The 142,953-nt window shown below is 37.9% G+C and overlaps 10 protein-coding genes and 3 pseudogenes across 27 annotated transcripts in view; 6 read left to right on the top strand and 7 right to left on the bottom strand.

Moving 5' to 3' along the window:
* LOC147293090 (calcium-dependent protein kinase 24-like) overlaps positions 1–1,724 on the bottom strand; it is a 5,820-nt gene extending 4,096 nt beyond the window's left edge. The window contains exon 1 of the mRNA XM_086230772.1: positions 1,129–1,724. Coding sequence (XP_086086898.1) covers positions 1,129–1,644 — 516 coding nt within the window. The 5' untranslated portion in view covers positions 1,645–1,724. The remainder of the gene's footprint in view (positions 1–1,128) is intronic.
* Positions 1,725–29,329: 27,605 nt separating this feature from the next.
* Positions 29,330–41,831, top strand: LOC147293088 (putative disease resistance protein RGA3; annotated as a pseudogene). Its single transcript, XR_015120331.1, has 13 exons — positions 29,330–30,790; positions 31,941–35,284; positions 35,489–35,647; positions 35,763–35,819; positions 38,385–38,603; positions 38,814–38,950; positions 39,066–39,122; positions 39,477–39,695; positions 40,071–40,258; positions 40,415–40,586; positions 40,783–40,837; positions 40,994–41,163; positions 41,700–41,831. The product of XR_015120331.1 is annotated as a putative disease resistance protein RGA3 (transcript).
* Positions 36,553–38,052, top strand: LOC147293089 (uncharacterized). The gene is made up of 4 exons (XM_086231628.1): positions 36,553–36,603; positions 36,677–36,839; positions 37,115–37,562; positions 37,740–38,052. The coding sequence occupies exons 2-4, from the start codon at positions 36,688–36,690 to the stop codon at positions 37,815–37,817; spliced, it is 678 nt and encodes a 225-aa protein (XP_086087754.1). The 5' UTR covers positions 36,553–36,603; positions 36,677–36,687; the 3' UTR covers positions 37,818–38,052.
* An 837-nt stretch (positions 41,832–42,668) lies between the features above and the next one.
* On the top strand, positions 42,669–48,017 carry LOC147293087 (SART-1 family protein DOT2-like). 5 transcript variants are annotated; one of them, XM_086231633.1, is made up of 11 exons: positions 42,669–43,612; positions 43,987–44,169; positions 44,388–44,498; positions 44,644–44,692; positions 45,098–45,172; positions 45,713–46,097; positions 46,175–46,280; positions 46,415–46,445; positions 46,519–46,681; positions 46,970–47,417; positions 47,595–48,017. In XM_086231633.1, the coding sequence occupies exons 9-11, from the start codon at positions 46,530–46,532 to the stop codon at positions 47,664–47,666; spliced, it is 672 nt and encodes a 223-aa protein (XP_086087759.1). In that variant the 5' UTR covers positions 42,669–43,612; positions 43,987–44,169; positions 44,388–44,498; positions 44,644–44,692; positions 45,098–45,172; positions 45,713–46,097; positions 46,175–46,280; positions 46,415–46,445; positions 46,519–46,529; the 3' UTR covers positions 47,667–48,017. The 5 variants fall into 5 exon arrangements, with proteins under 5 accessions (XP_086087759.1, XP_086087758.1, XP_086087755.1 ...); XM_086231632.1 differs by having other exon boundaries at positions 44,327–44,498; XM_086231629.1 differs by lacking the exon at positions 43,987–44,169 and having other exon boundaries at positions 44,327–44,498.
* A 3,599-nt stretch (positions 48,018–51,616) lies between these two features.
* Positions 51,617–55,664, bottom strand: LOC147293086 (bifunctional riboflavin kinase/FMN phosphatase-like). 2 transcript variants are annotated; one of them, XM_086232259.1, is made up of 10 exons: positions 55,403–55,664; positions 54,760–54,894; positions 54,478–54,664; positions 53,714–53,783; positions 53,542–53,607; positions 52,951–53,105; positions 52,759–52,854; positions 52,312–52,463; positions 52,152–52,235; positions 51,617–52,057 (listed from the first exon to the last, which is right to left on the bottom strand). In XM_086232259.1, the coding sequence occupies exons 3-10, from the start codon at positions 54,620–54,622 to the stop codon at positions 51,929–51,931; spliced, it is 897 nt and encodes a 298-aa protein (XP_086088385.1). In that variant the 5' UTR covers positions 54,623–54,664; positions 54,760–54,894; positions 55,403–55,664; the 3' UTR covers positions 51,617–51,928. The 2 variants fall into 2 exon arrangements, with proteins under 2 accessions (XP_086088385.1, XP_086088384.1); XM_086232258.1 differs by lacking the exons at positions 54,760–54,894; positions 55,403–55,664 and adding an exon at positions 53,918–54,048 and having other exon boundaries at positions 54,478–54,624.
* A 2,165-nt stretch (positions 55,665–57,829) lies between these two features.
* Positions 57,830–91,043, bottom strand: LOC147293082 (putative disease resistance protein RGA1; annotated as a pseudogene).
* LOC147293085 (uncharacterized) lies at positions 64,923–65,877 on the bottom strand. Its single transcript, XM_086234510.1, has 4 exons — positions 65,815–65,877; positions 65,609–65,710; positions 65,450–65,530; positions 64,923–65,360 (listed from the first exon to the last, which is right to left on the bottom strand). The coding sequence occupies exons 1-4, from the start codon at positions 65,875–65,877 to the stop codon at positions 64,923–64,925; spliced, it is 684 nt and encodes a 227-aa protein (XP_086090636.1).
* On the bottom strand, positions 66,869–70,433 carry LOC147293084 (uncharacterized; annotated as a pseudogene).
* Positions 74,523–80,053, bottom strand: LOC147293083 (cytochrome P450 87A3-like). 12 transcript variants are annotated; one of them, XR_015120532.1, is made up of 10 exons: positions 79,711–80,053; positions 79,362–79,425; positions 78,860–79,021; positions 78,598–78,741; positions 78,422–78,511; positions 78,233–78,311; positions 77,841–77,920; positions 77,672–77,726; positions 75,610–75,708; positions 74,523–74,949 (listed from the first exon to the last, which is right to left on the bottom strand). XR_015120532.1 is itself a non-coding variant. In XM_086233186.1 (8 exons), exons 4-7 carry the CDS (start codon positions 78,640–78,642, stop codon positions 75,686–75,688), a joined length of 237 nt encoding a protein of 78 aa, XP_086089312.1. In that variant the 5' UTR covers positions 78,643–78,741; positions 78,860–79,021; positions 79,362–79,425; positions 79,711–80,053; the 3' UTR covers positions 74,523–74,949; positions 75,610–75,685. The 12 variants fall into 12 exon arrangements, 6 of the variants coding, with proteins under 6 accessions (XP_086089312.1, XP_086089313.1, XP_086089310.1 ...); XR_015120533.1 differs by having other exon boundaries at positions 77,845–77,920; XR_015120531.1 differs by lacking the exon at positions 77,672–77,726.
* Positions 91,044–97,882: 6,839 nt separating the features above from the next.
* On the top strand, positions 97,883–99,180 carry LOC147293081 (uncharacterized). Its single transcript, XM_086231000.1, is given in 3 exon segments — positions 97,883–98,413; positions 98,522–99,110; positions 99,113–99,180. Coding segments are annotated over 3 exon segments (1,188 nt in total).
* Positions 99,181–105,710: 6,530 nt separating this feature from the next.
* On the top strand, positions 105,711–110,913 carry LOC147293080 (S-adenosyl-L-methionine-dependent methyltransferases superfamily protein). Its single transcript, XM_086232475.1, has 8 exons — positions 105,711–105,941; positions 107,001–107,176; positions 107,353–107,415; positions 108,032–108,098; positions 108,256–108,356; positions 109,286–109,330; positions 109,832–110,302; positions 110,462–110,913. The coding sequence occupies exons 2-8, from the start codon at positions 107,042–107,044 to the stop codon at positions 110,630–110,632; spliced, it is 1,053 nt and encodes a 350-aa protein (XP_086088601.1). The 5' UTR covers positions 105,711–105,941; positions 107,001–107,041; the 3' UTR covers positions 110,633–110,913.
* Positions 110,914–112,224: 1,311 nt separating this feature from the next.
* On the bottom strand, positions 112,225–116,941 carry LOC147293079 (gamma-secretase subunit APH1-like protein). Its single transcript, XM_086232347.1, has 6 exons — positions 116,737–116,941; positions 116,239–116,394; positions 115,013–115,098; positions 114,261–114,386; positions 113,879–114,006; positions 112,225–112,636 (listed from the first exon to the last, which is right to left on the bottom strand). The coding sequence occupies exons 1-6, from the start codon at positions 116,847–116,849 to the stop codon at positions 112,499–112,501; spliced, it is 747 nt and encodes a 248-aa protein (XP_086088473.1). The 5' UTR covers positions 116,850–116,941; the 3' UTR covers positions 112,225–112,498.
* A 17,239-nt stretch (positions 116,942–134,180) lies between these two features.
* On the top strand, positions 134,181–142,299 carry INT1 (inositol transporter 1). Its single transcript, XM_086233022.1, has 6 exons — positions 134,181–134,731; positions 136,807–136,877; positions 137,254–137,589; positions 139,367–139,474; positions 140,197–140,382; positions 141,518–142,299. Exons 1-6 carry the CDS (start codon positions 134,560–134,562, stop codon positions 142,169–142,171), a joined length of 1,527 nt encoding a protein of 508 aa, XP_086089148.1. The 5' UTR covers positions 134,181–134,559; the 3' UTR covers positions 142,172–142,299.
* Positions 142,300–142,953: the final 654 nt, after the last annotated feature.

Raw genomic sequence — 142,953 nt, 5'->3', positions numbered from 1 at the left:
CCTACACCTTAAGATGCTAGTTTGATATTATCTTTTTCTTTTTTTTCCCTCCCCTCTTAACCTCTAAGTGAATTTAGACAAATAAATAAACCACCATATCCTGAAAAATGAAGGTTTTATCCTGTTTTTTTAGAAGGCAGACTGAAAAGTATCTGCAACTATCAAATTCTCAATCTTTGCTACCATAAGGGGATGACCAGAAATCCAAGATGCATTTTTGTACTTTGGAAGTTAAATGGACCAAATCAAACTAACTCTACAGTGTAATGTCAAGCCACAAAGCAAGAAGTTTGTATTCATCAGTGACTAATCAAGCTAGCTATGAAAACAATGAACTGTTACCGCCAAAGTGAGTGTTTTGATCCTGGCTGTCAAAGTGCTTATACCCTGGGTTTAACAGTTCAAGATTGGCTACTTATTTTAGTCCACATGAACATCCATGCTCACCAAATGTTAAATCAAAACCCAACGAACTCAGCAACTGACATTAATTACTTAAAAAAGTTATAAGTCGTTGAGTTTTGACCTAAAGGTCGGTAAGCATGATTTTAGTGTTCATCATGAGTAGGAGGATAAAACTTTGTGCATGCACACACATATAGGAATGCTTAACACCAAACAAAAGACTTCTCTGAAACCTCCTATAGTCCTAGATAAATTTCTAGAACACAAAGGAAATCAACTCTGGTGTTACCCACCATCCTTTAGTTGAGATATAATATACTTTCTGTGTGGGTTTCACTTTCATCTCTACTGTGTTTCATCATTTCAGAGGCACTTTCCTAGTTAGACGTACTGTGTTTCTTTTTGTATGTGAACCCACTGAAACATGGTTAAAAGTTTCAACAGTCATTTTAACCTTCTCAAATTAGCAGGCAAAAAAGCTAATAAGTTTTGTAATTTTCATCTCAGGAAAAATGAGGAAGCTAGCGAAAAAGATAAAACAAAAAAAAAAAAAAAAAACAAAAAGCAAACTTTTTAGCTCCATAAAAATAGAAACTCACATATAATTAGGCCAAGAAAAGTCATATACATTCATAATTTCTTTATGATTCCAAATTCATATAATGCAGATTTTAATTACCAATTAATTAGAAGTGAAAATTGTAAAATTGTTAAGAAGACTACCTTGCAAACCTCAAGAATTGTCTTGGTAACATTGGCAGCAGCACGCTCTGTGTAATGCCCTTTGGCGACGATCCTATCGAAGAGCTCTCCGCCCTCGCAAAGCTCCATGACAAGATAAACCGCCTCTTTGTCCTCATAAGCCTCCTTGAAGCTGACAATGTTGGGATGGTTGGGAAGGCGGCGCATGATCTCGGCCTCCCTCCTCACATCCTGGATGTCGATGTCCGTCTTGAGCTTACTCTTCGATATCATCTTGCACGCGAACGTCTCCCCCGTCTCCCGGTCGATGCATTGGTGGGTGATTCCAAACTCCCCTCGCCCCAATTCCTTCCCAAACCGGTACCTCTCGAAGATGTTGTCCCCGGCGCTCCTCTCGAGCACCGAGATGGCTCGCTGGGCCGCCGACTTGCGAGGCGAGTCGTGTACTACGCATTGAGGCACGGGCTTGATGATCTCTCTCTGTCTTCTGTGGACTACACCTTCAGCTTTCGCAGGTGTGCAAACGCAGCTTCCCATGGGAATGAGGAGGGCGGGGTTAGTTTGGTCAATTCAATCTTCAGCATCCCATGGGAAAACAGAGTAGAGAGAGAGAGAGAGAGAGACGAAGAGACAATTCTAGAGAGAGAGAGAGAGAGAGCGATTGAAGAGAGACGACACTAATTTTGGGAACATTGGGATGTTTGAAAAACTGTTGGTTTTCGTTTTTTTAGGCGTCCCGCCATTTTCTTTGGGTCGTTGGCTTTACGGTTTACATGTCACGGCTAAACTTTAGTATTTGTTAATTTGTTATGTGGGTCCCAAGTGCCAATTCTTTGTCTTTGTTCTTTCGGAGGCCCTGCGAATTAACACCGTCAAACCCAAGTCATGTATGGTCTAGAAATTGAATTAGGTTGGAGGAGAAACTAAGGTGTATAACTGTATATAGCAATCAAATTTGCCCATCTTTTTTCTTTCAGATCTTTTTTCACCCAAAGAGCTCTAAAAACTTTACAATATACTCAAAAGTACAATAAAATAGTTCTTTGTCCTCATTTTAAAAGGGTAGAGATGATTTTGGGAAACAACCCTTGCAATATTATGATTATCATCTACAATCTGAACCATCTTTTTTTTAAAGCTCCATTAAGGATCATCTCTACAAATATTCAACAAAATCCTTAGGATTTGTCCATTTTTTATCTAACCTCAGATTTTGTTCATTTTTTCAATCCCTAGCAATTGCTTTTTCAATTTTTCTGCCCCTACTTATTTAATTTACATTTTTAGCCTCCAATGTCAATAACACAAGTATAATGCCACAGTTATATATGCAAATAATATATAACATAGCTACACCTTTGGGTTTCATTTTTACTTTTTCTCTTTTTTAGAGGGAGGCGATTTTCGCACTATCCTCTTCTCTTCGTTTGCACTCCATCTCATTTTTTAATGTATTTTGCATATTTTTGTTATATATTTTTTCAAATCTACCCTTTATGGCTTTTGAATTTTTATTTTAATTATCATTCATCAATGATTAATTTTTCCTGAATTCTACTCATTGTTAATTAAAAAAAAAAAACAATAAGTAATTTTCTCCCCCCCTCATCGTATTTTCTTCATATTGCATCTCTTTGTCTTCTAAGCTACCATATATGATTTCTTTTTTTCTTTTGTGAACTAGATAGTCTTGTACTTTCAATTATATATCATTCTATACTTTCATTAGGATAATATTTAGCATGTCATAATTTTCTAGGTTTTCTTCATAAGGGTCATGATTTCTGTATCTTCTTCTTTAATGGTGGGTGTTCGTACGACTAATCATCTCGGCATAACGACAAGTCACACAAGGCCTAACACCATGCTGTTTGGGCCTAGACCCAAAAGACTAAGCCCTTCCTGGGCTCCTAGCCCATGACCTCCTAGGCTCCGGCCTCATGGGCTCCGGCCCCCTGGGCCCCGGCCTCTTAGGCTCCGGCCTCCCAAGCTCAAGCCTCCCGGGCCCCCGGCCCGTGTCAATTCACTCGGATCCTCGAGACCGGTGCCACGTGGCGCTCCTACAGTGCAAGTCACCACTAAGGACACGTGTCGTCACCGGATTGGTTGACACTCTTCCAAAGGTACTATAAAAGAGGTACCTTCTTGTCACAAAGACAACTAAAAAATCATTATTATACTATTCACTCACTCTGCTCTCAGATCTCTCTGAACACTGACTTGAGCGTCGGAGGAGCTTTGGCCGGCACCACACCGGTGTCCTTCCCGCTCACTTTTGTGTACTTGCGCAGGGTGCTTTGGATATCATTCTCTCTCATTACTCACCAGTCGGACCCAGCTACCCGTTCCTGCCCCACTTCGACGTGTCATCCGCTCAGTGGTGGGTCAACGGGCCTACGTGGTTCGACTCGACGTTGACTGCTCTACCATTTTTGAGCATCAACAGTTTGGCGCCGTCTGTGGGAAAGTTACAACTTTTCCCCATTGAATTCTCTACCCTCAGTTGAGGTGCAAAAGGCTTCCGAGCTTCCTAGTTTCCGAGCTTCCGAGCTTCCGAGCTTCCGAGCTTCCGAGCTTCCGAGCTTCCTAGCTTCCGAGCTTCCGAGTTTCTTAGCTTCCAAGCTTCCTAGCTTCCAACCTTCCGACCCCTGCAATGTCTGAAGGAGGTCCTATCCTCGAACAAGTCGACAACACCCCGCTGGTTGACAAGCGGGGCAAGAAGACTGCCGAATCTGATCAGGAGGAGTACATCCAGCGATTGGAGGCTCAGCTCCGACGAACCCAGGAATAGCTCGACCTCCAAAAAGGTGCAACACAGCTGTATGAGCGACTCCTCCGCGACAGGGAAGAACATACCACTCCCCGGAGTGGTGAGAGGAGGAACCCCCATGACAGGGACGAACACACCACTCTCCGGAGTGGTGAGAGGAGGGATCCCCCCCGAAGGGACCAAAATGTTCCGCGCCAATTGGATGTAGGGCAAGGTAGCCATCCGCCCCCAGGTTTCCAAAAGAGACTTATCCACCCGGTCAGCCGGGCTCGATCTGGCGAGCATCCTACCCGCTCTGAGGAGTTCCACATTTATCGAGACTGTCGTCATCTGCTCGATGACAACCGCTCTCGGCGAGAAGAGCAGCGGACAAACCGGGACGAATCCAACCCGCGTCCCCACGACTTGGAGGAAGAGCAGGCTCCTCGTCCCAAGCGACGACGGGGAGAAGAGCAGGTTCTCTCGGCTGGGCGCTACGCAGAAAATGACACTTTCACAAGTGAACAAGTCGCTGACTCCGGTAACAGCGGCTCTCTTCCACCAGACCAGCTCCAACAACTTCTCATGGACATCAGTGAGCGCCTGAGAAGAGTGGAGGGGGGAAGTCGTGGTGGGCACCCATCTTTAGAAACAAGGGAGCTGCCTGGACCTTTCACAGCTCGCATCCTATCCACTCCTCCGGTTGGCAACGTCCGACCTCCCAAGATCACTCCATACACAGGGAAGGAAGACCCATATGACCACCTCATGAGTTTCCGGTCTGCTCTGGAGTCCAAAGGTGCTGATGACGTTACCAAGTGTCGAATCTTCCCTTCTACCCTCTCTGGCAGTGCAAGGAATTGGTTCTACCAACTTCCTCCAGGCTCAGTCGATTGTTTCAGCGAGCTCCGAGAGCTCTTCCTGGGCCAGTATATCATCCAAACCGATAGAATTTACACCACGGATGACCTGACGCGGGTCCGCCAGGGCAGCAGGGAACCCCTCCGGGAATATATCACTCGATTTCAGCTAGAGCGATCCCGGTGTCGCGATTGTGATGAGAAGGTAGCCTTCGCTGCTTTCAAGGGTGGTCTCCTAGAGGGGGACTTCCTGTTTGAAATCAACCGCCGCAATCCGCGCACTTACAAGGAACTCATGCACGAGGCCATTGCCTATGCCACGGCTGAATTCAAAACATATGGGAAGAAGTCGCCTACCATGGATCGCCCAAGTACCGACCAGGCCATCATAGTGCCACCCCAGCCCAAGCCCTACTCGGGTAACCAGCATGGGGGGTCCGGGAAAAAATTCAATAAGTTCACCAAGAAACAATTTGGTGATGGTAGAGGTGGAGGACAACGAAGGGAGGAAACCTATCAGACATCCTATGCCTCCAGGTTCAAAGTTTATACAATTCTCACTGTTACTTATACAGAATTGTATCCTCAGATCAAGGACATACTTCCCAAGCTCCCACCCCGCCCACCACAAACACGGTACCAGGCCAACAAGAATTTCTTTTGCCTTTACCATGACGACCATGGCCATGACACCGAAGCATGCAGAGCTTTTAAGGAGGCAATAGAAACTTTGGTACAGGAAGGAAAGTTGGATGGTTTTATAGACAATGAGGCCACCGAGAAGGCCAAGACCGACGGACAACGCCGGGGGCGGGTCAATACCATCTGTGGGGGCCCGACCCTCGCTGACAACTCCAACAGAGCTAGGAAGGAATACGCCCGAAGTGCTCAACCATGCTCCGGCGTTATGGCTGTAGACTTCCACCGTAGTAAAAAGACTCCTAAGCTCGGGTGGTCGCCCATTTCCTTTGCTGAGGAAGAGGAACGTGATTTGATCTTCCCACACGATGACCCCTTGGTCATCGAAGCCACCATAGCTAATTTTGATGTGGCTCGGATCCTTGTCGACTGTGGTAGCTCCGTTAACATCCTCTTCGCTCCAGCCTTCACCGCTCTTGGAATCGACCAGGAGAGGCTTGACCGGTCGGTCGCTCCTTTGCTCAGCTTTTCGGGCGATATGGTCACCCCTCTTGGTGGGATCTACCTTCCCCTCACCCTCGGGAGGTATCCTTCGTCCGCTACCACAACTACTCAGTTTTTGGTGGTCGACTGCCCCACAGCTTACAACGTCATCCTGGGACGACCGGCCCTTAACCAATTGAGGGTTATGATCTCCACTCACTTGCTTTTGATCAAGTTCCCGACCCCATGTGGAACGGGGGTAGTCAAAGGCAATCAAGTATCAGCCAGGTCCTGCTATATGACTTCAGTCAAGAGGAAAAAAGAGGTCAAGCCCTCTATGGCTGTTTGTGTCTCCAACACCTGCCCTACCCCAGACGCCCTACAAAATCATTGAGGTCGTCCGTCCAGGCACATACAGGCTCCGCGCCACAACCGGCAAGGAACTCGGCCACCCTTGGCGCGCCGAGCACCTCCGCTACTTCTACAAGTAGGCACATATTGTACCCCCCGGGGACTTTTTTCAATTTCATCTATGTTATCGCTTTTATAAATGAGAGTCCTACCACGGACACATTTTTCTTCATTTTTATTCAAAGTGTTAATTGTATGTATGGACCCCCGGGCTATCAAGCATCTGACCCCACCCATATCCGCCCCATGCATTCAAGGGAAGCTAAGTACCATGCATTCAGGGCGCGGCTATGGCAAATGCATTCAAGGGAACCTAAGTACCATGCATTCAAGGGAAAATCAATTTCATGCATTCAAGGGAAACTAAGTACCATGCATTCAAGAAAATCCCACAATACCATGTATTAAAGGGAGGGGCATCCTACCCCATAAACGGGTTGGACACCCTCCAAATCATCCAAATATCCTAAAGTACAAACTTAATAATCGAAAGAGTTTGTAATTTGGTACGGGCTACATCCGACCCGACCATATAACTCAAACAAAAATAGGGCGATGGTCCGCCCACCCCTTCCCCCGGGCCATGTTTGCTTCAAACATTTATTTGGGATCCTCTCCCATGTCATGCTCCCCACCTGTGGATGCTCCATCCTCGGGCTCTCCCCCCCTGGGTACCTCCCTCTGGGACGTTGGCATGCCCGTCATTACTGTCAGCCCCTAGCAGACCACCTGCTTGGCTTGGCTCAGCTCCTCCCCGCGCGGCTCCAACTCTTGCCTAGCCTGGTCCGCCTCCTGGCCTGCAGTAACTCGGCATGCAATGCATTGTTCTGCCCGACCACTTGCCCACCCCCATGTTTCCACACCCTATCCGGGGTCGGGGCACACTTGGCCTCGTCGGTGTCCCATCACTTGTAGACGCCTGGTCGGACCCTCCATCATCCATGGAATTGCCCTCCCTTGACGAATCGTCTGAGAAAACCATGGAATGTCCGACCCCACCACACCTGCCCATCTAAAAAAAAAATCAAGATGGGAAGTGTTGGGAATACCAAGACAACACCATGGACATATCAAGATCACTACTGGTTTCCCACCCCTCATATGTGCTCTTCCACCTCCAAATTTACAACATTCACACTATCACTTTTCACATGCTCAACCACCAACCATTTATCAAAGCCAATATTCACAATATCAATTCAAAGGGAAGAGCAATGACAACCCAATCCTTACCAGTATTCCGCGGCTTCAACAGCTCAGACGGGTTCCGACCCACTAATCTTGTTTCCTATGTACCTGGCCAAAAACACAACAACACCCAATAAATTACAAAGTCCAAGAATGAAGGCGTGTGGCCTACCCAGTGCTCAGCAAGGCTCATATCCACTTGTACCACCTCCTGCCCGAGCAGCCGCGCAGCCGCGCACCCGAGCACCCGTGCACCCGTGCACCCGAGCACCCGTGCACCCGAGCAGCCGCGCACCCGAGCACCCGTGCACCCGTGCACCCGAGCACCACCTCCTGCCCGAGCAGCCGCGCACCCGAGCACCCGTGCACCCGTGCACCCGAGCACCCGTGCACCTGAGCACCCGTGCACCCGTGCACCCGAGCACCTCCACCTGCCCCTACTCACAATTTTCACAATTCATAAATCACAATTCAAAGGTCCACATCGGGTTGCACAATCACAATTTCTCACAGTTCTCAATTTTCCAAGGCAAAATCAACAATTTAAAGGGCTAGGAAGAATTTCAAAGTGCTTGGAACGACCTCCAATTTTTCGACCCGTTCAACCCGAGCTGGTGCGCAAGAATTTTTCTATTTATTTAGAGTCATTCCAGCCTCGTAAAAAGAAAGATGAAGAACAAGTAGAGGCCTCTATCCTTCCTATCTCAACTTTCAGAAACTTGTGAGTATGAGAATGAAGCTACTCCACTTCCTCTCCGCGCGTGCCAACTCTCACGCTGAAAATGGAGTCTTGCTCGGGACCATGAAATTGCCTTCAGACACCGATCTTTCGAGGTTCCAAATCTTGCTATTCCATTGGGCCAACAGTCTCTGCCAAGGAGCGAATCTGCCGCTTCCTGTGCCTTTGAAGGTAGTCATTACTATTATTTTGGTTGGTAATTGCATGGACAGCACTAGCATATTTTCTGGCAGCAGCCCCCCCTGCGCCGCTTCTGGGCAGCCACCCCCTGCGCAACCCGAGCAGCAGCAGCCCCCCCCCCCCCCTTTTTTTTTTGCGCTGCTTCCGAGCAGCCACACCCGAGCCGAGCAAGGCAGCCCACGCCACCCGCGCCGTGCAGCAAGCTCAACCCAGCAGCAAGCTCAACCCAGCAGCAAGCTCAACCCAGCTCCTCCGACCCGCGCGAAGAGCAGCCCGCGCCTGCACCTGCACCCCCCCCTGCGCAGCAGCCACTCCGGCCCGAGCCCCCCTGCGCAGAGCCTCCCCGACGCAATCCCAAGCTCCGGCCCGAGCCTTCCCCTTCAATCCGCACCGACCGAGCAGACCAACCCAGCTCCTCCGACCCGAGCACCCTCCTGCTCCAGCCCGACCAGCGCCTCGCACTCCACCCCTCCGACCCGCGACGACCCGACCAGCTTGGGCCCAACCTCCGCCCCGCGCAACAGATCCGGCCCGCCCTGACACCAGCTCTGCGCCCAGACCGACCCGACGCTTCCTCCTGGTCCGGCCTTATCCACACGACCCGAGCAGCCCCTCCCCCTGTTGTTTTTGGATCCGAGCCCTGCCCTCCCTTCCGCCCAACAGAGTATAAAAAAAACAAAAAAAAAGGCTGCCCTCCCTCTCTCTCCAAGATAGTCACGCACAAAAGAAAAAAAAAAAAAAGGGGGGGGGTCAGCTCTCTCTCTCCTCCAATGGTCACCAAAATCCAAAAGACAACAAAAAAAAAAAAAAAAAAAAAAGGAGATGGGAAGATGTGGGTGCGGAATCTTTATATTTGGGCTCTACCATTTAATTCAAGATTTTCATTTACGAAGGGCGACATCCCACCATTAAAATCGGACGCGATTCACTGGGATTACACGACGCGTCTACTGCTCAGAATACAGGGTGATCAGAAATTCCAAAAAAAAAAAAAAAAAGGATCTTTCATATGTAACCCCCCAAGCTTTCCTACAGTACAGCTTTTCTTGCTCAGGAACTTGGGGGACTTCTAGACAGTATCTTAAGCAAGAACAACTATGTGGACACTTGTCGTTCTGCTCGGACTTCTTTGTGTGCAAAGTTCCCAACCAAGAAGTATCTTTTGCTCGGAAACTTGGGGGACTTCTGTTCGTACGACTAATCATCTCGGCATAACGACAAGTCACACAAGGCCTAACACCATGCTGTTTGGGCCTAGACCCAAAAGACTAAGCCCTTCCTGGGCTCCTAGCCCATGACCTCCTAGGCTCCGGCCTCATGGGCTCCGGCCCCCTGGGCCCCGGCCTCTTAGGCTCCGGCCTCCCAAGCTCAAGCCTCCCGGGCCCCCGGCCCGTGTCAATTCACTCGGATCCTCGAGACCGGTGCCACGTGGCACTCCTACAGTGCAAGTCACCACTAAGGACACGTGTCGTCACCGGATTGGTTGACACTCTTCCAAAGGTACTATAAAAGAGGTACCTTCTTGTCACAAAGACAACTAAAAAATCATTATTATACTATTCACTCACTCTGCTCTCAGATCTCTCTGAACACTGACTTGAGCGTCGGAGGAGCTTTGGCCGGCACCACACCGGTGTCCTTCCCGCTCACTTTTGTGTACTTGCGCAGGGTGCTTTGGATATCATTCTCTCTCATTACTCACCAGTCGGACCCAGCTACCCGTTCCTGCCCCACTTCGACGTGTCATCCGCTCAGTGGTGGGTCAACGGGCCTACGTGGTTCGACTCGACGTTGACTGCTCTACCATTTTTGAGCATCAACAGTGGGTTTGTATTCTAAAATTAGTTGGGGTTTTCAATTTGTCCACTCCAATATGGTTTTCAATTTGTCCACTCCAGTTTGTATCAATGATTAGTTGGGGTTTTCATTTTTGGGTCTTTTGATTTTTTCTTCACCACTGCCAAGAAGAATGTTCTCATGCCAAGTAACCACTCCTTATCTGTAGCATATTTGATTCATTTCTTTTTTTGTTACATTGGAGGGAATCGAAACTTGGACCTAGCTTAATCCTAACATTTACCCCACACCCACCCTCACCACTTGGGTTAACCCCAAGGGCTTACCATATTTGATTCTTTAATGAATGTGTTAGATGATATTTGTATTTGGGCCTAGACCAATTGTATATAGGTTTTATATGTCATTACTTGAGCCTCAAGCCTTAGGGCTTTACTTGACTTGTATAAATACCTTTGTGATTAATGAGAAGAGTAGGAAATTATACAAAACTCACATGGTATCATAGATCTAGGTTTTCTTTCCGTTCCACAACTGGCTATTTGATCTTTCTTGGTTCCAATATGGTTTCATGGTGCTCTAAAGAAACAACCGACTGTCTCCCGCTCTAGTGTCGAGTCTAAATACCGCTTTCTTTCTCATGCTTGTGACGAGATGTAACGACCCGACTCTTAGTTTTAGTGGAATTAAAGTTAAATTCAATTGTTGGATTTTATTTAAGTTAGTTAAGGGGATTTTGAAATTTTAAGAAGGAATAAATTGAAAAGTAAACCTTGGGCCATTAAGTGTCGAATGGTTAATTTAGAGCGTGAGCCACGAACGCGTAGGCGAAAATGAACTGCAATTCTGAATTACGTAAAATAAATTATGGACAATTAAGGTTTTAGGGACATAATCAAAATTTTAGGAAAGTTAAATTTTAAAACTCAGCACACTCTCTCTTTCCTCTCCAGAATTTTCTTCTTCCTTCCTAAACGCGCGCCCGCGCGCGCACACACACACACACACACTCTCTCTCTCTCTCTCTCTCTCTCTCTCTCTCTCTTCACCGACAGGCTGACCATTTCCCCACCAAAAACTCGCCAAGCAGCCACCCACTCTCTCTCTCTCTTCACCGACAGGCTGACCATTTCCCCACCAAAAACTCGCCAAGCAGCCACCCACAACAGTAGAAACTCACCAGAAAGCCCAGCCCACTGCCAGCTTCTTTCCACGATTCCAGCCATCTCTGGCCTCCGATCACCCAAATTTTTGGTGGTTTCACACACACACACACACACACTTTCTTTCTTTCTTTCTCTCTCTCTTCACCGACCGACCGACCATTTCCCTACCAAAAACCGCCGGCCAACCACCCACAATAGTAGAAACTCGCCGGAAAGCCTAGCCCACTGCTAGCTTCTTTCCACGATTCCAGCCATCTTCGGCCTCCGATCACCCAAATTTTTGGTGGTTTCTTCCTCTCTTCTTATGGGCTTTCATTTCTCTATGAGTTTGTTGATTTTAATTGGGTATTTGGAAACTTGAAAATTTTGGGATTTGGAACCCAACTCGGGTCCTCTTGGAATTTCAGAATTTTGTGGTGCTTTCAAGGTAGTTTTGGATAATTTTCACTCTTAGTAACCCCTAAGTGTAGATCCTGACAATAAATTTTAGTAAATTTTGAGTTTGGGTGAGTTTTGCTTTTGGAGCCGCCGCCAATGGTTTTGACCACCTAGCTACCCATCATAGTATCTAACATCATTTTGAGCATCTAATTGATTTGGTTGTCAATTTTGGATAGGTTGGAGGTGATTGGAATGACCGAAAGGTTAGTTGGACAGTAATAGGATACATTTTCGATATCAAAACAACTCTCGGACGAATTCACAAACAAGGTAAGCTTCACTTGACTTCCAATTTGGTTTAGTTGGTGGTTTGAAAATATGAGTGGAGTTGGAGTTGAGCCAGAAGGACTCAGAGTGAATTAGAGAGCGTTTATGGGTTTAAGAGGATTGAAGCTAGGATATTTTTCACAGTGAGTTGGGCTTTTGTTTTGAAAGTGTATTATAGAGTTCATGCTTTAAGTTTATAGTTGCTATTATTGATTTTAAATTGGTTGGGATTTTCTTATTGGTATCTTCCTATTTAACCATTTGAGAAAAATGTTTCGAGTTTTATTTATTCTTGAAGGTTTTAAAAGATATTTCCATATTTTGTTCTTATTTTAATGACTTATGATTATTGTTTAGCATGACATCTTTGGAAATTTTAAATTATAACATTTGAGTTTGAGTATTTGGATTTATAAATTTTGGCATAACATCAGAATACATGTTTTTTAAGAGCTATTTGTGGAAAGATTGTGAAATTGGGATCTGCATAATTTATTTATTCACAAGAATGGTTTTAGAAAGTTGCATAGGGGTTTTCCAACCGCCATATTAGTACCCAACCCCGAGTTGAGATTCAGTTAAGTCTTTGGGACCTATCACGGCACACACAAAGGCTTTGGGCCTTGTGTCGGGATGCATCGCCCTTTGAGGGCAACTTTGAGTGCACATATGACCAGTTTTGCCTGCACGTGTATGGCCAGGATATTTCGCCTATCTGTGCGATTCAGGATTTCCCACAAGGGTATGTTCGGCCAGGTTCCCAGGGTACAAGTATGTTGTGATTTCATTTGTTTTTCCGAGTTTAAATGTGGAATTTACTTTCGTGATTTTTATTTTTTTGGGCATGACGTTTATACGATACTTTTAATTAGCAAATCCTTGTTGAATATTTTTCTGAGTATTCATGCATATTTGATTTATTTGAATTTCTCGCATTTTAATGGCGTTATGACATTCTCGTTAAAAAGATTATGAAATGATTTTAAAAATGGGGGATTTCAAAACAAAGTTTGATTTGAGAAAGAAGGATTTGATTTGGAAATGAATTAATGAGAGGTTATCGCTTTAAATTTATTTTATGTCCACTCACTGAGATTTTCCTTACATTTTCTTTGTCTTATTTTAATTTTTCCTCCAAGTAGTAGCGGTGGTGGAGGTCAAGCCATTCACGTCGAGGCATCTTCCCATTTCCATCCCATGGACACTGTAGGCGACGTGTCCATCTTTTGTTATTTTCAGATAGTTTTGGTGTAAAAATTTGATGTAGTAACAGCTTTGATAAACCGTGTTAGAATGATATGACTAGATGGTATTACTGTATTTTGACGGGTCTGAGACCCTTGGTTGTGGTTGGGGTGGTTGTTGATGGATTAGAAGTGCCTATTTTCATTAAAACAGGTCGGTTTAGTCATGTTTTTAGGGGAGACTACCAAATTTCGGTAGAATATATTTCCCATGTTTTGTTTTCCCCTATTAAGGTCAAAGGGTAACTTAATTAGATACGATGGGCCCGACAGGCCATTGATGTCGGACCCTACATGATCACTTTGGGTTCCACAGTGGGGCCTAGGGGCGGTCCTGTCACAAGACGGTCTGGCTATCATATCTTTTCCATGAACTTGGCTTTCACATTTAGTTCCCTATATTGCTTTATCGTGACAGTCTTAGTGCTACCTACATGGCTGCCAATTCCGTGTTTCCATGCTTGCACTCGTCATATTGAGTTGGATTATCACTTTGTGTGAGAGAGGAATGTCACGGCAGTGATCGAGTGCTCTTTCTTCCATCCATTGACCAAACTGCTGATCTTCTCACCAAGGCTCTTTACAAACGTCATTTGTTGTTAAGATCCAAACTCGTCAGTCTAAAACCGCCAAGTTTGTGGGGGGGTGGGTGTTAGATGATATTTGTATTTGGGCCTAAACCAATTGTATATAGTTTTATATGTCATTACTTGAGCCTCAAGCCTTAGGGCTTTACTTGTACTTGTATAAATACCTTTGCGATTAATGAGAAGAGTAATCAATTATACAAAACTCACATAATGAATGTCACATGATAGCTTAGTAAGCAAAGAGAGATGTACTACACATGAAGAAGACGCAAACAAGGACACATAGAAGGGGAGAGAATTACATAATAGTGTTTTTTTCTTTTAAAAGAGAGTTGTAGAAATATAAATAATTATGACAATTTTAAAAAATTTAAATGTGTAGGATTTAATTTTGCATAGGTGACATTCTATAATTAATAGCTAAATGATATATGTGGAAAACAAATAATAAAAAAAATATAAAAATGTTAAAAAATAAGGAGTGCAAATGGAGAAAAGAAGAGTGCGAAAATCGCTTCCCTTTTTAGAATCTCTTTTATTGCTTATGGTTTGAGACTTAGTTCCTAATTTTTGGTAATAAATTCTAGGCTTTTTATCACAAAAAGTCCCTTAGCTTTCACCAAAACATCAATTTGGTCTTTAAAGTGCATTTTCACTCAATATCATCCCTCATCTTTGCCACTGAACATCAATTTGGTCTCTAGACACACTTTGAAAATTGCCAAATATAGCTCAGGATATGAAAAAATTCTCTGAAAATTCCTATAGACTCGTCTTAACTACTACTATTTTTATATGGGCTCAAATTATCAAATTGACATTTAGTATTTTCTAGAAAATTCAGGGAATTAGTTTAGGAATTTCGAATTTTCTGGAAAATCAATTTGATAATTTGACCCCATATAAAAATAGTAGTAATCAAGATGAGTCCGCAAGAATTTTTAGGAAATTTTCAAAGTGTGTCGAAGGACCAATTTGATGTTTGATGGCAAAAATGAGAGATGAAATTGATTGAAAATGCACTTTAGGAACTAATTTGATGTTTGAGTGAAAGTAGAGGGATTATTGGTGATAAAAAGCCTAAATTCTAAATTATAAGGAGTGGTACTTTCCCACCCATCAATTCTATTTTACCATCCCTTTTTTGTAAAAAAAAAAAAAAAAAAATTACAATTTAAACTTTTAATAAAATTACTAAAAGGGACACGCTAAAAAAATAAAGAAAATTCAAGCTGTTATATATGTTTGATTGCCATGGCAACCCATCTTCCATGGCATTGCAGCACTCCTATGCACTTCTCAATTATCTCGAAAATTGGCTACATATTTCAGAGCCATAATATCTTAAATGTATGGATTAAAATTGCAATTAACCAAAAAAATAGGATTAAAGTTGCGATATTCAATATCAAAATTTTGCACGTACATAAATTTTCCCAGCATAGTTAGAATACTTGATTCTTCATCAAACTAAGCACAACGAGTGCTCTTAGATTCTTAATCTCCATATTATTATCCAAGCCATTTAGAATATATATATATATATATTTATTTATTGATATGACAAATAAGTGATAATTAGTATAAAAATAATAATTTATACTTTGTAGAGGCTGCTAACTAGGATTACAAATCAGAACTTCGTTAATTGGTAATTTGTGCAAAACTCGTTTAGATGTTTTTTGTTGCTGTCGTGTTAAGCTTTTTATTCTTTATTTTTCTAGGTTTAGGATTAGTGTTAGGTTGGGGGAAGAAGGAAAAGGAAGGAGAAAGGGTAGGGGCAGTTTTGGAATAATGGGGGTGAGATGAGTAGATTAAAAAATTTTAAAATTTAATGGAGGGTGTGGAAATAAGGTGGGTTGGAAAATAAGATTGAGGGGCGAGAATAATGCCACTCAATTCTAAGACCTACACCCCTAGGCTATACTATATTTCCCACTAATAAACCTTATAAAAATAAAAAATTTAAAATTAAAATTGTATTTGTCTTAGGGGTGTTCGAATGCTCGGCATTGCTCGTAAAATGTTCCTAAAAGTTTAAAAAATGATTCAAGTTTGTAGATAAGAAATTCAAATGTCAAAGGATTTCGTTGATATATAGCCGCTAGAAAAGAAAGATCTTTTTTTTTTTTTGGCCAAGAAAAGAAAGATCCTTTTGTTTTTGGCCAAGAAAAGAAAGATCCTTGAAACGTATAATTCTAGCAATTATGAGACTAAAAACAAATTAAATGCAGTTCTTCAAAGCATATAGCTTGAATTATGATTGGTTCATAACCATGACCAGCAATTCCTTGGTTGGTAATTAACCATGACTAGCTTTTCTAATTTCTATGTGGAGGCTCAAATTACACAACCAATCACCTATATGCATGCCTACATATTTCTCGTGTTATGGTGTGTTTGGGTTTGGACTATTTTCTTAAAACGATTAATTTTGAATCCATTCTTATGCGGTTTTGCTAAGCATTTTACTTGTATAAGTTAGGGCTTGTTTTTTTTAAAGGACAAAAGTGCAAATATAGGTTAATAGGGCGGCCCACATGCATAATGTGGTAATAAGCCGACCCACTTTTTAATGAGCTGAGTGATTAATGCGAGGCACTGATTTCTCGGCTTTTGAAACTGTAACACCCCAAATTTTATTGATTTTGGGTTATGTGTGTTACTAAGTTAATTGAAATTAGTTAAAAACTAATTGTTACTTCTTTTTAAACAAAAATGTGGATTTATTCCACATAGACAAATTTATGGAATTTCATTTATCTAAATGCTTTACTTGAAATTATGTCACTTGTTTGAGCCATATTTATTTTCATATACTTATAGTGATTTCGGATTTAAGGCAAAAACACACTTATATTTGCCTAAATTGATTTAATTACTTACCACTTGGTTAATTGGATGATAAACATAATTTTGTTCATTAATTTGGTAATGTTGAAATTCCAAAGGAATGTCCAAGAATTTGTATGTTTCTATTTTATCAAAAAATTGTTTTAAGGCACCTAATTTAAGTAACATGATTTTAATTAATTATTTGGTTCTTAGGTGACATTTGCGGATCACACACACACACACACACTCTTACTTGTACAATTATGTGTTTGTGACTTATAATTGGTTTAAGAAATAGGACTTGACAACTAGGAAACCAAGGGTTGCAAATTGACTTTAAAACCCTATTTTCTTTGACCAACCTAGACCACTAGGGCTAGAAACTTAGATTACTTGGGCAAGAGATTAAAATGATAGCTAATGCATGGCATGGAGGTCATGACTAGGGCTGGACCTTGTGTGTATTTTCGGCAATAAGAAAAGAAAACCCAATAAAAAGTCATGATGATTTTTAATTAATTGACTTAGGTTAAGTAAAAACCTTTAATTGGTTATTGAGCTGTTTGGCCTAGAGCCTTAGGCTAAACACTCAATTAAAAAGGGCCTAAGGGATTGGCCAACCAATTGTAAGAACCTATTTGAGTTAGCAACCTATTTAATACCTTATACAACTAAGAATACAAGTGGGAGACTAACTTGTACAGCCTGGTACTTAAGGTGAAGAAGGAATTCTAATTAACAAAGAATACCTATTACATAAGGTTATGAAATCCAGAGGTGATAAGGCTGACTTCGGGTGTTTCTTTATGGGTAAGAAACCTAGGAGTTGTCATCTATAAATATACAACTAGGGTCCCCTCTCTTATGTACAATCACAAGTATAAAAGATCCTAGCCCATATAGGCTAGTGCATAAGGAGATACAAAGAGAGAGAGAGAGAGAGAGAGAGAGAGAGAGAGAGAGAGAGAGAGAGAGAGAGAGAGAGAGAGAGGAAGACTTACGGCAGTCTTTGGCATTCTCACAAACATTTTGACTGCATCTTTGTTTCTCACGAGCAATCAATGACATCACAAGGTGAGTGCCTTCATACTGCATATAAAGAAATCCAACACCAATTAGAAGCTTCTTGGGAAACCAAAAGACTTGACAAATAGCCCAAAACTTTGTCAGAAACCTTTCTCACATAAGATAGGAAGTGACTCTTCAGTTTTCCCACAAACAGACACAAGAACCCTTTTATAAAACCAACTTCTGTTTAGACCAAGCAACCTACGAAATTTTTGAGTTATACAGAGAGCAAGAGTTAGAGAAAGAGAGAGAACAAGAGAAGAAGAAGAGGGAGGCCAAAGAAGAAGGCCAACCCGAGGAGAGAGAGGAAGGAGTTCGACTTGCATTGTTCTTTGGGAAACTCAGCAAGAATTGGTAAGAACCCTCACCCTACCCTCTAAGTTTGATTTTCAATACCCTCATACATTGTTGAATGGCTAGGGTTAAGTGCATCCAAAGAAAAATCCAAGAGTCTCACAACCTAACCTTGTTTGGAAATTTTCGCACTTTCTGACATTGCTTGACAAAAATCGATTTTTGTACCAATCAGAATAGAATCTTGAAAAACTGTTTTTGTGCCAAAAACTAGATATATACACCTTTCATTCAAGCTAATAATCATGCAAATCCTAATTATATTGAGTGAGTAATGTATTTTTAAATTTTGCCTAAAAACTGCCTATTTTCTATAGCTTTTTCAAAGGAAACTCTTGAGGTTTGCATACTCGGATTTTGAATTACTTAGAGACTTGTTTTGAAATCATCATGGTAAATTATATGACTGATTTTGGACTCGTACCAATTGGTTTTACATGATTTAGTGCATTAAACCCGAAAATGACACTTTTTGCCACGTGAACAGTAATTCTGCAGCAAATCAGCATTCTAATGTGAACTTTGGGCTTTCGAAAACCATACTTGCAAAACTTCAATTGCTTTGAAAATATTTGTGCACGAGTATTAGTATGTTTTCCAAATGTCTGTGAAAAATTTCTTTCAAATTATTTTTGTGTGATTTTATAAAATTCCGGGAGCAGGTACTGCCCATTTGCAATTTTAAAGAAACCATTTTGCCTCAAAGATGCCATTTTTGTTATTAAGGCTTTCTGGCCTAAATGGTTAGTTCACACAAGTCACAAATTATCCCTGGGATTGATCTATGAGCATGAGGGAGTTCCTTTACTTCTGGAATGAAATTTGGGTTGTCAAAACCCCATATTTTTTAGCCAAAAGACGTTTTTGGTCCCTGGACTATGGCTGAGTCGCACTTTGGTCCCCGTCATTTCAATTTTCATTTTTAAGGACCGTGGTTCCATTAATGTCGCAATCAGGTCCAAACCTTCAAAATTGTCTACTTCAAAGCCAATCAGGTGGTGCCACGTTGGCATTTTTCGTCTCGATTTTGGCAGATTGGATTCTGATTGCGACACTAATGGAAACATGGTCTTTAAAAAAAGCAAATTGAAATGACGGGGACCAAAGTATGACTCAGTCATAGTACAGGGACCAAAAACGTCTTTCGGCCTATTTTTTAATAAAAACTAGCCTACAACATACCAATTTTTGGCCAAGGCTTATGTGTTGATTTTTAAACTTCCAATTATATTTGCATACATGATTTAGAACTTATTTGAGGTCATAGGATGGTTAGTTATTGGTTAGAGGTCTCGAATGCCACTTAACTTAGCCAATACGACATCAAAACCCTAGAAAACCCCATTTGAGTTTTAGAATGTGAAATCTAATTCTCTTTAAGTTTTGAGATTGATTTTCAGAGTAGTGGATCACTACAAGGACAAGGGGCTCCAATTGAGGTAGGGGGAGATAGTCCTTTCTAAACTCTACGTTTCAACATGATTTAATTCATAGTTACATTGATGGTTGTGCTTGTTTCTTTGATTGCTAGTCTCGGCATTAATTTGATGTTTTAATTTGTCTTGACGTGTTGTGGCTGCCATGTTTGATTTGAAATTGATTAATTAACCTTGAAAGGAAATTATGATCTATTTGGTTAGTTATAGAAAAAGGGAATTAATTGGCTTTGAAACCGAGAATTAATGAAACTTGGGATGTATGTTGATGACTTCAACTTGCCTTGTGAGGATGAAATAAGTTAATCCGTTTGTTCTAGGATTAACAAGTGGACTTAAGTGAATTTATTTGAAAATTGAATCACTAGGGCTGCATGTTTAGTTTTAAAGAAACTAGCTTAGGACTCAAGGTTCAAATTGGACTTAGTTTGGTTTATTTTGGAAAGTAATAAATTACATGCTATTTTAATGTGGTTTTGGAAGGGTATTAGATCACCTAGACTTGAAACTAATTAGGACTTGCATAATTGGTAGTACCCAAAACCAATTGATTTTCATCTTGTTGTTAAATTCGAAAGTTCTAAAGGTTAAGAACTAATTTAAAAGGATAAAAAGTGTTTGAACCAATAAGAGAATTATGTGATTAATTGGCCTTGTGATTGGTTTCGGATCCAAGCTTTTTAAATCTAAACTTGGTTGTTTATTTAATTGCTTCTATTGTTTTATACTTGTTGTGTTATAAAGCATGTTATATAATGAAAGGAATGAATTGATCATATCATGGGATTATCATTTCATGCATGTTCATTTGGCATCATATATACATATGAAGCATTGAGGGCAGCCATGTTTTGCATAGGGGCTACCAAGGCATACATTATCATTCATATTTATTGAATCAAGAATGTTTACACTAATATGGTTTTAGTGTTTGGACTTCCTAATTAGAGATGAAAGGGTACAGTTCTTACTCTATTCTTGGGTTCAATTCCTTAAAAGTATGCATTCATGTGTCGTCTAGAGTGGTTATGAGAAATAAAGAATATGCTAGAGGGAAGTAAATGAGTTTTTATTTACTTTAATGAAAGAACATCTCACTATCTAGATTTTACTCTTTAGTAAGATATGAGGGATAGCGGTAATTAATTTTACAAATTAGGAGATAAGTCCATTGTTTATAAACTTTGACAGATTTGCAATGTCATAGAGAAAAAGGTACGCTTGCATTGTTATTTAATTTAACATGTATATGCATTTCATGAGATTAATTATGTTGGATACTTATTAAAAATGAATGCATGATGGTTTGATAATACCCAACCCGAAAAGGCATAGTTTTATGTTGGAAATTATGGCCATGACTTTATACTTGTGAAATTGTGTTTTGAGCATTGAAATTAATTATACTTATGCTTGTATAATTGTGGTTTCGAGCTTTCAAAATGGATATGATTATTTTTCAAAGAAAGAATGATTTGGTTTATATTTAAATGTTTTAAATATGTTGTCATTTAATTATTGAATTATTTGCTTGGGCAATGGTCATTTCGGCAAGGGCTTAGGCCTTTATTAAATCATACTTGTAATTGAATTGATTGTGTTGAATTGATTGAGTTTTGTTGAACTAGTTGAGTGTGTGATAAGCTGTTTTGGTGATGCTCACTTCTACACAGTTTGTTAAGTTGCAGGAAACCTCTAGGACAAAAAAATGGTTAGCTTCATAGAAATTTCGGATAGCGAAGGATGAAGGTTTGGAAGTAGAGAGAATTCACCAAGGATTAACATACCAACACCACTCACATCTGAATTCTCAAGTGATGAGGAAGAGGACCCAATCATGGATGAGTTTGTTACTATCCCTTTTTATTTCTATCTTTTACACTTTTAGTTGAGAAATCTGTGAATTGATTAATTAAGGATTAGTATGACTCTATTACTTATTTAATATTTGATATTACTTATTATTTACTTGTTGATTCATTTACACTAAAAATTAGATTTTTGTAAAAACCCATATTTTTGTTTTTATTTTTGTAATAGAAAATTTTAATAAATTTATTGTTTTAAATAAATAAATTCTGATTTTTTTGTTGTTGAACATATTAAAATTAAACCCATATTCTCAAAAGCCCATAAAACAGCCCATTCCCTCAAAACCCAATATCAAACCCAGCCAAAAAAAATTTTTACGTTGCAAAACTCATCTTCTTCCTCTTGCTTGCTTGTCCCTCTTCTTATCATCTTCTCATGTTTATCTTTTGTAATCATAACATGCTCACTCAACAACCTATGAAGAGCTGACTAAGGTAAGCTATAAGCAGCTGGGTGGAACCTAGAATTAGCTATAAGAATTATGCACTCTAGAATGGTGAGTAAGGCAAGCTATAGAGCTGGAGGTGTAGCTCTCTAAAATGGTGGTGGACAAGCTATGGATCTACATAACAGGAGGTGGAGAATTAGAAATCAAATTCCCTACTTCTTACAGCACATAGAACTCAATTTGGTTTTTGATTTCTTTCCCTATAAATAGATAGGATGCTCTGTTATTATTTACATGGACAAGTTCAGAGCTTCTTTACACCAAAAGTAAGGTAAACATAGGAAAGCTAGAGTTCTAGAGCAAGAAAACTAAGAATTCTGGAAGAGAAAAGGAAGTAAGGTTTGAATTTCATAGCTTTCTTTTTAATTCTTTTTCTGAAAATGGTTTTGGGTGTCCAAATCAATTTTCAAAATCTTGTTTTAGATTCCAATTTTCATGTTTTTGTAGTCTAAATTCAAAGTTATGTTGTTATTATGTTATTCAAACACCTTAGATTCATTATTGCTTTAAGTTTGAAAAGAAGTGGAGGGAAAGATTTTCATAAATTCTGGAAAAAAATTTCGTCTGACTCGGACCTTCAACTTTGGACGACGATTTCTCTCAAACCTGAGCTCTGTTTTTGAAACCCAATATATGGTTGGAAAGCTGGTTGTATAAGCTTTCCAACAAGTAGTTTTGATGGGTCAAAACTGGGTTCAAAAACAGCTTCATGAAATTGCCAAAATTTTGCATTTTGGCTGAAGAAGATGATGAACAGTGTTACTGTTCATGCCCACTCGCACCACCGGAGAGTGGCGGCGCGTGGGGCTGTTTCCGGCCAATTCTTTGGCCTATTCTCACTCCATTTTTTGTTCAGAATCCAATGGAATTGGTTTCGAGACCATCTGAGACCCGTAGCTTTGTGTGTAAATTACACTCTCTCTTTTTGGAGAGTAAAAATAAATAAAATAAAATCTAATTAATATTTTATTTTCTTTTATGTACTCGTATGTTTGGGTTAGACTCGGAAGTGTTATTTGAAGCTCGGAATCAAGGTAAGGAATATTTGGGGAGCTTCTACGATTGAAATTTTGACTTTATTAAACTTTGTGATATTTATGTGATATTATTATGTGAGTTATATGTTGAATTTTTCTATCTCATTTTATTTGACATATTTGAATTTATTGTCAATTAAATTTTATTATATTTTATTTGCATTTGGGCATGAAAGTAAGTATGGAAGTTGTTGGGAAAAGAAAAGTATGGAATTATTGGAAGTTTTTGTGTAGTTGAGTCCGAACTCTCGGTAGGTACCATATCTCAGGTCAGCCCAATTGCGTAAGGTTTTTATCTGGTAATTCGGGACTAGCGACAGGGAGAAGGACAAGATGACTAGCCAAAAAAAAAAAAAAGAGAATTTAGGTTGATGGTATTTTGGGTGTTAGTCTATATATTGAAACACTTGGGACCACAATGGTAAAAATGCACGGTATGGGACGTGCGGTCTGTTTGTTTTAATATATAAGTTAACGGGAATAGAAATAGTGGAGTTGGCATTGCATCAAACATTATTTATATTTATCATGTAATATTTTCTTGTCACTTAGTTTAGTTTAGTCAATTGTTCATGAGAAGGGTTTCTCTACTGAGCTAAGGTTGCTCACCCTTTTATAGATTTTGCAGGTACTGAAATGGAGACTTAAAATTACTGAAGCAAGAGAACATAATATATATATATATGTATAAAGTTGTGTGGTGTGCTAGAATAAGGGATTACCCGTGAGTAGTTTATGTAAAATATGATTTTGTGTAAATTATGTACAATATAATTAATGTAAGTATTTGTTTATTTATTGTTTTTGGGTACTTATTTATTATTTCTGTCATATCTTGATTTAAAAAAAAAAATTATTTCTTTAATTAAGATATGATTCACACCTTAACTCAATAAAATTAAATTAGTATGAGTTGGGGCGTGACAAGTTGGTATCAGAGCAATAGGTTTATTTTCCAAGGGATTTATAGGTTAAAAAAATTTGTTTATATCGCTATTATATATGTTTTGAATATTTATTTTACATAACAAGTTGTTATGTAACTGTAATCTTTCGATTTTTGTAACAGTTAGATTCACCGTTTATTTATTTGATAACTGTTACATGACTAAACGGTTTCCGATTTGGTTGTCTTTTTGTAGAGATTATCTTTAAAGGTAATCTAAAATATAAACTGTTCCAATCATAAGACTATACTATAGAATGAGAAAAATAAATGAGAAAGTCTGTGGAGAAGGTAGAAAGGAAAAGATACATAGCATTCCCCATGTTAAAAACTGGTGTGATCCAAAAAAATTGTACACCTGGAAGTCTTAATAAAAAAAAAGGCAAACTCAAAAAGGACTTAAACTTTGCCTCATATGTCAATTCAGGACATGAATTGACCAATCTGCCCCATCAACTTTACTTTGGATGTCAATATGCCACTTCTGGTAACTCGGTTGCAAATTTCGTACAAAAGTTATTACGTACCACGCATATGATCACTTTTTTAGAGGTAAATTCATCATTCCAACCACTTGTAATACAAGTCCATAAAAGTCAAATCACTTCACTCATGTGACCGTATTTTGGATGGAAAATCAGGGACGAATCTAGGATTCCAAAGTGGGATGGGCTTAGCTTAGCTATAAAAAACTTGACGATACGAATAAATTTTATTAATAAAAAAATATACCTAGTAGGGGGCATAATGAGTCTTACCCCTCAAAATGCATATCTATACATATATAAAACTCACATAAAAACAAAAGACAACAAAAGAACAATTAAACATGCAATGCAAATACAAAAGAATAATTAAATATGCAATGCAAATACAAAATAACAATTAAACATGCATCAGTATTATAAATTTATAGAGACAAGAAATTTACCCTAGCAAGACACTACACCTCAACAGCTAGGACGAGTGAGGCACTCCACCAGATGGCCAACAAAGCAAATCCTGTATACAATAATCAAAATAATCATATCCTAATTAATTTACTAATACATTAATCAAAATCAAGTACTAATTTAATCATCAAATCCCTAATTTTGATCATATAAAATAATCAAATCCCTAATTTTTAAAATTGGCGAATTAAAAAAAAAGGAACAAAAAAGAGAGGGCCAAACACTACCTAGGAGCTTGAAGTTGAGTTGTAGAGATTTTTCACCAAAAACTTGCAGAATTCATACTTGGATTGGAAGATGTGGTCCTAGACAGTGGAGAGACGATGTGTTGAAGACTGAAGTGGACAGAGGAGAGAGAGAGCTGAAGAGTGAAGAGGACTAATGTTTGTTTTGGATGCTAGTGATTAGTGAAGAATTTGGGTAGTTGGGTATAAGTGGGCTGGGGTCAATATTTGGGGTGGGCTTAAGTGTGAAATTAACCTTAGTAAACTAGTAAAAACAAAATTCGACATGGGCTACAGCCTAGGTAGCCCACAACGTGGACTCGTCACTATGGAAAATGTAACTGGACTAACGGAAGGAGCGAATTGGCTTCAAAATTAAAGGTAAGGGAGGCACATTAATACAACATATAATACGCATCTTGAATTGACACATAGGTCAAAGTTTAAGTCATTTTGAAATATTTTTTCATAAAAAAATAAGTAAATGATTTTAAAGTTCTTAATCATAAATAAACACACCTAAAATGTTGCAATGACAAATGAGTCCATTTTTTTATAAATAAATCCACGTTATAACAAGTTTCGTGTTTTTGGTGCAGAGCGCTTGATGTTTTTTTTTTTTTTTTTTTTTTTTTTTTGAACTTGGGCAAATTGCCATGCAGGCATGTACTGTCGATCAGTATGTAGCAATTATTGCCACTATCAAACAATGACAATTAGTAACCATCATTTTTATGTTATAATGCGAGTGGATGTGATTCCATAAGCTTGAATTTTATGTTTTATGTTGTTTAATTAGTTTTTGACATGTTTATGTAAGAAAAAACATAAGGTATATCTATATTTTTATGTAGTTTTAAATAGCTACTGTTGCATAGTAATTGACACTGTTAGACACCGACAATTGCCGGGCACACGGTGAACTGTGTCAAGCGCTCAATACTATTCATCGAGCGCTTGGTGAATTCTATGTCACACACTGAGAGCGCACTGTAGCATGTAGGCTAAGTTTTTAGCCTTATTTTTCAACTGAACTTAAGAAAAAAAAAAAAAAACCCCTAAAAAAAGGGTAATGCTTGGGTCACCCCACCCCCAAAAAATTGTTGTTCGGTAGTGCAGGCTCAAGATCAGAACAGTTCATTTTTTAAATCACCTATTAAAGATCATTTCTGCAAAAAAATTAACTCAATTGGAAATCACTTGGTTATATAACTGTTATTGAATAAATGAGATAAATGGACAGTTTGTATTTAAAGAGTGATTTCTTGACCAAACCGTCTATTTATTACATTTATTTGATAACAGTTATGTAACTAAACGATTTCTGATTGAGTTAATTTTTTGCAAAGATGATTTTTAATAGGTGATCTAAAAAATGAATGGTTTCGATCATGATCCTGCACTCCCAAACAAACATTTTGGGGGAAGGGTTGGGTGTATATGGAGTTCACCCCTAGGGCAATGCATAAGCGGATTGGGTCTTAGGAGTACTGCTCTAATGAGGAGAAGGTGGTGTCTAGCAAGTGATATACCCATTACAACTGTTAGGTCATCAGCAGTGGTGAGAGTGAGAGCATTTGAGAGTGAGGAGAGGGTATCACATGGGTTGTAGTAGGCTGGAAAATTGAGAGTGAGAGCATTTGAGAGTGACAAGTGAGGGCAATGCAAGGGTTTGGGTGAGAGTGATTTCAGCTGATAGTAAAATAGGTGTGGAGCCCACCCACGTGGGAAAAAAATTGGGATGAAAACCGAGTATAAGAAAGGACTTGAAAGCCCTTTGTACAAAATTTGGGTGGATATATTCAACTTTTAAGGGAATTTTTCAAAAGGCGGGGCACAAATCGGTAAATTGCGGGGGAGGCAAAAAGTGGTCGACCGCCTATTGTAGCACGACAATGATGTCCCTCCACCTTGCCGTTCGTGTGCGTGTCTAAGATGAACAGTCCAGATTAAAGGATCATTGCATCTGGACGGTCCTCAATTGTCGACCGTGGCCCTTTTAAAAAAAAAATAAATAACCGGCCCAGACGTGTGGAGCGAATTGGGCCTTCCTTTTTATATATTCGTTAGTGATCAACGGCTCTAATTAATTGACTGTCATAATTATATTAAAAAATATGAAAGAATACATAAAAAATTAGAAAAATTTACTAAAAATTTCCAACTACTATTTCACCACTTTTCTTATAAATTGAGCATTCACACCTCATTTTTCACATATCTATCAATCTTTTTCACTCATTTTATCTATATTTTGCATACTAATTTGTTGTAGAAAATTTTTCTTTTCAATCATGGTAAATCTAAAGGGGAAGAATTGGTCCAATGAGAAAGAGGTAGCTCTAGTTGTAGCTTGGATGCAACACTCTGAAGATTGTGAAATCAGCTCCAATAAAAGAAATATGGATTTTTGAAGTAAAGTGTACAATCATTTTATTCAGGAATAAACTCGTCGATGACCCGATGAGTGACCTGAGGTGTAAGTGCAACGGTCAAAACAATTATAATCCAAACTGCGAGGTATGTACAACATGGTTTCAAAATGACCAAATAATGCAATACTGTATGTGCGATCAGGAAGGAAAAAGATTATTGTGCCATTATTGTATCAAGCGGGACCTAAAACTCCTAATACCCAAAAATCCAGGACTGGTTTCATGCACTTACGAAAAAGGCATTCAACCATGTGTCGATTTGAGACCAAACCAGATATTTCATTTCGGAGATTTGACTCTCACTCTCTCTACACCATTATGGATACCTTACAATGCTCGATGCTGACGCCAAAACTCACGGACCCATGTCCAATGCCATGAATCATATTCTTTTTGTGGATGGGACCCAAATGTGGAAAACTAGTTGCATCCTCATCTTCCTTTGTAGAGGTGGAGCCACCCATATGGAAAAGCAAAACTTTAGTTTGCAGATGGTCAAGGTTTTCAGAAAGCAAAAGTAGGAGTGGGGCCACCAATAATGAAGTCTAGCTGTAAGTCTCTCAATTATCAGAACAGAAAACACAAATTGTGCGTCTTCCATATTTGTTAATGTCTCAAGTTTATCCTTGTAATTTGATCATATAGTGTCATGCATGAATCATATTCTTTCTGTGGATGGGACCCAAATGTGGAAAACTAGTTGCATCCTCATCTTCCTTTGTAGAGGTGGAGCCACCCATATGGAAAAGCAAAACTTTAGTTTGCAGATGGTCAAGGTTTGCACAAAGCAAAAGTAGGAGTGGGGCCACCAATAATGAAGTCTAGCTGTAAGTCTCTCAATTATCAGAACAGAAACACAAATTGTGCGTCTTCCATATTTGTTAATGTCTCAAGTTTGTCCTTGTAATTTGATCATATAGTGTCATGCATGAATCATATTCTTTTTGTGGATGGGACCCAAATGTGGAAAACTAGTTGCATCCTCATCTTCCTTTGTAGAGGTGGAGCCACCCATATGGAAAAGCAAAACTTTAGTTTGCAGATGGTCAAAGTTTGCAGAAAGCAAAAGTAGGTGGAGCCACCCATATTTGTTTTTTTTTATTGTTTTGTTTACACAAGTTGCCACTAATATATATAATATGTGATTGTTTTTTCTGATTGTCTTGATTACACAAGTTGCCACTAATATATATTTATACATATATATAATATGTGAATGTTTATTCACACGTTACAAGCAGTATAGGCTTTATATCTGCCTTTATGTGTTGCTTTTCCTCTATGTATGATAAAAGAATTCCGCAAAAAGAAATATCCCATAAAGAAGTCAGTTTTTGTTCAACAATGATTATCTCATGCTTGGTCCACAGATAAGTATGAATTAATTGTTATTGTTCAACTCAAGTAATATTGATAAATTCCATAATACAGAAGGATCTTGATGTTCACACTAAATAATATGTCATCTTGTGAAAAATGTGAAAAGGAATGTATGGTTCTCAGTCCACATATGGTTACCATACATGCATACGGACAGCCCACTAAGACCAAGGACAAATTTTTGTGGTTTTCTTTTCTTTTTGCTGACTTCTTTGTGGACTTATTTCTTAATGCAACTTTTTAGGTGAGTTTATTTATTATTGAAAGCTGTAAAATAGATTTTAAAATCGTTTACTTAAAAAGAAAAAAATTAGTTTACAAATGTAGCACATTCCATTTTCAAATACTGACTCCGTTGCTAAAAATCCATCTGTCAAATAAATCTTGTACCCTTACCCTCTAAAAATAATGTAAAAAAAAACACTACATTGGTGTAGTAAGTGATATGCACATTACAACTGTTACACTACATTGGTCATTGGTCTAGTTGTATCCTCCTCTTCCTTTGTAGAGGTGGAGCCACCGATATGGAAACTTGTAGATGGTCAAGGTTTGCAGAAAGCAAATGGCCAATAAAAAAAGGTTTGCAGAAAGAAAAAGAAGGAGTGGGGCCACCAATAATGAAGTCTAGCTGTAAGTCTCTCAATTATGAGAACTACTTGTGCGTCTTCCATCTTTTCTCACTTTCCTCACTTGTGCATTGTTCTCTGCTCAGACTGCTCTTTGCTTACTTCTTCGTCCCTCTACCTAATATCTCTGCTACTACTAGCTCCTTGTGTCTGTTTGAGTATGGAAGGAAATATGTTGGATTCTCTCTTTACTTTTTCTGTGGAGGGAATACTGGGGAAGGTGGCTTCACTTGCTGCTCAAGAACTCAGTCTTGCCTGGGGATTCAAAACAGAGCTAACAGAGCTCCGCCAATCATTGTCCACCATTCAAGGTTTCTTAGATGCTGCTTCCCACCCACCACAAGATCGTGCCAAGTTAGTGGAAGACTGGCTCAAGAAGCTCAAAGCTGTAGCTGATGATGCAGAGGATGTGTTGGAGGAAATCGAATATGAATTTCTCCGCCAAAAAGTGGAGCTGCAAAACCATACCAAGAGAAAGGTGCTCAACTTCTTCTCTCTCTCCAATCCCACTTTATTTCGTCAACAAATGGCACATCAAATTCAGAAAATCAAAAAATCTTTGGAGGTTCTCAAGAAGGAGGCAGCTTTTGTTGGACTAGTTTCAAAAATCAAAGACCATGAAACCCCTCATGGAATTAGAGAGGACAGAGAAACCAACTCTTTCCTTGACAAAGATGAAAACGTGGTTGGAAGGGAGGGAGCTGTGTCAGACATAGTTGCAAGCTTGATCAACTCCAATAATCAGGAAAATCTTTCGATTATGGCCATTGTTGGAATTGCAGGCCTAGGCAAGACAACTTTGGCCAAGGCCGTATACAATAAGCCTGATGTGGACAAATATTTTGATAAAAAAATTTGGGTGTGTGTATCTGACCCCTTTCATGTCAATTCGATTCTCATTCGGATGTTGGAATCACTCAACCCGACAAAAGCCGTGATACGAGAAAGTCAAGATGCATTGATCAAAACCCTCCAAGAAGAGTTGGCTGGGAAAAAATATCTTCTCATACTCGATGACGTATGGAATGAAGATGAGGATAAATGGAACACTTTGATCATGAGTTGTTTGTCAAAACTTAATTCTACTCGAGGAAGCAGCATCATTGTCACTACCCGCAGTGCCAAAATTGCATCAATCACAGAAACGCCTGGAAACTATAGGTGTGAATTGGAAAATCTATCTGTTGATGAATGTTGGTCCATAATAATGGGTAGAGCACTTCCAAATGGTAGTGCTCCAATAGACCCGCATATACAGCAAATTGGAAAAGAGATTGCCAAAAAGTGTGCAGGAGTGCCATTGGTGGCAAAGGTATGTATACTCTTATTTATTACAGGGTGAATTACATTTTATACCCCTCAAGTATAAGTTGTTTTTCACTTTAGTACCCGATGTTCAAAATGTATTATTGTAAAACCTAAAGTTTATGAAAATTACAATATGCCCTTTACGTTAATTTTTCTGTTAATTTTGACTGCATATATTATGTGTGAGATTCATTTACATTGATGTAGAGAGTAAATTTACACCACGTAAACAAATAAAATAAACCAAATAAACAAAAAAGAAATTAGAAAAAAGCATTTAAATTATTATCTATTTAAAAAAATTAAAAGATAACATTGAAACTAAATATAAAAAAATTATCTCGTTCATCCCTACCTCTCCCTCCTCCCTCATCTCTTTCGTTCTCAGTTTTTTGTTTTGTTTTGTTTTTTTTTTTAATTGATTTTTATTTTTTTAACCTAGAAAAGTTTAGCTAGCTTTTTTAATTTGGTTTTTTTCCCACAGTGTAAATTTATTGTCTTCATTAGTGTAAATGAATCACACACATGTTATATGCAGTTAAAATTAATAGAAAATTTAATGGAAGGGGCACATTGTAATTTTTATAAACTTTAGGTTCCAAATTGAAACGTTTTGAATATCAGGTATTAAAGTGAAAAATGACCTATACTTGAGAGGTGTAAAGTGTAAATGACCCTTTATTATATTATAGATTTGATGTTAATTTAGGCTTTTTGTTTTCGATTCTTATTTGTTATTAATAAAGCTCCAACCCACAAATTACTTGTGATATTCTTTAGTCCTTTTTTTACTTTGGGTTTTCTAAACAAAAATTGGGCAAGGAGTTCTTTCCTCATTTTATAACAATCGATGAAGGAAAAAAATTTAATCCAACATCACTTTTAAGTGCAATATTACTACTTATTACTAAGCCGTACATATATAGTCATATGTTGTTTCATAAACACATGTATGACTCTAACAAAGTTTGTAAAAATGAAAAAAAAAAAAAAAAAAAAAAAAAAGGAGCTCTAACAGAAAAAAATGGAGTGCAGTAGTATATGTTACACGTAGTATCCAAAAGAAGGTTGAAATATTGTCAACTTTGATTAATCTACTATTTTTTTTTTCCTTTTGTTACTATTAATGATTTTACCCTATTCATTATTAACAGGTTTTGGGAAGCATGTTGCGTTCTAAACACACTACAGATGAATGGTTGTCAATTAAAGAAAGTAGAATATGGGACTTGCCAAAAGAAGAGGAGAAAATCATGTCGGTTTTAAAGTTGAGTTTTGATAATTTGAAATCACCATCTTTGAAGCAGTGCTTTGCATATTGCTCAATTTTTATGAAAGATTTTGAAATAGAAAGAGAAGAGTTGATCCAACTTTGGATGGCTCATGAATTACTCCACCCTTCTCCTGACAAAAGCAAAATAGAGATGGAAGATATAGGCAATGAATATTTTAATATTCTATTGGAAAACTCCTTATTTCAAGATGTTACAAAAGATAAGTTTGGCGTTATTACCAGTTGCAAGATGCATGATCTTGTGCATGATCTTGCCAAACAAGTATCAAAATCTGAGATCTTGGCGGCGCAGGACTTCAATGAGAATGAAGTATCCAACTCTGAGATCCTGACACGGGACCTCAATGAGTATGAGATTCGACATGTTGCATGGATTCCTACTTCAACGTTAGAAGGGATGCCAGGAACAAGAGTGAGAAAGTTGCGCTCATTGTTTCTGAAGGATGACAAGGTCCTTAAAAGCATCTTTCCAAGGTTTAGAGCTTTGCGTGTTTTAAATTTATATGAGGCTGATATTGATGAGTTGCCAATTTCAATTGGTGAATTGAGACACTTGAGGAATTTGGACGTCTCGGGAACAAGAATCAAAGCACTCCCCAAATCTATTGGAAAGCTCTATAAGCTGCAGACATTAAGAATGGATTGTGACAATCTCAAAAAGTTTCCCAAGGAACTGGAAAATTTGATCAACTTGAGGCATGTTTATTTTAATAAGTATGTTGAAGTGCCATTTCGGATGAGGCGATTGACTCATGTGCAAACATTATCTCATTATACTCTGGGTGGGACGACAAGTTATGGAATTGAGGAGCTGGGTGACTTAAACCAATTGAAAGGTGAATTAATTATAAGAAATTTGCAACTTGTGAGAAATGGAGAAGAAGCGAAGAAAGCTAATTTAGTGAGGAAAGCAAGCATACGCCAGTTAAAATTTAAATGGACGGATGACAGGCAAAGCAGCAACAATGACAAGGATGTATTAGAAGGCCTCCAACCGCCCTGTAATCTGGAAAGCTTAAAGATTAAGAACTTCATGGGTGCTAAATTTGCATCATGGATTATGAGTGGGTTGCCACTCAATTTGAAAAAGATTTACTTAAGTGATTGCACTGAATGTGAAGAAATCCCAATGCTTGGTCATTTGCCAAATCTTATACATGTTGAGATTGACAATATGGCTAAGCTAAAATGCCTGGGAGTTGAGTTTTATGGGTATAACAGTGTTTCCGGTACAACTAGTACGACAACAAGGAATGAGACAAGGGTTTTGTTTCCAGCATTGAAAACCTTAAGAATTGAATGGTGCAGCATGCTAAGTGAATGGATGGAAGTAGTGATGCCTACAGAAAAAGTAGTTGTGTTTCCCTGCCTTGAGAAGTTTACTCTATACCGTTGTAAGCAATTGAGAAATGCTCCCAGCCATTTTCCATCTCTCCAGGAGTTGAGTATAGATGGTATTGACAATGCCAGGCCAATAGAAAATATTATGAGCAGTCAACTAACCACTCTCACTTCCCTCAAAATAAGAAATGTTGAGGAGCTTATTTCTTTGCCGGAAAGGATGTTTGAAAACAACCAGAATCTTCAGTGGCTGTCTATTAGTGATTGTAAGAAGCTGAGGCATTTACCTGATGGGCTAGACACAGTCCTTCTTGAGCAGTTGACTATAAGTAACTGTGGTAGTCTAGAGTCGATTCCAATTACACAGGGCAACAAATCTCTCCGCATATTGCGCATTTCGAGTTGTCAGAAATTATCAAGCCTGCCGAGTGGGTTACAAGACTGCACCTCTCTTCAGAGATTGTATGTAAATAATTGCGCTAATCTGACGTCAATTCCAATAACACAGGGCCTTGTATCTCTCCGCGAATGTCGTATTTATGGCTGTCCTCAGTTGTCGAGCCTACCGAGTGGGTTACAACACTGCACCTCTCTTCAGATATTGTATATAATTAGTTGCGCTAATCTGACGTCAATTCCAATAACACAGGGCCTTGTATCTCTCCGCGAATGTCGTATTTATCGCTGTCCTCAGTTGTCGAGCCTACCGAGTGTGTTACAACAATGCACCTCCCTGGAGGAATTGAATATTGAAGATTGTGACCTTACCGAGTGGGCTTGGTTACTCTCTTGAGGAATTCAGAATAGTTAAGTGCCCTAAGCTAATTTCATGCATTTCAATTCACAATCTCACATCCCTTCGTGAGTTGTATATTGAAAATTGTGATGGATTCACAAGTCTGCTGAGTGGGCTACCATCCTGCACATCTCTTCAGAGGTTATCAATCGACTCCTGTTTCAATTTGGTATCTTTGGCAGAAGAAGACGTATCCAGGTTGCAATCTCCTGAGCTATCGACTCTACCAATAACACAGGGCTTTGTATCTCTTGAGAAATTGGAAATAAGACGTTGCCCCAATCTAAAATCCCTTTCATTTTCACACGCCCTCCCATCCCTCCGCATTTTGGAAAGTGATGATTGTGATGAATTACCAAGCCTACCGAGTGGGCTTGAATACTGTACCTCTCTTCGGAAGTTGAGCATAGAGAATTGCCGTACGCTAAACATTTCAATTCACAATCTCACATCCCTTCAGGAGTTGGATATTACAAATTGTGATGGATTGACAAGTCTGCCGAGTGGGTTACCATCCTGTACATCTCTTGAGCAGTTGTCAATCGTGTCCTGCGGCAATTTGATATCAGTGGCAGAAGACGTATCCAAGTTGCAATCTCTTTCCTCTCTCACAATAATCGATTGTGGGAAATTATAATATTTGCCATTGGGCCTACATTGTCTCACTCGTTTGGAAGATATGCGCATTGGAATGTTCTGGGAGGAGCTGGATTCTTTCCCTGATTTTGAGGTTATACCACAACTAAAACAATTAATGTTGTGGGGGGGGCCTAAGCTCAAGTGTCTGCCCCAACAAATTCATCACTTCACTTCTCTAACAATTTTGTGTATAGAATCTTTTGACGGAGTGGAGGCTTTTCCAGACTGGTTGGGTAGACTTACATCTGTTACCTACCTGAGTATTGAGAATTGTGAGAATCTGATGTATCTACCTAAACCCAAAACTATGAAACGCCTCACCAAGTTAGAAGAGCTAGTGATTGATGAATGTCCCCGTCTAAAGGAAAGATGCACCAAGGGGAGCGGCCCAGAATGGCACAAGATTTCTCACATTCCAAATATTCAAGGTATTTTGTTTTACTCAAATCAATTATTCATGATTTGTTCAATTTTGTGCATGTCACGTTTTAAGTACAGATTCTCATGAAATGATTTTCATTCTCCACTACAAAACAATTCAAAGAAGTGTGCGATTGTTGTTGTGAAAACGGTTTTTGAAGCATTTTAGAAAGAAACTTGTTTATCGGTCTTTACTTTTTTCTTTGTTACAGCATCTGACCAAACATCTTCTGCCGGCGTTATCTCAGAAGACGATGGTTGAAACCATGTGATACCTCACAAAACTACCTACAGGCGTTCAATATTCGTGCTTTCACACCTAGGGGATTACTTTCATCCTAACTGCTTCAAGTTTTGCGTTGTTGCACAAAGTAAGATTTCCAAACCCCTACCTCCTCTTCTTTTTTGATGTTGGTCTTTGATTAGATTTAACTAGCTTTTCAATGCTTTGTACTCTTCTGATGTTCCTAATTTGTTGGTTTTCAGGAGGCTCTTACTCAATTGTACAAGTTAGATAAATTTGTTGGTGCAAACTCAGTGCAGGTACTTCAGTTCCCTTTCCCCTGCATCACACTGCATATAATCATCATATTATACATTTCCATATAATCATTTCCGTATTTATATAGTTGACTTGTATTCACATATTTATATACTTGACTTATATCATTTCCATATGTACTTGACTTTTATTCACAGGTTTTATATTTGTATCCACAGAGCAAAGGAAACAACCCCATCAGGCACCTTGTTCCTCCCTCGATAAATATGATTCTCACAACACCATCCGCACCATATGCACTTAAGAAGTGCATGACAGGCTTCCAGCAGAGTGGCAAGAGGATGTAAATGGACATCTACCTTTTCCAGTAAGGAGATGACAAAGCTAATTTTGTACTCATACCATTCCAAGGAGATGGGAATGAAATACTCTCATTCTAGCATTTGGAAATACTTTTATTCTCTTTCCAATATTTGGTTTGTGCAGTATTGCAATAGTACCCTTATTTATTGTATGTTTAAAATCATTCATGCTTGCAATTTATTTTAGGACAAAAATAGTATTTTCCTTTCAAATTATAGTGGGAGTAATTTTGTCATAAAAATTGCAATAATTGCATTACCAAATGATGTGAAAAACAAAACCAAATATCTCAAAGGGTTTCAAATTATCTCCTTTACCGCATCTCATATCCATGTAAAAGGTAATATATTCATAAAAATACGTTTATAAAACAGAAGACTAGTCCCATACCCAAGCTAAATTCTCTTTTTATAAAATACCGTTTTGTTTAGGGTTTTTGAGTCTGCAGATGTTGCCTTTAAGGTCATTTTGTGTTTGGTTCTCCAGAATTTTAGTAAAAGAAACGGAAACTTATATTTTCATTCTGAAATTCCAGGATTGGAGCAAATGGACATGGAAGGGTGCGAATCAAGCAACAAGAAGAGGAGCCAAGGGAAAGAGAAGGATACTAGAAATATTGATGACCTGAAGCGCTCCAGGACCAATACTAGTGATGATGTTGTAAAACAAAGAGACATCGAATCTACACGCATTCTGAAGTAAGTAAATCTTCCTTTATGTTCTAATTTGTGCAATTTTTGGCTCTGAACTTGTATTTCATATACAATATGCATAATATGCTTGGGCTGGTTGTTGATTATTTTCAATCAACATTGTTTTTGTTTTAAACTGAATTACATGATTTGAATGGAAGACAGAGATGATGGTATTGATAGCATGTAATAATTCTTCTTCTGGGAATCAACTGTCAGTTTATTATTTTACAACCTTAATTGATACTAAATTTTATTTTGTAATTAATTTTCTTATTCAGAACAAAGGAAGAAAGATTGCAGAAGAAAGCACAAGGCGTCTCTGAGGTTTTAGCATGGGTTAGTAGCAGTCCAGAGCCCAAGGAGAAAACGAATTCTGAAGACGAGAAAGCTGAACTTACTGCTGATATTGCAAATGAAACTGTCCATGAAGTTGCAGTCGAGAAAGGCTTAGCAGGTGTGCTGAAGCTGTATAAAGAACGAGGATACCTCAAAGAAAGAATGGATGAGCCTGGTGGATGGACTGAAGTTAAAGATGTGGATGAGTACAAGCACCCTGCTACTGAAGATAAGGACGAGACAGTTTCCGATGGAACTATCCATGGAGGCTTATTATGCGTTCTGAAGCTGCTTGGAGAGCGAGCAGCCCTCAGAAAAGGTATTGCTCGTCCACCTAATGTCTATCAAGAAGTGGATAGCTTTGAGAGAACTGTTGAATTTGGCCAAACTGTAAGTTCTCCAGTCCAGTTCCTTTACAATATGTTACATGTTTATATGGTTTAACATTGTTACATTAGAGTGATTATGGTCCTAGAATTGTATTACACATTTTCATGTTTGCTTCATTAATGATTATGTTGCATTATTTCTGCTATATGTCCTGACATATTTCCTTTTTTCCACCAGTTGACACCAAAGGAAGCCATTCGGATGCTTAGTCTTCAGTTCCATGGGAGGGGTCGAACCCTTTTCAAGCGACTGTGAGGAATAAAGAGCACTATGCCTATTTACTTACAGGCATTGATCAGTACGCTGTACACATGTCGTTAATCTGATATCTCTTATATGATATTAAGTTCATGGTTGAATATTGCTCTTCTGAGAACACTGGATTTGATACTTTGTCTATTAATCATATTATACATTTCTATAAAATTATAACATTAATTGATTCCAACAAAAAAAAAAAAACATTGATCGCTTACTGGCATCATTTATTCCAATTATTCACAGGTTTAGCTGGAGTCCTTATAATTTTAGATATTTACTTTTCCAAGAAATATTGCATTGATTTTTGTAAATAATATACATATGTACTTGTGTTGTTCTCAAGCTAGCTTGAGTCCTCTTAGTTCTAAAGGGATTTAACAGTCAAATTCCTTCATTGATATCTTTGCAATCAAATGTATTCATTCTGTGTTGATTTTGTGTTCTGAGCATAAATTTATAGTGCTTTTTTGGTGCAATTAATTACACAATATGTTCCCATCAAGGAATTTTCTTTTCTTTTAAATAAAATAAACCATATTTAATTATTCTTAATCTTAACAGCATCCAGAGTTAAGAAACCCGAGTTATTTACAAGATAAGCTCCACAGTTTGAGAAGTTGATGATAAGTTATTTACAAGTTAGTTTTTGGAGATTGGACTGCATCCATTCTAAGTATGCGCACGTTGTCTCGGAGGATTTACAAACATTTAATTGATTAGATGCACCAATGAGATCAGCGCCCGGGTGGCCCAAAATTTCTCATATTCCTAGAATGAAGTGTAAGTTTAATTAATTCTTTCTCAAATTAATAATATGAGATTTGTTTTGATCTCTCCCACTTTCATCTAGTTATTCAACTTATTGGCTATCATGTTGTTTGTCTCTACACGGGGTTGTGACAACGGTTTTTGAAGCATTTTAGAAAGAAACTTGTTTATCGGACTTTACTTTTTTCTTTGTTACAGCATTTGACCAAACATCTTCTGCAGGCGTCGATGATTGAAACCATGTGATACCTCACACAACTACCATTTTTGAATATTCGTGCTTTCATCTTTCAACAGAAAGATGCGCCTAGGGGATTACTTTCATCCTAATTGCTTGAAGTTTTGCATTGTTGCACAAAGTAAGATTTCCAAACCCCTACCTCCTCTTCTTTTTTGATGTTGCTCTTTGATTAGATTTAACTAGCTTTTCAATGCTTTGTACTCTTCTGATGTTCCTAATTTGTTGGTTTTCAGGAGGCTCTTACTCAATTGTACAAGTTAGATAAATTTGTTGGTGCAAACTCAGTGCAGGTACTTGAGTTCCCTTTCCCTTGCATCACTGCATAGTTGTACAAGTTATTTGGTGACAGTAAATCATGAGAATTTCCCTAATAATCATATTATACATTTGTCTAAAATCATAACATGTACTTGTGTTGTTCTCAAGCTAGCTTGAGTCCTCTTAGTTCTAAAGGGATTTAACAGTCAAATTCCTTCATTGCTATCTTTGCAATCAACAGTATTCATTCCGTGCTGATTTTATGTTCTTAGCATAAATTTATAGTGCTTTTTTTGTGCAATTAATTACACAATATGTTCCCTTCAAGGAATTTTCTCTTCTTTTAAATAAAATAAACCATATTTAATTATTCTTAATCTTAACAGTATCCAGAGTTAAGAAACCCGAGTTATTTACAAGATAAGCGCCACAGTTTGAGAAGTTGAGGATGAGTTATTTACAAGTTATTTTTTGGAGATTGGACTGCATCCATTCTAAGTATGCGCACGCAGTCTTGGAGGATTTACAAACATTTAATTGATTAGATGCACCAATGAGATCAGCGTCCGGGTGGCCCAAAATTTCTCATATTCCAAGAATGAAGTGTAAGTTTAATTCTTTCTCAAATTAATAATATGTGATTTGTTCTGATCTCTCCCACTTTCATCTAGTTATTCAACTTATTGGCTTTCATGTTGTTTGTCTCGTTTGGCTTTCATCTAATTAGTTTACCCACCAGTGACTGAACCCATTTATCTTTAGCTACCTGTTATGTTTTCTTCTTCTTTATTTTTTTTTTTTTAACTACAAAATAATTTCATGATAGGAATTTCATTCCCTGCAACTAAACAATTCAAAGTAGTGTGTGATTGTTGTTGTGAAAAAGCTCTTTGAATCTTATAAAAAGAATAAAACTTGTTTATCCTTAATTGTATTTTCTCTTTTCCTTGGCATTGACCAAATTTAACATCTTAAATCAGGAATTTGCTGAGACAGATGATTGAAGCTATGCGATGTGTAGCAAAGAACAAACCACATTAGTTGGATATCCATGGTCTGCAACTTTCAAGATGCGCCTTGGGGAGTGTCCCAGCTGCACTAGATTGCTTTCATTCTAGTTATAAGTACAACAAATTCCTAATTTCTCCAAGTTTTGCATTGAAGAAATGTAAGCTTTTTGAACCACCACCTCCTATTCTCTTCTGATGTTCCTCTGTTGTTAGATTCGATCAGGTCCTCAATGCATTATACTTTGCTTTATCTTTCCTTATCCATATACTCATAATATATCTTGTTCTCCCAATGAAATAAATATTTGTTTCAGCATAATTTGTAGGTTTTCAGGTGGCTCTTACTCAATTGAACAAAAAGTTCATGTTCAATAGGTGCAAACTGAGTCTATAGAAGAGCTTCTGATTTTTGACTGTCCCTGTCGGCACCAAGGAGAGCGGCCCAGGTCACAATTGCTTGAAGCTCCGCATATATGGTAGCACAAAGTAAGATTTCCAAACCACTATCTCCTTTTTTTCTAGCCCCCTATATCTTTGCATAGTAAGTTAACTAGTTTTTCAGTGCTTTGTACTCTTCTCTTGCATCTGCTCAATCTTTTACTTGTGTATGTACTTCCTAGGATTTTTTTTTTTCCATATGGCATCTATTATTATTTTGCCATAATTTTTTGGTTTTCAGCAGGCTCTTACTCAATTGGAAGAACATGTGATGTGCAATAAGTGCAAACTCCGTCTAGGTACTTCAGTTCCCTTTCCCCTGCATCACACTGCATATAATCATCATATTATACATTTCCATATAATCATTTCCGTATTTATATAGTTGACTTGTATTCACATATTTATATACTTGACTTATATCATTTCCATATGTACTTGACTTTTATTCACAGGTTTTATATTTGTATCCACATAGCAAAGGAAACAACCCCATCAGGCACCTTGTTCCTCCCTTGATAAATATGATTCTCACAACACCATCACCACCATATGCACTTAAGAAGTGCATGACAGGCTTCCAATAGAGTGGCAAGAGGATGTAAATGGACATCTATCTCTTCCAGTAAGGAGATGGCAAAGCTAATTTTGTACTCATACCATTCCAAGGAGATGGGAATGAAATACTCTCATTCTAGCATTTGGAAATACTTTTATTCTCTTTCCAATATTTGGTTTGTGCAGTATTGCAATAGTACCCTTATTTATTGCATGTTTAAAATCATTCATGCTTGCAATTTATTTTAGGACAAAATTAAATAGTATTTTCCTTTCAAATTATAGTGGGAGGAATTTTATCATAAAAATTGCAATAATTGCATTACCAAATGATGTGAAAAACAAACCCCAAATATCTCAAAGGGTTTCAAATTATCTCCTTTACCGCATCTCATATCCATGTAAAATGTAATATATTCATAAAAATGTGTTTATAAAACATAAGACTAGTCTCATACCCAAGCTAAATTCTCTTTTTATAAAATACCATTTTGTTTAGGGTTTCTGAGTCTGCAGATGTTGCCTTTAAGGTCAGTTTGTGTTTGGTTCTCCAGAATTTTAGTAAAAGAAACGGAAACTTATATTTTCATTCTGAAATTCCAGGATTGGAGCAAATGGACATGGAAGGGTGCGAATCAAGCAACAAGAAGAGAAGCCAAGGGAAAGAGAAGGATACTAGAAATATTGATGACCCGAAGCGCTCCAGGACCAATACTAGTGATGATGTTGTAAAACAAATAGACATCGAATCTACACGCATTCTGAAGTAAGTAAATCTTCCTTTATGTTCTATGCAATTTTTGGCTCTGAACTTGTATTTCATATACAATATGCATAATATGCTTGGGCTCTGGTTGTTGATTATTTTCAATCAACATCGTTTTTGTTTTAAACTGAATTAAATGATTTGAATGGAGGACAGAGATGATGGTATTGATAGCATGTGATCATTCTTCTTCTGGGAATCAACTGTCAGTTTATTATTTTACAACCTTAATTGATACTAATTTTATTTTGTAATTAATTTTCTTATTCAGAACAAAGGAAGAGAGATTGGAGAAGAAAGCACAAGGCGTCTCTGAGGTTTTAGCATGGGTTAGTAGCAGTCCAGAGCCCAAGGAGAAAACGAATTCTAAAGACGAGAAAGCTCAACTTACTGCTGATATTGCAAATGAAACTGTCCATGAAGTTGCAGTCAGGAAAGGCTTAGCAGGTGTGCTGAAGCTGTTTAAAGAACGAGGATACCTCAAAGAAAGAATGGATGAGCCTGGTGGATGGACTGAAGTTAAAGATGTGGATGAGTACAAACACCCTGCTACTGAAGATAAGGACGAGACAGTTTCCGATGGAACTATCTATGAAGGCTTATTATGCGTTCTGAAGCTGCTTGGAGAGCGAGCAGCCCTCAGAAAAGGTATTGCTCATCCACCTAATGTCTATCAAGCATTGAGAGAACTGTTGAATTTGGCCAAACTGTAAGTTCTCCAGTCCAGTTCCTTTACAATATGTTACATGTTTATATGGTTTAACATTGTTACATTAGAGTGATTATGGTCCTAGAATTGTATTACACATTTTCATGTTGGCTTCATTAATGATTATGTTGCATTATTTCTGCTATATGTGCTGACATATTACCTTTTTTTCACCAGTTGACACCAACGGAAGCCTTTCGGATGCTTAGTCATCAGTTCCATGGGAGAGGTTGAAGCCTTTTCAAGCGACTGTGAGGAATAAAGAGCCCTCTGCCTATTTACTTACAGGCATTGATCAGTACGCTGTACACATGTCATTAATCTGATATCTCTTATATGATATTAAGTTCATGGTTGAATATTGCTCTTCTGAGAACACTGGATTTGATACTTTGTCTATTAATCATATTATACATTTCTATAAAATTATAACATTAATTGATTCCAACAAAAAAAAAAAAACATTGATCGCTTACTGGCATCATTTATTCCAATTATTCACAGGTTTAGCTGGAGTCCTTATAATTTTAGATATTTACTTTTCCAAGAAATATTGCATTGATTTTTGTAAATAATATACATATGTACTTGTGTTGTTCTCAAGCTAGCTTGAGTCCTCTTAGTTCTAAAGGGATTTAACAGTCAAATTCCTTCATTGATGTCTTTGTAATCAAATGTATTCATTCTGTGCTGATTTTGTGTTCTTAGCATAAATTTATAGTGCTTTTTTGGTGCAATTAATTACACAATATGTTCCCATCAAGGAATTTTCTTTTCTTTTAAATAAAATAAACCATATTTAATTATTCTTAATCTTAACAGCATCCAGAGTTAAGAAACTTGAGTTATTTACAAGAAAAGCTCCACCGTTTGAGAAGTTGATGATAAGTTATTTACAAGTTAGTTTTTGGAGAGTGGACTGTATCCATTCTAAGTATGCGCACATTGTCTCGGAGGATTTACAAACATTTAATTGATTAGATGCACCAATGAGATCAGCGCCCGGGTGGCCCAAAATTTCTCATATTCCTAGAATGAAGTGTAAGTTTAATTCTTTCTCAAATTAATAATATGTGATTTGTTTTGATCTCTCCCACTTTTATCTAGTTATTCAACTTATTGGCTATCATGTTGTTTGTCTCGTTTGTCTTGTTTAATTAGTTTACCCACTGGTGACTGAAACCATTTATCTTTAGCTACCTGTTATGTTTTCTTCTTCTTTATTTATTTATTTTTTAACTACAAAATAATTTCATGATAGGAATTTCATTCCCTGCAACTAAACAATTCAAAGTAGTGTGCGATTGTTGTTATGAAAAAGCTCTTTGAATCTTATAAAAAGAATAAAACTTGGTTATCCTTAATTATATTTTCTCTTTTCCTTGGCATTGACCAAATTTAACATCTTAAATCAGGAATTTCCAGAGACAGATGATTGATGTGATGCATAGCAAAGAACAAACCACATTAGTTGGATATCCATGGTCTGCAACTTTCAAGATGCACCTTGGGGAGTGTCCCAGCTGCACTAGATTGTTTTCATTCTAGTTATAAGTACAACAAATTCCTAATTTTTCCAAGTTTTGCATTGAAGAAATGTAAGCTTTTTGCACCACCACCTCCTATTCTGTTCTGATGTTCCTCTATTGTTAGATTTGATCAGGTCTTCAATGCATTATACTTTGCTCTATCTTTTCCTTATCCATATACTTATAATATATCTTGTTCTCCCAATGAAATAAATATTTGTTTCAGCATAATTTGTAGGTTTTCAGGAGGCTCTTACTCAATTGAAAAAAAAGTTCATGTTCAATAGGTGCAAACTGAGTCTATAGAAGAGCTTCTGATTTTTTACTGTCCCTGTCGGCACCAAGGAGAGCAGCCCAGGTCACAATTGCTTGAAGCTCCGCATATATGGTAGCACAAAGTAAGATTTCGAAACCACTACTTTTTCAGTGCTTTGTACTCTTCTCTTGCCTTTGCTCTATCTTTGACTTGTGTATGTACTTCCTAGGATTTTTTTCCAAATGGTATCTATTATTATTTTGCCATAATTTTTTGGTTTTCAGCAGGCTCTTACTCTATTGGAAGAACATGTGATGTGCAATAAACTCCTTCTAGGTACTTCAGTTCTCTTTCCCCTGCAACTCACTGCATATAATCATCATATTATACATTTCCATATAATCATTTCCGTATTTTTATAGTTGACTTTTATTCACATATTTATATACTTGACTTATATCATTTCCATATGTACTTGACTGTATTCATAGGTTTTATATTTGTATCCACAGGTTTAGCTCGAGTCCTTATCATTTGAGATTTGTTTTTTCCAAGATATGTTGTGTTGATTTTGTTAAATAATAGACGTTTGTTTCTATCGTTCTCAAGTTAGCTAGCCACCTATTTTGATATCATGTTCTTTTTTAAATTAAGCTCTTGCATGATGCTTAGAATTATATGTGTTATTACAATGCATATGAATATGTTCTAAGGCATGTTGGACATGTTTTTATGGCACAGATTGTTACAAGGCAATGCTTCTCGGCGGTATCTGTGGGTTCTTTATCACACTTCTTGGTAGACCACTTGTTCAAGGTCATCTGTTGTCTATATGGAAAATTTTTAACTATTAATTTCATTATTTCTGTTTTTGGTTTTTTGGTTGGGTGGGCTGGGGGGAGAGAGAGAGAGAGAGAGAGAGAGAGAGAGAGAGAGAGAGAGAGTGTGTGTGTGTGTGTGTGAGAGAGAGAGACAGAGAGGGAGAGGGTGTGTGTGTTTGCAAGAGAGAGAGAGTGAGCAAGGAAATTACACTGTAAGGGCAGATGAACTTTTGTAAAATTGAATAGAACAAAGAATTGGAAGTGACAAAGAAAAAGGAATTTAAGGAATGCAGTCAGCAGTCTCTGTTGCACAATTCGATTGATGCAAACATGCAGCATTTTGAACCCACCAGGGCCTTCATCATGTCCAAGCATAAAAGTGGTTTCCTACAAACTTTGTTGGGATTTGTATGGTTGCAAGTTGCAACAACCAACAGATATATACATCTTAAGCATCACTGTTCTCACCGACTCTCTATTAGTGCATGTGTGTATTTGTGTTAACTCATTTCTTGTAATTTGAAACATTTTGCAGATCTTGGAGATATTTTGAACAACTTCAGGACCTCATTGATTTGGCAGTGTGGCCAGAGAATCTATCATGATTTTATCACTCAACCTATGTGAAGATGTGCTGAGGGGAGTGTCTCAGTTGCTGAAAACTTCTTATTCAAATCATTTGTAAACTTTCGATCACTAGCACCTCCACTTTTCTTTTGGTGTTTCTGTTTGATTAGTTAATTTAGTTTTTATTTGTACTTTCTGGGTGCATTCTGTTCTTCTCTAGTCTCTATTTAACATTTTTTTGTGTGTTAATATCCAATATGCATTTTGTTTTTTCAATTGGCTTTAATTATTATGTTGGCATGATTTGTATGTAACTTGAAAGGAAGAACTGTGCAATACATAGTGCACTGCAGGTACACTATATGCAATCACTATTTGGGCCTTAGTTTCAGTGTTCCTTTTATAGAAGGTTTTATGGTCTTGGTTGCAGGTTACAGAATAATGGCCCCTAGGCCTACAGTTTATACCTTCACCAGCATTATTACCGAGTCTAATTTGGTCGTACGTCGTGTACCTGTAGTAGTGCAAGAAATCAGGTAAAACAATCTGCAGTTCCAAGCTTTTCACCATCATTTGAAAGTTAAAAGTTATTCTATGAGATTTAGAAGGTTTAGAAGATTTGTCTCTTCTAAAGAATTTAATTTTTTTTATAAAATTCTGTTTTGTTTAGGGTTTCTTAGTCTGCAGATGTTGCCTTTAAGGTCAGTTTGTGTTTGGTTCTCCTGAATTTTAGTAAAATAAACGGAAATTGATATTTTCATTCTGAAATTCCAGGATTGGAACAAATGGACATGCAAGGGTGCGAATCAAGCAACAAGAAGAGGAGCCGAGGGAAAGAGAAGGATACTAGAAATATTGATGACCTGAAGCGCTCCAGGACCAATACTAGTGATGATGTTGTAAAACAAAGAGACATCGAATCTACACGCATTCTGAAGTAAGTAAATCTTCCTTTATGTTCTAATTTGTGCAATTTTTGGCTCTGAACTTGTATTTCATATATATGCATAACATATGCTTGGGTTATGTGCTTGGGCTCTAGTTGTTGATTATTTTCAATCAACATCGTTTTGGTTTTAAAATGAATTACATGATTTGAATGGAAGACAGAGATGATGGTATTGATAGCATGTGATAATTCTTCTTCTGGGAATCAACTGTCAGTTTATTATTTTACAACCTTACTTGATACTAATTTTATTTTGTAATTAATTTTCTTATTCAGAACAAAGGTTGAGAGATTGGAGAAGAAAGCACAAGGCGTCTCTGAGGTTTTAGCAAGGGTTAGTAACAGTCCAGAGCTCAAGGAGAAAACGAATTCTGAAGACGAGAAAGCTGAACTTACTGCTGATATTGCAAATGAAAAGGTCCATGAAGTTGCAGTCGGGACAGGCTTAGCAGGTGTGCTGAAGCTGTTTAAAGAACGAGGATACCTCAAAGAAAGAATGGATGAGCCTGGTGGATGGACTGAAGTTAAAGATGTGGATGAGCACAAACACCTTGCTACTGAAGATAAGGACGAGATAGTTTCTGATGGAACTATCCATGAAGGCTTATTATGCGTTCTGAAGCTGCTTCAAGAGCGAGCTGCCCTCAGAAAAGGTATTCCTCGTCCACCTAATGTCTATCAAGAAGTCGATAGCATTGAGAGAACTGTTGAATTTGGCCAAACTGTAAGTTCTCCAGTCCAGTTCCTTTACAATATGTTACATGTTTATATGGTTTAACATTGTTACATTAGAGTGATTATGGTCCTAGAATTGTATTACACATTTTCATGTTTGCTTCATTAATGATTATGTTGCATTATATCCGCTATATGTGCTGACATATTACCTTTTTTTCACCAGTTGACACCAAAGGAAGCCTTTCGGATGCTTAGTCCTCAGTTCCATGGGAGGGGTCGAAGCCTTTTCAAGTGACTGTGAGGAATGAAGAGCCCTCTGCCTATTTACTTACAGGCATTGATCAGTACGCTGTACACATGTCGTTAATCTGATATCTCTTATATGATATAAAGTTCATGGTTCAATATTGCTCTTCTTTTAATTTTTTTGTTTTACTTTGAATATTGCTCTTCTGAGAACACTGGATTTGATACTTTGTCTATTTGAATTCATCGATCAGTTGGAAAGTCAGGCATCAACATAGGGAAAGTCATATAGCGTATGTTTTTCAGATATTGAAGTTGGTTTTCATATATTGGAAGTAGCTCTTGTATAACTTCAAAGAAATTAAATTGATCTTTTATAAACCAAAAGGAAAATAGAGAACACGTAATCATGTGTGTATATTGTTTTGTTTTAATCTGTTTTTCTGTATTGCCATGCTCTAGTTTTGCAACGAATGCTACTTCGTCGACAATTTAAATTTTGTAGGTTAATCTTGAATTGTACTGTGGCTTAATCTTGTAGTTACGTACTATTGAATTTTAACTTTTGATGTGGGCATTTGACTAGCCCTGGCCAGTCTAATCCATATAATAATAGGATTAGGATGATCATTTCTATTCTTCCAATGTTAGTCTTGGATTTGTTCAAACTTTGATTTGTTGTGAAGCATTTATTACTTCCAAAGGAATTAATTTCTTCGAAATATTGTAGTCTCAAGCTTCTGATATAATTGTTCCTACCTAGTCTCTATTAAGTAGAACAATAAGTTTGTATAGACTTAGATGACAAGTCATATATGACTGAAGCGACGCTGACCCGTTTCATAACCAAGGCCCAAAACCAATAAGCAGAGTCCCAACTTATGCTCAGACTCCCGACTCATATATGCTTAGCGTCCCGACTCATGCACGAGGTCTCGACTCATACTTGGACTCTCGACAAGCAGTGGCGTAGCCACAACGGGGGCATTGGGGTCACATGACCCCAATAGTCAGGTTGTTTCACTCTTACAATTTTGGGTCTGACCCCATTATCCTTTTAGACAAAAAAAAATTAGACCTTATTTTTTATGAACATTAGAAGATGGGTTTCTTATTTGAATATATATAGTGTGTTACTTTAGTTTATGTGTGTGCTTTTGGCTGTTGGTTTATTGTGTTTGTTTCTTTGGATTAGTTTAATTCGTTTCTTATTTGAATACTTATTTTATGTTTGCTAAATAAATGAAGATGGCACAAAATTGCAAATATCTTTTTATTAATTGTAGTTGGCTCTCACAACATTTATCATCAAGAAGCTAAAATAAGTAGATACAACAGTTAAAAAATTTTCTATTGGATTATAGTGGGAAGAAGAAAATTTTATATTCTTATCATGTCCCCATTATGATTAATTTTTTGCTAATGCCACTGTCGATAGGAGCTCAAAGCCTTAACTCATGCTCAAACTCCCGACTCATGGTCAGAGTCTAGACTGATGCTATGACTTCTGACAAAAGCTAGGAGTCCTTACCTTATGCTTAAATCCCCAATTTATAGTCAAACTCCTACTCTATGCTCAGAGTCGACCCAACTTATGCTCAGACTACTAGTCCATGCTCAAAGTCCCGAATTCTACTTGGACTCTGTTTATGCTCGGACTTCTAACTCAAGGTTGGACTCCCGACCAATGCTTGGGGTCCCGACATTGGCCAGTGCTCGGAACCCTCACTGATGCTCGACAGTGCCCCTTACTAATCACCTATGGTTGACCACACTATACCCTCGGTGGGGATTCCTTCCACCTGTATGGGTTGCACAGAAGAAGGCTACACCCACTATGTGCACATCCAAGGTGACATATCGCACATTCTCAAGAAAAGCTTGTCACAAAGGACACGTGTTATCACCAGATTGGTTTGATTTCTCTACAAGCCAATGTCGTCAACAAAATAGTACTCTAAAGACACATCCCGCCATTCTTGAAAGGTACAAGAGATAATGTCTCTGACAGTTGGAAAGACATCAACCTGCCTTTTTCATTGGCTGTTTTCAGATGGAGCCTTGCTAACTGGTAGATATTTGTGTAGTTTGACTATTTTGAGCTGTGAAAGCACTCTGATGTGTGCTGCCAGCGGTAGAGAGTTTGTTATAGAATGTTCAAGTTTTGGGTTGAGTGACTTCAACAGTTCAACAAATATGAGCATCAAGTAGTGGAATATTTCTCTTCTTAAATCTCCCTGGTGTTTTGATAGTGCAAAAAGTAATTAAGGAATAACGGATTCCTTTTTATTAAAAGATATTTAAATTTCTTTCTAATATTAGTGAATCAATCAGTTCTCTAACTGTTTGTATACTACTGTTGGTAGGGTGAATTTGGCCTTTCTGTATTAGTCAGTGGTGTTTTCATAATCCAGGTTTTAAACCTTTTTTTTTTTTTTTGGCCAAAATCCGGGTTTTAAACATGATTGAACCATTTACTCACTTTATCAAACTGAGACTTTGCCAATTACAAATTAAAATGGTCTTGTTTTCAATGGGGAGAAGTAAAAGGGCAACAGTGGAACTATATGGTACATTATTTGTTGATGGTACATCACACAGAACACAGACCCCTGTTCCTGGAGTATATACCTTCACCAACGTTACCAAGTCGTATTTGATGGACTGTTGTGCACCCATATTATTGCAGAAATCAGGTAAAAGAATCTTCACTTGCAATTGTAGATGAAAAGATGAAAGTTAATTATATATATATTACAGTCTCATGCCAATGAAATGTTTTACTTGCAAAGGAAAAAGGAAGTCCACTGATTCTGTAATATCAGTTCTTTTCTAGATTCATCAATCTATTAGAATTATAACATGTTATAATTATTAATATCTAAAATTCTAAATTTTAAATTTAAAAATCGTGGTCCACCCATATTATAACACATGGATTGGTAACACCGACGATGTTATGTTCACCTACAATAATTTTTCTAATTCATGATAGTTTTTGTTTTTCGAGGAGGGGGTTTTGATCGAGCAAACTCAAGTTCAGAGGCAACTTTACAACCCTTTCAACTGGGCATTTAGAATGGTTTAGTAATAGTTAGTAATATACAGGACAATAAATGATTGATTAGCTCATCTAGCTCATCCTCCATCTATTTTTATCAAAATAAAAAGGTCCATCTATTCTTGGCCAAAAAAAAGGTCCATCTATTATTTTAAGATGTTGGATTTATCCACGTTATAAAATTAGTGGTCGTGTTTGACACGACCGAGTGCTCAGCCTCCTTGGGGAGAGCTCTGCATGTTTTTTTTGTTTTTTTGGTTTTTATTTTGTATAGGACCAAACAGTTTCAATGCTTGACAAACATTAACTAACAAATTAGGGTGGATGTAATTCAAAATGATTGTCCTTTTATGTTTTGTGATTGGTTATTCATTTTGTTTCACATATACAGTATATGAAACAAAAAGACAAAAGACATTTGCGTAAGTATAAATTTTATACGTTTTGAGGATTGAAATTATCCAATAGTTTCTAAGGCTGTAAACTGTCAAACATTTTCAATGTTGTTTTTTAAAAGAAAATAAAAGACGTTGAACGCTCGGCTTATTAAACAATAAGTCAAGTACTTGTCAATCTTTGTGTGGGCCATTTAGTGTTGAGTGGCCATCATTTGTCTTATAAAAGCACTTTCATACAAGCCCTCTTTACCCGCAAACAACTCTATAGGATATATGGGTCTCCTAAGTCCTAAATTAAGGCATGCTCGTTTAACACGTCTTTGATTCTTAAGTTTTGATAGATGCACTCTTTTGTTTATTAGGTATAAATCTTTCACCATTTTGTTTATTAGGTATAAATCTTTCACCATTGGATCTATTTGTATATTATACCCTATCCGTACCATGGAAGAACTTGTGAGTGAGATTGTAAGAGGCAGCGTGGTAATGGGAGAAGAAGCATTTTTACAATAATATGCAATCTACAACAAATAATTCGGAAAGAAAAGGTTACAAGTATTCTAGTGCCAAGTCTGGTAGCATTCTAACACAAGCAAAATCTAACTTGTGGAATGTAACTGAGATGTGTATGTCTGAGTATGACCATTATGACATGACTCATATTTATAATACAACAAAATGAATATGTGGTTCAAGGCACTGTATTACACCCATTACGTTCATGAGACTGGCATAGAGTCTCTTCAAAATGAAAGATTATTACTGTCACAATAATGAGTGTACAACAACTTCAATTACTGTTGTAGCCAGTGAGGTAGAAAAAGTAGACTTCAGGAAATTCCTGAGACATCCTTATGTAGAACTTTTAAGATATGGGTCATCCTTGAATTTTGAGTACATTGGAAGATCAAGAGCTTCTTCTGCAATTCTTCTGTCCTCATGAATCTTTGCTATCAGGCTCTCCAGTGATGGGAAATTGGCCTGTTTTCCACACACAAACATTAGCAAAACTGGAACTAACAGGACGAGGAGCAATGGATATTTCACAGACGAGATTGATCAATTTTAACCATACCTCAGGCCGTATGTAGCCAACTATAATAAGATGCAATTCCTCCCCATAGAAATCCTCAACAAAGTCATGAAGCAGCCATGGCTCCTGCATTAGAAACTAAACTTAGCAAAAAAAAGAAAAATACTTGCAAAGGCTACCTTATGTGTCTTGAAAGACTCACTATAGTCTTTTCGGTGTTGTTGAAATAAGGATTCCAACCAATACTCATGACCATTTTAAAGACACCTCGGTTTGATAATCCAGCCCAACCAAAATATACACCCGAGGGATGTTCTGAAAGGAGAGGTGCATATTGTTCGGTGGATAAATTAGCTGGAGAAAAGATGTAGTCCACTTGTTAGGATAACAAAATGAAACAATTTATCAAGCATAACAGGAAGAGAAACAACTAATCATAAGCAACAAATAAATAATCTCAAGCTCAGTCAAGCAAAGTGGGACCTAACCTAAGGACATCAGGAGCATGCACAGTATTAGCTGCGTATGAAATAAAGCTAAATGACTTGTATATATTATCTCAAACTAAGAACATCGGTTATCACTGTTTCATCCAAAGACATAGAGAGTTCGATAAAGGATCTAAGTGAATAGCTTTATTCAGACAAACCTGTAGGGATCCCAAGTACTTTTGAGCCCCGACCAAATCCTTTAATGACAGGACCACCAATGTGCCATGGTTGTATTGGTAAAGTATTTTTTATCCCTGCAACAACAAATCAATGGTACTAGTGAAAATGGATTATGCAGAGAGAAATCAGTCATACATGATTGAAACAAAGAGAAGGATCCTGGCGTTTACAATCTTCGAAAGGAGGAAGGCCCCACTTTTCAGGTCTCAAATCAAGAAGAGAGTTGATCAACTCATCTGCTGAAGTATAAAGATGGGATTGCTTTGGGAGGGAGGGTACAGCAACCACCTCCATTCCAGCAGCCTTACCAGCTGTAACACCTGGTCTAACAAAACCCAATACAGAAATGTTCAATGAAGAAATTCAATTAATTTAATTTACTTCCAGTGGAGGCATTGGGTCGCTACAGATCCAGTTTTCAAATCCATGGTAAAAATGCCCATGAAGAAGAGCACATCAATATCTGTTTGTAGTTATTTGCCATCTAAACTGAAATTAATAATCTTAATAATATAATTTATATTCCAATACAAAAAATGCCAATCCTTATGAAAGTTAATTTGCATATAACTTGTCTGAGGAAGGGCTGCATATAAAATAGAACAAAAAAGCAGAACCCAAGGTTTTCATTCAAGTTATAGATTCATTCTTGTATTGAAGTTTTAAATTAACCAAGGTTACGTAAAGAAAATAAACAAAAACTACGGCACTCAAACGGAAAATGTTTCTCTAACAGCTTTTGCTCTTGATAGGTTACTTACAGAGAATCTTCAATGACAAGGCAGCTGGAAGGTTCAATGTTTAGCCTTTTAGCAGCTTCAAGGAATCTACAATGTAAAACCATATATTTCGAGTTTCAGAACATGAATATTTAATCTTTAATAGGAAATACTCAAAGAAGTTAAGATCAAACAACATGTTGTTGCATCTCACATTTCAGAAGATGGCTTCCCTGATCCTATTTCGTCACAACCAATGATGACAAAGAAGGATTCCTTCCAGCCTACATATAAAAATAACAAGAAAATAAGTAATTGCTTAGTATGATAAAACAAATCATAACATCCTCAATGCATGTCCATAGTATGCAAGGCTCCATCTAAGACAAATGAGCAAATTGTTTCTGAAGAAGTATACCCTGATGAAAAGAAATTTTGGTTTCTATGTTTTCCCTTGGAGAGTTTGAAGCCAATACCAATGGCACTCTAGGACCACTCAAATGTTTAATTAACCGATTGGCACTTGGGAGTGCTTTGATGTTGCACCACCTAGAGTGACAATTTTCAAAAGCCAATCAACAGTATGCCATAAAAGTAAGGCCTGAACACATAAAAGTGAGTGAATAATTTGAGCTGATTATTATTATTTGTTAGTATGCTAAAAAACGTGTGATGTAGTTCCATTTAGTCAAGTATAAATATGTACACACACACACACCTAAATGTCCACTTATATAAATGGTCTTTAAGTAACACATTTGACATAATTTTTTGATATATTGACCATGATTACATGGTCTGGTAGAGTGGTTCTAACACTACTGAAATTCTTTTCACTGCAATGTCAGGGTTTCTTTTCAGATTGGAATCAAGAAAAGAAGGAAAAAAACCCATTTCAAGAAACTGCTAAAAAGAGAAGTGAACAAATTCTGATTGATATATATTTATAGACATATAAGTAATGTAGTAGTTAATTACTGATGGGAGAACATTGGGGTAATCTCTGAAAGTAATTCACTCGTTGTGCAAGATAGCCCATAATCTTCTGCAACAGAAGTTGCAGCTTCCAGTGGTGTTTTTCCAACGATTTTTTGAACTTCCCGCACATCCCATTACTTTCCATACTTGCCCAAATAAACTCTTAAAACATCATTTACAATGCCATCTGTGATTAAATAAGAATAAGAAAAAGGAGTCACTAACACTGGTAGAAAGAAAATAGCTACTTATAAGAAAATGCTACCCAGAGTACAAGCTGACCTGTGTTAAGTAGTGTACCATCCAAATCAAGGATAACACATGACACTAATTTCTTTAAAGGCTCTGTGATTGACATCTTCACAACCATGCATAAATCTCACAGTTAGGAATTACACTCCGATCAATGGAATATATCTGAAACAAAGACACGGATTTTTTCAATTCAACGACTGAGTATGATAAAAACTTATCCAAATGTCACAGTCAAATACTGATCAACCAATTATTAATATCAGTATGTGACTTTCTCTAACCGTCTTATATTGAACCAAACATCCCACAACTCATTTCAACAATACTCTATGTTAAAGCATACCAATTGAATTAAATGGGCAATTGTGTTCACACACACACACACACACACACACACACATATATATATATGCCATATATGTTTCATATGGAACATAATGGAATCGCCAATTCTCAAAACTTCTTGAAATTTCCAATTCTAATCAACAATTGGAGGTTCATAAGGGTGGAAATTGTCCAAAAATACCTCAAAAACATCCCCAAAATCCGAAATTCCAAGGGGACCCGAATTGGGTTCCAAAACCCCGAAATTCAATTTACTCAAACACTCAAATTAAACCAATAAATTTATGGGGGAATGAAAGCCCATGAAGAGAGGAGAAAAACCTACCAAAAATCGGGGTAATCAGAGGCCGGAATTTGCCGGAATCCGGCGAGAAAGGCTGGCGGTGGGCTGGCTTTCAGGCGTGATTCCCGTCGCTGTGGTGGCTTGCCGGCCAAGGGGAGTGGACTGCGGGGTCGGCCCGGCTAGGGGAGTGCGCCGGTGGTCTTGGGTCGCCGGGAAACTGGCCGGAGGGGGGTTTTAGGCTGGGTTGTGTGCGTGTGTGCGGGCTGGGCTTTGCGGGAGAGAGGAGAGAGAATGCTGGATTTAATTCCCAGCTTTTCTAAAAATTCCCATTATGTCCTTAACTTTAGCTGTATGTAATTTTTCATGCACAACTCGAATTAGCGATCCGTTTTGGCCTAAGCGTTCGTGAGTTCAAAATCTATTTAACCGTTTAAAAATTTTGTATCAAAAGTTTGTCATTTAATTTCTCCCAATTAAACTCCAAAACTACTTTAATTGACTTAAATAAAGTCGTAAAATTAAATAATAACTTAAATACAAATTAAACTCGGGTCGGGTCATCACATCAATGGGGTTCCATTCCTCAACCTTAGTATAGGATTTAAGAGGTGTAGAGCTATAGCGTTTAGTTTGATTACTATAACCCATAAAGATGCATTTCTCTTCTTTTTAGGTGTACTTGTCAATATGTTAGTTTTGGAGTTTTATGTTCTTAATTAAAATTTTGATTTCTAAATTGATTTAAAGTTGGGTGATAGATTGGGTGACTTTAAACAAGTTTCTAGTAGTCTAAGAAATTGATTTAAGGTATTAAATTCGAAGGAAATTGAAGTTAAAAGAAAATTCAAAAATTTTGAAATTTTATAGAAAATAGCAATTTCGGGTAGCTTACTTAGTGATCATTTATCTCGAGTTTTATAGCTTTGTTTTGAATGCTTTTTATATGGTTGTAAAGAGGAGATTCATAACTTCTTCAAAACTAGTATAAGATTGTTGAATTTGGTTGAGATTTGATAGGTTAAATGTTGGGTCAAAATTAAGAAAAAAAAATTGAAAAAACAAGGGATGGAATGGACCATTTTGCCCCTCTATTTAACGTATGTTTATGACATTTTAATAGAATGAACCAAAATGGCGAACGTTAGATAGTTCATTAATCAAAATGGCGGAAAAAAAAAAAATCTTCGACCAAACCATGACAAAGTGAACAATAAGTAGACCAAATTGGTAATTTCCTCAACAAATAATTATAAAAACAAAAAAACAAGTAGTTAAAACCCCACTACTTTGCAATTACCACTCTCACTTTTTCTCTTATTTTTCTGATAAACAACATGTTGTAATTTATAAAAGAATAGCGCATTACAATGGAGATGGTTTAAGTTCAGATCCCTTTAATGGTAAAAAAAAAGTTCGGATCCCTTCTCTCCAAATAAAAAAGAAAAATGCATGACAAATCGAAACATTTGCCTATGAACTTGATAGATCATATCGCTAAGTATTTCTCAATAATCAATCGACATATGTTATTTGTCAATGACCATCTGATTTAGTGGGTGATACCCAATTTGTCATTTGTCGAGATAAGATTCTGAGTTCAAATCTCATGAATTACTGTTGATTAATTAAAAAAAATTGTAACATGTTACTTAAGAAATAAATAATATACACAAGCACAACACACATAGACACACACACACACACATACATATTTAAGCATCATAAGTTTTTTTTTTTTTTTTTTTTTAATTACAAGGGAGGGGGAGGTTCGAACCTGAGTGTGCATGGGGGAGCTTTTGTTCTCGGCCAACTAAGCCAACTCCAATTCACAAGAATCATAAGTGTTTAGCCCAATAATGAAATAAATCAAATGAGCATAAACAATAGAGTTTTTGACTAATAAGGGTCTAATAGACTTTTATGAACCTTTGTACACTTTTGGCTAATAAAGGTCTAATACTACTAAATCCCACCATTCATGTACCCAGTTCACTTGGTACATTTTTTTTACAGCTTTTCTCTGCTTATGCCTTTCTCCAAACAATATTATTTGCTCTCCATTTTTTTTATTCACCATAAATAAAAGTATGAAAAATAAATTTAAGATAATTTTAATTTGTTTTCTTCACCATAAATAAAAGTAGAGCATGAAAAATAATTTTTTTTTTCGGCAAAATATTTGAGGTAAACTTTATTTTTAGGCATTTTAAAAATTGTGAGTATCATAAAACATATTTAATTTTGTATAAGGGCATTTTAGTAATCAAATTGGTTTTGATTCCGATTCCTACAAATAAGTAAACATGTGTATGAAAATCTTGTTGTTTCTTATTCTGATTTCTGACAGTTAGTAAACACGTTAATAGGAATGTCTTACTCTGATTTCTGCTCACTCCGATTCATCCTCTCTCTGATTCCTGCTCACTTCGATTACTCCTTACTCCGATTCATGCTCACTCTGATTCATCCTCACTCCAATTCCAATTTATGCCATTTCCGATTATGGGTAAGTAAAAGTGCCCTTACTACTCTCACTCTCATCTGAAAAAGTCTTTTATCTTGTTGGTCTCCCAAAAGGCGGGAACAATTATTGGATGATGGTCTTGACCTTGGAGGTATTCGTGATGGGTTGTCTTGGCTTGCTCTATTATTGTAGGTACAAACCTGCCAATAGGGGAACCATAAAAGGCATATATAATGCTTGGAAAATCCATGGGCATAATGCAATCTATGGGTGCTTGCTCTATTTGGTTGATCATGGGCCCTGGTGTGATGTCCTGAAAATTTTTCTAAATTTAATTAAAGAGCCATTTACAGGCCGGTCCAATTTTCCCTTTTTTCTTAGATTAATACCTTAATACTTTTTAAGATTATCAACATTTGAATTATATATCTCACTGAGGTAACCAAAATCAAGTAGTAGCTTAGGTGTAACTTGAACTAGTTCTTGCTTCCCTTTGTATTTGTAACTAAAATGCCAAGGCTCATAGTCTTGTAAGTTGAGGCGAGTCAATGCTATGCTGATGTAAGGAGTGTTGATGTGCTGCAATCACAAGATACGGGTTTTATACAAAAATAAGGTGGAAATATCTATGTGATAATAGCATGCCTGGGTTTGGATCTGTGATGGACTGGTATAGTGTTTTTTGTAATTCTAGTTGCAATGTGGTTGTTGCTTCTAAAAAGTCTCGAAATTTTTTTTGCTGGAGGTGGAGAGGAAGCTGTCCGATTCTTGTTCCAAGAGATGTAAAATCATCTCCTATGATCTTTGTTGGTGGAATTGAAACTAGCTCATTTGCCTTTTCTAATTTTTGCCCATTGGTTGTTTGAGTACTCTCAGAATTATTCTATTATTACTAGTATTAATCATCTCCTATGATCTTTGTTGGTGGAATTGAAATTGGCTCATTTGCCTTTTCTAATTTTTTTCCCATTGGTTGTTTGAGTACTCTCAGAATTATTCTATTATTACTAGTATTGGGCTCAATTTAGATTATATTACCAATTACTCGAAGCCTTTGTGTCTCTGGAAATGTTCTATCTAAACACTGTGTGGGGTATGGTACAGCATGTATGAAACACCGCACGCAGCACCTCACGCTATAAATAGCGGCCAAAATTCAGGGACTGAAATATGATGAATCAAATTTGCAGGTAGAAATATATCAAGGCAGTAGCGGCTGTCGTGCACTAGTCGCACGTGAAGTGATCGGACGACGTTGTCTAGGGTTTCAGTTTCACTAAATTCAATTTCACTGAATTCAATTTCAGTGCATTCAGTGAACTGAATTTGAATTTAATGAATGCACTACTGAATTCACTGAAATTGAATTTAGTCTCTTGTGAAACACTGAATTGATATAATTGTTATTTTTTGTCAAGTAAAGGTGTAATTATTATTTTTTTTTTGGTAGAAAATAATGGTGTAATTATTTTTTTATTCTAGTTAATAATAATGTAAAATTATAATTTTTTAGTGTAACTGAATTTACGAAGTTCAGTTTCACTGATCTACTTCAGCGCACGTCAGCGCACACGTCAGAGTGCGTCAGCGTGCGCATCAGAGCATGTCAAAAGGGTAAAAAAGGTATTATAAGTTTTAGGAAGTTTTGAGAGAATTTCAAGATGAGTGGGGGTATAGGAAAACTTTTAGGTTGGTTAGGGGATTTAAAATTACCCACTAAAATCTTTTAAATTAGTACTCAATGTTACAAAAAACTTACAAGTTTATTGTGCCGTTAGTTTGATCACCCCCCCTAACGAGTCTCTATTATTGAAATATTCGTTAATATTAGAATGTACAGTCTCATTCAAGTGCGCACCTGACGCCGAGTGTTCAGTAATGCAAAATTTTGCATTACGTCTCCACCAAGTTCATTCTATATTTTAGGAGGGATATACCCTCAATACTCGACAGAGAAAGCAGCGCCAAGCACTTGGTGGTACGTTTACATGTTCGCACGTCTACACCTGATCGAATCTATTGGAATGTATACTAGTGAGTAATTTAGTGCTACTTCTGGGGACGTTGTAACCCCTTATTGGTTCCTCCTGCAAATGATTGGGTCAATTAATGGCTGCAAGAAGGGCTTATTGAAGTTTGGGGTGTTCTAAGAGATAATAATGGGGCATGGCTTTTGGTGTTTGCATCTAACTTGGGTGTTACAGACTACAAGAATGCTTGAATGTGTATGAGATACATTCTCATGTTTTATACACTCATTTTTATGAGTATACCTTTTAAATGAATATGAGATACAGTGTATGTGAGAATTTGAAACCCTGGGAGATCTTTGGGTTTGCTATTCACAAACACTTGGGAATGCAATCAACGTCTTGGCCAAAACAACTTGAAGTTTCTATGGATCTATTGGATCATATAACATCATGCATGACAATCCTATATATATAACTAATAATGTTTAATTCATGTAGATATCAAACATGCTTCTTAATGAAACATAAAGATTAGTAGATATATTAAATGATTTCAGGAGCACCAGTGACACACAATAAATTGTTTTGAAGTCTCAACCAACTAGCTAATACAGAATAGGGTGTACAAAAAAGAAATAGTTTACAAGTGCAAATCTTATCCAGAATAGAATTTTTTTATTTTTTTTATTTTTCCTAAAAGAAAAACTTATCCAGAATTTTTATTAAACCAAAGATAAATCAATGGGGTCATTATGTGTAGTTTGATTTCAATCTCAATATCCTTGATTAGATGCAATTGATCTGGTTTAGATGCAATTGATCTGGTTTTACTTACTGTTTATTGTCCAGTGGAGTGCTACAATGAAATGTTCTGCATGGCATGAAATAGATTAGGATGAAAAAAATTCTTGCACAACTGGTCCCCTACGCGCATCTTTATCTTGAAGATGAAAAGCATGAATATATCCAGCTGTGGTAAATAAAATAAAAAATTTTTGGTCAACTGCTGAAAATAGGAAAGATAAGGATAACAAATTTCTTTTTAAAATGCTTCAAAAAACGTTTTCACAACAACAATTGCACACTGCTTTGAACTGTTTTATAGAGGGAATGAAATTCCTGTCATGAGCATCAGTGTTTAAGGTAAAATGGGACAAAGCAAAATTGAACAAATCATGAATAATTGATTTGAGGAAAAAAAAAAAACTACCTCTGATATTGTTTAAGGTAAATGAAATTCCTGTGACTCAGTTTGCACCTATTGGACATGAGTTGTTCTTCCATTGGGAGAACAAGATATATAATAAGTAAATAGAGAAAAGATAGAGTAGAGTACAATACATTGAAGACCTGATTGAATCTAATGACAGAGGAACGGAAGAGAATAGGAGGTGGTGGTTCAAAAACTTACATTTCTGCAATGTGAAAGTTGGAGCTATGAGGAATTTGTTGTACTTAACTAGAATGAAATTAATTTGTGTAACTGGGACACTCCCCAAGGCACATCTTTCTCTTGAAAGTTGTAGACCATGAATATCCGACTAATGTAGTTTGTTCTTTTTCTAGACAACTGTGGAAATTTATTGACGCATCTCATAGCTTCAATCATCTGTCTTAGGAATTCCTGATTTAAGAAAGATGTTAATTTGGTCAATGCTGATGAAAATAAAAAAGTACAATTAAGGATAAACAAGTTTAATTCTTTTTATAAATGCTTCAGACACTACTTTAAATTGTTCTGTAGCAGGGAACCGACCTCAACATAAAAGGATGAACCCGGCAAAATTCCTACAACAAAATTAGTTTTAGTTAAAGAAAAATACACAAGACGAACACATAACAGGTTCATACATAGCGTGTGTGTGTGTGTATATATATATATAATGGGTAATCAAAGATAAATGGTTTCAGTCACCAATTTAATATCCCAAAGGTCTTTCTCTTGGGTAAACTAATTAAACAAGATGTTTGGTCAATACTAATAAAACAAAAGTGAGCTGTGAGCTAGAGGAGAGAATTGAATGAATCATGAATAAAATGATAGTAAGGATAAACAAGTGTCTTTTTTAAAATTGTTTTCACATAAACAATAATAGAAGCCACTTGGGAAAAAAAAAAAAAAAACCTAGGAATTTCATAAACAATAATAGGTGGGTACACGACAGTCCATCAAATACGACTTGGTAACGTTGGTGGAGGTATATACTCCAGGAACAGGGGTCTTTGTTCTGTGTGATATGCCACCAACAAATGGGACAGTACTCATCGGCCTAATTGTGGTAGTTTGGTGTTTCATTCACCGTCTGTTTGGTCCAAACCTGTTAGTCATAAGGTTTAGTCAAGTGCTGAAGAAAGGAAAAAAAAAAAAAAAAAAGAGGACCAATTGATTTGGGGAGTGCTTTGATTCTTGTTCCGGAAACATCCAGGTACCTCAAGTGTCTCAGTTCACCAATTGAAATTGGCAACACCTTCATATCTGCCTTATATAAATTTAAGACATGCAAAGCTCTAAACCTTGGGAAGATGCTATTAGGGATCTTTTCATCATTCAAAAACAGTGAGCGCAATCTTCTAACACTAATGTTTTGCATTATTTCTAGTGTTGAAGTAGAAATTCGTGCAACATGTCGAATCTCAAGTGTATTATCATTCTTATTGATGTCAGGCGTCAAGCTATCATATTTGGATACTTCTTCGGCAAGATCATGCACAAGATCATGCATCTTGCAAGTTGCAAATAGTAATATTGTCAAACTCATCTTTTGTAGCATCTTGAAATAAGGAGTTTTCCAGTAGAATATTAAAATATTTATTGCCTATATCTTCCATCTCTTGGTTGCTTTTTTCAGGAGGAGGGTGGAGTAATCCCTGAGCCATCCAAAGTTGGATCAAGTTCTCTCTTTCCATTTTGAAATCCTTGATGTACATTGAACAATATGCAAAACACTGTTTCAAATATGGTGTATTCAAATTATCAAAACTCAACTTCAAAACAGACATGATTCTCTTCTCTTGTTCTGGTAAGTCCCATATTGTACTTTCTTTAATCGATAGCCATTCATTTGAAGTAGTTTTAGAATGCAACAAGCTTCCCAAAACCTATTGGTACATGAATGAGAATTTATATTTTAATAATGAATAGGTTTACATATCTTAGCAATAGTAACAAAGAGAAAATAGTAGTTTAATACTCAATGTTGACTATATATATATATATATATATATATCAACATTCTTTGTGATCTATGCTAAGTGCAGTAGTGATCTCCATTTTACCCATTCGGGCTTTTTTTTTTTCCAAACTTTGTGAGAGTCATGCAAGTGTTTAAAATAGAATAATTATGAAAATTAAAACTTATAGTCATGCATAAGTGATAATCAGTAATCTATACTGGGGAAGTGCTAGGATGCCTCAATAAATCTTTCTTAATTTGCCTCAATGACATGGAAATCCATGTCAATTATAGTATTCAAATTTGTTAAATTTGAAAATAATAAAACCCATTTATATATATCCTTAATTTCTCACTTTCCCAACAACCACACACGTTACACAACCACCAATTTACAACTTTGGACTCCTTAAATCTTTTTCTTTGCAGCTTGATAGGATGACAATGGTGATTGTGCCACATATTGCCCACCAACAACTTTCAAAATTCATATTGGAAAAGAAAAAATAAACCAAAGAGGTTTAATTTCAATTTTAACTTTGAAAGTATCAATTCATCCACAGATTTAAATCCCACGCACCCAACAATTCTAATTAATCCACAACATCTTCTCTAATCTTCTTTTTCCCTTCACTAGCTAATACAACAAGCTCTAAGGTTTGCCAAAGATCTTCTTAGTATTGTCACTACTACAAAATAGCAATCAGACGACGGATTTTCACCGTTGTGTGAGTTTCTAATTTACCGTCGCCTAATCGATCGATGTCTATTCATACCCCAATAGACAACAGATAAAATCCGTTGTCCTGGTGCACCTACAAAACGGTTATAGATGTACCACCGCTGTATATACAACCTTTAAAATCAATGATTTGGAGGATACCGTTGTTGAGTGCCAATTTAAACATCGGTTTATATTTAATAACCGATGTGTATATATATGTTAAACAATGGTTATGTTAAGTAAAGAATTGGTTTTACAACTATTTTAGGTAGAAACACGAGGTGAAATAGTCATTAAAACAACGGTTTATTGTTAAAAACCGTTGTTTGATCTATTGAATAATATGTGTATTGCCATGTCTATAGGTTTTTCAAACTATGGTGTTTTATATGAAACCGTTGTATTCATGCATTAAGAAAATTGAATATTAACCATATAACCGTTGTATATACTTATTTGGTACATCGATTTTGGGTTAGAAACTATTGTATGAAGGCACTTAGCACAATGGCTTTCTAAGATTTGTGTGGTATGCTTAAGAATTAGACAATAGTTTATGATATTGAACCATTGTAAGTCAAGCGCACTGACCACGCTTTTGATCGAAAAACTGTTGTATAATGTGCCTGTTTACATCTGTTTTTAGAAACTCCCAATTGTCTTTGACCACAATGCAATTATGAACAAACAATGTAGAATCTGATTGATGAGATCACTACAAGAAAAAAGGGTTTGGGAGAGGAACGAAATTTGTCGCCCAAAGTAGAGTTTCGTCGCCCAAACATTTGGGCGACGAAATGGGTTCGTCGAGCGTTTGGACGCCCAAAAGGTGACGCCCAAGAGTTTGGGCGACGAACTCGTAAATTTCGTCGCCCAAAGACACCTGGGGCAACGGATTTTTTTCGTCTCCTAATACATACAATTCGTCGCCCAAAGCATGTTTAGGCGACGGACAAATTTCGTCGCCCAAAGATGGTTTGGGCGACTAAATTTGTCCGTCGCCCAACCATATTTCGGGCGAGGAACAAGGTAATTCATCGCCTAAACTTTCTTTGGGCCTAAATATATTTGATTTAAAAAAAAAATTTATTTAAATTATATATATGAATTTAATATTTTTTAAAAAAATCTTTATTCAAAAACTATATAAAACAAAATTAATAAATTTATATATCCAAAATATTCATACAAAGTATAAACAATTTAATTAATACATACATACAAATAACTAATGGCCCCCTAGGTCAGTAGCATCATCGACACCGGTGGAGGAGTCTGGCATGCACTGGTCAATGTTGGGCGGCAGCACAAACCCAAGTACAATCCTGGCCAACTGGCCAAACATCTGCTGCATCTGCTGCACCTTACTCGTCTGCTCCGCATATGCCGCTCTCGATTCTTCTAGTTGACCCTTCAACAGCTGTACTTCAGTGGTCAGGTTGACTAATTCTGCAGATGGCTGAGATGAAGACCCGGCGCTGAGATCACGAACCCGACCCGCTCCCATTCCGCGTATCTCCCTACCACGCCTAACACCCAGTGTCTCTGTCATAATACGAAGACCGGCATCGCGATCGGGGACTGAGATCGACTCCAACGGAGTGTCCGGAGGGTACTGGCTAGCCACCTCCTCCAAATAACTCGCCTTCTTGGCGAGCATCTCAGCCTTCAAAATATTATACACAAGTTAGGAATTAGGAAATCAAATACAAATATTTAAATTTGTGAAATAAAACTAAAATATAAAAAACTAACGTGCTTCGCCTTGCCCTTGTCGTTGTCGGGTCGGGCATAAACATCCCCGTAGTTGTCGACCTCCGGAAATTGCGAACCAGCCTGAAAAAGAATGTAATGTTGACAAAAACTCAAACAATACTAAGGAATATATGTATATTAAATTAAATAATAGCGCACCTGACGATAAGACTCCACCCGGTATGAGAAGGGCATGGAACCACCATGATGATCAATCCTTGCGGGCGCTTTCCGGTTCTGAAGATTGACATTCGACTTCCTCTGTTAAATATTAAGCAAATTGTAAATGCACATATTAGTGCATACACAATAAAGGAATAACATAAGAAAAAATAATTTTGAAGTCCTAAAATGATATAACATACCAAAAATTCCGGACTCTGAAAATGAGTGCACAACCACTGCCACTGATCAAGCCGAGCTGCCATCTCCAGAGGAGGGCTGGCCAATGCCTCAGCTGCCGATCCAAACACGTTATATTCTCTGTGCAGCTCGTGCTTCCATTGTGTGTAAACTTTTCTCAATAACTTCTCCATATACCTAGCTACATCCGGATCCTCCATCCGAATGTCATAGTTTACCTGAAAAAAATGCAATTATCAAATTGTTAGAAATTATCAAATTAATCATTTTATATTAATCGAAATATACTCACAGAAATGGAGCCCATAATGCTCCTCTTGATGGCGTCATCAACCTTTTCCCAACTGGGGAAAAGCATGGGGCATTCACCACGGATAATCGATCCGACAAAGGAAGCGAAAGTACTATGGACCTCCTTGCTCGGTCGTAGGTGATCTTGCTCAAGAACGATTCGAATCATCTCGTTCGTTGTGCGAGTGATTCGCGACGCCTTCAACCCTCTACTTATCCCCCTCGTGGTTTTGGTACCTAGAAAAGCAAATATAACATATTAATTTCACAGTAATCTTATAACATCTAAATAAAATTAAACATAAACACAAGTGATGTGCAAAACTCTCTGATAAGTAAGAGAGTTTTGCACCATAACGGTGACCACGTCGGACCCTCCGTGCAGACTGAATCGCAGACCTAGTACTAGATGAGAGATCTGGGGGTATCGCCGGGGTCGATTCGCCCTGGGCTATGAGGTCGGGCTGTACTGCAGGGGCGGGCTGGGCTGCAGGGGCGGACATGGATGGTGAACTGGACCTCCGAGATCCACCCCTGTTCGAGATCAAACTCATCTGCACAATTCAATAAATATTTATGTTAGTAAAAAAGAAAACTAAAGTAATAACTTACTAATCTGAATCATCATTATCACTTACTAATATGAATCACCATTATCAATTACTAATCTGAATCACCACTAGAAATACTCATTTCATCATCATCATCATCGATACCATCAACATCATCATCTTCATATTCATCATCATCTTCATCTTCATCTTCATCTTCATCTTCATCTTCATCTTCATCATCTTCATCATCATCGATGAAATCATTAACATCAATTCGGGGAAGTGGCCCAAGATCAATTGATAAGGCATCGATCTCAATTGGAGGAACGTCATGTATCTCGACTTGTTGTATGATAACATCATTGTTGTATGGATTGGGTATGGTCGAAGATGAATCCTCTTGATAGGCCACGTCATCCTGATTTTCTTTTTCCGGAATATCCCATATATTTCGATTCTGAATCATCTGAGCTACTTTCCAACCCACACCCGCCTTAGGGTCATCCAGATAACATACTAATTTTGCCATTGTGGCAAGAATAAATGGATCATTCTCATACCATCGAGTGTTTGTATTCACAGATATTAAGTCGTAATCAAGTTTAATACTGTTGTTCCTATTCGGGTCTGTATTAAACCAATGACACTTAAATAACACAACTTGAAAGCGATGCGAGTACAAGACTTGATGTACACTCGTCAGCTTGCCGTAGAAATCAACCGTGCCAGTCTCTAAGTTCTCTACACAAACCCTGCTATTTTGAGTGCTCAAGATGGCATCTCGTTCTACAGTTAAAAACTTGACTCCATTCACATTACATCCGGAAAACGTTTCAACCCATTGAATACCACTCGCCAAACTCATTAACTCCTTGTATAACGGCGAATTATCATCAGTCAGCTTTTCCATCTGGTAAAAGACAATGGAATTAATATATTACAAAAAATTTACAAACACATGAACGAACTGATCATTATTGTCAGTAATCACTTACATGTTCCTTAAACCATTTAGGAAACAATTCCCGATGCTTTTTCTGTACACGTTCCATGTCCCATCTTGGATAGTCGCGCTTCATTAGTTCCTCATGCTTAATGCGTAAAGAGTCAACTTCTTCGCAATTGTTGAGTATGAACCAATGAGCCACCTCCATATCGTGTTTCGAGAATTCAACAGCTGATTTAGGGGCTTCGCCAAATGGTCGTGTAATTTGAGAAAAGACAGAAAATGTCTCATTTTTTTCACCACCGTCGTCGTTGCGTTGGGGGCGATTGAATGACGTCTCAACACTGCTGAGATACATTGCACAGTACGTGATGGATTCATTTGCAATGTATGCCTCTGCTATGGAGCCTTCGGGGCGTGCCCGGTTTCGGACGTACCTTTTGTAATTACCCAACATTCTGCAAATGTAATTACATAGTGAGAAAACTTTTATGAGTAACATAGAGCTGAACTTGGAGAATAGTAATGAAATAGTTTAGGAATTGTTACCTTTCTATTGGGTACATCCACCGATAACTGACCGGCCCAGCAAGAATTGCCTCTTGCGGTAAATGTATCATTAAATGAATCATTATATCAAAAAAGGCCGGTGGAAATATTTGTTCAAATTTTCATAGGATGTACACAATCTCATCTTTCAATTTTGACATGTCCGACACGCGCAACGTCTTAGCGCAGATATGCTGAAAGAACCTCGACAACCCAACAATCGGTTCAACCACATCTTCGGGCAAAAACTTTCGAATACCCACCGGAAGCAGACGTTGCAATAAAACATGACAATTATGACTTTTCAAGCCCAAAATTTTTCCAGAGTCGATTTTCACATTTCGAGAGATATTGGCCGCGTATCCATCTGGAAATTTGACCGATGCAAGAAACTTTAAAAATTCTTTCTTATCCACAGGCTTCATGGTATAAAATGGATGTTTCTTTATCATTTTATCACCTTTCTTCGTTAACCACAAATGTTTCCTGATGCCCATTTCTTGCAAATCTTGTCGAGCCTTAATTGTGTCCTTTGATTTTCCCTCAATGCCCAAAATTGTCCCCACCAAACTTTCGCACACGTTCTTCTCAATAAGCATTACATCGAGATTGTGCCTGATTTTCAACTTGGACCAATACTCCAACTCGAAGAATATCGACTTGTTTGTCCAATTTAGATGTGCAGGTGATCTTGGCATATTTCGTTCTTTGTTAGAGGGATGTTTACCAATCCGGCTAAATTCTAAGTTATTCAACTGCCTCAAGATGTCATCACCAGATAATTCTTTAGGTTTCACGCCCATCTCCTTTTTCCGTCAAAGGCCTCCTTACTGTGACGCCATTTATGATCCCCCGGCAACCATCTTCGGTGGCCCATATAACATACTTTACCACTGTGCCAAGCGGAAGTTATATCTTTATTACAAGTAGGACATGCCATATAACCCTTGGTGCTCCAGCCTGATAAATTCCCATAAGCTGGGAAATCATTTATTGTCCACATGACTGCCGCACGCAAGGAAAACATTGTTTCGATGGACTTATCATATGTCGGCACACCATTTTGCCACAATTCTTTCAGCTCATCAATCAACGGCCGCAAATATACATCGATCTCCTTACCAGGGGATTGCGGTCCTAGAATTAATAGCGTCATAATTGTGAATTCTTTTTTCATGCATTTCCAGGGAGGCAAATTATAAGGAACCACGACCACTGGCCAAGTGCCGTGAGATGTGCTCATATTTCCGAATGGATTAAATCCATCAGTAGCAAGTCCTAATCTGACATTTCGTGGATCTGCTGCAAAATCCGGATATATCTTGTCAAATTCTTTCCATGCGCTTCCGTCTGCAGGATGTCTCATCACATCATCCTCAACCCGCTTATCTTTGTGCCACCTCATGTCACTTGCAGTATGTGTCGACATGTACAATCGTTGCAACCTTGGCTTAAGTGGGAAATAACGCAACACCTTTTGCGGAATCTGTTTCTTTCTCTCTACAGACTTGTTCTTATATCTCGGTTCATTGCACACAGGGCATTTATCCTTCCCTTGGTGTTCTTTGTAAAACAATACACAATCATTCTTGCATGCATGAATCTTTTCATATCCCAAACCGAGATCTTTCAACACCTTATTCGCAAGATAATGGGTTTCAGGTATATGATTGTTCTTTGGAAGCATTCGTTTCAAAATCCCCATCAACTGATCATAACTTCGATTCGAATGTTGATTAAGTACTTTCCAATGCATTAACTCCACAACAGCAGTTAGCACTGAGAACTCTTCACAACCAGAGTACAATTCCCGCTGAGCTTGTTTCAACAATCTCTCGTACTTATCAAACTCTTCTCTTTGGACTTCGGGCAACCCATCATCTTGATCCATATTATCGCTCTCTGTATCATCCTGACTAACTTCGTGATCTAGCGATGCATATGGATAAGCATCGTTTATTATGCCCATCACTTGGTCATTATCATCAGCAACAGATTCAGTAGGCTGCAGAATTGTTCGGGTCTCCGAGGAAGTCGAAGCATAAACTCTCGGTTCACCATGATAATACCATGTCGTATAGTTGTGTAACATCCCATATTTCACCAAATGAATTTTGACTTCACGCACTGTCTTCCATAAAGAGTTGTTACAATTCCGGCACGGACACGTTATATTATTCTGAGCATTGACATGTTCCTGTGCAACTTGGATAAATGACTCGATCCCATACAAATATTCATCACTAACACGATTCGTATTACGTATCCACTGTCGGTCCATGATGCCTGTTTCCATATTACACGACAATTAGAAAACGATGCGTCACCATTCTTCGTCTCCTTATGCCTCCGGTAAGGGCTCTATCCCATTCGAGAATGCACATATGTGCCGTGGTTGTTGGCTCACACGACGTAGTTTCGATCTGGGAAAATTTCGGCAGCATCTCCCTATGGTTCTCCAAGTGCACGACGTAGATATTTAAAACAAATATCTAGTATGCACTCGAAGAACACATAAGGAGATGTTGCCAAAATTTTCTCAGATCAAAACCACATTACATGAACCGCTAACCACAACACATAATTGTGCACTCCCAAACTGTCCATGGGTAATTTGGACAATTCAAGAATCATATTGGAGCGCAGTCACGCCCAGCGCCCATGCGCGCGTCCAATAGACTCTCGAACGGGTCTAAGGTGAATTTAAATTTAGTGTACAAAGTTATCTACTGATAACTTCGCACGACTAGTTAAATGTACAAAGTTATCGATTGATAACTTCGCACAAGCGCTTCGTGCCACATGACCTCACCCAGTACTCGAGGAGTGCTGGACTACGTCATCGGAAATTTTGCAATTACAACTAAACTAAATGTAACATACAAACTAAACTATAATTAATCTAACAATATACATATAAGCATACAAACAAACTATTAAATTTTAGCATATAAAAACATACAAATTAATTAATCAATTTTATAATTAATTTTAACATACAAACTAATTCACTCAAAAATTTAATACAATTATATATGAAACATTAAATACTAAATCATACAAAAACTTAACTAAAAGATAGATTAAACACATACCTCACCAAAAATGCAATTATCCTTCACAACAAATGCAACACTATCCTTCCTTTACCAAAAAAATAAATCATTGTCAAATATGAGCCCAACATCAATCTAAATTCAGATTTCACAACCAAACCACTAAATTAAAAAAACCCACAACATTAACTAATTACCACTAAAATCAGAAATTTCACAACCAATTTATGCAAAATCCACAAAAAGTACAAAATCCACAATATTAGAAAACATAAAAAACAGAAAATACCATAAATTCAAAAAAAAAAAAAACAAAATACCTGTGTGGGGGGGGGGGGGGGGGTTTTGGGTGAGCTGGTTTCGGCTGGGGGGGGATGGGTTTCGGTGGGGGTGGGTTTTCGGGGGAGGGTGGGTTTCGGGTGGGGGGTGGGTTTCGGCGGGGGTGGGTATTCGGGTGGGGGGTAGGTTTCGGCGAGGGTGGATTTTCAGGGGAGGGGGGTGGGTTTCGATAGGGGGGTGGGTTTTCGGGGGGGGGGGGGGTGGGTTGCCGATGAGGGGGGGTTTTGGGTTTCGGGGAAGGAGGGAGGAGGAGGAGGGAGGAGGAGGGAGTGGCCGGCGCGCTGAGAGGGAGTGAGAGCTGAGGGAAGGAGGAGGGACTGCGCGCTGCGAGGGCGAGGGAGTGAATGAGAGAGAGTGACTGAAGTGAACCCAGAAATGGGTTAAACTTAAAGACTTTGGGCGACGAACATGAATTCATCGCCCAAAGTAACTTTAGGCGAGGAATTAACAAGTTCGTCGCCCAAGGATACTTGGGGCGACGGAATCAAGTTCGTCGCCCAAAGTCGTTGACTTTAGGGCACCGTTTTATCCCGCCATAATTTCAGACTTTGGGCGACGCACCGTTCGTCGCCCAAAGCTACATTTCGTCGCCCAAAGTTGAATTTTTTTATGAATCATGATCGTTCATACGTTCGAGCTCCAATACCAAACTTCTAGATCTCCAATTGACCTAATATTTTAGAGGAATGATCTTTAAGTGACAAACTAATAAATAAACGGTTCAGATCGTTAAAAACACAATCGACATATAAGGTTCTACATATAAATCAGTGGATTTTACACTTTAATAATAAAATTCTATTAACTATTTCGTGCAAACCTTGTCGATTCAATAATTGTGAAGACAATAACGTCATTACAACAATCATAGTCGTTCATCATATATGTTCATACTCAAAGATCAACCCTGGAAAAAATCGGCTCAATCGGAGTTCATCTACCCGTTCGATTATTATTATAAGAATCAAGATCGTTCATACATCCTAAATGCTAAACCTAACTTCTACATCACCAATTGAGTTAATTTTTTGCATGGATGATCTTTGAGTGGGGCACTAAGGAATGATCGGTTCGGATCGTTAAAAACACAATACAAAAGTGATCTTCTACATACAAATACACTTGAAGAGTATAATTATATTAACTTTTGGGTAGAAATTTTGGCGATTCAACAATTTGTGAAGACTACAATGTGATTTCAACGATCGGAACCGTTCATTCTATTCGTTTATACTGGAAGATCATCCCTGCAAAAAATCAGCTAAATCGGAATTCATCTCATACTTCGATTCGTATTAGAAAATTTACAATCGTTCATAAGTTCAACCACCGTTACCTAACTTCTACATCTTCAATTGAGCTAATTTTTTGCATGGATGATCCTTGAGTGGGGAATTAAAAAATGAATGGTTATGATCTTTGGAAATACAATCGTATCGTATGCTATTACATATATAAAATTGTAAACAAAAAAGTATTCTTACTTTGGGCGAGGAACTACAAATTTCGTCGCCCAAAGTTATCTTGGGCGAGGAACTTCACAATTCGTCGCCCAAAACCACTTTGGGCGACGAAATGTGAAGTTCCTTGCCCAAACCATTATTACAAAACAATCATTCCTACATTCGAGCTCTGATACCAAATATTTACATCTCCAATTGACCTAATTTTCTGCAAGATTAATATTTGAGTGAGAAACTAATAAATGAACAGTTCGGATCATTGAAAACACGATCGACATATGAGGTTGTATATATACATGAACGGTTTTTGCACTTGAAGAATAAAATTATATTAACTCTTTCGTTAAAACCTTGTAGCTTCAATAATTGTGAAGACCACAACGTGATTATCACAATCAGAGCCATTCATCATATATGTTCATACTCAAAGATCAACCCTGGAAAAAATCGGCTCAATCGGAATTCATCAACCCGTTTGATTATTATTATAAGAATCAAGATCGTTCATACATCCTAAATGCTAAACCTAACTTCTACATCTCCAATTGAGATAATTTTTTGCATGGATGATCTTTGAGTGGGGCACTAAGGAATGATCGGTTCGGATCGTTAAAAACACAATACAAAAGTGATCTACTACATACAAATACACTTGAAGAGTATAATTCTATAGTTTTTTCATTGAAACTTTGTCGATTCAAGAATTGTGAAGACTATACTGTAATTTCAACGATCGGAGCCGTTCATTTTATTCGTTTATACTCAAACATCATTTCTGCAAAAAATCGCCCAAATCGGAATTCATCTACTCTATTGACTAGTATTAGCAATTTCTTGATCGTTCATACATTTGAGCACCGTTACATAACTTTTACATCTCCAATAATCCTAATTTTTTGCAATGCTAATCTTTCAATGAAGAATTAAAAATTGAACGGTTCGGATCGTTGGAAACACGATCGCATTGTATGATTAACATACATATAATTGTACCAAAAAAAAAAAAAGGAATGACCCTTTGGGCGATGAACAAATTCCTCTGTTTGGGCGACGAACAGAATTTCGTCACCCAAAGAGTCTTTGGGCGACGAAATATTTTGTCACCCAAAGTATGTTTGGGCGACAAATTTACGTTTTCCTCGCCCAAAGACACTTTGGGCGACGAACATGTATATTCCTCGCCCAATGTATTTCTCAATTAATTGTTTGTCGCGTATGTTTAGGCGACGAGATGAGTTCGTCGCCCAAAGTAACTTTGGGCGAGGAACGTGTTATTCGTCGCCCAAACCTCGTTCGTTGCCCAAACCTTTATGATATTGAGCGACAAATGTTCTTGTTCGTCGCCCTAAATTTCTTTGGGCAACGAATATATATTTGTCGCCCAAATATGTTTTTCTTGTAGTGGATAGGTTGTTTTGGTACAACCATTAATTGTTCCAAATTGATTCCCTTCATAATTAACATTCTTAATAAATTATACATTTACAAAATACCAATTCACAATAATAAAGGATTGAAATTTCTAAAGTACCAAATAATATAAGATATTTGAAGGTAGTAATTGTATATATGTACCTTGCTCCCTTAACCCAATTTCATTCACAAAACCAGCCATATATGCCATAAACAAAAACCCTCCATATATACCTTTCCAAAAAACTAGGCATCAATCTAATTAATCAACCTAATTGCCATATATATATATCAAAATATTATCCAGCAACTAGCCTATCAATCATCCCAAGCTAATCTAGCAAAGTAATCAATATATCATATATACCCAAAGCTAGTCTAGCTAACATATGGCCTATGTCAAAAAGGTGTCATGCAAAAATCCAACCAGAAATGTCTACATAAACTGGCCCACGAAGTTTGCCCATTCAGCCCGGACTTCATCGATATCTTCTTAGGTAGAAGTGTTGTCTTACCTTCGTTCCCACTGAAACAAGGCAAAGATGGAGTACTAATTAAAAATAAAATTCAACCAAAAATGCAAACAGTCCAGCAGAAAGAAAAAAATAAAGAACATGCGCGCCCCTAAGTAGGTGTATTGAAAAACATAGGCATGCAAGAGAAGAATATGCCCCTGTCAGGTTTCAACATCCAGTAGCAAGCATATATATATATATATATATATATATATATATAGTTAGCATCCACAAGATAAAATAGGGGCCTATATCCAGAATCAAGCTCCAATATATTAACACAAGTGATCATCAAACAGTGGCCAATATAACCTGTCCACTTCCACAATTTTGAAAGAATCCACCAAGTATTCCTAATCTGCACCCAAAACAGACTCCCCCAACTAATTTGTTTCATTTTATTCCTTTACTACATTTCCAAGCTTTCAGCCACAAAACAAATTAAAGCATTATAAATTGCAACAATACATTAACTTCTTTCTCAAGATTCGAATACCCATTTATAAATGCCCAGCAAGGTCTAAACAATTTATAAGTCATTTTGACATGATATTATATAGCTCCTAAGAGTACCAAGGGTTCAAAATGTCCAAGTAAAAGACAATTATCATATCACTGCTCATACCAAAAACATGACCAACATAATGTCAGGTTGGCTGACTAATTCATACCTTATTCACAAAAGCTAAGCCCTCATCTTCAATTATTTCCTTCATAAAGCGCATAACAAAATAACCACACTCCTTGTCACTTGGTTGTTGAGGAATGCCCTAAATACAAATAAACATTAATTAGAATGAGCACATATACAGTTCATTTAGCAATCTGTTATTTGATATTTAAGGGCAAAGTCACAGGGAATATAAGGGCAAGTGAAAAACATAGGCATGCAAGAGAGGAATATTGCTGTCAGGTTTCAGATTTTCAGGGCAAACTTAGAAATTACACCAAAAATGCATCCGATGTCAGATTAAGATGATTTTGGTCTTGAAATAACCATTAGGGTGTCTAGCTTCTGTTCACCAAAATTCAGATCAAAATACCTCACCAAACAGTACAGTTTTCAAAACTAGTGCAACGGGGTCAGAGACCACCAAAACCAAGTGAAATGAGATTTTTGTATGAAAACTCATAACCTTAGACTTTCTTGCCAATACCAAACATGCAAACATACTCAAATGCATCATCAAAGGGGTTTTACAGGTTTCACAACTCAACTTAGGTTTCCTTACCACAGGGTGTAGCTCGATTTTCACAACTCAAATCTAGGGGTAGATAATTATTAAAAACCATTAGGCAATCTGTTATTTGTGTTTTAGAGCAAGGTTATCTACGTTGAATAGAGTGAAAAGCCAAAGAAATAGGGTCTTGGTTTCTACATATAAACTTAAATCACAGAGCAAACACCTTGAAATTTCTAAATTTATTAATGCAATACATCATATTGTAAAGGGACTGTGTTCCTAATTATTTCTGTGAGGTTTTGAAAACATGGTTTCCATACCATTTGATTTATTCATGCATTTGAGTGTATTATGAATGTTTGATCGATCTATTTGATGACTTAATGGAGATCTATTTGATCACTTAATGAAAGAAATTGGTATAAGTGAAGGGTAGTGCATGCATATACTGTTACTAACTGAAGACATAGTTCTATTTGTTACTATACAATGTACAAATTAAGTATGAATAAGAGATTCTTAATACCATCGCATATCACAAATTTACAAACATGAAGAGCATGCACAGTCAGGTAGACTTTAAGAATGCAAATTGCAAAAAGGAATTCAAGGAATAAGAAATCAATATATAAATTCATTTCAAATAATTCAGATTGTAGGTCATATAACATTATATAATAAAGTCAAAATTACTAAAAGCATGACTAGTTGCAGACCTACTGGTTTGATCAATTAAGTACATTATGCAGCAAAAGTCATTCTTTGTAATCAAGTTCATCTGTCTTATTGACCATAAATCCAAATCTTAACATTCTGTTGAAAATGAATCTTTCCTTTGATTTTATGCTGAACTATTAACTCACTTAATTAAAATAGCTTATTTCTTATTTGTCTTTTTATTTGCAACATTCCCTTTAATAACCTAAGTATTTCAATGTGAGTCAGTAACTTACATTACACACACTTGAAGCCATACATTTATACAAGGAGTAGGTTGAAATAAAACATAGTAGCAACCAAACCAGATATGCAATACACAGACACATATTAATTGTGTTTTATGTAAGGAATTTAAGAATTTGGTAGGTTGACTCCCCCTACCTGAGTTTTGGAAGTGGAAAGCTATTCTCCTCCGTGCTTGATTCCCTAAAGGTTACAAAGTATCACACCAGTTAGAGGGTTGTGGAAGATCATACAGAAAAACCAAAGTGTATGGCTGCCCTTTCTTTTACTTTTCAAATAAATTAAATTTACTAAACAAGAACAAGCAAATTCTGTTTGAAGAGACTTTTTAAAACAGAAGAAGTTTAGTTCATAAATCAAGTTCTGTTATAAGGCTTGTCGAGGAAAACTAAGGGTTCTACAAACTCAACTTTAAATAAAACTTCAAGAGTTTTTAAAAACTTTTCCCTAAAAAGGTTTGCAACCTTCTTTCTATCAAATCTCTTCACAAAGCAGGACTTGAACCATAAAGAAAATCCATAAACCAGTAATAAAAAATTCAAAAGAAATTACCAAAAACAAGACTTAGGTTATCACCTATTCACACCTTATTTTTTAATCCTTAGATTGTCATCTGTCATGCTATAATGTCAATCTGTATCCTTGATTATTCAAATTCATCAACCAATTCATGCAATAAGGTTAGTCATATATACCAATTCACAACCAAATGATTGATCAATGAGAGCGAAAGAGAGAGAGAGACAGAGAGCTACCAACACTTTCAAGCTCTATAAATTGCAAGCTAGCTTTCATTCCCACTTTCTGCTTTTGATCTGTTCAATGCTTTCTCAAACTATCAAATTAAAACCATTTTTAAAAAAGAAAGAATATAAGGTAGAGCAATTACCATCGAAAGGCAACAAGAGTTATCAAAAAAAAAAAAAGAGAAAAGAAATGTCCAGCCAATGTGACTAAAGTGCTAAAGTGCTAGTAGATGTGAAGAAATGTCCTGCCAATACAGAATCCTAAAGTATTTCATTCCTAAAAAATGTAGTTTTGTTAAGTTTGTACAAACATATTTGTAGCTTTAGATTATTGTCAAAGGAACTAAAAACAACATGCAATGACTTAATGACAAAGATTCATGCTATGATATAGAACTTGCCTTTCAACTCAGAATCTTTCACAACTTTTCTAAAAAGTCCAGGCCCAAGATAAGCAAGCCTATTTGTTTCATTAATAACCTATGCAATTCAAAATGAAAGCAACAAATCCATTAGAAAGATGAATCCAAAACACTTACAAACACACAAAATGATTGAGGCCTAGAGCATTTTAGCTTTATCCAACTCACCATATGTATAAAAGTCATGGCATTATATTCTTGCCATGTAATTCCAGAGACCTCATTATCATGGCTTCGAATAATTGCCTCGTGCTTTTTCTGCAATTAATTTGAAAATATTTTTTTCTCAATGAAAAGAGGCATTAAGTTGTTGAAAAAATTAAGCAACCGAAGAAGATGCACACCATTAATTCTTCTAGCACTTTAGGATTTTCAGCAATGAACTTCATAGCCAATTATGTGAAGGCTATAGAAGTAGTCTCATGGCTAGCACACATTGAGGACCCTTGGTTTCTAAATTTTACCCATAGGATGATGGATCCTTAAAACTACTCAAAAGTCAAAAAATGATAAATAAATGAATGAAATACTTGTTAATTAATATAACAATTTGCAGAAGGGAAAAAAAATATATTAATAAAAAAACAGAACACGAAAAAAGTTTACCCAGCCAGCACTTATTTTTCTTAACTGCTTTCTTAAGAGCTTCTCAGACCTATATATGGAAGTATATGTTGACAACTTCAGAAACAAAGTTCGAGGAGCTCTCACCTTGGAATTGCTGCAGCTGCAAGAATTGCTCATCCAACACTCCCTAAACATCAACAACTACAAAAAAAAAAAAAAAAAAAACATACCCACATCTCCAATTAAAAATCACAAGTACTATGATTTTATACATCATGAAAATGAAATCTTAATCATGATTTTATACCCACATATAAACCCAAAATCCTAAGTCAAGGAAAATCTAAAGACACAATAAAACCCAGCCTAATCAAATAAGTGATGAGCTTCAGAGATTAGAGACCGAGGAAAACCTTCTCTCTAAGCTTCGTTGGTTAAGCATTTCAATGGCGGCTGAGAATGGAAAGAAGCAGAAAAGAAGGGGGGGACAGAGAGAGAGATTGAGAAACATGGGCTGAGATTATCGTTCTCATTTTCTTACCTTTATGCTACTTCTTCTGCATCCCTAGCACAGAGGAAATAACCGAGAACTTCATGTGAGAGCCCTAGCACATAGGAAAAACAAAAGAGTAAAGTACATGAGGGAGAAAGCACCTGAAAGTCAATTAATTAGACATGTTATCAAATTCTAAACAAAGCACAAAATCGAACAGAAAAAAAACCCCAATATTTGGGGCTTTTCAAACCACAAAACAGAAATGCATGCCCTAACCCAAATTTGGGCCTTTTATTTAAAGAGGAAAAGACCCAATTGAAATCTGATTTTTCATACCCATATTGATATATATCTGATTTTATTTAATAAATTTCATACCCTAAACCAAATTTACCTGAGTGATAGGCGAAGATGATGAACGTGAGTGCTTCTTTAGTCGATTAGTGTTGAAATTAGGGCACAGAAATGGGGGATAAGGAATGAGCTAGGCGGACAAAGATGGGCGATTAGGAATTGAGCGATGGCGGAACAATGATGGCAGAAGTGTTGAAGATTGAGCGACCAGTGCTTCTTCAGTCCCAGTGATGAGTGAAGATTGAGCGATGAGTGTACGAATGAGGTTGGAGTGAAGGTTGAGGATGGAGATGGAGTGTTCGATGGGGCGGCTGAGTGCTTCTTCAGTCCCAGTGCTTCTCGAACGGGGGATGAGTAGTGTTGTGTCTGATGAGTGGGTTAAGTTAGAGGGTTTGACCCAAAAGAATATATTTAAGGCGCAATCAATTTTTCATTAAAGCTAGCGTGCACTTGTCAAATACAAAGACTCGCAAATTTTTAATTTTTGTATAACTTATCCTACACAACGGTTTTTCCTAAAACTATTGTTTTTAATAATTAGAAAAATCTATCTAACCAAATAGGATTGGATATGATACTTTCATATAACGGTTTTTTAAAATTCGTTGTGTGTTAAATTAAGATAATGGACAAAATAAGAATCGTTGTCTATTGACTGTTGTCTATTTATATAATTGTAGTGGTGGTTATTTACTTCTTTTCTCTAGCTAGTTCTCTCTCTATAATTATAAGACGATCGATTGATTTTTTGTGGGTTGAGATCACTGCTTTTGGAGATGATGGAAGAGACAACCGTTGAATATCGTAGATGAAAAACTCAGACAAAAGTAAACGTGCTGAAGATGAGAAGAAAAAGAAAAACAAAACAAAAGATTAAGAGATCAAGATTCAATATATTATAAAATCTTAATAAAACTATGAATTACAGCCATTGGATTTGTGATAAGTAAGATGATCATTCAATAAAATAAATTTTAATTTAATATTGTAAAGTGTATGATTCAACAAATTAAATAGTGATGTGTACCAATTAATTTTGCCACATAAGATTGAGACACAAATGAAGCACAAACATTGAGGCTAGCTCCAAATCTTTTCCCTTTATAGTAATCTATATATATATATGGGATTAATGCCATTTTGCTCCCCAGACTATGACACTTGTATCAGTTTGCTCCCCAGACTATTAAATTAGAAAAATAAGGACCTTGACTTTGTCAATTTAGCCAATTTAGGATATTCCGTCAATTTATCAAGCAAAATTTAGCAACAAATAAAAGAGGAAAAATTATGCATGAGAAAAAAATGATAAGATCTAATTGGAAGGGACCATTTTGCCCTCAAAGATTTGGATAAAAAATGTGTAAAGTGACAAAAAAACCTCAATTGGCAAAATTGAAAAAGTCAGAGTCCTTAATTTTCCAAATTAGAAGTCTGGGGAGCAAACTGATACAAGTGTTATAGTCGGGGGAGCAAAATGACATTAATCCCTATATATATATAGCAAATAGGCCTCATTGGTGAAAAATGCCCCTAGTTAATTAAATTGACAAGTGATTGAAATTTACTATGATAGAATCAAATGGTAACTTTACAATCATATTTGTATAAACACTGAAATATCATTTACTAAAGGGATTAATACCATTTTGCTCCCCCGACTATTACACTTGTATCAGTTTGCTCCCCAGACTTTTAATTTGGAAAATTAAGGACTCTGACTTTTTCAATTTTGCCAATTGAGGTTCTTTTGTCAATTTACACATTTTTTATCCAAATCTTTGAGGGCAAAATGGTCCCTTCCAATTAGATCTTATCATTTTTTCCTCATGCATCATTTTTCCTCTTTTATTTCTTGCTAAATTTTGCTTGATCATCTGGACATTTTAGATGAAAAATGTATAAATTGACGGAATAACCTTAATTGGCAAAATTGAAAAAGTCAGGGTCCTTAATTTTTCAAATTAGAAGTCTGGGGAGCAAACTGATACATGTGTAATAGTCTGGGGAGCAAAATAACATTAATCCCTTTACTAAATAAATAGAAAATTATGATTAAATATCAAATCCCAATAATTTTTCGGTATAGCATGAAGACCATATAATATTTTAATTGAACTACCAAATTTAAATGTAGTTTTTTAGATTAGGTCACAAATATGTTGGCCCCTTTGATTTGAGCCTTTTTTATTTGACATTTTTATCCTTTAGCCCATATATGATGAGTATTAGTTAAAATTTACAAGGTTTTGACAAAATTGCCCTTGAGGCTTTTATATTATCTTGAAAATTTGCTAATGTAGTCTCAACTTCACATTTAGTTGTGACTGTACGACACTCAAAACTTCAAATTTAGTTGTGATTGAACGACAGTCACATTTAAGTTGTAAGACAGTCACAGTTAAGTTGTGACTTAATTGAACTTTTTTAGAGAAATTATACTACAATATAATATAAATAGAGGTAAAAATAATACTTTTACTCAAAATAATATCACTACAAGAAAAATACATTTGGGCGACGAAACTTTGGGAGACGAACTAAAATTTGTCGCCCAAAGAAACTTTGGGTGACGAACCAGAACATTTGTCTCCTAATCCCATAAAGGTTTGGGCGACGAATATAATATTCCTCGTCTAAAGGTACTTTGGGCGACGACAATATTTCGTCGCCTCAAATCACGCGCCAAAACGGTAATTGATCCATACATTGGGTGACGAATACGTAAGTTCCTCGCCCAAAGTGACTTTGGGCGACGAACAGCAAAATTCCTCGCCTAAAATGACTTGGAGCGACGAAATGACTTTGGGCAAGGAACTTACGTATTCGTCGCCCAATGTATGGGTGAGCAACATGCATATTCCTCGCTCAAAGTCTCATTGCCTTTTTTTTTTGTATAATTTTATGTAGGTTATTCATATAATGCGATCGTGTTTCCATTGATTCAAACCGTTCAATTTTTAATTTCTAACTCAATGATCATCATTGCAAAAAATTAGCTCAATCGGAGATGTAAAAGTTACGTAACGGTGCTCGAATTTATGAACGATCGTGAATTTTCTAATACTAATCGATCGAGTAGATGAATTCTGATTTGGCCGATTTTTTGGAGGGATGATCTTTTAGTATAAATGAATAAAATGAGCGGCTCCGATTGTTGAAATCACATTGTAGTCTTCACAATTGTTGAATCGACAAAGTTTCAACGAAAAAGCTAATAGAATTATACTCTTCAAGTGTATTTGTATGTAGAAGCTCACTTTTCTATTGTGTTTTTAACGATCCGAACCGATCATTTCTTAGTGCCCCACTCAAAGATCATCTATGCAAAAAATTATCTCAATCGGAGATGTAGAAGTTAGGTTTGGCGTTTAGGGTGTATGAACGATCGTGATTCTTATAATAATAATTGAACGGGTATATGAACTCTGATTTGACCGATTTTTTGCAGGGATGATCTTTGAGTATCAACATAGATGATGAATGGCTCTGATCGTTGTAATCTCGTTGTGCTCTTCATAATTATTGAAACGACAAGGTTTCAATGAAAGAGTTAATAGAATTTTATTCTTCAAATGTATAAACCGTTCTTTTATATATAGAATCTCATATATCGATCGTGTTTTCAATGATCCGAACCGTTCATTTATTAGTTTCCCACTCAAAGATCATCTATGCAAAAAATTAGCTTAATTAGAGATGTAAAAGTTAAGTATCGAAGTTCGAACGCATGAACGATAATTGCCTACTAGTTAAGGTTTGGGTGACGAACCATTTCCTCGCTCAAAGTTACTTTAGGGGAGGAATATAAAATTTCGTCACTCAAAAAGACTTTGGGCGACGAAGATGTTCGTCGCCTAAGATAACTATGGGCGACAAAATGTAACATTCCTCGCCTAAAGTAACTTTGAGCGAGGAAATGGTTCGTCGCCCTAAGTAACTTGAGGCGAGGAATATTAGTATGCGTCGCCTAAAGTGATTTTAGGCGACGAATTGTGCAGTTCGTCGCCCAAAGTCTCATTGCCTTTTTTGTGTACAATTTTATGTATGTAATCGTATAAGATGCGATCGTTTTTCATCCGAACTGATCATTTCTTAGTGCCCCACTCAAAGATCATCCATGCAAAAAATTATCTCAATGGGGATGTAGAAGTTAGGTTTGGCGTTTTGGGTGTATGAACGATCGTGGTTCGTATAATAATAATCAAACGGGTAGATGAACTCCAATTGGACTGATTTTTTGCACGGATGATCTTTGAGTATGAACATAGATGATGAACGGCTTTGATCGTTGTAATCACATTGTGGTCTTCACAATTATTGAAATGACAAGATTTCAATGAAAGAGTTAATGAAATTTTATTCTTCAAATATATAAACCGTTCATTTATATATGGGAAAAATTTACAAACATGACACATACTTTAATGGTTGTTTCATTTCAGGACATTAATTTTTATTCGTGTTAATGGAGGACACATACTTTTATTATGTGTCAATTAAGGACCCTGTTTTATCTCAACTTTTGTCCGACATTGGACCCATCAAAACTCCACTAAATTTAGCAAACTTATACTTTGTTTCAAGCTATGCATCTCCTCTTTACAACCATATAAAGATCACTCAAATCGGACATCTACAACTCCAAAAAATTAGCCCAAAAGTAGGGTACCCGAAGCTGTCTAATCGGACCTATGAGAAAAAATTTGGAACATCGGACAGTTTCGGATACCCTACTTTGGAGCCAATTATCTGGAATTGTATAGATCCGATTCAGGTGATCTTTATATTGTTCTAAAGAGGAGATGCATATCTTTAAATTCATTATAATTTTTCTGAATTTGGTGAAGTTTTGATGGGTCCAACGTCAGACCAAAGTTAAGATAAAAACTGAAAAAAAAACATGGTCCTTAATTGACACAAACTGAAAGTATGTGTCCTTCATTAATATAAATCAAAATTAATGTCCTGAAATGAAACAACCATCAAAGTCTGTGTCCTGTTTGTAAATTTTTCCCTTTATATATATAATCTCATATATTTATCGTATTTTCAACGATCCGAACCGTTCATTTATTAGTTTCCACTCAAAGATCATTTATGCAAAAAATTAGCTCAATCAAAGTTTTAGAAGTTAAGTATCGGAGATCGAACTTATGAACGATCATGATTTTAATAATGATAATCGAACGACTAGATGAATTCCGATTTGACCGATTTTTTGTAGGGATGATCTTTTAGTGAGGGACTAATAAATGAACGGTTCGGATCATTAAAATTAATAAATTGATTATATAAAATTAACAACATAATTGATTATGTAAAATTAGTTATTTAAAATTATTTATTCGGACAGCTTTTAGGCGACAAAGTGGGAAAGTCGTCGCCCAAGATTCTTTTGGGCGACGAAATTCCTTCTTCGTCGCCCCAAATCTGAAAATTTTGGCGGGGTTAAGCCCGCCACATATTTTAATGTTTGGGCGACGAACTTGAAGTTCATCGCCCAAGGTGTTTTGAGGCGATGAGATTATATGTGCGTCGCCCAAGAACGTTTTGGGCGGCGAAAAAGGGTCTCGAGATTTTTAAACTGGTTTCTTTTCTTCTTCTTTTCTATTTTTTTTTTTCCTTTCTGTTTTCTCTCATCTCTCTCATCTCTCTGTTTTCCTCGCCCAGCCCCAGCCCCGCCCATCCCAGCCCACAGAAACCCCCATCCCCGCCGATCCCCGCCCAGCCCTAGCCCCGCCGTCGCTTTGCCGCTGCATCTCTCGGTTCCCCTCGTCGCCGATCACCCAAAACTCTCTCTCCCGATCTCTCATCCTATTTATCTCTCCCTGAAACTAATCTCTATCCCCACCCCTCCTCTTTTTCTCTCCCTGGAACCTATCCCAACCCCCTCCTCTTACTCTCTCCCCGAAACCCATCCCCACCCCCATCAAAACCCTCCCCGGCTTCCTCTTTCTCTCTCATTCCCCTTTCCCTGCCGCCTCCCTCGATTCTCTTTCCTGTCCCCACTAGCAACCCCCACCTCGACCAGCAACCCCACCGGAACCCAACTGCAGTAAACCCAACCGATTATGGGTTTTTGGTGGGTTTTATTTTTTATTTTTTTTATTTGGGGGTTTTTCTGTTTTCTGTGTTTTCTGCTCATTAGCTTTAGCTGTTTTTTAGAGGGATCAAGTGCAGGTGGCCAGGGGAATAGTAATACCCAGGGAAATTTTTTAGGTCAGACTTAAGACTCAATCGCTCTTTTAATGTTCTTTGGCTGGTGTTTGCTGTATTTGCTAGTGTTTTTAATTTTTTGTTCTTAAATTTGTTTATTAGTATTGAATAAATTAGTTTAATTCTCATCATAGTTCTTAGGGATATTAGTTTGCTGATATTTTCTTATGCTAGATAACAAATTAGTTTTCATATAAAATTAGTTAGTTTTATATGTTTTTTAATTATAAAATTTATTAGGTAGTTTGTATGTAGATTAGTTAGTTTGTTAGTTTTTAAATATAAAATATAAAATTTAGTTTAATTACAAAATATAGATTAATTAGTTTGAGAAATATAATTTAGTTATAAGGTGGAAGGAGATGGAGTCAGCTTCCGATGATGTAGTTCAGCCATCCTCGAGTACTGGAAGCCCCTCTATGCCACGAAGGGCCTGTCGATCTCACCGCTCTAGTCAGGTCACCACTTCCGCTTCTGCTTCATCTACTGCGATGTCATCCACTGCGACGAGGGGACCATCTAGTGGGTTGAAGTCCTCTCGGATCGTGCACAGTACTGGGGCGCGAATTCCAATCATGTGTGTGCAAAATGGCCGACGACCGTTAGATCCTAACGTTGACAGTTTGTTCTCGCACGATGTGGGGGCTATTATCCGTGTCGAGTGCGCCATGGTTGCAACCACTTGGAAAAAATTTCTGGCAGAGATTCAACACAAAGTGATCCGCTCCATCTCAGTGATTATATAGCTCAATAATTAATTCAAAACGATAAATTTGATCATTGATAACAATTTAATATTTTTTCAGGTTAACTTTGACATTCAAATGGATGATCAATCACCGTCACGTACATGACAGATTTACTCATCAAGTCCTACAGGCAGTGGAAGCACGAACTACACGTGCATTTCAAGGGATTTTCGTCGGCAGTTGAGGCATTGGCGAACCCCCCTATGGAGTTGGTAGAGCGGTTTGACCAGTAGCGTTTTTTGTGCGATCATTTCATGAGCCCGTCGTTTTTGGTACGTTTTATCATTTTAAGACTTTAAAAAATCGATGATTGTTTTGTTATTCTATTATTGTATACATACACTAACACATTTATCATTTGCTTAATATTTAACAGAAGAAGTCGGTCGCCAACGCCAGAAACCGGAAAGGGAAGCTGTTTAACCATCATAGTGGTCCGACGCCCATCTCATATCGGGTGGAGTCGCGACGTCGGGTACGTCATTATTTAATTTAATACATATATATTCTTTAATATTGTTTGGGTCTTTGACAAAATTATTTTCTTTTTCAGCGTGGGTCGCAATTCCCGGAGATAGACACTTTCGGGGATATCTATGTTCATTCCGATTGTGATGCGGCCAAGGCAAAACATGTTACTTTTTTATATTTTAATTTTTTTCACAACTTTTTATATTTATTTTTCTAATTGGTTACTTGTATATATAACATTTTAAAGGATAAGATGGTGGCCAACTCGAGAATATATTTGGAGAGCTTGGCCAAGCAGCACCCTCTAGGTACTCCGTTGGAGTCGATTCCAGTACCCGATCTCGATGTCGAACTTCGTATTATGATAGACTCATTGGGTGTTAGGCCCGGTAAGGAAATACGCGGCATGGGATATGGGCGGATTCGTGATGTTCGATCCTCGTCTTCGTCTTCATCTTCTTCTCAACCATCTGCAGTCGTCGCAAGGTTGTCCGCTCAAGTGAAAAAGTTGCAGGAGGACTTACGAGCTGAGAGAGCAGAGAATGAGGCATTGTATGCTGCATTGACCAAGGCGATACCTGGGTTTGTCCCACCACCATCTTCTCATCAACCTCCGTCAGATATGAATGATGATGATGCTACTGGTTTAGAATAGATTGACCATTAGGGTTATTACTACTTTGTATGAAATTATAATTTTGCTAATTTGTGTTAATACAAATGTATTAAATAAAAAAACTTATAATTGTGTTAATTTGTGTTCTATTATATAGGTTTTGGATAAAAAAAAAAAAAGTAAATATAAAAAATTAGAAAAAATAATAATTAAGAAAATATTTGGGAGACCAATATTTTCGTCACCCAAAGTCGCATAACCTGACAAAGGCATAAGTTCGTCACCCAAAGTCGCTTTGGGCGACGGAATTGGTCGTCGCTTAAAGTGACTTTGGGCGACAAACATATTATTTCCGTCGCCCAAAGTCACTTTAAGCGACAACCAATTCCGTCGCCCAAAGCGACTTTGGGCAACGACCATGTGATTCGTCACCCAAAGTTAACTCAGAAGACGAGTTTGGTTCGTCTCCCCATGTATCTTTGGGCGAAGGAAATAATAGATTCGTTGCCCAAGACTTTGGGCGTCATGGTTTGGGCGACAAAATTCTCGACGAAGCTGTTTCGTCGCCCAAAAGTTTGGGCGACGAAATTTTACTTTGGGCAACGAAACAGGTTCGTCACCTAAAGTGTTTTTCCTTGTAGTGTATATAGTATAGTGGTGTGAGTTGTCTCTTTCAATTTACCAAGACAATCACAATTAAGTTGTGACTGAATTGATTTTTTTTTAATACAATATAGTATAAATTAATGTAATATTTTTTTATTGTAGTGGCATGTGATGTAATATTTGTAAATTCTAATATCTTTTACTTTATTAATTTGTTTGACTTTTCAACTAGTACCTAATCTAAAATGCTATTTAATTTTGGTACCTAAACTAAAAAGTTATTGAAGTTTAATAGTTAAAATTAATGGACCTCTAAATAAAACCATTAAAAAAAGTTTATTTAAAAAATTTAAATTGGTAAAAGTCATCTAAATAAAACTAAAAATTAAAAAATTAAAAAAACCCACTAACTACAGTTATCGTCCGCCAACTAATTAGAGACTTCTCTCTCTCTCTCTCTCTCTCTCTCTCTCTCTCTCTCTCTCTCTCTCTCTCTCTCTCTCTCTCTCTCTTTCCACCTTTATCTTTTATTTTCTATAAACAAAATTTTGAATTCAAATAACCCCCATTTTTTCAAACAAAAAAAAAAAAAAATCGATCACCCCCATTTTGGAACTAGGTTAATTCAAAACCCCCTCCAAATAATACTTAATTCCTAATCCCCTATTTACACTTGAATATTTCCCAAAACCCCCTAGTGAACATACATAGACCCAATTCTGGCTTTTTTAATTATTTTAATTTCCATTTTGCCCACTCACTCACTCACTCACTCACTCACTCACTCTCTCTCTCTCTCTCTCTCTCTCTCTCTCTCTCTCTCTCTCTCTCTCTCTCTCTCTCTCTCTCTCTCACACTCTCTCACTCATCCCTCCATTTTCGCCAATCCTCGATCGTCCAATGGCCGATGCCGACGAGACCAACAATAATCGACTCGCTTCATTCCCTTCTTCCTTCCTATATACATGATTTCCCAAAAGCCCAGTCAAAGTTGTGGATCGAGGCTTGATAGATCCGATGGTCTTCTTTGAAGATCCATCTTTTTCAGAGCAGCGAGACATCAGACCACCAGGGATGTCACAAAGGTGTACTCCGATGCTCTAGTTGACCACCGTAGAAGGCGATTAGAAGGAGAGAAGCTGATGGGTTCACGATGACGATTAGATTTTTCATGTGGTGTTGTGATACTACCATGGGTTGATTCCTCTCATTGAGCCAAGCTTTACAGTGTAGTCACCTTGACCATCCTATCACTGTAGATGGAGGATCGATACTTTATAGTAGTGAATTGCTCTGCTGTTTTTCGGCAAATCCGGCAGCTAGCTTAACGTGGTTGATTTAGTTTCAGTGATCGATTCACAGAAGCTGAATTAAGGGAATCAAAATTTAATCGATTTAGTTTCACTGAAATTGAATTGAATCAGTTTCACTAAAATTGAAACTAATTGTAATTTCACAACTGACTGTAACTGTTTATATATTGCAATTGTTTTTTATTGTAATTATTTTTTATTAATTGTATTTTACTGTGATTATTTTTTTATTGCAATTGTGGGGTATGATTTTGGGAGAGTTATAGGATGACATGGCGTGTTGAGAGAGTTTTGTGATATTTAGGGAGTTTTGGAAAAGTTTTGAGATGGCAAAGAATTTTGGGAGAGTTTTAGAATGGCTAGCTTGTTTGGGAGTGCTTCTGCAGGAAGCGCTTTTACTCAGTAGCGCTTTTGCTAAAGCACTTTTGTTAGAAATACATAAATTTTTTTGAAAAAAATCCAAGTGCTTGTTAAGAATGTACTTGGAAGTGGCGCTTCCTCAAGAAGCGCTTCCAAGTGCTTTTATAATTCAAAGGCGATTTTTTTTTTCAAACATAAGTAAAAGTGCTTTTGACTATTTGAAAGCACTTTTAAAACTTCTAAAAGCACTGTCAAACAAGCCTAAACACCCAACTTCTTATTTCTTTTTAATAGAAAGACTCTTGGCATGCGTTTGCCGAGACTCTAGTATTACATTCAAAAGTGGTGTTGGGGGTTGTAGGGGCTAATCCTCATCAAATATAACATAAAAAGTAAATGAGGAACAACTCCTTGACCAACTTTTCTTTTATTCTACGAACTTTGTTAATTAGAGTTATACAGGTGTCTATTAAAAAATTATATATAGTCGTGCATGGCTTAAAACAAAGAACAAATTAAAGAAAAGAAGAAGAGAAAAAATTCAAGTAACTTGTGGATTGGAGCTTTATTATAACAAATAAGAATAAAAAACAGTGTAAATTAACTTTAAATCTATAATATAATAGTATATACATACCTTTGCCACCAATGGTACACCTCCACATTTTTCAGCAATCTCTCTTCCAATTCTCTCTAAATCGTCTTTTGGAGCACTACCATGTGAAAATGCTCTACCCTTTATAATGGACCAACATTGATCATCAGATAGAAATTTTAAATCACACTTACTGCTAGGAAGCGTTTCCGTGATTGATGCAACTTTTGCATTGCGGGTGGTGACAATGATGGTGCATCCCTTAGCAGAATTGAGAGCTGACAAACAATTGATCAAAGTGTTCCATTTATGAGTGTCTTCATTCCAAACGTCATCGAGTATCAAAAGATATTTTTTCCCTGCCAACTCTTCTTGGAGGGTTTTGATCAATGCTTCCTGAGTTACTCTTATCCCGGATTTTGTTGGGTTGAGAGATTCTAACATCCATATTGTTTTATGAAAAGATTTGTTGATTTTCTGAATTTTATGTGCTATTTGTTGACGAAATAAAATGGGATTGGAGAGAGAGAAGAAGTTGAGTACCTTTCTCTTGATATGGTTTTGGAGCTCCACTTTACGGCAGAGAATTCATAGTTGATTTGGTCAACATCAACTAAGAAACCTTGAATGCTGGATACTGATTTAGTGAGTTTCCTTAACTCTGCTTTGAATCCCCATGCAAGACTGAGTTCTTGAGCAGCAACTGAACCCACCTTCTTCAGTATTCCCTCCACAGAAAAAGTAAACACAATTTCTAACATATTTCCTTCCATACTTAAAGATCGAGCAGAATAGTGCACAAGTAAACAAATTGGATCGTTCAAGATAGAAGACGCACAAGTATGTCTTTCTGGTGTCAAGATAATAATTAAGGGACGCAACTATATATCTCAACTTTAATCATATAATTGCTTTTCCTCTCAGTCTCTGCAAACATTGAAGTCCATAAATAAGCAAAGCAAGCAAGGTTACAAGTTGTGCTTCTGTCAAATGAAAAAAAGAAAGCGAAGTTAAAATAATCCATTATTGGTGGCCCCACATTACTGTCACATGGTTCCTTGGGCTTTGGTGTAAAAGCATATATGCATTGTGAATTCATACATCTGCCATCCTCTTATTGCACACATATAAAAACTCTTAGTGTTGATGCAAATTTCCGTAAGATAGATGCAACAACTTAGAAATGATGACTTGGCTGATCTGAAGTCTTGCTGGATGATGACGTGAGATCTTCATGTAAGAGAAACAAGATCAAAGGAGATGGACCGGTGTGGTACCAGCCAAACACGCTCCGATGATGAAGTCAGTGATATGTGTTTGATGGTGTTTGAAAGTAGATGAGGAAGAACAAAGGATGAACTTTGGGAGAAAAAGAAGAACAAGGTAAATGTTCTGGGTTTATTCTCAGCAAGTTGGGTATACTCTTGGGTGAGTGAAAGTCTTGCGTAAATGTTTGTCTGGTGAGAGGTTGATAGCTAGATCCCCCATTTTGCACATATAAGTTGGTATATATAGGCAAAGGAGATTGCGATGAGTAAGTTACCTGCATGTGGTTGGCTGATTGAGAAAGATCCACGCGTTCGGTCGTGAACAGTGGCATGCACAGCTACCCACCTCCTTTGCATTCAATGCTGCATTCAATGCAAGTATGGAAGATTCAGGTGAACTGCCTCAATAGTCATGAATGTGAGCTGGGAAGTCTCTTTTGTCAGAAGACCTTTGTCAGGTGCATTTAAGTGTGGCGGTTCATCCCAACGTGATCTTTCTTGGAATGGCGGCGGGAAGCCGAGCCGACCCGAACACATGTTCTTATGTGTATACATGAAGCCCATATGTGATCGGATCGGACATGGGATTCCTAACCGAACCGATCCAGTAGATAGGGGTCCTTCCGAGTCATAACTGGTTGACGCTAGAACTCGAAAGGAGGTTCTTTCCGCGCCGAGCCGAGCCGAACCGAGACGACTGTGAAAAGATGAACACTCAATCCTTTGGAAGATCATCGGTTCGGGTCGGGCCGGGCACGAAGGACTCAGCGTGGCGATCCGACCTGAGCTGACAGAGGAAGTGCCGAGCTGTGATGATGTGGAGGTCAAAGTTTGACCACTGAGAAGTCAAACACTGAAGTTGGGTTTGACCGGCCACGTGTCCAGCCATGATTGGCTGTTGGATCGGTGTGGGTTTATCCACAAACACCTAGCTTGTCGTATTATTACATAGATTTTTTCTCACTAGCTTTGGTGTTTAATGTGTCAAATTGTTAAAGCATTTGCTATCTCGATCACTAGCTTGTTTTATGATAGATCATAGATGTATTTAATGTGAATATAAGACTACTGAGATAAGGAGATTGATCTTGTAATATTTTCCTATAATTGCTCGACGAATTACTTGAAATGAGCCATAATTTTTTGTCTTTTCCCAATGATTTTTATATAATGGTGCTGATTAAATGAGGAGCCATAATTTTTTTTTTTTAACAAACAATATTGGGGAGTACTGTGGTTTGAATTCGGGATATTGAGTGTAGGTAAATACTCAATATAAAGTTTGTCTTACTAGATTTGCAACGTGGTTTAGTGTGTGTTTAATTTCTTCAAATTGTAACTGAATTGGAATTGGGTTAGAACCCGAATGAACTAAAATGGGTTAACTGATAATGCATGACAAGATAAAGAATGGCATGATAGAAGCCACTAGACTTTTCACTTTTCTGTAATTAGTGGCTCCACTACTTTAGTCTTTTGCTTAATTTATGCAATGTGAGAGGAGGATGCAACTAGTTTTGACACATTTGGGTCACATCTATGAAACATTATGATATATATACGGCATAGGACATGAGTCCCTTGGTGAGTTTTGGCGTCTGCATTATCACAGTTACTAAATGAGAAATGGTAACTATTTTCTCCTATCCACCTTCTTATTCCACCTTATTATTTATTTCTCATAGTCCATAGCATAATTTAATGATCGAGATCGTTCATTTTCTAGAACAGTATGTAAAAATTATCTATATAAAAAATTAATTAAAGGTAGATAACATTCACCTTAGTAATTTAAAACACCACATAATGTGCTTTATTAATGTGACTATTAAATGTATTTTGCTTTGGCATTATCATTTGGCTTTTCTGCATTAATACTACCAGAATATTAGTATGTGCAAGTTTACCAAAAAAAACTAAAAAATCTACAATTTACCACCCAATCTCATCTCCGTGTGACAATGTGACACCTATTGTCCAATTTTGTCAAATTTTTTGTTTACTCCAAAGGCATTTTTGTCAAATCATGTGATATAGCATTTAAAATTCTTAAAGAAAATGTACTTCTAAGTATAACCACCCTATTTGCTTACTTGACCCTAATAATTATTTTTAATAAAATGTAAAACTTACTCAAATAAGAATATAAAAACTTACTCAATGACATGGAATTTTCATGTCATATATTCATTTTATAAACATCATTTTTTATAAACATCATTTTAACCATTTTTTACAAATCTTAAAAACTTTCAATTATAAAAGAAAATACAAAAAAATAAATAAATCCACTCTGTTAGTCTGTTCCCTCTTCAGAGTTATTCAGATCCACTATAATTAACGTACCACTATCCACCATTCCTCCCCTTTCCCCACCCTCACTATTCTTTCCTCCACACATCCTCCCTACCCCACCTATACTTGGAAATTTGGCATTGGCACCCAATTACGAACCAAATTAACTTATGCCACATTTTTACTCCATCCCAATCCTAACCTCACCCCATACACACACACACACCCAACATCTTCCCTGTAAGCCCAACTTCAGGCAAAGGCCCTAAAACCGATGGTGGTCCTTCTGGTCTTTCTCAGTAGTATATTCATACGATTGATAATGAATTAGAGAAATAGAAAATATAAAGATTAGGATTGTTTCAACCTTCTTTCAAATTTTATATTTTTGGTCATTTTGTGTTAGAATTTGCTGTATTCAACCAGCAAATCGTTTGACTTGTCTACAATGTACATGTTTCTTAAGCCAGTTAATCAACATGAAGATAAATTGGCCAAATTCTACAATGCTGCAGCCGCACCGGTGCTGCAGAAAACGTGGAGGTATCTGAGCCATTAGATCAAAATTGTATCCAAGGGCTATTATTGAGATCTGGTTCATCCAATGAACTATAAGTAGGTTCTCTTATGTTGTATGTATATATATCTAATTAGTAGCTAGATATCTTCCCTGCCTCTTAGTCATGGTTGGCCTTGAAAGAGGAAACTAAAGCTACCATTACCGTACCACGCAAGGAATGTATGTCAATATGGCAACCAGATGAATTGTTAAAATAGAAAATTGTGAAGTTGTATATATTCCTGTCCTTGACAACCACAATTTATAGGCAACGCAAGATATAGTGTACATAAAGTTTCGTTAAGTACTTGTTTCCTCTTAGTCATAACCCCTTTTTCTCTTTGTTGCTTAAGACTCATCTTTGTACAAGCTTTGTCACTTTTTTGCTTTTGTTTGGTTGATGGGAGTATAGGACCATGTATATATCTTTGTTGATCTTGTAATATTTTCGTAGAATTGCACGACGAATTACTTAAAATGAGCCATGGTTCATTGGGCTTTGGTGTAATAGTATATAAAAGATTTTAAAGATTCGTACTTCCTATACTAACTTGAAATATCCCTTAAATTTTGAAAAAAAGAAAAAATTGTAATTAATTCTAAAATTAATAATGGTTACAAGGCCATTGGCATCATTTTCTTTTCCCTGTTTTTTTTTTCTTCTGATCTCCACCCCTCCAAACGACTAACGACTAAACGCGCCATTTCTCCAATTTGGGTACCTCTATTTTCAGTGTCTAGAAATAAACACCGAACATTTTCTGCAACATTATAGCGTCCCATATTTATCCTTTTTGTTCTTTTCTTCTAAGAGTCCCATATTTATCATTTCGCATACTCCTTTGGCTTTTCAAAGAACCCATACAAACCCTCTCTCTCATATACGTCCAAATTCTCGGCTTTTGGTTTCTAAATTTCTTGGGTTTATCTCAGTTGATGAGCCAAAATTAAGGTAAAGCTTTCTTTTCTCATTGTCCTTTTTTGTTTTTATATTTTTTGGTTTCTAAGTTTTATGGCCATCATCTTGGGTTTCTAATTAGATGCCTTCAAACATTTGTACTTTCAGTTTCTTGATGTTGCATATTTTTTTAGTTACCTTGTTTTGGGGTTCAATGGTAAATTTCAATTGTGTGGCTATAAATTTTGATCTAAAACATTTTTTCTGATTATAATCATGCTAACTACATTGTGACTTGACTTGTAGAATTGTATAAAAGAAATAGAAATTGGATCAGAGAGCTATATTGAAGATTGAAGTTTGAAATCTGCTAAAATGTTTAGTATTTGGATAATTCTACAAATTTGTGTTTGATTGTTAAGTATAATCTTACAAATTCGTGTTGCAATTAATCATGTTAAGTAATAAATTTGGACTCTATTTGTCATAATTACATTTTATTATTTATATAAAATTGCACCTGTGATTCGTGTGTTGTGATTAAAAGAATGTTTGCAGTGATCTTGAAGCTTCGTTTGATGCATATGATTGGATTAGATAAATTAAATTAGGGGTGGAATCGGTTCGGTTACCAAACTGAAACCCCATGACCGACCACCGAACTGACATTTGTCGGATGCCACAAAACGCAACCGCCGCCGAACCGAAGGCTATTGGTTACTAACATTTTCGGGTTCGGTCGGCGGTATTGGAGGTGCGGTTCGGGGTTTTGGTGTTTCGAGTGGGTGGTTTTGCATACTGTTTCCAACCACTGATGGTGGCGATTCAGTTCGTTTCATTTCGCCAATCGAAACTGAAAAGACACAAATATAACCGAACCGATCGGTTTGGATCGGCTCGGTAAGCGGTTTTTTTCGATAATTCAATAAAAAATGCCAGCCCTAGATTCATGTGTATTCATCTTGAAAGAAGAAGAAGATGGGAAGAAAATGCATAGGATTGGATTAGATAGGTTAACTTGAAGATTGGATAGGTTAAATGGCTAGGTTTAATGCATAGGATTAGAGTGGATAGGTTAACTGGAAGGAAGAAGATAGGAAGAAGATAGCTTAGTCATAGGGGGAGACTTATCCCTTTCAATCCCCACAAAAATGGTGGGATTAGTAGGGATAAGTTTCCCCTTATGGCTAATGCATTTTCTTCCCATTTTCTTCCCATATTCTTCCTTTAAATTAAAAGACACCCTTCATTTTTTCCTTGGATATATATGAATCTAGCCGTTTAACAATTGGACGCCTGAGTTTTGTTTAAAAAATTGCAAATCTACCCCTGCCATGTCCTTGTTTGTGTCCCTCCCATGTCCTGGCATGTCATCGGCATATCGGAAAGTCAAATTTGTAAGAAAGTCAACTGACACTTCTACCTTCGTTTCGGACACGTATGGTAGGCATGTTGGAGCATGTCGTGTCATGTCCGACACCTGACACTCCACCCCCCCAGGAGTGTCGATGTTACTTAAATATCCAATCTAATCCTATGCATCAACGAGGCTAAGGATTTATCTAGGCCACGCCTATGTTTTAGAAATTAGATCATATGATCGGGTCAAATTTCCTACTTGAAGTTGACATATTAGGCCATCAGGTTTCATGTTAATTTTCATGAGAATTTGATTCACTTTTGGCTGGAATCCATTAATCACGTCCCTCTGTGTTTGAATATTTCTTTTTAAGACCTGCAATTTGTGTGGTTACATTGATGATTGATTTCACCCCAATGTTTAGTGCAACACTTTTGTAACCTTCTTGTTCACTTATTTTATTCCCATGATCCTAAGTTGTTGATTTCTGTTTTGACATTTTATGTTTGAATTAGATATTTCATTCCTTAATTCAAGTTTTTGACTTGCGGTACCTACCGGTTTTGCTAACTGTTCTATGTGGTGCATAATTATCAATTAAAATGCTCTAAGTTGGAAGCTTTAATTTCTTAAATCATTTTATCATATTGACAATGTAAGATCAATTCATATTCTATGTATATCTCTCAAATTTTGAGGAACTCAGTTGGGCCCTTTTGTCACTTTTGTTCCCTTTGCATGATTTATATTTGTTGGCTTGTTTCAAATTCTTCTGTGATTGCTGGACTTAGAAGACTTCCTTGATCTTTCCCTCATCTTTCCTCTCTTTCGTTGTTGGTGGTTGTCCTTACCTATAATGAGTCATTTTATGGTGACAGTGATCATTACTGAAACTCAAGCAGAATGACATTCGATGGAACAGATAGCTACTGTGATATTGTGAAAAGGGTTTCCTCTTTATCACAAACAAAGAAGAGTACCTTTGACCAAAGAGAAGAAAAGTATTTTAGACTAAGATTAATTGGTGCTCAAAATGTACCCATTAGATTACGAATAACAAAACCAAGTCCTATACACAAAAGCAGCAAGAGGGCTACTGCTTTCTTCCAATCAACAGAAGATCTTGATCTTGATAAACAATTTGGTACAGAGAGATGCTTTGATGATAAAGAGTCTATGTGGTTGTCTTCAGATTGTTCGTCACCTTCTGCCTTTTTTAGAGAGTATAGGTGGTCTGATTCATGTCACCCCTCAGTTGATGAATTGTTGCTACCTTCATGGTTGTCATTGCTGGCAATAACAAACCCTATGGACGAGGCATCTAATTTGCGTATTCAGAGAACTTTTCCAAATGAAGAAAAGAACATACAGAGAGATGTGAAGGATGAAAATGTAGTTACTTGGCTCCTTAGTTCAGCTACAAATGATCCAAATGCAAGGGATTCCTCTGTAACCCATTCTGAGAGTGTGGAGTTCTGTGAAGACTCCACAAGTTGTGGAAACTCTTCAACTCCTCTTAGCACCGAATCTAGTTGTTTTGAGATTTTAGATTCGGAGAGAACATGTTACCAGGTATCTTTATTGAATCTTGATGGGGATGATTACAGATTGATTCCAGATACAGATCCAGGGTTTGATTGTCTTCCATCCGATTTTCCCAGCCCATCTTACAAGAGTGGTTGGGATCATGAAGTTTGGTCATCTATGTATGGTGTTTCTACTGCCATTGAAGCTCAAACTGCAAAACCAGGATATGGTTTTTCATCAGAACTTGCTTCTGAAGCTGCAGACTTGGAAGATTTGAATACTGATGAACCACTTTTCTGGCCATTTGAACGGAAAGTTGATTGGAATTCTGAAGCAACTTTGAATTATTTTTCCATGTCACCTCGGAAGAACATAGCTTTTGGAACTCCACCAAATTTGATTGCATTTAGACGCCATGGTAGGAACATGGATTTCAAAGAAGGGTGTAAGAGAAGACTAGTGTCCAGCTCAGGATCAAGAGCATCAAAGGTGGAATTAAAGCAAAGATACAACGAGGGTGTTCGCAGAATCAATACATTGCCTTCAAGGTTGAGCAGGGAAACCAAATGTTCTGTGTAAATTATACCGTTAGATATGAAAGATGATTTGTAGTACCCAAAAATAGAAAAGTTCCTGTCAAAAAATCAGTTGGTATGTCTAAAGATCCATTGTAATTAAGTAGATTTTGCATGCCTTGGTGAGTTTGATGGGCATGAGGGAGTTTTGATTCAGAATTTAACACAGATGGATCGGAGTGCATTTCTCACTGAGCAGAGGGACTAGGCCATGAAGTAAAATCTGGAGATCGAATGGTAGGAGATGTGTTCTTATGAGCTTAAACTTTGTTTTGTTAATTTTTCCTATTTGTTTCCATTGCTTTTGTTTCAGCTAGGATTCATGGTGTCCATTGTACAGAGAAAAATGATATATGTATAATGCATACGGCCAACAAGTGTTTAATTGCTTGTGTTGCTTGATATGAAACATGAGGTCATGGATTTAATGTTAGTACTTGTGAAATTTTCTACGTTCCTAGTTATGTAGTTTGATTGCCTAACTTTGCGTGGATTTGAAGACCCTCATCCCCAATTTCCAAAATCAAGTAAAAAATGGCAGGATACAATAATATAAGAGAATAAATAAAGATCAAACACATACACAAACAATGAAAACCAGAATTTATGTCATTAAGCTCAAACTGGGTTACATCACCTCCCCTTATTTTCAATAGAGAACCTCACACTCAAATCTAGAGACATTTTGCACAAGCCTTCACTCTCTAAGACCTAAGCCTTAGTTTTCTGCATATTCCTCAAAGGGACATACTAAAAAAGACTTTAGGGTGAAAATAAAAACGACTCATGTTGAGATCTTGAAAACGAACTTGTTAGAGCTTGCTCGGGAGAGTTTGGCTTAAGAGAGAAACATGAAGTTGTGATCTACCAAAACTCTCTCAAGTAAGTTAGTGAAATGATTCTAGAATTACACTACATGCATTCCAAAGTTCTGATATTGAGCTTACACACTTTTAATCATTGTAACAATCTCAACTATATATCTTCACCTTAGAATGAATTAAACCCTTCAACATTTACCTCAACTTTGCATCATTGCATGTCTCAAGTATAGGTGTTGTAATAACTAAAGTTTGGCATCCAACCTCCATGTTCTCATTTATGAGTTTGTGAATAATAATGGCTAATAGTTTATACACTTTTTTCGGTCATCTCTAATCATGAGTAATGCTATATATATATCATTTTTTTTTTATATCCAAGGACAAACTCAGGATTTTAAATTGAGATGGGTTGAATAAACTTTTTATATATTTATATATATATAAGTAATTTTATAACCATAATTAATAAGGGTAATCAACTATTAGAAGAATAATAGAAGAGTAAAAGAGCTGGCAGATAAGGAGAAAGAGAAGAGAAATAATAACTGGGCTGTTGGGTAAAGACGAGAAGAGAATAAATTAATTATAAGTTGAGCTGCTGGGAAGAAAGATGAGAAAAGAAAAAAAATAAAAAGTGATAATAAATCATAAGAAATTTGGAAAAGTAAACCAAATTTAAGTCATTAAAGACTTTTAATCTTTTTGTTTTAATTCTTAGAAATTTGACCATCTAGTGGTGCTCAACTCCAAAATGGGTTAATTTTCCAAATTCCTCATAAATCATTAGTTAGGCCGCAGGAGATTAGAGCTTAAACGTGGGACTAAGCCTGCAATGGGCTAAAGTGTAGTATAAAAACGTGGTGTGCTATCTAGAGTGCCTTAAATATTAGTGCTTTAATTGTGCCTTAATAACATTGAATTTCTATATGAGTCAGAGTATTTAGTTTTGTTAAAATATCTCATAATTCATTTACCACATAAACTTTTAAAATGACTCATTTAACTTTTCTTAAAATCTAAAAAAGTAAAAAGTTTAAATTAAAAGTTCATTGATTTTAACTACTAAACTTTAATAATTTTTTTGTTTAGGTACTAAAATTAAATACAATTTTAGATTAGATACTAGTTGAATAGTCAAACCTTATTGAAATTAAAAAGCCTTCAACAATTCTATATTTACTTGCTATGCCATTGTGAAAAGTACAAATCTACCCTTCCCTCATCAACAACATGAATGGTCCGGCCACTATTTTCCGGCCGACCTCCGGCCACCGTCCTCTGGCATACCTCCGGCCATCGTCTTCCGGCCGACCATCGGCCACCGTCTTCCGGTCGACCTCCGGCCACCGTCCTCTGGCATACCTCCGGCCACCGTCTTCCGGCCGACCACCGGCCACCATCTTCCGGTTGACCTCCGGCCAAGCTCTACTCATTACACAAAAAATTAAATTAACATTTAACATGGAGGGGATTCGAACCCCTCTCATTCAAGAGGAATAAAATATCTCTCACCATTACAGTAAGTTAACTACTATGTAAAAGTATTGCTTTAACCTAATTTATACTATACTATTGTATATTTTTTAAAAAAAAATGATTAATCCAATTAGTCACAACTAATTTAAAGTTGTGACTATCACAATTAAGTTGTGATTGTCTTTAGATTTAATTGTGACTGATTTAAGATATGACTATCTTACAACTAAATCTAAAGTATGACTGATTTAGTTGTGATCAAATGATATTCATAACTAAAAAATCCCTAAACTCTAACATGAAAACTAAAGACAATGCACCTAAAGCACCCCCAAAATTCATATAACAACCAATTAACAAAATTTGAAGTTGTGAATGGTATTCATAAAAAAATAAGTTTAACATAAAATTCCTACATGTTTAATTAACATAAAAGCTAACATAAAAATGAAAATTTGCATTAAACATATACCCTCTTAAGGAGGAAATTAAACATGTGACTGTTAAACAGAAATAATTTGAAATTCATATCTATCTTTGCTTCTATTTAGAAGATACCATCTTAAATCTAAGTTGTGACTGTTTCGTCACAACTTTATATTTAGTTGTGACTAACTTTAAGGTAGAAAGGCAGCTTATTCTTAAAGACAACTTCAACCTAATTTTTTTTTTTATGTACCCTTCAAATAGACGGAAGAACTAGAGTCGAGTGCTGGAAGAATTGCTCAGTTGTTATAAAAAAAGTCACTGCCGAGTGCTTGGTACCATTAACCAACATCATAACCCAACCTTATATCCCTAAATTAAACAAAAACAAAATCATTAGAAGGACTACTACAATAAGAGAGAAAGTTTTTTTAAGAAATCTGCAATTACATATGCATAAAGAGTCATGCATTTGGCTTCCAATTCACACACAAAGGATTCAAATAGAAAAAATAAAAAATCAAACGGATTAATACAGAACACCTAAAAATAATAAAAAATTAATTGTGATTGTCACAATTTAGTTGAGACTGTTTGGTAGTCACAACTGCATCTGAAATTGTGACTGTCCTACAGTCATAACTAAATCTAAAGTGTGACTGATATTGAAAGAGATAAGTTTAGGTTCTGAAAAGATAGACTCTAATGTCCTAAACTCCAACATGAAAACTATAGAAAGTGCACATAAACCACCCCCAAAACTCGTATAACAACCAATTAACAAAATTTAAAGTTGTGACTGAGATTCAGAAAAATAAATTTAACATAAAACACCTTGATGTTTAGCATGAAAACTAACATAAACAGGGGATTTGCATTAACAAATACATTAAATATATACACTTTAAGAAGGAAATTTAACATGTGACTATCAAACAGAAACAACCTGAAATTCATCTTATAAGCTATATCCCAAACTAAGAGTTGTGTGGTTAATTCCATTTGTGTAGTTACTTACAAACAAAAACCAATTCCTAATTCACAAGCTTACAAACATCTCTGCAATATGTACAATTGTATAGGATCATACAAATTTCCTAAAAATTGTATCAAGGGAAACAAAATCATAACCAAAATTATACCAATTAAAGAAATTCAGCCATGATCACCTTTAGGCCCTTTGAATAATGATCATCACCTAATATTAACATTAGGTAATTAAGTAGTTGCTAAAATCACACTTCTAGTAATGCCTAAAATCATGAATAGAAGCTGTGACTGAGCTCCACAAAAAATTTAAAACTCTAATGCAGAAACCACAACAATGGAATAATCACAAACATAAAGAGAAATAAAAATCAAATCAAATACAAAATAAGAATTAAAAAGCAAAAACATAGCCAAACCTAAACTCCAAAATTAAACAATATACAAAACTTGAAACAGAAACACACAAATTACTCAAAGAGAACAAAATCCAAAGATCAAACCCTAAGAAAATTAATAAAAGAAAAAACAAAACAAATTCAAATCGCAGTATATGAACAAAACATTTAGATCAAACTCAAGATCAAGATTACCAAACCAACACCAATTCCCCAATCTGACGATCTCCTCCACACCAACACCAAAACCTTGGAGTGAGAGAGAGAGAGAGAGAGAGGATTAATACAAATTTGTCTTGGAGTGTTGTTTGGATAACGAGAAAATTTGCAGGAATTGGAAAAATAACTATAATTGGCTAAGAAATTCAAAGAAACTTAAGCATATTACCAGAAATTGAAAGAATTGTTGAGAAACTAGACGAAATTGATGCAGATTGCCAAGAAATTGAAGCAAATCGTCAAGAGGATTGTTTGTTTGCGTCATTTGGGTTTAGGGATTCATTTGTTAATTTCCACGCTCATATATGATTAGCAGCTGAAATGAAGCCATATATGGGCCAAGGACAAAAAAGGAAAATAAAAGAAGCCCAAAAGAAACATGTCATGCTGAAAAGTAGTTTTGGTACCTAATCTAAAAGGTTTTATGAAAGTTAGTAACTCATCTAAAAAACTATTGGGTCTTACTGCTTTTCTAAAAGATTATTAGAATTAGGTATTTAATCCTAATTTTCTTTTAAATTAAATGACAAAAACCTAGCTATCATAAGAAAATTGAACCCTAATTTTAAAATCCTAAATGATTAGCTGCCACAGAGAAGCTCCACAACCAAAATTAAAGACCTTATTTTTTAAGTTCATTTTTATCGATCCAAGTGTATCTTGCTAGCTAGTTGGTTATCTACAAATTGATTAAACATATATATACATATAAATTCTCTTTTGCAGGACGATTGTTCTTTAACTAAACAACAGGCATGAATATTGTTACGATATTTTGCCATGTTTTACCGCATTCAACATTTTAGGGTATATGATTCTATATTTTAGGGTATAGAATTATACAAACCCCTTCTATTGAGTGATTCTTCAAATAATTTTATTTAAGGGATCATTCATGGGGCCCACTCCATATAATATTTTAACAATCCGAACTATTTATTTTTTAGGTCTATATTCAAATATCATCCTTGCAAAAATTTAGAAAAATCGGAAACTATTAAGCTAATTAACTTTGATCAAGTAAATAGACGAATAAAATATTTTCGATAAACACTTGAATTAATGACTATTTAATCAAATGGGTAAATAGTTTTCGATTTAGCTAATTTTTTACAATGATGATCCTTCAATGGAGACCTAAAATATAAAGGGTTTTGATCATCAAAATACAATATGGAGTGGGCCCCACAAAGAATCCCTTATTTAATTTTAAATGAGGGATCCCTCAATTAAAGGAGACTGTAGAATTATATACCCTAAAGTATTAAACTCTATCAAGAATAAAATCAAAAGGTGACTAAAAGACCATAAAAATGTGTACTTTCTTTATTTAAAGAACAGTCATCTTGTAAAAAGAAAAGTTGTATATATACATATACGAAGCTGTTTAAGTGCGAACATGTATATGCTTGTACCTAATACCGAGCGCTCAGTAACGTCTCCGAGAGCTCAGTGAAATTTTATAAAACATGTGATCGTTTCTTGCAACGCTGTGCTACTTCCTCTACCTTTTTTTAAGGGTTTAGTCTGACGAGTTTATCTCAAACCCTCCTAGGGTGTAGAATGATTTTTATTGTAGAGTGGAATCAAACTTTTTTCAAAACTGCTCAATGATTAATTATCCGGTAGAGCGTTGAGTTTCAGAAGAAAACCTAGTTGAAGAGGTAATTAAAACTTTTGTATACTACATTAAGGTCTTTCACCGATTCATTTTCGGTCCAAAAATTGTATTATAATGGCTTACTCTTGATCTGGTAAGTTGAGTATGTGTGTGTGTGTGTTATAAGTCTGTAGGTAAATAATAGTTTACAGTGACTCATTTCTTTTATTAAGAACCATAAATTTGTTTTTACACTTTGTATTTGTATTAAAATTGTTTGCAATTTGATGCTAAAGAAAAACGAAGTTGTTGCTTGCCAAGTTCTCCATAACTGATTCAAAGTCAATCTCAGTCCTAGTCTTGCAGTTGCACCTAAATATGGACGAATTTTCCTTTCAACCAAACCATGACATTCACCAATTTCACAAAGAGGAACGATTTTATCACCGACCATGTATACGTGTCAACCAAGTGGGCCCGGTTGACGAACACTCCGTTGTACACGGAGAGAATGAAACTCGACAAAACTGACCAACCCGCCACTTTCCTTCCTTCCATTCCACGAGGACTTCACTCCCAAATTTACCCTTGGCTTTACTGATATTTACCAAAATGACACTGACCAACCGCAATCATAGTGGCCGTCCCTGAAATTATAGCCAAATTCCAGTGTTACTTTCGGGATTTAAGCATTTTAGTGTTGGGGTCTGAAACCGAAGCTTCCCTCTTTCTCTGAAGCTGTTCTTCTTTGGTTTTGGCTTTTGACTTTGATCAAAACACACTACCTCTTTTTCTCTGAAATTGCAGAGCTTTGATCTTCTTTTTCTATCTTCGGGATTGTGATTTAAAAAGGGTCTTCCTTGGATTCAGATTCTCGTCCTGAATTTCTTTGTTAAACATTGCATATTGACTCTGTGTAAAGGACTACAGGTATTGGTTTTTTTTTCGTCTCTTGTTTCTGATATGTATAATGCAATTGTACATGGATTTTGGTATCCTTGTTTTGCTTTTGGATGTAATTGGTATGGTGATATGGGTCGGGTTTAATTTTCTGCAAAAATTGAAGTTGTCAAATGACTATTATTAATTTTCTGCAAAAGCTATATATCTTTTAAAATAAATTATTTAATCTGTGATTTTTTTCTTTTCTTCTATTTTCTTTGTTTTTCTCTATTGGTTAGTGAATGCAAGTAATAGAGTTACCTTTCCTTGGTTGGTTTTTGTTCTTGTTGGAGGTGATTGACGATGTGGGTTGTTCTTGTTTTTCTACAATTATCCATTTTTCCCTTTGTTTATGATTTTTGAGACTTTTTATGAACCTTTTCTCGGGTTTGTATAATGTTTTTTTTCAAGGGGTTTTGAATGGTCTTGAAGATGTCGGTTTTTCCCGATTACTTGTGTAATTTTTCGTTGTTCTTAATTTGTCTCTATAGATGTAAATGAGATGGGTTTGTTCAAGTGAATTTGAAAGTGACTTGGGTGGTTACCAAAGTAATTGCTAAAATTATTTTGTTTATCTTCTTAAGTGTTATGTGAGACATTGTGTTAGCTGATCCATTCTATTCTTAAAGTTCAATAGTTGCCCCTTCGCTTTTCTGATTTATTATATTCCTTTCTTTATTTTGTCTTTGAGAACTCTTTTGGTGATCATGTTTAGCAATTGGTATTGTGTTTAATCATTTTTAGTATTCATCGCTTGGCTTCTTATTTTCTTTTCTTTTTTAATTGCTAATCTTTAAATATACAATATCTTTAACAGCCCCCAGGATTGTATGTCCTTAATATATATACGGGGTAAAACTATTTTATCGGATACAAACTCTTATCTACACTGTATTGACTTCAATAATGTTGTTATTGAGTTGGTTGTCTAACTCTAATTATGAGAAGAAAAAGAAGAAAAAGAAAGAGATAATTGGTTTGCCAAGAACTGTATGGTTTAGGAATGCTTCATGTACTAATTTGATGTATTGATAATTGGTTTGCTAGGTTTTATTTCCAAATAACTGTCTTCCAGACATCAGGGTACAATGCGTGCACCATCATTGCTTGCACAGTGTTTGCCTGGTTTGGTGCCTCATGACAAAGGAAGCCAAAACTTGTCCTCTGTTTCTGAGAGAGAGTCACATCTCCCTTCACCAGCTGTTGAGATTGTCCCTTCAAAGGTATTACTCCTAGCCATCACTTCGACCATTTGTGATCTTAATTCTACATGTATGGACCCAAGAAAAAAACTTGTCCTCACTATATCAAGGGTTTGTTAGGTTGGAGCTTTTGTTGCAAGAGGGTAACATATCAAGTTGCATTTAATTTCTAACTTTGTTTACCTCATATACTGCAGACAGCTCACCCATACAAGTATGCTGGCGAGAATATTGACTTGCAAGGACTCAATGTTTTCAAGGTATGTATTTATTCTAATATTTGTTAGTTTGACCTTTATACCTTGGCTTGTTATAAAAGCATCATTGGAGTCTGAAAATTATTATCGATAAAAAAAAACCTTGCTATTGATTCATCCGTGGATTGTAACCTATCTATACCAACAGAACTTGCCCAATGATTCCTTTCATGGCTCAGTTTCTGATGGGCATTTTTTAATGTATCAGGACTCTGATGTATGAGTGCCCTCTTAATATCATGTTGAATCAGGACTTTTCTGTTGAGTGGAAAATCTTTACAGCTCTTCTATGTTTCTCGTTATGTTCTAGAAGCCCTTGTGGCATGCCAAATCTCTTTGATTTTTCCCTGTGGCATATGTTATAACTTATGACAGATGAATGTATGTTTTCATTTCAATTTGAGGTATATGAATTTGATTATATGGTTTGTGGTATGTAGCTTGTAGGAAGTTTCAAACCTTATTGGACATATTTATGTCTTGATGGTTTTCATTGTCATGAAAATTTTGTCATATTGGTTGAAACAACATAATTGACAACTCAACAGTGTGTTTTCCATTAATGTTACTTAAAAGTATATGGATAAGTTTGATTAATGCATTTCTCAATATTTTTCAGGGAAGAGTAAGTGTTGCTGATATCATCGGTTTCAATGGTTCAGAAATAATATCTTCGAAACCAGATGGTAGGTACATGAAATTCCATTACTTAAAGTGAAGCATCCATTCAAATTTGGCAGTACTTAGTTATATGATAGTGTTAGTAGATTAGTCTCCTTAGATCTTAGGGATTATCAACTTGCTTGATTTGAGTTTAAAACTGGAAATTTGTTTACTGTGCAGGGCATCTGAAATCTTGGGATAGCTCTATTGATCTTGTTAACGTCCTTAAGCATGAGATTCGAGATGGGCAACTGAGCTTTCGAGGAAAAAGGGTACTCGAGGTATTTCTGTTAAGGAAATGCTATGGTATTTCTGTTAAGCAAATGCTATTTATCTTATTTTTCATGCTTCAATTTTTCTATTCTTTTTTTTTTTGGTAAAATTCTATTTTTATGCTTCCCTGACTTTTTACTCTTTTTGCTCAAAATGCCTTGATCATAGCTTAATAGTTCTTAATTTTAATTAGTGAGTACTTTGTAGTTATACTTTGGCCTCGTTTGGTGCATAGGATAGGATTGGATAAGATAAATGGCTAAATTCATGTGTATTCAATGAAGGAATTTTCAACTTGAAGGAATAAGATGTATTAAAATAGACTAATCATAAGGGGAAACTTATCCCTTCCAATCCCCCCAAAAATGGTGGGATTAAATAATCCATTTTCTTTCCATCTTCTTCCTTCAAATTGGAAGACACCCTCCATGTTCTTCTTTGAATATACATGAATTTAGCTATTTATCCTATCCAATTCTATCATATGCACCAAACGAGGCCTCACAGTTTATTAGATATTACAAAGTGCCATGTTTTCTCTTTTTCTGTATTTTGTAAAATAGAGTGGTTATCTTCTGTCACATCTTGTGTGTATTACTAAATTTAGAATAATCAATTGTTTCTTATGTTCTCTTGGAGGGGGACTGAATAATTTGTAATTTGTTCTCTACAAGATAACACATCTAAAAAATTGCTAGATGTAATCATGTTCTCAGAAGCATTCTCTATATTGGTTTTCGTTGGATAAATTGTAAAAGTAACCAAAACGTGTCCCTGAACTCTATTTCCAGTTTCCGAACAAGTTTTCTATTTTAGTTTCATCATGTTGAGAAATCTTATCATTATCACTCTTGTGCTGCTCCACTACTATGCTTCCTTTAGCTAATTGTTTATGATTGATTGGGGGTTTAATCTATCTATTTGGTGATTCTTACAGCTGGGTTGCAGCTATGGCCTTCCAGGGATTTTTGCTTGCCTGAAGGTATGCATTAATAAAAGACCTTAGCCATGGTTTCTATACACGATTCTGCTGGTGTCGGCTTTTTGTCACAGTTTGTTTCAGTTTCTGGCTATCCTGATATAACCAATGCATTTTTGTAAATTTTGCGACAAAGTTTTACTTGTATCTAAAGTTGGCTGGTTTAAGAAGATATCCTATTTACTATAACCCTTAACAATTTGTTTGATGACATAACATTCCATAGCAAGTATATATTGCATTTTGTTCACTTAAGTATTGGTGAGTTGAAATTGGTCATATATGCAAGTATTGATGTGTTATTTTAATGAATTCTATGTTAATTTCAATGATTTAATGGGATAACATGTGAGTTCATACAGATTGTACTGGCTCCACTCAAGGCCTAATAAATTTCCAACCAAATATGTCAAAAAATTCATCAAGCATAATGAAAGAAATGCAGGGCGGTAGATATTTGAAGTTGATTTAGAATGTTCGTCTACCTGACTCATTGCTTTATAGGGAGCTTCCACGGTGCACTTTCAAGACCTCAATGCAGAAACTATAAGATGCACAACCATACCAAATGTCCTTGCCAATCTTGAGCAAGCTCGAGACCGGCAGAGCCGACAGCCAGAGAGCCCCCTGACTCCTTCAAGACAAACTCTGACCCAGTCAGTGCACTTTTATGCTGGTGACTGGGAAGAACTTCCCACAGTTTTGTCCGTTGTTCGGAATGATGGGTTTGAAGTGACCACAGGAATGAACCTGAGCTTCTCTGAGGAGGATTTTTTGGATGGATGTAGCAGCCAAGACGGCAGCATCTTGGGACAAGAATCTTCCTCGAGGAGATCAAGGAAGCTTTCAGGAAGCCGGGCGTGGGAGAGGGCTAGCGAGACAGTACAAGCAGAAGGCGGATATGATATTATCTTGATGACAGAGATCCCATATTCGTTGACCTCATTGAAGAAGCTTTATGCACTCATAAAGAAGGTCAGCATCTTTATATCTTCAATCTTAGCCCCTTTCATCCTTCTATGTGAAGGCATTAAAGCAACATATCCAATGTTTTCTCATGGACAAACTGAATTTCAATTTCTAACTATTCATATTGTTTCATCCTTTTTTTTTTTTCCTAAAAAAAATGAGCAGTGTTTGAGGCCTCCATATGGAGTGATATACTTGGCCACAAAAAAGAATTATGTCGGCTTCAACAGCAGCGCTCGGCACCTGAGAAGCCTGGTAGATGAAGAAGCCTTTTTCGGAGTCCATTTAGTGAAGGAGATGACTGATAGAGATGTATGGAAGTTTTTTCTTAAGTGAACTAAAAGTACAGAAGTTTTCAAACCGACCCTTTAAACTCAAGGTGGAAGATGTCATTCAACATTATTTCTATTTGTATTATAAAACAGAAGCCTTCTTGTTTTGGGGTTAGTAATAATGAAGTAAAAAATTTAAAGAATAGTCGACGAGCGTCTAATTTTTTCTCTTTTTTTAAAAAAAAAATTATATATCCTTTGGCATTCATTTCTTAATACACTGTAAATCAAAACATTCTGTAATCTCAATGGTTATCATATTTTTGTATTTTTATTTATTATTCTCCCGTTTGGCCTCTTGCTTATTTTTTTTTTTTTGTTGGGCCTTGCAGTTAACTTAATTATTAAATAAGAAATTTTGAGATCTTCTTGGGGCGTTGTTTGCAGGCTCTAATTTTGTGGAATGTGATTTTATTTTCCGGCCAATTTCAAGCAACTTAAAAATTTAGAAGAAACGTTAAAAGAATGACGTTAGCTGATGTGATAGGTTTTTTTTTTTTTTCTCTTCTCTTTTGGTCGAATTACATCAATAATTATAATTATTATTAACATATCAAGTAATGTGACAATCTCTCAACGTGCAAGCTGATTGTTGTCGCTTGTCATGTGCCTTGAATAGCCACCCATTCTTCTTAACATTTCTTTGTTTAAGGGAAAATTTCTTTGTTTAAGCTCTTCACTTAGTATCTGAGTAATGGTATTGAAATAAGAACATACTACTCTTTATTTTTGTCCAATTTTTTTTTTCCCAAGTTACATGGGAGTCATATATTGGACTCTACAAAATAATAATAAAACTCTTAGTTAACATGTAATAGAAAAAGATAAACTCTGTGAAGTAATTTGATAGCACGAAAGTCTAAAAAATTAGTTCAGGCATTAAGCATTTTCCTTTGATTAATTCTAAGCCTATCTAGTAATGGTGGCAGGGAAGAGGAGTGTGAGGTTCAAAGTCTGGTGGATGTAGTTAGGAAACACTTAGTAATGATTTTAGAAGCATTTTTTTTTTTCTATCAAAAATGCAAGTGATTACTGTTAATACACTTTTGAGCTAAAAGTGCTTCTCAAGGAATGTGTTTCTCCAAAAAGTAAAAAAAGTGCTTCTACGGTCAAAGTGCTATTTATATACCAAACACTAACAAAAAAACAAATCCGAGTTTTTAACACTCATAAAAATACTCCTAAACAGGCATTCAAGTGCTCTATCTATAAGCCCCACAAGCTATAGTTCACCTTATCTTCTAAATTCTCCATTAAGCATCTGCGACATGGTTATTAATTTGAGCTCAAAGGTAAAATGTTCCACACTAATTTGAAAGTCAAAACAAATGAACCATAGAATCACTTCTATTACATAATATACAAAGCAACTACTCTAACAAAGAAACGAAGATACAGAGATATGAGCTGCCACCAGGCCCGCCACCAAATTTCCAGCAACCAAAACCATGGTCCTTGCATTTTAATTTGTTCTTTGAAGGGCAAGGGGTAACTACAGGCTACAAAATCTCTGCTAAATTATTCACCAGCTTATCACTGTAGGTGTACCATATGCAGAAAAGATTCCTTTTTTATGCTTCCATGGGACTATGTGAATGAATCAAAGCTAAAAACCTTTATAGAAGTCTAAAAGGTATACAAAAGTCCTCTGTTTTCCTGTTTGATACTAAGTACAAATCCCTGAATATCAGAACACAAAATCTATCTTGTTCTTTGCTGGAAGTGGAGTGGCCTCATAATATACACAACATTTCTTCAGGCAGCAGAAGCTGTTGATGCCATCTTTGATCTTTTGGATTAACAGACACAGGAAGAGGGAACTACACATCTGTACTTAGAAACGAGAAAGTACACAAGTCACTGGATTCTATCAATGACCCTGTCTGCGTCGGTTCTCTGTTAACCTTCTCCACACCATCTTCCCACAATGCAATAAGGTCAAGATTGCAATGAAGTAGAGGATAGGAATACCGATAATACAACCCCCCGATGCAAAATTAACTAGCGTCTGAGAAGCAGAAGACAAAAAGTCAATGAGATCTATTCTAGAACTAAATTCTGGAAAACAATAAACACTAAATCAAGATACAAAAATGTGCAATCAATGTGCAATGCAAACAATTCCTCACACAATGGTTACACTATTTTAAAATGTACTAAAATGAAAGTGCCAACAGATGGCAAAAGAATCAACATTGAGGCTTTGTTTTCCCCCTTATTAGTAGGAACATGGCTTAGTTTTTATTTATTTATTTTTTCTACTTTTTCTTCGCAGGAACAAGGCTTAGTTAAGATGAGTTAAGTTTTCCCATATATACTAAATCTTAATATTTTATACATCTCATGACCATGACTATGCCTCACAGGCTCCTATGCATAGACACTTCCTCATACATGCATTAGACACGACTGACAACTGTACACATCTCATTAAAAAAAAAAATTATTCAGAAGCAATTGGACAATTAAATTACTCTGTCTGTACATATCCCTAACACGGGCTCATTCTATATAATTTTAAGCTCTTTGTTTCCTTAAATTTTTTGGAAAGTGTGGAGTTTCCTTCTTATAAAACCACGCCTTCTGTATGCATCTTACATGATGCAAATTAGTTGCTAACTGTATATCTTATGTAATATACGCATGTGCATGTGCTGCCATGTCATGTCCTAGATTGGAATTTTTCCTTTTTTGTTGTTCTATGAATGTGTTTTTGTCGTTTAGCATGTCACATGTTTGTGTCCACAACCATTAGGACATCTGATATATTTGAACACCACTAATCATAGTTAAGCTTTTAAGGTTTGAAATTGAATGAATACATACCTTCAGAACTACTAAGTTATATCACCTTCAAACCAGTATACGACATCTCCTTCCTGTGCACCTCACCTTCTTCAGAACTTAGAGACATTAGTTTTTCTGATATTCTTTTGGATTGGAAGGCAGCTGTTAATTTTTTTTTTAGACTAAAGATAAAAGGTGTAATCTTGTTTGGTTGTTGATGTTTTAGGTGGACTTCTTGTCACTGTTTTGTAATGGTTCTGTGAAAAGCAGTAAAATTTTGTTTCTTTCAAAACCAAAAGGTACCATCATCCCTTTATATTCCCACACCTACCCAATTCAAGGATCATTGTTGGATGGTCAAGGCTACAGTTATACAAAGTGCACAACGCATGCCATAGTGGAGACAGTGTATGTGTATGTCTGTGCCTGTTTTCCATAAATATGTGAGGTTAGAGACATTTACCACCATCCCTGCAACAAGATGAACTACAGGAACAAAAATCTGGTCCACTTTATTCCCTTCTGCATATCCATTAAATGCAATGACCATCGAAAAAGTGTGAATTGTGACAAATGCAAGGGCAATGATTGCTGCAACATACAAGACAAAAATTGTCAGACAGATAAAGTCAACAGAATAAATGAACTTTTCTAAACACCAGCCAACTTCCAAATCACTGTTGCAAAGTATCAGAAAATTCCATTCCAGTTCTCCATTGGTTGATCTGAATTTACAGGTCGGAAGCAACTAAATGCACTTAACCTATATGTACAAACATGCTCAAGAAATTAAAATCAGACAACCTTAAATAGATGTATGGAAGCAACTGTAATGCTTGACTCACCAGAAAGAAGAAAAAATGGAATCTTTGAGCACCTGTCAACAAAAAATGTTGCTGGACCAAATGCTGGTGTTAAGAGACTGAGACAGAAAAACACAGCATGTGCCACACCATGACCCAGACCACCAGCTGCACGGAATTGATTGAAATGATATCAGCTCAACAATCAGTCTAGTTGGGACCAAAAACAATTTAAAATTATATGAGTCGTCCTTGGTACCATCTATGCAGCAGATGCATCATACATATGATAGTGAAAGAAGAAGGTTCAAAAAATTTATTGCTAGCCTATTTGAACTACCACTGTACAGTTGGCATTCACCATGAAAACAATTGGAAAATACCTTGAAAGAACACAAACCCAATAGAATGATAACAACCATAAAATTGACATAATAGAACTCAATAAAGTTAATCACAAAGTTCTAAACATTGATCTGTTTCCTACCCAAAAAAAAAAAAAAAAAAAGAAAAGGAATTATGACATTAATCTGCTTTCTATAAATAAAAAGAAGAAAGCAATCGCTAGAACAATACATCAGTTTCTCAAACTATTTAGAAAGAGTACCAATGACAGTTGGCAAAAGCTATATATCTTTCAACAAGAGGTAATTCTTAGTAGCTCCTCCTGAACCCCCAGACTTGGAGTTGAGATAAGAATGATTAAAATGTAATGGTAAACTGCAGAAAAACCTGACATATGGTAAAAAATTGGCATCCGATGAATACAAGTATGAGAGCCTCATGAAGCTTACCCAGAGCAATTTGCATCTTATCAGTCAGATATAGGCGTGGTTTAGAGACTCTATCAGCAAAAGCATCCAATGTATCTTCCAACCTCCTAAAATGATATTGAAAACAAGATATGTTATATACCTTTATAACCATTTATAATACCCAAATTTCATAGATCTAATGCATCACTGTATGTGTATTAGTGAAGTATGTCTTACCTACAAAATCTCATACACAAAAAAGTAGAGGGGGGAAAAAAACAGAAAGGAAGAACATAATCTTAAATGGAGAACATAACATGCAAATAAAAAGGTTGTTGTGAGCTCACACAGAATTGCAATTTAAAGTTAAGAATGATCATCGAAAATTGATGGGTTTCTTTCAAGTCATTTAATGTTAAAAAATAAAATAAAAGAAGGTTACTGTTTACCAGAAAACAGTAAGATTTTTAGTATTATAAAATCAGTTAAGTGTATTAAAAATTCAAGAAAATGAAATCAACTAAGGTAATGATATTACAAAGTTGAATAATTCGACTGCAGGCTCAGCGAAGCTATGGCACAATTACTTGTATGAGACATGAGGAAGAGGAATATTGCAGAGCAACTAAGGCATTGCAAGAAGACGAAGACTACCACTTTGATTAGAAGCAAACACACAGACATTAAGTAAACCAAGACAATACCATGCAAATGTCACTCAAAGAGAAATAAAAGTTCAGATCTTTGGTAAAATAAAATAAAAATAAAAAATAAAGGAAACACCTTACAATAAAAACTCAAATCACAGCTACATAATTCACCTGTACCAAACAACTTACACGGTGACAGAAGTTCTTTGAATACCGTCTAATCCTAAAACGACATCCCATTTCTCAAATGTTTTAACACAAAAACAATACTAAAAATCTATTTAGTACTCCTCGATTTATCCTCTACTCAGGTGGAAATATGTGTAAAATGTTTGTTACCAGTGAACAAACATTTCTCAAATGTGTTAACACAAAAACAATACTAAAAATCTATTTAGTACTCCACGATTTATCCTCTACTCGGGTGGAAATATGTGTGAAATGTTCATAATAAATCTACACTGACTTTTTACTCTGCCTCAAATTCCCTTGTAAGAGGATAAGACCTTTTCCACTTTAACGTCAATTCATAATAACTGTAGCAAAAATTTAACATTGATTTATATCAAGTAATTACACAAGCAAAAAGGAATGAAAACCACAATATCAACTTACTTGTAGACCTTCCAGAAAAGAACCCGAAGCCCTTCTTGAAAAGCAACCGATGTGAATATTAGAATGCCATACGGCCACCATGCCGATGATTTCAGAGGCAGAAATGCCCTCCATACTCCCGATAACACGATGAGACTTATAAGCCATAACAATGTACTACACACATAATTAGACAACAAGCAAAATGAGCCCATTTTACATGGTATTCATATTTCACACACCAAAAACAAAACGTGAATTAAGTCCATTCTTGCTTCAATAAAAATCCATTTTACTAAAAATTTAATTCGAACTTCCCATTTGCCAACTAAATTAAATTTCACAAATATTTAACATACCACAGCAACATTTTCTATCAGAACAAATTGAGCTTAATTATTATCACAACTACAACAAAAGCTTAAATCGAATTTTAAATTTTCCAAAATTACAGGAAGTACAAGAACCCAAGAAGGAAAATGAACCCTAAAAGGAAACAGACCGAGAATAAGAGAATACCTTGAAAGGACTGTGAGGACCAAGAAGGGCTTTTTGGAGATGACAGAGACGAAGAGGGAGAGAGACGGGCCTAGGGCTAGCAAGGCGTACCCGATCCCTGCTGCTATCGTCATTGACCTCTTCAGCGGAGGCTTTACTCGCTACCCAGTAGACTCGACTCAGTTCATCTCTTCATGCCATTCAAAATTTTTGATTCGGTGTTTTTTGGCTTCTCCGGTTCTCTCCTTTTTTTTTTTTTTTTTTTTTTTTTTTTTTTTTTTTTTTTTTTTTTTTGGTCCTATTGTAATACTAATAAAAAATGATTATTTACACTTACATCCCTTGAAGTTTATTGTCCTTTTACATATACTTCTTGACGTTTTAAAAATTACACATATATTTTTTGATGTTTCAAAATTGCTACATATAACTCCCTGCAAGAGAAAACAATAAATACACAAAATAAAAATATTTGTATTGAGATTGGACCTTACATCTTGAGTAATATCATTATGTTATTTCACCCATTTAGCATGCATTTTTGCATACTTTTTTATTATTTTTCGTCTCACTGTAGAAGATTATATGCAATAATTTTTAAACCTCATGAAATAAATGTGTAATTTTTAAAACCATAGAGAATGTAAGTGAAAAAACGATAAATATCATAGAATATAAGTGTAAATAACTCTTAAAATGCAATATAACAATATTGGTATATTTAGACAAAAAAAAATAGGAAAAAAATTTTATGCACTGTTAGGACACAAAATACATGTGCCCTAATCCTATGTGGTAAAGTAAAATAATACACATCATTCTTTTAGTTTTTTTTTTTTTTTGTAATTATACACATCACTATTTATTTATAGAACATCTTATCTAATCCAAATCTAATAGTTTTAATTTAAGAGGGCATTTACTAATAATTAATAAAGAATTAGTAAGGGGGGACGGCTCCTCTGCCTTTCAATATTGTGCTGTTTGGTGCCTTTAATAAGATCTGGTCCCTTCAAGCAATCTAATGGGTTAGAAAATACCACGTCATCCAGCGTAACGAGAAAACACTTCTTTGCTCTGATGGGTGTTTCCCCTTTCCCCCTCCTTCCCTATCTATCTATCTCTATGTTCTCTCTCTCTCTCACTCTCTTGCGCGCGCGCGCACATACACACACGCAAACACACAGACACTTACAAACACAAAGTTAACCCAAATTAAGTAGACCATTGTTTTCACTTTACAGGGACCTCTTTCCTTTTACATGTGTCTTCTTGGAAGCGAAATTCCAGATTGGTTCAGCCATCAGTATTGTAGGGGATCTTCAGTAACTGCGCAGTTACCACTTAATTTGTTTGATTATAAGTTTTTGGGTTTTGCTATATATATGCGTTGTAACTTCAGGGTTGCTCATTATGCATGTGATCTATGTTGATGCAAATTCTCGTAAGGTAGATGCAACAACTTAGAATAGCTGATCTGGCTGATCAAATGTCTTGCTGGATGATGAAGTGGATGTTGGTTGAGATCTTCCTGCAAAAGAAACAAGATCAAAGGAGATGGACCGGTGTGGTACCAGCCAAACACACTCCGATGATGAAATCAGTGATGATGTTTGATGGTGGATGAGGAAGAACAGAGGATGAACTTGGGAGAATAGGAAGAACAAGGCAAATGTTCTGGGTTATTCTCAGCAAGTTGGGTAGGCTCTTTTGTGGATGAGAGTTTTTGTGAGAGTGTTTTGTGGGTAGATGCGTAGATCCTGGCATGGTTTTGCACATATGAGTTGATATATATAAGCAAAGGAAGTCTTGGTGAGTAAGATACCTGCATGTGAATGAATGGTTGCCAGTGACCCACGTGCCTGGTCAGAACTAATTGCATGTACAGCTGCTCACCTCCTTAGCATTCAATGTTGCATTGAATGCTCCATTAAATGCAAGGTTGGAAGGTTCAGGTAGATTTCCTCATCAGTCATGAATGCAGGCTGGATATTCCATCTGTCAGGGGATTTGTGTCAGATGCATTTATGTATGGCGGTTCATCCCAACGTGATCTTCCTGGGAATGGCGGCGGAGAGTCGAGCCGAACCGAACAGATGTCCTTACGCGTGTGCATGAAGTCCATATGTGATCGGATCGGACATGGGATCCCAGACCGAGCTGATCCAAGAGATAGGGGCCCCTCCGAGCCCTGACTGGCCGACGCCAGAACTCGAAAGGAGGTCACTTCGGTGCCGAGCCGAGCCGAACCGGGATGACCGTGGAAAGAAGGGCACTCAATCCCTTGGAAGATCATCGGTTCGGCTCGGACCGGTCATGGAGGACCGACGCGGAGCCCCGGTCCGAGCTGGGGGAGGAAGTGCTGAGCAGTGATGATGTGGAGGTCAAAGTTTGACCACTGAGAGTCAACTCCGAGGTGGGTGTTGACCAGCCACGTGTCGAGCCGTGATTGGCTGTTCGGATTGGTGTGGATTTTCCCACAAACAGGAGTCCCCCAGCTTCCGATCCGAGCGGGCAGTGGTGGATTGGAAGTTGAAGTGTAAGGGCAATCCCAAAGATGGCGTGTTTACTTGATCCGAGCCGAACCCTACAAGCCCATGTTCCCGAAGATCCGAACACATGACGACTTGTGATTGGTCAAAATTTCTCAGGGACAGGTGAAGGGACGTTTGATTTCTGCATGGGGGAACGTAAGGGTCACCTCATTTATGGGTATTTTAAACGTTTTGACATGTGTCATGATCTGGAATTTGAAGCGCCAAAAATGAAGGGCTGAGATCTGATTTGCATGGGGTATAAAAGACCTCTTTCTCTCTCTTCCCGTTCACTTTCCAATTTTTCCAGAAATCTCCACTCTCTCTCTCTGCGAATTCTCTCCTCCACCGCGAATCCTCTTCTATCTCCGTCGTCAGTGCAGCAGTCCGGCCGCAGTTCCGACCGAGCGTGGCCATAGGCGAGGTTGGTCTGAGTGTGTGAGGGGTGGAGACTTTGGCCGGAGGAAAACCAGTAAGTGATTCTCCTCATTTTCTGAGTTTTGCATTTTCGGGTTTTGGGTGTGTGTTCTTGAGAGTTCTTGAAAAGCATACGTTTCGATCCATAAAGTGAGAGAGAGAAAGTAGAAAAACTGTTAGTGATGTCTGAGACTGACTCGAGTGGCCGGCTCGGCTCGGGGGAAGCCTTTGAGGGGGATAGTGACGCCGAGCAGAGCCGAAGCCCACCTGGGGGTGAGGCGAGTTGGGATGGTCTATCTGAGGAGTTAGATGAGGTCGGCTCGGCATTGGATCGTAACCCGGGCGAGGAACGCCGAGCTCGAGGGGATCGGGAAAACCCCGAAGTATTGAGTTCCGATCGGGAACAAGGGGTGGCCGAAGGCGGTGACGAGGAACCCCTTGACGTCGAGCCGATCGCAACCATCCCGAGTAGGTTAACCTCGGGTTCCAGTGAAAGGGACAGAGGTCATGATGCTTCGACCTCGGCCCAGCAGGTGACGGGGAGTCCGATCGACCCGGATTTCTACGAGGAATTGGCGTGGAAGGCCGATCAGATCCCCAATGAGATGACCGAATATCATCTCAGGGACTTGAGGGATAGGTACTCAGTTCCCGAGTCCGTGCAGATGAGGTTGCCGATCGGGGGAGAAAAGCTGAGCCGACCCCCAACAGGATGGGTGACAATGTACCCCGAGATGTTTGAGAACGGGGTTCGGCTTCCCCTGCACCCCTTCCTGCAGGACTGGCTCGCGACGATCGGCGCGGCGCCACACCAACTGAACCTAAACGTATACAGGATTATCCTGTCAATGCACATCTTGTGGCACAAAGTGCACAAGTGTGTGCCAGACAAAGATCTCCTGTTCTGCAATTATGCATTGAGGTCGAAGCAGAGCGAGCTCGGATTCTACAACCTCCAGGCGTATTCGGGGCCGCTCTTCGGTGGGAATCCCTCCTCCCAGAAGACATGGAAGAAAAGATACTTCTTTGTCTCTGGGGATTGGGAGTTCGCCGATCCGAACAACACTACCTCGGGTTCCCAGAGCCTTTAGGATTCCAGGTGGGCATTGGAAGTTTGGGGCCGATCCGAGGGCAATTTGTACATGCTTTATAATAATTGTTTTTTTTTTGTCTAACTCTTTTTTGTTTCGCCTTTGCAGTCAGTTGGGGCAAATACAAGCTGAGGGGCGAGCTCAAGGATCAGATCGCCGAGATCAGGGATTCACCAGCAGAATACTTGTCAACTAAGTTTCTGCTCGGGGAAACTCAGATCAGACAAAGCGGGATCTCCTGGTTTGTGCCCAGGTGGAATCCGCGAGCCGAGAAGGGAATGGCGCCCACCGAGCTGGAGACTCGTCTTAGGAGGAAGGCCGCTCGGAGCGTCCAGAGGAGGGCCGCGGGGCGGGCTCCTGCCGAGCCGGTCCAGGTTCCTGCCGCAGCGGCAGCTCAGCCTGGACCTTCTGCGCCGAGACCAGCTCGGCCAGCAGAGAAGAGGAAGGCTCCCCAGAGCGAGGCCCGGGTGGAGAAGAGAGCTCGGGCTGAGCCCAGTGGTTCTGGTGCCGAGGCGTCTGGCTTGGCGCCCTTGAAGGCGGTGGAGGTGGACCCTTGCCTCGAGCCGTTCGTCACGGGCCTCAAGCGCGTGATGACGTCGAAGGCGCGGGAGGGGCTCTGGGTTGGCCAAGGCGAGCCGAGCTTCAGCCACCAAGCTCTGAGCACATCCCGCCAGACCATGTTGGTAAGTCTTTTTTACTTCGGATTTCGTCTATCCGCTCGGTTCGGATTAGTAATAGATGTTTTTTTTTTTGTTGTTTTTGCAGCTTGCCATGAGGCAATTCGAAGCCGCCCACGCCGCCGTCGAGGCCGAGGCGAAAATGGAGAGGTTTCGGGAGCGAATCTTGGAGCTGAAGGAGAAGCTGGCCGAGGCCGAGCGGGCTGTCAAGGCCGAGCGCGACCGGTCGGCGGGTCTTCGGTCCAAGTTGGCTGAGAGGGAGGTAGAGGTCGCTCGGCTCGGGAAGGAGCTTGTGTCCTCAGAGCAGAAGGTGGCCGACCTGAGGCAACTTGCTGACCAGCTCCAGCGGGATGTTGATGAGGCTGAACGAAGGGCGGCCGAGTCTCGGCGTCGAGCTGGGCTTCCAAGCGTCCAGGCACTGGCTGATGCACACTTTGATGGGTATCAGGAGCTCAACCCCGCCGATCTGCATCTCAGCATTGGGATCGGATTCGGGGACTGGGGGGATTGGGGTCGGCTCGCACTCAGGCGGCGGAGGATCCTCCGGAGTCGGCTCGCCCGCTGGCATGACCACGTCGGCGGAGGCTTGGCGATCGGGAAGAGGAAGCAGGGGTTGAGGTGGTGCAGCTCGGCGAGGAGACGCCCGAGGAGTCGAACGAGCCGATCCTAGAGGGACCTGCCGAGCGATCGGCATGATAGCTGCATTTTATTTTTATGTTAAGTTTTTACTTTCCTCCCCGGGCCGAGGTGTGGCTCGGGTTTGATTTGAATTTTGAACAAATTGTATTTGGATTTTATGTTTGTTAATTTATCAGTATTTTCTTTTTATGATACAAGTTGTTGTCAGTTCGGCTCGGAAATTAAGCTAAAGACATAACTAATAACACATGGATAAGAAAATGATAAAAGTGAAAAACATAATAAAAACCAAGGCATTTTAAGATCGGCTCGGCATGCCGATCGCAATGAAAATGAATGGTAATGATAAATTAGAACTTGTCTTCGGATCAGCTTGATAAGCATAACCAAGATAAGTAAAAATTTAAAAACCCTAGTGATCCCAGATGGGCTCGGCATACCCATTGAGATATTTAGGAGTTTTGTTTTTTGAGAAAAATATTCAAACCTACTTTCAGATCGGCTCGGCATGCACGATGAAAGTTTTGGTTGGAGTGTATATTTTTCTTTTAGAAATATCCTGTTGAGCGTTAGGACTGTAGGAAGTCACTTCGGCTCAGACAGGGATTTTTATAGACCTGATAAGTCTGTACCATGCCGAGCATTGGGCCGAAAGTGGCGCGCCAGCTCGGCACGGGAGTTTATAGACCTGATGAGTCTGTAATATGCCGAGCATCGGGCCGGAATGGCGCGCCAGCTCGACACATGAGTTTATAGACCTGATGAGTCTGTAATATGCCGAGCATCGGGCCGGAAATGGCGCGCCAGCTCGACACATGAGTTTATAGACCTGATGAGTCTGTAATATGCCGAGCATCGGGCCGGAATGGCGCGCTAGCTCGACACATGAGTTTATAGACCTGATGAGTCTGTAATGTATCGAGCGTCGGGCCGAAAGTGGCACTTCGGCTCGGCACATGGATTTAGTATTTTTTCAAAGGAAACACTTAGATTCTTCCCTCTTTGTTGAAAGTGTACAGGAGTAGAGTCCCCAGTGTTTGCTTTGAAAAAAAAAAATAAGAAGAAGATGAGTCAAAAATGTGTTCATCCTTTCATTGATTGGAACGAATGTTAGGTCGGACAGTCCCCGATCCTAACTACATTCTTACTGATAATAAGTCTTTAAGTGCTCAGCGTTCCAGCTATGCTTGAGAGGCTTCCCAGCCAGAGTGGCCAAGTTGTAGGTGCCAGGCTTGACTATGCCTGTAATTCTGTATGGTCCGGTCCAGTTCGGATCGAATGAGCTCTCCTTGACGGCGAGGGGATTCTTTTTCATGACGAGGCTGCCCAATCCGAAGCTCCTGTGTCTGACCCTTTGATTGTAGTATTTGGCTACCCTCTGTTGGTAAGCGGCTCGGCAGAGATTTGCGTCGGTTCGCCTCTCCTCGATTATGTCCAGGCCGAGCCGAAGTCCGGTGTCATTGGTCTCGGGATTGTACGTGCCGGTCCGGAATGAAGGAGTCCCCATTTCGACCGGGACAACAGCGTCAGTTCCGAACGCCAATGCATAGGGTGTTTCCTTCGTGGAGTTGCGATAGGAAGTTCGGTAGGACCAAAGCACCTCTGGCAAGAGTTCAGGCCAATTTCCCTTGGCATTATCCAGTTTAGTCTTGAGGGTCTTCTTGATGATCTTGTTGATGGCCTCGACCTGTCCGTTCGACTGCGGATGGTAAGGCGCGGTGAAGCGCAAGTTGATGTTCAGACGTGAACAAAAACTCCTGAACTTCTTGCAGTCGAACTGTTTGCCATTGTCCGCAATGATGGTGTGTGGCATGCCGAATCGGCAAATGATGTTCTTCCAGACGAAGGTCTCCATCCGTTCGGCTGTGGTTGTGGCTAGGGGCTCGGCCTCGGCCCACTTAGTGAAGTAGTCGACTGCTACCACTGCCATGATGACTTGCCCCTTTGCCTTCGGCATAGGGCCGATTAGATCGAGTCCCCACTGCGCGAACGGCCAGGGACTGGATATGGAGGTCAGCAACTGGGGAGGTTGATGGGGGACCGCGGCAAATTGCTGGCATTTGATACAGGCGCGAGACAGATGATCTGCGTCCTTGTTCAGCGTTGGCCAGAAGTAACCCTGTCGAATCGTCTTGTAGGCAAGGGCTCTTCCTCCAGAGTGGTTTCCGCATATCCCCTCGTGGATTTCTCTTAGCACATCCTGACCTTCTTGGGGAGTGACACATCGCAAGTAGGGCAGGGAGAAACTCCTCTTGTAGAGCTGACCATCGATGATACTGAACCGAGCTGATCTGGTCTTGATGAGACGCGCCTTGTCCTTCTCTGGGGGAAGTGTCCCGGAGGCTAGATAGTTAGTGATCGGCGTCATCCAGCTCGGCTCGGCCTCGGTTTGCATAACGACGGCTTCGTTTTCTACAGTGCTGGGTCTGTCCAGGATTTCAACTGGAACATGTCTTGCGGATCCGGTGTCCGTGGCCGAAGCCAGACGTGCCAAGGCGTCGGCTCTGCAGTTCTCTGCCCTCGGGATTTGGGATATTTTGTATTCGTGGAAGTTCCCGAGCAGCAAGCGGGTCTTCTCGAGATAGGCGGTCATGCTGGGCTCCCGAGTCTCATATTCTCCCAATATTTGATTGAAGATGAGTTGGGAGTCGCTGAAGATGTTTAGTTTGGTTGCGCCGAGCTCTTTTGCCAATCTGAGTCCGGCGATGAGCGCCTCATACTCTGCCTCATTATTGGATGCTTGAAATTTGAAGCGAAGAGCATACTCCATCACAACTTGTTCTGGGGAGATCAGAACAAGCCCGGCTCCGCTTCCCATGGCGTTGGAAGATCCGTCCACGTTGAGGGTCCAGGTGAGAAGGTCAGCCTGGCCGCGTTCGTCGATTGTGCTCGGATCGGACGCCGTTGGCGTAGCGTCGGTGCGCGGTGGGTCCTCCGTCGAGGTGGTCGACTCACAGATGAAGTCTGACATAGTTTGACCCTTGATGGCCGTCCTGGGACGGTAGATAATGTCAAACTCTCCGAGCTCGATTGACCACTTGATGAGCCAACCCGAGGTCTCGGGTTTTGCCAGGATTTGTCTGAGCGGCTGGTCCGTCAAGACGATGATTGAATGAGCCTGGAAGTAGGGTCTCAATTTTCGAGCCGAGCTGACCAGGGCGAGAGCCATCTTCTCGAATTTTGGATATCTGGTCTCGGCATCGGCGAGGGCTCGGCTTGTATAGAAGACGGGGTGTTGTACACCGCCGACCTCTCTCACTAGAACTGAGCTGAGAGCCGAGTCAGAGACAGAGAGGTAGAGAAAAAGTTCTTCACCTTCCTCTGGTTTGGATAAGATGGGAGGTTCCCCCATGTGCCTTTTCAGATCTTGAAAGGCCTGCTCGCATTGGGGGGTCCATTCTATGCCCTTCCCTGCTCCCCTTAAGGCCTTGAAGAAAGGGAGACACCGGTCAGTGGACTTCGAGATGAACCGGTTCAGGGCGGCGACTCTTCCAGTCAGACTCTGGATTTCCTTGCGTGTCCTTGGGGACTTCATGTTGATCAAGGCCTGGATCTTCTCTGGATTGGCCTCGATTCCCCGTTGGCTGACCAGGTAGCCAAGAAACTTTCCTGACCGAACCCCAAAGACACATTTGGCTGGGTTCAGCCGCATCTGATATTCTTTTAGGACTCCGAACATGTCTGAGAGGTCCCTGACGTGATCGTCCGCCTTGATGCTTTTGACCAGCATGTCATCCACGTAAACCTCTACGGATTTGCCGATGGAAGATCTGAACATGTGGTTGACCAGCCTTTGGTAGGTGGCTCCGGCGTTTTTGAGGCCGAAGGGCATGACCTTGTAGCAGTACATGCCGCGATCCGTTATGAAAGATGTGCCTTCCTGGTTGGACTTGTGCATGAGAATCTGATTATACCCAGAATAGGCGTCCATGAAGCTGAGGAGCTGATGTCCAGCTGTTGCATCGACGAGCTGATCTATTCTGGGCAAGGGAAAGCTGTCCTTGGAACAAGCCCTGTTCAGGTCAGTGAAGTCCACGCACATCCTCCACTTCCCGTTGTTCTTTTTCACCATGACCACGTTGGCAAGCCAGTCGGGATAATTGACCTCCCGGATGAACCCGTTGTTTTGCAACTTGGTTACCTCTTCAGCCATAGCGGCGTATCGGACCGGATCGTATGACCTCCTCTTCTGACGGACCGGTTTGCATCCCGGGTCGGTGTTCAGCCTGTGGGTGATCACGTCAGACGATATGCCTGGCATGTCATCGTAAGACCAGGCGAACACTTCCGCATTGGCGCGGAGGAAGTCGATTATGGCAGAACGTTGTTCGGGGCTGATCTGAGTCCCCACTCGGACGAGCCGATCCGGTGTCTCGGCCGAGATCGGCACTTCCTCCCAGGCCTCGGCGGGAAGGGGCCGAGTGTCTTGGTTCGGCTCGGAAGTGAAGTCGAATGTTTCCGCCCTCGGCCACCTGCCTGAATCAGCGATGAAGTCAAGTTCCTGTGAGTTCGGCAGCTGACCCTTCTGCTTGATCGAAGCGGCGTAGCAAGACCGACCCGAGCACTGGTCTCCCTGAATGACGATGCAGTCGTCGCCTACCGGACATTTGATGAGGAGGTTGGCGTAATGGACGATGCAGTCAAGGTCGACCAGAGCCGGTCTGCCCAGAATGATGTTGTAGGCTGACGGCCGCTTGACGACAATGAAGTACGTCATGCAGGTCTTCTTGATCGGTCCTTTCCCGAGCGAAAGGGGAAGGTAAATGTGTCCGAGGGGCTGAACCACTTCTCCCCCGAATCCGACCAAGGCAGGTGTATCGGTCTCCAGCTTATCCTCGCCGATGCCCATCTGCGCGAACGCAGAGTGGTAGAGGATGTTGACTGAGCTCCCTCCGTCGACGAAGGAGCGTGCAATGGTAGTTCCGGCCACCTCAGCCACTATGACGACCGGATCATAGTGGGGGAAGATGATCTCATTTGCTTCGTTAGGCTCGAAGGTGACCGGTGCCCAGTTTTTCCGTTGTCTTTTGGAAGTGCTGGGCTGACCCGCTTGGATCGACAGGGACTCGTGAGCTTGAGCCGCCTGTCTGACATACTCCTTCTGGGATCGGTTAGAGCTTCCCACGAAGGTTGGCCCCCCGCCGATCGACCCGATGGCAACATCCTGGACCTCGACCGTGTTGGTGGGCTTCTTCGGCGCGGCCTTGGGTACCCTAGGCCCACCGGCCAGGAAGTGATTGATCTTACCCGCCCGGGCAAGAGTCTCAATCCCGTCGCGGAGAGCGTAGCAATCACCCGTGACGTGGCCGTGATTGGAGTGGTATTTGCAGAAGACGCCCTCCCTGATTTTGTCCGGGGGTGGTCCCTTGATCTCCCTGGCAGCTGGGAGTTGGTCCTTGATCTTGGAGAAGATCGCCTCCAGACCGGCATTGAGGGGAGTGTACTCCGTGTACTGGACAAACTTGGGCCCCTTGCCCAGAAGTTGGCGTGGCTCCTCGGTCCTGGTCTTCTGGGATTGGACCTGGGGTTTGGGACTTGCAACCTCTCCCTCCTTCCTCTTGGCCGAGGTCGGCCTGGGATTTAGGGCCTCAACCTGAGCATCCCACTCCTCAGCCCGCGCCCACTTAGTGGCTTCGGCGGAAAGCTCATCATAAGTGGAGGGAGGATTCCTCATCAGGTGGGAGCGGAGTCCCCCGGCATGCAGACCTTGCATGAGGGCGTTCTTAGCTGACCTGTCGTCGCAATCGTCGCACTTCGTATATTCGATGTTGAAGCGGATCAGATAGGCCTTGAGGCTCTCCCCTTCCTGCTGTTTAATGAGCGACATATCGTTCAAGTTGTAGAGTCGTTCGGATACAACCCGATATCTCGCCAGGAAGGCCCTCCGGAGGTCGGAGAAGGAGTCAATGGAGTTTGGTTGGAGAGTTCGGAACCAACCCCGAGCCGATCCCTTCAAGGTTGAGGGGAAGATTCGGCATTTAGTAGCTTCAGATGCCTGACGGGCCTCCATGGCGTATCTGAAGCTGTCAAGATGGTCGTAGGGATCCTTGGCCCCATCGTACTGATCCATCTTGGGGGGCTTGGTGTCGCGGGAGACCTCAGCATCCATGATTCTGCTGGTGTACGGGAGGGGGAGTTCCTCTCCGTGGTCGGCTCTACCGGTGTGCCCCCTGGAGACCTCGACTTGGCCGAGCCGATCGTGGACGCTCCGGATTTGGTCCTGGACCAAAGTCCGGACAAGATTTTCCACATTGGGTGGGGTCGGCTCGGCTGCATTTTCCCCTGAGCACTCGGCCTGGTTGCCGAGTCTCTCACTCACCGGCTGACGAGTGATCCTCTCGCTCACCGGTTGTCGATCCGACATGATCATAGTCGATCCCAGTCGATCGCTCACCGATCGTCTCCCTGAATGGGCTCCTGATGGGGAAGGATCTTGGCTGGCGATAGGGCCGAGCCTATTCCTAATCGGGACCCGGGTTTCGGCCGAACCGGTTGGACTGTTGGTCCCTAACCTTGATTGGGCCGGGGGTCGTCGGTTTGTATTCGGGTCGGCACGGTCTCCGCCTGAATTCCTGGGGACACGCTTCCCGAAAGCCGCCTGTTTTTGCTGAAGAAGACGGTGGGCGTTTAGGCATTCGGCCTGTTCGGCCGGGGGCATGTCCTCGAAGCCCGGGAAAACGTGATCCATATCCTCCCGATCGGTCTGGTCGTTCGGCTCGGCGGGAGTGCTCTGCCGAGAAGGAGACGGCGAAAGGACCTCCTGCTCGGTTCGGGTCCGTCGCGATCGGAAACCCGATCCCCCACTATTCTCAAGCTGAGCACGGTGGCGTGCAAGTTCCCCGGCCAGCTCGGCCTGTTTTGCGAGCAGCTCATTATTCTGCTTTAGGAGTGCATTTTCAGCGGCTAGATGTCGTTGGCTCTCCTTAAGGAGTTTGTGAGCAGCCCGGATTTTCGAGGGACCTTTGGACTTTGATGTCCTGGAGAGTTGTGCTCCCCTCCTCTTCTCAGGTGTCTCAGGCTGATGTTGTTCATCATTCTGAGATGCTTCTGAGGAAGAGCTACTATCGCGAAAGATGGTGGTCATGATGACTTGTTTGGAAGAAGAGCTCAGCACTTGCGGTGATGAACACAGTGGCTGAAGATGATCTTCCCACAGACGGCGCCAATCTGTTGATGCAAATTCTCGTAAGGTAGATGCAACAACTTAGAATAGCTGATCTGGCTGATCAAATGTCTTGCTGGATGATGAAGTGGATGTTGGTTGAGATCTTCCTGCAAAAGAAACAAGATCAAAGGAGATGGACCGGTGTGGTACCAGCCAAACACACTCCGATGATGAAATCAGTGATGATGTTTGATGGTGGATGAGGAAGAACAGAGGATGAACTTGGGAGAATAGGAAGAACAAGGCAAATGTTCTGGGTTATTCTCAGCAAGTTGGGTAGGCTCTTTTGTGGATGGGAGTTTTTGTGAGAGTGTTTTGTGGGTAGATGCGTAGATCCTGGTTTTGCACATATGAGTTGATATATATAAGCAAAGGAAGTCTTGGTGAGTAAGATACCTGCATGTGAATGAATGGTTGCCAGTGACCCACGTGCCTGGTCAGAACTAATTGCATGTACAGCTGCTCACCTCCTTAGCATTCAATGTTGCATTGAATGCTCCATTAAATGCAAGGTTGGAAGGTTCAGGTAGATTGCCTCATCAGTCATGAATGCAGGCTGGATATTCCATCTGTCAGAGGATTTGTGTCAGATGCATTTATGTATGGCGGTTCATCCCAACGTGATCTTCCTGGGAATGGCGGCGGAGAGTCGAGCCGAACCGAACAGATGTCCTTACGCGTGTGCATGAAGTCCATATGTGATCGGATCGGACATGGGATCCAAGACCGAGCTGATCCAAGAGATAGGGGCCCCTCCGAGCCCTGATTGGCCGACGCCAGAACTCGAAAGGAGGTCACTTCGGTGCCGAGCCGAGCCGAACCGGGATGACCGTGGAAAGAAGGGCACTCAATCCCTTGGAAGATCATCGGTTCGGCTCGGACCGGTCATGGAGGACCGACGCAGAGCCCCGGTCCGAGCTGGGGGAGGAAGTGCTGAGCAGTGATGATGTGGAGGTCAAAGTTTGACCACTGAGAGTCAACTCCGAGGTGGGTGTTGACCAGCCACGTGTCGAGCCGTGATTGGCTGTTCGGATTGGTGTGGATTTTCCCACAAACAATCTATTATGTTTATGTACCTTGAAAAGAAATTTTGGTGAGTACAATTTCAGTTTCTATTTGCTCGAATGGACTTTCACAAGTGATAGATCCTTTGAGGCAAATCACATGTTTATGAGATATGTCGCATGGAGAGAGAGAGAGAGAGAGAGAGAGAGAGAGAGAGAGAGAGAGAAAGAGATGGGGAAGGAGGGGGGAATGGGAAAACATCAATATCAAGAGAAATTATCATGTATAATCGATATATTGACAGGTGGTATAATCAGTGTTATAATATAGGTGTGTTGTAAAAATAAAGAACTTTAGAGAGAAAAGATGGGAGAACAGTGTGTCCTTTTTCCATTCTATAGAGCCTCTATTTATAGGCTTTAAGTGATAAACATTTACATCAGATAAACATCTTATGATAAATACATTATCACTAAGATAAATACAGGAAAATAAAATGAGTATTTATCTAGCTAATATTATATGATTATCTATGGAGATAAATACATGAAATGTGGTATGTAGTTATCTGATGAGGACATTCACATTATCTGCAACAAGGTGAATATTATTAATATTATACCCTACTAATACAAACACATCGTCTAATAATACATTTACACATTGGATTGGTTATACCATATAGAGGTATATCGGTTATATTTTATAATTTTCCAATATCAAAGCAGAGAAGTTTTTTTTTTGTTAAATGGATTAAACTTATGCCGGATGACGTGGTATCCTCTAAGCCATCGGATTGCTTGAAGCAATGTTGAAAGGTAGAGAAGCCGGATCTCCCTACTTATATTTTTTTTGATGGGCCTACTTATTTTACTTACACTTTTAATTATAATTGTATACAAGGAGTAAAATTTCGGTTTTTACGGAAATTTTCGTGGAAATTTCGATTAAAATTTCGATTTCAACAAAATTAGACAAAAACTATGAAAATTGCTATCAAAATACGGAAATTTTGAATGAAACTTGACCATATTTTTTATTTAACATATTATCTACTATATTAATAAAAAACATTGAAGAAACCAAATTATATAATAGGTTTCATGTGACATAAGATGAATATAATGCGCGTTAGAGGCAAATACTGTTAAACAAAATTAGTATAATGAATAAATTAAATCAATATATTCTTTATACTCTATAATCTATACACTAACCATAATACTAAACCCTATATACCATAATACTCTTTATACTCTATAATCTATTCACTTAACCTTATATACTATGTATTCTTTAGGATATGAACCATATGATATAAGATATTAGGATTTAGGCCCTTTAGGGTATTTTTAATTATTTTTTATATAAAAGTGTATTAGTGTTTAGAATTCTAAAACAATTATACAAAACCCCAAATCCTTTATTTTCTTTCCAATTGCCCAAAGGCCTCAAACGTCAATCAACCCTAAAGATTTTTCTTTGTTTTTTTCTCTTTTTTTATTTCTTTTCTTTCCTTCCTTTTCTTTTCTTTTTTGTTTCTTTCTTTCCTTTTCCTTTTAACCTTGAAGTCTTGAACATCATATATAATTATATAACAATCCTAGTTTTTGTTTTCTTCTCTGCAGTGGGGATTTAATGTAAAAGTAGATGTAAAATTGTCCTTCACTCCTTCGTCTCTTCATCACCCAGACAAGCTCACAGTCAGTTTTTTTTTTCCTTCCTCTTCCTCCTACTCGTGACTCTCTCTCATTCTCGTCCTCTTCACAGTCTTCTCTCTCTCTTCCTTCCTTTTCCTCCTTGCCCATGACTCTCTCTCTTCTTCTTCCCCACCAAGCACCAACCCCCTGCCTCTTTCCCGCCAACCCAACCCATCCCCGACACACCCCCCCTCACCCAGCCCCTTTTCCCCTAAACCCAGCCGAAATTTCTTGAAATTTCGCCAATTACCGAAAATAGTTGAGTATTTGATAAAATCTCGGTGACCCAAAAAAACGAAATTTCATTCCTTGTTTACAACTAAATGAAACACCAAAATGGCCAAATCAAACCCCAAATAAAATTTCAAACCTTTTTTTTTTTCTTTCCAATTGCCTAAAGACTCCAAATCTCAGTTGACTCTAAAAAAAAAAATTTTTCTTTTCTTTTCTCTCTTTTTTTTCCTTTCCTTTTCCTCTTCTTCCCCTGTTACTTCCACTTCCAATGGTCTTCGTCTTTTTCCAGACTTCCAGTGGCCTTCCTCTTTTTTTTTCTCCAGTTTTTCTTTTCTTCTCCCTTCACTTCCAGTTTTTCTCCTCCATTCCTAATCTCTCTCTTCCCTCTCCCTCCCCTGATCCCTTTCTCTTCGTTATGGGGAGTCAATGCTCCGGACCGAATAGAGCTTACCTCCGGCACCTGGCTTTCTCCGGCACATATTAGCTTAGATGCGCTTAATAGGCCGGTTTGGCTTCCTCTCCAACGGCTTCCTTACCTTACCCACGCTACACTCCCACTCCAAGCTACGCCTGCTTTCCTCCTCTCCCTCCCCGGATCTCTTCTCTCCCTCCGATGACGGTGCGCCTCTGCAGCTCCTTCTCTGATCTCTGATCTCTTCTCTTCTTCCGGCAACGGTGTTTTGCCTCCCCTCTCCCTCCGGTCTCTGCTTCCCCTCTCTCTTTCCGGCCTCTACATCGAAAATTTTGCCGAAATTTTTCAAAATTTTTCGAAATTAATTTAGTATGGTGTTAAAATTTGCATACCCATAAAAAACGAAATTTCGCCTAAAATTTCAAAATTTTACTCCTTGATTGTATATTATAAAAAATGTAAAAGATAAAAAACTAATAAAACTTAATTCATAACAGTTTTTTGGTATATTTACAATTTATAATACATGATATCATTAAAAAATGACATAAATTCAATTTAGACACATAACTATATATGTTATTTCAACGGGGTCCACGAACTTTTAAATATTTCAAATATACACCTGATTTATTATGTAAATTGAAAAATGAAATTCCGTCCATCAATTTATTGAGAGATCAGTTAAATGTCAGCTTGACTTTTGCTAACAGGGATTAATTGGCGACGTGGCACCAACTCAGCATACATTTCCCGCCAAATGAACAACACATGTCCACTTGACATGGGCCCACACACCCATCACCTTCTTCTCGCTCGTCGAACGCTCTCCTGACCATTTAGTCTCCAAAAAACATCACGTTTTCCCTCAAATTCGAATATAAATCTCTCACTTGTGTTCAACGAGCGAGAAAGAGATGATGAGTTTGTGGGCCCGTGTCAGGGGTTAGGTGGACCTGTGTCGCTCATTTGCCGCCAAATGAGCGACACAGGTCCACCTAACCCCTGACACGGGCCCACAAACTCTCACTCTCTCTATTATTATTAAATTGTGGGCCCGTGTCGCTCATTCGGCGGGAAATGTTTGCTGAGATAGCGCTACGTCGTCAAGTAATCCTGGTCAGCAAAAGCCAAGTTGTCATTTAACTGATCTCTCAATAAATCAATGGACATAAATTCATTTTTCGATTTAGATAATAGATCGAGTGTATATTTGAAATATTTTAAAGTTCATAGACCCGTTAAAATAGCTTATATAATTATGTGTTTAAATTGAATTTATGCCTTAAAAAAAGTATGATATAAAATCCAAACTCGTTATCTTACCTTTAAATTCGTCAAAAATATAATTTCTGGCACATTTCAACAGGTGATGCTCTAAGCACCCAACAGATTTAAGAAGATAAAAAACAGTCACTGAAAAAAATAAAAAATAAAAAAAACCAAAAAGACAGCAGGTCAGACTCCAGTTACATAAAGCCTCACTATAGGTCTGTGATGCACAGCCAGGTGATAACAAACTCGCCTGCCCTCGAAATTTAACGGTCTCCAAATGTGCCACCATCTGTGTCTGTAAATTTTCTTACAGGGCCAAAAACTTTCTTACTTGGCGCAACCAAAAGCTCCACAAACAGACAGGAACACAGCGAGGCCTATATTTTCTCCGGAAAATCTTTCCCTTCTATTTTCTCGGGAAAATCTTGCAAGCTTTTGCATTGTAGAATCGGAGTGTCTGATCTTCGATTCGGCTCCCCCCCCAAAAAAAAAAAAAACAAATAAAGGAGAAGCTTGATCCCTGTAAAAACCTTACATTGATTTTTCGAAACCGAGCTCTTTTTGGTACTGTTTCTGTTTCCATCATTGGTTCAATTGGAGGGGTTTTGGGAAATTCTAGAGAACCCTTTTTTTTTTTGGGCTTTCTCTAATATATCGAAGTAGTGGTTGTTTGGCTGCGTTAATTTCTTTTGGAAATGGTATTGGGTAGCTTAAAGAGCACGACAATGTCGGTGGGGTCGTTACCAGGGAGCTCAGGGTACTTGGATTTGCACCCAGAGAGAAAAATGTTCTATTTCAAGAATCCTTACGTTCTGGGTTTGACTGTTGTTGCTGGAATTGGTGGACTCCTCTTTGGCTACGACACAGGTACTACTACCGCAACCAGTCCTTAATTCTTAATCAATACATATATACATACATGTTTCTGTGTTTCTGTATGCAAATACTTATGTTTATATGTGCCTTTTCAAATGCGTATAGTAGTAGTACCGTAGTAGTAGTAGTTGTTGTTTTCTTTTTGGTTTTACAAAGAACACTTTTGTTTGATCAATAAGGAGTAGAACGAATAATATATTTTAAAATTTCTTTTGAGCTCATCTTTATACTCTTATTTCTTTTAATATCAACCTAAAAGTTCAAATTTATCAAGCATTGACTGATTAGTACTTCTACAGTTCTACTCCCTCCATTATGATTGGGCTTTTTTTTTTTTTTTTTTTTTTTTGTGTGTGTGTAGAAAATTAATTTCTGCCCAAAAATTTCTTTCAAGTATAACTAAGATCATATCGATTGTGCACGTTAGTGATTCACATTGCTACCCAATGTGTCATAGAAGTTTACATATTACAATATTTTTCAGAGTTTAGGGTATTCCAAAAATATATTAACTTTCATCCTGCTATGGGGCACAAATAGAAAGGAGTTGGATTGTAGATGTGAAATTGGATGGCATTTAGATGTGCTCTTTTAGCTTCCAAAAGTTCAAAGAAAGATGGGGGGTTTTGGTTGTGCCATACATAACCCCAGTTTTCCTTTTGACATAACCTAGGGGAGAAAAACCATTGGCCTATGAGTTTTCACTTCTTAATTCTCATATATATTTTCCTCTCAGTTTACAGCTGGGAGGACAACACGGAACTGCGACCTAAATGAAGGTTTAATTTCTAACTGTAAGCTTGATATACAAAGTTTGCCCATTCCTTGACAGTTTAAGCTTTTGGTACCAATGGTTATCTAACATGGTATTAGAGCCTTATTTGCAGGAGGTTTTGGGTTCAACCTCCGATCCCCATTTCCCACTGCTTTGTTGGTGTGCATGGTGTAGGGTGGGGCTGCACCTCTCTCTCTCTCTCTCTCTCTCTCTCTCTCTCTCTCTCTCTCTCTCTCTCTCTCTCTCTCTCCCTCTCCATCTGTCTACTGAGTTCGCATGCAGAATGGGGGTGCATGTGAGGCTTTTGAGAGCCAAACATATCAAGGTAGAGAGGCAAACATATAGGTGCAACCCCACCCTGCACTTGCAAACCAACAAAGAAGGGGGAATTGGAGGTTTCAAACTATGGGTCTCTTGCAAAAAAAGTTTTTATACCATGCAATACAATACAACCACCAACACCAAAAGTTTAAACTGTTGGGGAATAGGCTAACAATGTATGTCAAGCTTACAGCTTAGACCATTCCCTACATATTTCTTCTGATAATAATGCGACTTTTAGTGGTGTAGATACATCATACATGTGACCACACACTATCCTCTGTGCATACATATGCTGACATTTTCTTTATTCTTTTCCCTTTTTGACTACAAGCACAAGGTGTTGTATATTTGTAGGCAATTTGGTGGCCATTGTAGCATATCCTAATGAATATTTGAATTTGCAGAAGCTCTAGTCTGGGATTAAAATTCATACCTTTAAGAATTTGCATTTTAGGGAAAAAGATAATATTATGTTTACTACCAGAAAAATATAACAATGAAGATAACACACGGGGATGCAATATTTGAATCTAGGATCTCAAGGTTTAAATGCTATATTCTACCTTTTCTTAGCAGGCAAGGACCTTGCCTTCTTCTAGAGAATATAGTATGTATGAACTTAATATCAACAACGGTTAGAGGCTATCCTACTTCTCTTTAGTTAAGCTGTCAAGATCTTTTGGGTCTTTTTTTTGTTTTTTGTTTCTCTCTCTGAAGATGTTACCACATTCGATTATATTTGTTGAGAATATAAAAATCATGTCAGCTCCAATTTGGCCACACTTGTTCCATGTCACCCATATACTTGAGCCATATGTTTGGCGCAATCCAATTACATGTGGGGTTGTGCTGAGAACACATCAATAATTTGAAGCCTTGCATCACAATATACAAAATCTTAGGTCTCTACACTCATTGCCAATTGGTTTTGGGTTGCATGCTCTAACTTTAACAATATTGATTACAGGTGTGATATCAGGGGCCCTTCTGTATATCAAAGATGATTTTGAGGTTGTCAAGCAAAGTAGTTTCCTTCAGGTACAAGCATTTTAGTGTTCTAGTAAAGCTTTCTCTTGGGGTGGAGATATCACATGGTTTCACTTTTTTCATGCTTGAGAAGAGTGGAAGGAAAAAGAACCATTTCTTTTGCCTAACATATAGCTGAGTGGGATTTAGAATAGAGGAAGAGAAAGAGCGTGATAACCAGATTCTAATGGTGGGGTCTCCCACCTGGATTGATGGGGAGGTGGTGGTGACATTATTTCATATATTAGTATATGGGTCACAGTGGCTCCTTCTCATTACTTGATTTTCTTTCTTTGTTAATTTTCTATAACTACAAAAAAAAAAAAAAAGAATTGTTAATATTTGGTCTGTTTCTTCTTTGAAACATTCTGATTGTTTAAGTTGGCAGGAAACAATTGTAAGCATGGCCTTGGTTGGTGCTATTATTGGAGCCGCTGCAGGGGGTTGGATAAATGATGCTTATGGACGTAAGAAGGCTACTCTTCTTGCTGATGTTGTCTTTGCTCTTGGGGCAATTGTCATGGCTGCTGCTCCAGATCCATATGTTCTTATATTGGGACGACTTCTGGTTGGCCTTGGTGTTGGTGTGGCATCAGTTACTGCTCCTGTCTATATTGCAGAAGCATCCCCATCAGAAATAAGGGGAGGTCTAGTGAGCACCAATGTTCTTATGATAACTGGTGGCCAGTTTCTCTCCTACCTCGTAAATCTTGGTTTTACAGAGGTTAGACTTACTTAGCCTTTTGATTTGCTTTTATCATGTTGTAGTACATATTGAATTATTGCATCACATATTTATATTCTCAAGGAAAACTTATGTCTAATGGGACCAATGACTTTTTTTCGATATTATATTACTGTATTGGAATAGATTTTCTGGGAAATGTTTTTGTTTTTAGTTACAACATTGGGGGAAGAGTGATTTGAATTTAGGACCTCCTCATCGAGTTGAGGTGCGGCTACCAACTGACTACCTAGTGAAGCCATTTTGTTTATTATAATTTACTACATATTTATTAAAAGTACCCTGATTGAGGTTTTGTAGTTCTGATTAAATTGCTCAAATGCAGAAGAGAAACTTTGTTTTACTTGTTCTTATCGTAATTGTAGATGTTTCTTTCTTACAATGTTTGAAGTGTATAAAATTTATTAATAATGTTATTTGCATATATGTAGGCAAATGCCCTCCAATTAAAAAAAAATGAGAGAAAAATAGGAAAATAGCTCAGCAATTATAGAAATTGTCTTTTTAGGAATTTTGTTTGTTGGCCTGAACTTCATAGGAATTGAAGTATATTATTCTAAATCATTTGGTGATAATATATTTTGGTCTCATTTTCACTTGGTCAAAGTAGGCTCCTGGTTTTCATAGAATCTGAAATGGCAAATGAGCCCGTTAAAATTACTGAATGACAGGACAGTGAAGATGTACTTGAAAGATTATCTGATAATAGATCATGAGATGTTGAGGGTATGAATCTCTGCCATTATTTTTTTTTCTATATGTTTTTTCTTCAAACCCTTTGCCAGTAGAAATTTAAACTGGGTTTTCAAATACTAAGTTGCTAGGTTGACTGTACTTGTTTCTTTATGCAAACGTTATTGCAGGAGAAATTGTGTTATGTTAATCTTGTTCAATTACTGGCATGAAAGGTTTTCAGTTTTGCAGTTCTGAAGGGGCAGCATCAGGATAAGAGTTTGGGGCTGAGAAACTTACTCAAGGAACCTCTTCTGTTCTTTCCTGCCTAAGTTAGATTATGCATAGTGCTGTGATTTTTGAAAGCATGCTAGTATTGTATTGTAGTGTATCTGATCAAGGAGCATATCTGAACAGTTTACTTTTTTTCTTCACTCGTAGTTAGTAGCAAAAGTTTACATAGTCATGTTATAAGTTTTCTTTGGGGTACTTAATTCCATTTCTTTTTTCTGTTTGATATCAAGATAAAGATAGATTTTTTGTTTTATGTTTTTAATTTCCTTTTTAAGAAAAAAAAAAAAAAGAAAGAAAGAATCCAAGAACCTACTTTTAAAAGAAGAAAAAGAAAAAATGGTTTATCCATGGTTGGAGTTTCAAAGGTTCAAAAGTAATTCATCGAATTCTAGTTCTCATGATCAAAGTTCTATACTTGCCCTGTTGTTTATGTTTATCTATACTATTCTAGTAGAAGACCAGACATCTGTTGAAGGACTATATCTTCACATGGTTTCTTTGCTCAGTATGATATAGCATGTTGTGTTTCAAGATCTTAACCGGTACACGTAACATAGATATGAACCGTCCAGAAATATATACATTTTAAATGACATTAATTTGCTCCATCCCAGGGCAGTTTGGTCACTGCCTTCTAAAATCTTGACATCATAGTTCATATGTTTTTGGCCTTGCTGCGTAGGTTAGTTTAATGGAGTTCGGGGTGCGGCGGGATGGCTTTTAATTTGTGCAACTTCCTATAGCATGATGGATCTCACCTTTCTGTATTAATATGTTAGTGCCTGTGCAGGTCCCTGGGACATGGCGATGGATGCTTGGAGTTTCAGGTGTTCCAGCTGTCATTCAGTTCTCTCTCATGCTCTGTCTTCCAGAGTCTCCCCGATGGCTTTTTATGAAGGTAAGAAGTAAATGAACCATTTCATGTTGAGAAAATAGGGAGAGAGTGGGATAGATTAATCATTTTTCTGAAAGGGTTTAACTAAAGCACAATGCTGATCGCGATAGAAAACTAAATCACAATCAAATCATTTAAGTTAGGAAACTAGATTGCACCCCAAAACAAACCAGTAAACCAAATATTCTTGGACCTATTCACAATATGCTTTTATTCTCCAACACTCACACTCACACTCAGGTTGAACCATTGATGATAACCATGCCTAACTTGTTACATATCTCAGAAATAAAGTTAAGAGCTTAGACATATAAAAGAAATTAAAAGTATAAAATGGAACACATAAAATAAATTGGATTTGTGTTTGTGTCATCTTCAATGATTGTGCCATGTCATCCTGAGGCTTGAATTTCTTTGAATATGATCATCAACATCTTCATAAAGAAAGAAAAAACTCTAGAGAGTAATATGCCAACATATATACAACATGACAAAGTCAACGAGAGCTTGTAGTCATGCTGTCCAGCAGAAGGAAGTTTTTTTTTTTTTAGAAGATTAGGTCTCGGAATTGATCCTTTTATTCCTTGTTGAGAAAATCGTGAGATAATGAGATACATTAATCATGATTCATAACCCTAAAAGGATTTAAAATAGAGTACCACTCATTTCTCCAGATATTTCTTTCATCTGCATAATCAAGTTAAAATTTGGATCTTAATTTGCAGGATGATAAAGCTAAAGCCATTGATGTGCTCTCCAAAATTTATGATGTGGCTCGATTAGAGGATGAAATTGATTACCTTACTTCTCAAGCAGAGGAAGAGCGCCATAAGAAGAAGGATGTTAGCTATTGGCAGGTTTTCAAATCAAAAGAAATCAGACTTGCATTTCTGGCTGGTGCGGGACTTCAGGTAGGATGAAGGGTTTACTTGAAAAACTCTTAAGTTACTAAACACTAATTTCACTATATGTTGCTAAATACTAGTTGGAAGATGTTTACTATATTTATTGTTTCCTTTTGGTTAGAGTTCTGTTGCAACTCATCATTGTTCATAATACTTCAGGAGTGGGCAAATTCTGTCCTGTAATTTTTTTTTAAGTGGAAGGTTGTCTTTAAAAATTATGAATGTGCGTCTTAGTGTTAGAAGGATGAGAGCCTTGACAGCAAATATTTCTAAAGTCAGTTATGTACTTATGTTTGTTTCAAAAACTTGATTTTGTAGATTAATGTACTTGAGTACCTTAAATGTTCAATACAAGCTGATTTTGCTAGAGAAGATAGGAACCTCAAGTGATTCAGGAGCCCTGTACTTTATGCATGGTATATTAATCTTAGTTCCAATTGCCTTCTCCAGCTTTTCTGAGCAAAGTTGGCCAGATTTTGTACGATCCCCTTCTTACCTGACTTAAACAGTTTCATGCATACATATTTCGTCTCAAGTCCAGGATTAGTTGTTCCAGCTCTATATTATGGTCTTCCAATTTAAACAAAGTATCTATCTCCATTATATGTATAATTATATGTAAATATTTCGCTTCCTTATTCAGCTGTATCTATCTCTGGCTCCAGATTTTCTTATATAGTAATTTTGGCATGCTTTTTTTTTTTTTTTTTTTCAATATATATGTATGTACACCTATCAAATAAGACAATCTAGGAAAGTAAACTGAATTTTGAACAGGAAAATCTGTTTTTTGTTTTTTCCAAACAATCTTGTATGTTACATAGATTGAAGTTTTTGTGCTTGATCAAATAAACTGAATTTTGTTCCTTTCAATGAGGGAATTGTGGAGATAAAAATCAAGAGATAAAGAAAGCAAAGGATGAGGTAGGGTTGTAAGTAGGATATTTACAATTCCTAGTTCTAGTTTAAGAGATTCAATTCCTTTTTTGACTTCTCTGTCTGACTTCATTGGAGGTTGTTTTTGTATGTGTTTCTTCACATGAATTGGTCTAACCAAATCAAAAGTATCCTGTTAATCAGGAACTCCATTTAATGTGCTATGAGAGCATGATCATATGATGACAAATTTGTGCTTGTTCAGGCATTTCAACAATTCACTGGTATCAATACAGTCATGTACTACAGCCCAACGATTGTCCAGATGGCTGGCTTCCAGTCCAACCAGTTAGCTCTTTTACTGTCCCTTATTGTGGCTGCCATGAATGCTGCTGGGACAGTTCTTGGCATTTACCTCATTGACCATTTTGGCCGAAAGAAGCTGGCCCTCTCAAGCTTATTTGGTGTTATAGTATCACTTATCATCCTCTCTGCTGCATTTTTTGTTCAATCATCTGATTCTACAAGTCAGCTCTATGGGTGGATTGCAATTCTAGGCTTAGCCCTGTACATTGCATTTTTTTCACCGGGGATGGGACCTGTACCATGGACCGTGAACTCAGAGATATATCCCGAAGCATATAGAGGGATATGTGGGGGTATGTCAGCTACTGTGAATTGGATATCGAATTTGATTGTGGCCCAGTCTTTCCTTTCAATTGCTGACTCTCTGGGAACTGGTGCAACTTTCTTGATCCTTGCGGTTGTGGCTGTTATTGCATTTGTGTTTGTGATAGTGGTGCTGCCGGAGACAAAGGGCTTGACATTTGAGGAAGTGGAGAAGATCTGGAAGGAGAGGGCTTATGGCAGTGATTCTCCTAACACAGAGAGCCTTCTTGAGCGGGGAAATGAGTCTTAGGTATTTACACTTTTGCTGACTTTGATGTTGTATATGACCAACTTGTATCTTGCTTCAATCTATATATATATCTCCTCACATTTTCTCAATACTTGCATTAAGATCAGCTTTTGGCTAGAAGTATAATCCCTTATACCAAATGAACATGGTTTCGTTTTTATATCCGAGGTTGAGATTTTGTGGATTGGTAATTTGGTAGGATTAACACTTATTGGGTGTTCTTAAAAGTCACAACTAACACAGATTAAAAAATTTATGCTTAAAATTATTGTACTCTTAAGGAAATATCAGGCACTTATTCTAATAAACTAAGATTTACCAGAAATATCTCACAATTAAACACCCCTTTTTCGCTTTTTCATTCCATGTATGAATTAATTTTTTATTTATTTGGAATGGAAAGACAAATAATGACATGTATCTGTGAGATGGGGAAGGAGGTGCTCTTTAGGGAAAGAAGTGAAGCATTGTTTGATTTACCATTAGCAAGAGAAGTTGAAAAGTGATCAGTATTGGCAACACCAAAGATATGTCTTAAAGACTAGACGCTCGCAACATTCGGATGTTGTCACTGATCGATTACCATGTTATAAGTTTTGGTGAATTTCATACGCCAACTGATTGGCACATGTTATTCGCTTAGATTTTAAGTTCTAACTACTAAATTTTGGACGGTTCTGTTTTAGCACAAAAAAATCGATGGCCACATGGAGGGCTGTGATTGGAGCCAAAACGCCTTGCTAATAGTTAGGAGCAAGGCTTCCGACCTTGGTGTGAAGGGC

This window comes from Dryas octopetala, chromosome 2 (assembly GCF_963921425.1).
Source record: "Dryas octopetala chromosome 2, drDryOcto1.1, whole genome shotgun sequence".
NCBI classification, from domain to species: domain Eukaryota; kingdom Viridiplantae; phylum Streptophyta; class Magnoliopsida; order Rosales; family Rosaceae; genus Dryas; species Dryas octopetala.
Note: the sequence above shows the minus strand (reverse complement) of the source record. Positions and strands in the feature narration are given on the sequence as shown.

Bases quoted from the DNA above. Each gene is read 5' to 3' on its own strand.
- LOC147293087 (XM_086231629.1), top strand. From the start codon at position 46,530: ATGGACATGCAAGGGTGCGAATCAAGCAACAAGAAGAGGAGCCGAGGG. The intron at 46,682-46,969 runs GTAAGTAAATCT...TTTCTTATTCAG, and splicing joins GAATCTACACGCATTCTGAA to AACAAAGGTTGAGAGATTGG. The intron at 47,418-47,594 runs GTAAGTTCTCCA...TTTTTTCACCAG, and splicing joins CTGTTGAATTTGGCCAAACT to TTGACACCAAAGGAAGCCTT.
- LOC147293086 (XM_086232259.1), bottom strand. From the start codon at position 54,622: ATGGAAAGTAATGGGATGTGCGGGAAGTTCAAAAAATCGTTGGAAAAA. The intron at 53,106-53,541 runs GTAAGTAACCTA...GGGTTTTGTTAG, and splicing joins CTTGTCATTGAAGATTCTCT to ACCAGGTGTTACAGCTGGTA. The intron at 52,236-52,311 runs GTGAGTCTTTCA...TTTCTAATGCAG, and splicing joins ACAACACCGAAAAGACTATA to GAGCCATGGCTGCTTCATGA.
- LOC147293083 (XM_086233184.1), bottom strand. From the start codon at position 79,015: ATGTTTAGGGAGTGTTGGATGAGCAATTCTTGCAGCTGCAGCAATTCC. The intron at 78,312-78,421 runs GTGAGTTGGATA...TGAATTGCATAG, and splicing joins CCATGACTTTTATACATATG to GTTATTAATGAAACAAATAG. The intron at 75,709-78,232 runs GCAAGTTCTATA...ATTTGTATTTAG, and splicing joins GAAAGATTCTGAGTTGAAAG to GGCATTCCTCAACAACCAAG.
- INT1 (XM_086233022.1), top strand. From the start codon at position 134,560: ATGGTATTGGGTAGCTTAAAGAGCACGACAATGTCGGTGGGGTCGTTA. The intron at 136,878-137,253 runs GTACAAGCATTT...TTAAGTTGGCAG, and splicing joins AGCAAAGTAGTTTCCTTCAG to GAAACAATTGTAAGCATGGC. The intron at 139,475-140,196 runs GTAAGAAGTAAA...CTTAATTTGCAG, and splicing joins CCCGATGGCTTTTTATGAAG to GATGATAAAGCTAAAGCCAT.
- LOC147293080 (XM_086232475.1), top strand. From the start codon at position 107,042: ATGCGTGCACCATCATTGCTTGCACAGTGTTTGCCTGGTTTGGTGCCT. The intron at 107,177-107,352 runs GTATTACTCCTA...CATATACTGCAG, and splicing joins TTGAGATTGTCCCTTCAAAG to ACAGCTCACCCATACAAGTA. The intron at 109,331-109,831 runs GTATGCATTAAT...ATTGCTTTATAG, and splicing joins GGATTTTTGCTTGCCTGAAG to GGAGCTTCCACGGTGCACTT.
- LOC147293089 (XM_086231628.1), top strand. From the start codon at position 36,688: ATGGACATGGAAGGGTGCGAATCAAGCAACAAGAAGAGGAGCCAAGGG. The intron at 36,840-37,114 runs GTAAGTAAATCT...TTTCTTATTCAG, and splicing joins GAATCTACACGCATTCTGAA to AACAAAGGAAGAAAGATTGC. The intron at 37,563-37,739 runs GTAAGTTCTCCA...TTTTTCCACCAG, and splicing joins CTGTTGAATTTGGCCAAACT to TTGACACCAAAGGAAGCCAT.
- LOC147293079 (XM_086232347.1), bottom strand. From the start codon at position 116,849: ATGACGATAGCAGCAGGGATCGGGTACGCCTTGCTAGCCCTAGGCCCG. The intron at 116,395-116,736 runs GTATTCTCTTAT...TTATGTGTGTAG, and splicing joins GTCCTCACAGTCCTTTCAAG to TACATTGTTATGGCTTATAA. The intron at 112,637-113,878 runs GTAAATGTCTCT...TCTGCTTCTCAG, and splicing joins ATCTTGTTGCAGGGATGGTG to ACGCTAGTTAATTTTGCATC.
- LOC147293085 (XM_086234510.1), bottom strand. From the start codon at position 65,877: ATGGCAGCTCGGCTTGATCAGTGGCAGTGGTTGTGCACTCATTTTCAG. The intron at 65,711-65,814 runs GTATGTTATATC...AATATTTAACAG, and splicing joins TTCAGAGTCCGGAATTTTTG to AGGAAGTCGAATGTCAATCT. The intron at 65,531-65,608 runs GTGCGCTATTAT...ATTCTTTTTCAG, and splicing joins GGGTGGAGTCTTATCGTCAG to GCTGGTTCGCAATTTCCGGA.